Here is a 119,038-nt window from a genome sequence, read left to right as displayed (position 1 = left end):
TGGTTCCAGTCTGTCTGAAGCCTGAGACCGAGGACAGCTGAAGACGTGGTTCCAGACTGAGTCTGAAGCCTGAGACCCACGAGAGCTGGTGGTGTGGTTCCAGTGTGTCTGAAGCCTGAGACCCAGGAGAGCTGAAGACGTGGTTCCAGTGTGTCTGAAGCCTGAGACCCAGGAGAGCAGAAGATGTGGTTCCAGTCTGTCTGAAGCCTGAGACCGAGGAGAGCTGATGGTGTGGTTCCAGTCTGTCTGAAGCCTGAGACCGGGGACAGCTGAAGACGTGGTTCCAGTGTGTCTGAAGCCTGAGACCCAGGAGAGCAGAAGATGTGGTTCCAGTCTGAGTCTGAAGCCTGAGACCCAGGGAGCTGAAGACGTGGTTCCAGTCTGAGTCTGAAGGCTGAGACCCAGGGAGCTGAAGATGAGGTTTCAGTCTGAGTCAAGGCCTGAGACCCAGGAGAGCTGCTGGTGAAAGTTCTAGTGCAAGGGCAGAAGACCAATGTCCTAGCTCAACAGTCAGGCAGGTAGAAGTTCCCAGTTTCTCAGCCTCTTTGTTCTATTCTGTTCTTCAGTTGGTTGGCTAAGGCCTCTTCACATTAAGGAGGGCCATCTGCTTTTCATGGTCTGCTGATTCATATGTTTATCTCCCAGAAACACCCTCACAAACACACCCAGAATAATGTTCGACCAATGAATGTTGGGTACTTTGTGGCCAAGTCAAGTTGACGCATAAAATTAAACATCACAGGGACTTAAAAACATGTCCTTTCCCCTTTCCAAACTTCTACCCAGGGAGGAAAGCATAGAGCAGGGTGGGATGGAGGATCCAGGATGCCACAAATCAAATAATTTTAAGAGAGGACAAAAACCAAAAAGAAGTAGATTTTTTTGGAGACAGTTTCACTCTTGTTGTCCAGGCTGGAGTGCAATGGTGCTATCTTGGCTCACTGCAACCTCCACCTCCTGGGTTCAAGCGATTCTCCTGCCTCAGCCTCTCAAGTAGCTGGGATTACAGGTATGCACCACCACGCCAGGCTAATTTTGTATTTTTAGTTGAGATGGGGTTTCACCATGTTAGTCAGGCTGGTCTCGAACTCCCAACCTCAGGTGATCCACCCGCCTCGGCCTCCCAAAGTGTTGGGATTATAGGCGTGAGCCACTGCGCCCAGCCAGTTGTATTTTCTCTAAAGACTCCAAGACCACTGTCTTAGTCTGCTTATGACTGTCATCACCAAATACCACAGACTGGGTGGCTTAAACAGCAGAAATTAATTTTCTCACAATTCTGGAGGCTGGAAGTCCAATGTCAAGATGTTGGCAGAGTTGGTTTCTCCTGATGCCTCTCTCCTTGACGTGCAGATGGCCGTCTTCTCGCTGTGTCCTCACGTGGCCTTTTCTCCACGTCTGCACCCTCCTCGTGTCTCTTCCTCTTCAACACCAGTCTGGATTAGGGTCATATCCTTTCTGGATTAGGGTCATATCCTTAGGGCCCCATTTAATCATAATCACCCCCTTACAGGCCCTATCTCTGACTATAGTCACATTGGGGATTAGGCTTTAAAACATTCATTTTGGGGGAACACAGTTCAGTCCGTAACAGCCAACCTTTTTTATCTCCCTGGAACCCACAGATGCTATATTTAGCATTTATGGTGTAGTCATGGCTCCCTCCAGCCCAAATTTTCATAAAGGGGAAAGATGAGGTGTTCAAGAGCCCTGTCATAATGAAAGGCAATTCAGGGCCACCGTCATTACTAGTATCATCATCGTCACCATCATCATCATCTTTATCCCAGCACCTTAAGAACCCACTCGTGATTTATGTGGTGGTTCAAAAAGAGAACTCGAAAAGTGAATTTATCCAGCTGTGTTTATGGAGCTCGCCTGACTCACTCAGCTCGCCAATTTTGGTGGGAGGGCACTAAGATGGAAACCACACCCCTTCCTGTAAGGTGGTGCTTTGTAGTGTTTAGACACACACACACACACACACACACACACACACACACACCCCTGTAATCCAAACTAGAAAGTGATAAATACTATGGGGGCTGGGCGCGGTGGGTCACGCCTGTAATCCCAGCACTTTGGGAGGCCGAAATGGGCGGATCACAAGGTCAGGAGATCCACACCATCCTGGGTAACACGGTGAAACCCCGTCTCTACTAAAAATACAAAAAATTAACCGGGCATGGTAGCGGGCGCCTGTAGTCCTAGCTACTCGGGAGGCTGAGGCAGCAGAATCGCTTGAATCCAGGAGGGGGAGGTTGCAGTGAGCGGAGATCAGGCCACTGCACTCCAGCCTGGGCAACAGAGTGAGACTCTGTCTAAAAAAAAAAAAGAAAGAAATACTATGGAAGAAGTAATAGAATATGCTATGGGAGAGTTTGGAAGAGAAATACATACAGAGTTATAATAATAACCGAAATCCTTCATTGAGCATTTATCACGTGCTTGGCACAATTAGCTTAATCCTGAGTCTTAATTGTCAGGATCTTACATTATAAGATAGACAAAAATTCAATGCATGCTTTACTAAGTACCGCTTGTATCAGTATTTAAATCACTGTGTTTGGTACTCTCCCAAATGCAAAGATGATGAAGACACAGGTACTATCCCTTATGAATGGGTGGCCAACAGAACAGAACAGATTGCTGCATACATAAGGAGAAATCTGCTCCCATTCTCTATTGGCCACGAACAGGCATGTCTTCGGAGTGCAAGAGTAGAAAGATCTCTAACTGTGCTTGGAAACTTGGGGAGTTACCACGTCTGGCTAAAGTGGTATTGTCTTAAGGAAAACCTATGAATTTGCCTGCGGCGGCTTGGTGCTTGGTGGTCAGTTGTCTGAGGAAACTGGAAGAGAGAGGCTGGGGTACACCTTTCAACATGAATGGAACTGACCACTGGAGGGAAAGAACAAGGAACAAAGACCATCCCGCCCATCACCCACCTGGGGGGAAGTGAGGGGAGATGGGCAGGGTGACAACGGGGCCAACATCTAAAGTGTGAAGGGGGGCTCTTACCAAGTGCCCACCCCTTCCCAAGCAGAGGGCAATCAACATCAGCATCTGTAGCGGGTCTTCCTACTGGGCAGAGGCAGGGGAATACTGGTATGAGTTCTGGAGTACATACATGTGACTTGGCACGTTTGGGGCTTAAAGGTAGGGAGGGATTAAGGGGGGAGATTTGAAAATCCCGGTGGGGGTGGGAGGTACCCGGAGAGGGTAAAAACAGGAACAGTCTTGAGCACCTGCCTGTACCGGGAGCTCTGTGTATGCCATCTCATTTCCGTCTCCACCAGCCAGGCGGGCCTTGGCGGCAGGAGGCACAGGCTTTGGGAGCAGAGGCCCTGCAGCTTGCCAAGCACGCACGGCCCTAGGGCGCCCGGCTGAGACGGCACCTGGGCACCCGCGGCCGCTGCAGCCCGCTCCGGTCAGCTACACCCCAGTCGGGAGCCTTTCCAGCGGGTCGGAGGAGAACGGAAGTTTGGGGTGACCCGCGCGATTCGCCTGGCTGCATTTTACATTTCCTTCTCCAGCAGCTGGGGTCACGCCGGCTGTGCTGGAACGTGGACACGTGCGCTTTGGTAATAGGGCAGCCTCCCCCGCGGGCGCAGTCCCCGCTGCGAGCGCCCCCGGCTGCGGAGGCGGGACCGAGGACCCGGAGATTTGAGCCGCGGGTGGGCGGGGAGGGGCCTTTGTGACCTGCCCGCCCCTCCCCGGCACTGTGATGCCGGGGGGCAGCTGCGGGCCCGGCGCGCCTGTCCCCGGCGTCCCCCCCTCCCGGTGTGTCACAACGGCGGAGGCGGCCGTATCTGGAGCAGTCGGGGCGGGCAGGCCCAGCTGGGAGGTGCGCGGGCGAGGACAGCGGCAGCGATGGTGAGGCTTCCCCGGGCAGGGAGGGCTGCGGGCGTGCGGCAGGCGCAGGACCGAGAGCCGCATCTACTGGGAGGCGCACGGACCCGGCCACCTGGAGCTGCAGAGCTCAAGGCCTTCTGGGGGTGGGAGTTCAGGGTCGAGGAGTCCGCATCCTCGGGCGGGAACACCTGGTGCCCTTTATCGTACGGAGGAAAAAGAGACCGGGGTCGGTTGTTCCTTAAAGGGACCTAATGCGAGCTTTGCGCGCAGACGAGGGGGAGGGAGACCCTGGGGAACCCGACGGAGAAGCGGGCGAGATTCTGGGGTCCCCGGGTGGGCAGCCTGTGGACAGAGTGGAGAGAAGGGCGAGTCCAGGGATTCTGGATGGGTGGTCTGGGCCGGGGCGGCTGTGGGACCAGATGCAGTCACGTCTCCAAACCCAACCTAATTGACAGGGCCCGGAATGTGACAGGGGACTTAGGGCGCCGCGGTCCCCCCACGCGTGGAGGTCGTTCTCGCACCCCCTCGCCAGCGGCTTGGGTTTGCTGCACCCACAGCCCCAGAGCGGCGAGGTCCTCCGGGCGCACTCAGCTCCCAGGTCTTTCCAGCGGTCAGAGTCGAAGGACTCTGGGACTCAGAAGTCTCTGCTTCCAAAGGCCAGAGGACCTTGGACCTGTTTCCTACCCTGGCTTAGGGGGCTCGCGGCTGCTCCCTTCCCTGCCCCCGCCCCTTCTCCATTTGCAGACGCGGATCTTACCGAGGGGCGGCTCCAAACACGCAGTTCCTCTCTCTAGGGTCTCCCTCTCCGCCCCCAGTGCCCCTGGTGGCTAACATTTGCCCCCAATCCACTTTCCCAAAGCCCGGAATCCGAGGAATCCTTCCCGGACCCCTGATCTTTCAGCAGTAGGGAGATGGGCTGGAAAGGTTGGGGGCAGAGGGAGGGCAGAATAAGCCTATGTCATGGCCAAGGTCAGGTTCCCTGGGCAGGCTTGCTCCAGCTGTCAGTGACCCAGAATGCAGGCGAGAACCCCCTCCGCCCCGCCCTGTTACGTTTGGACAGTGCCCAGGGCCTCCTGGCTCCCCGGAGCTCTACTCTTCCAGCTTCAGTTTCCTCAGCACCGTCCCTCCTCCGCGCGGGCTCCCCGACACTCCTGGGAGCTGAAAGAAATTGGGAATATTAGGGAGGGTGGCCACAGGAAACTATGTCTGCCTGAGGCCCCTGGTATGCCGCCACAGAAGGGGCCCAGAGCTGCGAGTTCAGAATTTTGACTCTTGGCTCTGCAGCTAGCTGTGTGACTTCAAGAAAGTCACTTAACCTCTCTGGATGGGTTTGTTTTACCTGCAAAATGAAGAGGGTTATAATTCAAATTTCCAAGGCGCCACGTGAATTTTATTATTTTTAAACTTTTTATGGTAGGGAATTTCAAACATATGCAAATGGAAAGCAAATGGTATAATGAGCCATTATACACGTCATCTAACTTCAGTAATTACCAACTTCTGACCTGTCTCACTTCATTTATCCCCTCCCTCCGTAATTTTGAAGCAAATGCTAGGCTGCATACTCTAGAATTGATATTTAATATTTATAATATCTAGCGGGTAGCTAGTGCTTTAGGATTTTCCAGGTGCTTCCCTTGAATGCTTTAATTTGGATCGGAATGCCATTGTGGTACAGAGTGGAGCCCAGAGGGTGTTTACAGGAGCGCCGAGGATCTTAACCCAGCCCTGTGCACAAGCTTCAATGTGTGATCCACAGACGAGTTTCTGACAATGCCTGGTAAATCAACAATTCAAACAGCAAAACCTTATTTTGAATGTGCTTAAGAATTTGGGTGTTTAGCTGAAAACCTGTGGTTAAATATTTTGAAATGGGAATATCTTTCATTTATTTTGAAACACTCGATTTTGTATAGCAGGTTCTATCTAGAACATTTAACTTGTGTGCGTTCCACTGTCTTAATGGCAAATATTTTTTGTTGAACATTTTATACTCACAGAAACTTCTAAAATATCATTTGGCTCATTTGTAAAAGGCTAAAATGACACATCTATAAACCGAGACCCCTAGAATCCCACCCTTACAAAAATGACTTTATTAATCCAAGGATTAAGTTTCAGGCTGCTGTCCTGTCTCCTCCACTTCCCTCCCTGGAGGCGGTTTGGGGGAGGTGACCTTGGTGTTAAGGAGAATTCGATTTGTCATTTCTGTAGGTTCTGGGTAAGAAAAGTGTAATTAATCCTTATGTATATTTTTAAATGCATTTCTCTAGCTACTAGGCAGATGAGCATTTTTCCTCTGTGAACCTTCCCCCAACCCCTTCCCCCAAGCTACCCACTACACGGTACCACGAATACCCTTTAGCATTTCTGTCCTGGAGCCTAAAGTTACACAGATGGTAAGAAGCTGAGTAGGGGCTGGAGTTTACATTCGCTGGGCACCAGAGCCTCTGTCTTGAGCCACCGGCCCATGCTGGGACCAGCAGGCTACTCCCACAGCAGACCATTCCCGGCCGCTCCCAGTGTCCTTCTGGCACGCACCTCTCTGGGAGCTCAGACTGTGACACCTTTTTTGGGAAGCGGTAGGAGAATTCTGGCCAGGTGCCCTAAGCCAAGCCCATGCCAATGATACCGGGGCACAAAGTTTCTGTGGTTTATAGGGAGGTGGGAACATCTGCAACACGGCTTCCTTAAGTGCATTCCTTTAGAACTTGGGGGCACGATGGAGCAGTTAGAGGGTTCTGGGGGCCAAATGGATATCCTTCTGCCCATCACCCCATGTAGGCAGGCGTGGCTGAGCTCTGTGGAGTTGATAGGTGTATTCTGACCTCAGAGCACGGTGTGGGCTCCCAGGCGCTGCAGGTCATGGCTGCCTCCTCCTCCCCTCCCATCACGAAGGGCAGGTTTCCCCAGAGGCACTGGGCGCATGCCTCCGAGTGAGGGGCCTTGGCTCACAGGGCAGCGGCTGGGGCAGAGCTGCTGGGTTGGTAAGTCCAGTGGGAGCCCCCAACATCGGGCCAGGCCCATGCAGAGCTTGGGGTGGGGCTTAATGCCATTGTTGAGTGCTTTCTGATGAGGCTCCTGAGTGACCTTCAAAGGGAGATTAAAAGTTAAAAATAATTTTGGAGGGGGAAATAGCTGGTGGACACAGGGCCGGTGATGATGGGGGTGGGCGGGAGGATGTGGCACTCTCTGGGGGAGGAAGCAGACCAAATGCTCCTTTTCCCTCAGGCCACAAGGGAGGGACAGCACTATCTGTGGCCTTTGTGGTTGGCATTTCCCCTGCAGTGTCTTCCTGTTAGGAGTTCTCTCAGATAATAAGCTGTAGAAGAGAGCAGGAGATGGAGCAGGCACTGTGTGCTTCGGATTGAAACTCCTAAGTGTCTCCTGCACCTGCCCCAGTGCCAGCCACAGCCCAAGGGCCTTTGACGTCCTCCGGCCTCTTATGCTGGGAGTCTCCTTAGCAGATGGCCTCATGGCCAGAGCTGGCCTCCCGTGAGCCCTGTTGCTGCCCTAACTGCAGTGCCTATCATCTGAGCCCCTCTCGCGAGCCACCTTCACTCACTAAAGTGAATTTAGGCCGACTCTGGTTTTGCTGTGTCTGGCTTGCTATCTATTCTTTGTTATGAGTGATTTCAATTATGCTCTATAATCGAAGAGTTCTGAGCAGAGGGAATGCAGCAGCCCTTCAGGAGCCACATCTGTCCTTACTTTAATTACCCCTCTGTGACACTGTGGGCCTGCTTTTCACTTGCCATCCCTGACCTAGGTCCTAAAATATATGTGATCTATTATCCCAGCCTGACAAGTAGAGATAATTTGGTGTAATCACGAGCTTCCTGAGAGCAACTGGGGCATGAGAGCACAGGTGGTCAGGGAGTGGGGGCGGTCCCCGGCTTGCACAGGGCACACACTGTGGCCCACGTCGGCCCCTCTTCCAGATGATATGCCACTTTTACCGTCTTGTGATACTTGGAAATAGTATCACAAGACAGCCTTTTTAAGGCTTCAAAATCTCCTTCTGCCAAGGATGGTGATTAGCTTATCTTAGTCCTCTGAGAACAAAGCAAAAGGAAATGACTATTATTAAAATAGAATAGAAGATTGATGTAAAAAAGGGCTTCTTGCAGCAAAATTATAAATGGGCTGCAAAGTTCTAGAATTTCTTTTATTGATGCTCTGCAAAGCATAGGCACTGGGCGCATGCTTCCCAGCGAGGGGCCTTGGCTCACCGGGCAGTAGTTCCCCAGGCAGAGTGGTCACAGGTGGCCTAGATGTCTCACTGGCCCTGCCCTTCCTCAGCCTGCGCTCCGGACAGACTGGGCAGTGTGCGGGAACCACCCTGCGTTTTCCTGCCTCTTGCTCACACTGCTCCTGCATCCACCTGGACTGTCCCAGATCATCTTGGCTGTCTGCCTTCTACAGAGTCCCTGTGAATATTCCTCCTTTAGGAAACCAAGCTAGAAGATGTCTCCTTCTTGGAACTCCCTCCGCGCTTGACCTGTATGCTTCTTAGGCACTGGCCACTGTCCTGGTTGCATGGATTGCAGCCCCTCAGGGAAGGTTTTCATTCCAGTCCTCCCTGTGTTAACTGGGCACCTGCTACATTCAAGCACTGGGCTCGGTACTGGGGAGTCCACGAGTGAAAAAGGTTCCTTGCCCTCACACAGCTTACGTTCTCTACTAGAAAGGTGAGAAAATGAACAGGCAGCTATAATACGATGTGATGATTACAATGACAGGAATGAAGGGGATGGGGGAGCACATGGCAGGGCCCTATGCTGTCTTGGGGTTTTGCAGACTTCCCTTAGGAAGTGACATTTAACTGGAGACCTGAAGGATGAATGAGAGCCCAGTACCTCACGATGCTGTCTCGAATTCAACCACACAAAAAGATTTGCTATAGAAATGAGTAGGTGCCTTTTGTCGCTATCCCAGCATGAGGTCTGTGTGAGAAGTGGCATGCTTTTCATGAGGAAGGGACCTCCTTAGTCTCTGCACCTCCCTCCTCTTCACCCCCCAGAAGAAGTTGGGTGGGAGACGCTTCTGCAGCAAACAGGGGACCTCCTCCCCTCACAGGGGCCAAGGGGTACAGAACTTGTCTGAGCTCTACAAGCCCAGACTGAAAATAGAACTGAGAGAGAGAAGCAGTGTGAGTGACAGGCATGTGCCCTGATTGGCTAGACAGGGGAATCTGAAATATGAGTTTGGAGCGAGCGCATGACTTAAATATCCTCTGCTGGGTCAGCTTGCCCCTTGCCCCCAACCCCAGCTGCACACACGGGCACCGAGAAGCAGACGCCTGGTTCTGTCAGACAAGGATGACCCATTTTCAAAGAGACCGCCCCATGAGCCATTCTCCATTTCGCTCTGCATCAGAGACATTTCCTGTTTGGAGTTCTGCTATCCGAACTTGGTCTTGCATTGACGTAGATGTGGGCACACCCCAGGGCCCTGGGAGTTCAGAGCTGCAAGTGAGGCAGGAGGCTCTGTGGTCTAAAGGAAAGAAGTCAGGCCCGGGTCAGAAGCCCTGGATTCTGATCCGGGCTCTTTTGCTGCTGCAGAGCTGTGATACGTTGAATTTGTTCCTTTTCCTCTCTGAACTCAACTGTTTCATCTGTAAAATAATGCAGAGGGAATTCCTATTAGGTGGTCCATGAGGCTGGCCCAGCTCCGGTATCCTAAATGTTCGGAGCCGATACAACATCCCTGGTTATGATAGATGGATGCCCTTTCTTGGACGTGAGGATGCCTCCCACGGGCGTCAGCACTGGGTCCGCTCTGAGGAACTTCCAGGCCAAAGGCTGGGTAGGGTGATGAGACAGCATGGCTGCAGGAGTCGAGCTCAGTGCCTGAGCTGGGAGCTCGATGCCGGAGCTGTGGGCTGCTCCCCGTCCCTGCTAGGAGCAGGTGCAAGAGGCCTGCAGAGTGCTGCGGCTGGGCATGGACCTCACAGTGCCATGAAGCCTCATGCAACTTTGAATTTCACTTGTGATTTCTTCCTGGAACTTCAAAGCCCTGACACAGTAGGCACGTAGTCAATATTATTTGAGTAAGTGACTGCGTGCAATGGCCCAGGGTAAGGGGGTTCTGGAGAGGGCAGTCCCTGCTCCTATTTTTTCTCTGTCTCCTTTGTTATGATGATTTTTGCTTTTTACTATGAAAAATTTCAAACTTTCAGAAAAGTAGAGTAATGTGCCACCCATATACCTATTATGTAGATTTAAGAAGAATGATTTTTCCATCTGTTATCTGCTGTGTTTGGGAAGGATTTTAAAGTATAGACATCAGGACATTTTACCCCTAAATGCTTCGGATGCAGCTCTAAACAATAAGGATGTTTTCATACTTAACCACAATTGTATGAACACGCTGAACAAAGCAAATCAATTTATTTGTCCCCCAAATATTTTGATTTGTTCAAATGAGAATTCAGTCAGAGTCTCCATGACGCGTGTGGTGGTGGTGCTTTAGTTCCTTTGATACGGAACAGTCCCTCCCAGCTCTTCATTTCTCATGAGCTGAAAAGGCTGGGCCGGGCACGGTGGCTCACGCCTGTAATCCCAGCACTTTGGGAGGCTGAGGCGGGCAGATCACGAGGTCAGGAGATCGAGACCATCCTGGCTAACATGGTGAAACCCCGTCCCTACTGAAAATACAAAAAATTAGCTGGGCATGGTGGCAGGCACCTGTAGTCCCAGCAACTTGGGAGGCTGAGGCAGGAGAATGGCCTGAACCCGGGAGGTGGAGCTTGCAGTGAGCCAAGATCATGCCACTGCACTCCAGCCTGGAGCAAGACTCCGTCTCCAAAAAAAGAAAAAAAAAAAACAAAAAACCTGGACTAGCTGCCCTGTAGGATATTCCACCTTCTGGATTGATTTTGTTTTCTCTGATGTCACTGAACCTAACCCTGTGATCCCTGTGTTGCCTGTGAAGTGGAAGGTGAATCTACCGGGCTCAGTGATGAAGGCTGAGTGTTTTTGAGAGGAAGTCCTCACAGGTGGTGCGTGTCACACTGAGTCCCATCAGGAGGTCCTCAATGTCGGGGTGGCCCACAATTAGCGATGCTGAGGTTGATCGCAGTCTTAGGCTGGAGACCCTGGGACTTATTTTCCCCCTTGTGACTGTAACAGTGATTCTTTGGCTCTAGGCGAAGATTCAGTTCCCATCAGTCTTTCACCTAATGATGCTGGCATTCTTGTCCAAATCAATCACGTAATTAGAAGATGAAATAGGGCAATATTGCATAATCTATTATTTGGTTCACATTGCTTAGCAGACATTCTTCGATTAAAGAAAAAGAGCCTTCTCTATCCTGGCTAACACGGTGAAACCTCATCTCTACTAAAAATACAAAAAATTAGCCGGGCGTGGTGGCGGGTGCCTGTAGTCCCAGCTACTCGGGAGGCTGAGGCAGGAGAATGGTGTGAATTTGGTAGTCGGAGCTTGCAGTGAGCCAAGACTGCATCACTGTACTCCAGCCTGGGCAACAGAGCGAGACTCCGTCTCCAAAGAAAAAAAAAAAGAAAACAAAACAAAAAGAGCCTTCCCTAACTAACAGGACTGTCTGGATAGGGACAAATGAGTTTTTCTCTGGGGGTTTTCTTTAAGGACTTGCAGATTTTCATCTGTGCATCCTGCTTCACTCAAATGCCGCCATCACTCCTTGTGAGGCTCAGGTTGTCTGTCTTAGGCAACGGGAGCCTCTTCAGGTGCTCGGGCAGCGCCTGGGTTAGCCTCCGTGCCTCTAGGCGCTATGCAACATTTCAGGCTTATCTAGCACACTCCCCACCCCGGACCTGGACGCCTCCCTCTCTCCAAGGAGCCTGGTTCCTGTTAGCAGGGACCTTCCTTCTCTCTTGATTGCTGTAGCTACTTTTCGCTTTTGGGAGCACCTATGAATCTGTCAGTCATTTCTGAGTCTATTTTATGCCTCCCATTATTCTTACAAGCGAGTTCAATAGGGAAAATAGCTCTTTCTAAGGGGTGTGTGTGTGTGTGTGTGCGCGCGCGCGCATGACGGGGGCAGGGGAGAGAGAAAGAGACAGACATTTTGTAAAGACTGGCATATGTATTAGTGTGAGATTAAAGAGGGCATTAAAAGAGGCTAAAAACGTTGTCGTCATGCTAGTGGTTTTCAGTTCCCCAGATCCTTGACTCTTCCTCCCATGATCTTTGATTTTCCTAAAATATCCCTGCATCCTCCCTGGAAAGCCCCATTATGTTCCAGAAGTGAGAGCAGGCTGGGGGCCGGGCAGCACCGTAGGCAGGACTAGAGGGTGGTCGGGATGTGGTGGTGGTGAGGGGGCGATAGACCCAGAAGGCTGAGGGTTAGGACCACAGAGGATACTGTCACTTAGAAGGATAATATATAGGACCAGGCCCTCCTCGGGCCTCTCCAGTGTCCCCTCAGCTTCCACACCTCCCTGGGAAGCCACAGCCACGTGCTGAATGTGACGCCGTGGTCTGGGTGGATAACTCGCTGGTTGTTGGTGGCTTCTGGATGCAGACGCTGCTTTCCTTAGGTCTGAATTGAACCCTCAGATGGAGGCAGAGACTAGACCCCACAATAAAGGAGAGAGGAGCAGGGACCCGGGAGCTCTTTCTGTGTGTGCTGCTTCCCGGTGGAGAAAAATGCTACCAGGTAGTACCGTAATGAAAATGATAATGGCAAGACAGCATCAACAACTCTGGCTCACTTATACTTTTCAGATGAGGAGAGGTTCAGTAACTCAGCCCAGGCCATGCAGCACAGAAAGTAAACTGAGAAGGCCAGATGTGAACCTGGGGCGTGGGCCGCTCTGTGGGTAAAGCCTCTCCCTAGCCACCAGGCTTACGGAGATCCAGCAGGTTGCGTCCCCCGTCGGACTTCCCCCCGTATCAGGCTGCCCCGTGCTCATCCCCGTGCTCATCCTCCCTCAAGGCAAGGACCAGGTGTCGCTCAGCTCCAGCACAGAGGCAGGACTAGGTGGGGGCACAGTTGTAAAATTGAACTAGGGGGCAATGGTCCTGACACTCTGACCCCTCAAGATGCTACTCGAGGCAGCTGCCCTGCTCTCCATGCCCAGAAATTCTTCCACGTCCCCAGGAGCCCCACACTTTGACGTGGACTCTACTGGCTTCTGTGCTCAGCCGTGCCCTCTGGAAGCTCTGCCCCTGGCTTGGGTTACCTGGAGCTGGAAAATGCCAGGGCAAGTCATAGATAAAAATAGAAACCCACAGACCTGGCACATGCTTCCTGTTGGGCTCAGGCAGCTGCCCCAGGCACAGTGCCACCTTGTGTGGGCCACTGCTTCCCCAGGGCAAGGTGTGGGTGGGACGATGAGTCTATCATCCCTACGCGTGCGTGCGCACACACACACACACACACAAACACTCTCCCCACCCCCCTTTTTCTTTAATCATTTCAACTTTTACTTTAGATTCAGAGAGTACATGTGCAGATTTGTTACACTGGTATATATCGTGATGCCAAGGTTTGGGGTCCAATTAATCCCATCATCCAGGTAGTGAGCATGGTACCCAAAGGTTAGTTTTCCAATCCTTGCCCCCTCCTTCCTTCCCCGCTCTAGTAGTCCCCAGTGTCTACTGTTGCCATTTTTCTGTCCATGAGTACCCCATGTTTAGCTCCCACTTATAAGAACATGTGGTATTTGGTTTTCTATTCCTGCATTAATTTGCATAGGATAATAACCTCCAGCTGCATCCATGTTGCTGCAAAGGATATGATTTCATTCTTTTTTGGGGGCTGCGTAGTATTCCATGGTGTATATGCACCACATTTTCTGTATCCAGCCCACCGTTGCTGGGCACCTGGTTGGTTCTGTGTCTTTGCTGTTGTGAAGAGTGCTGTGATGAATGTGTGAGTGCACGTGTCTTTTTGGTAGGACGATTTTCTTTTGGATGTATACCCGGTAACAGGATTGCTGAGTGAAATGGTAGTTCTAAGTTCTTTGAGAAATCTCCAAGCTGTTTTCCACGGTGGCTGAACCAATTTACATTCCCGTCAGCGCACTCCCCATCTTAAGCTGTTAGTACAAATACCAATCAGGCACTTGTGGCTTCACATCAGAGCAAGGCAGAGCTAAGGACACTCCGGGGTCAGCTTTCCTTGACACGTGGCCTGGCATAGGTAAGGGGCAGGCTTTGGGGCTGCAAAGATTTTCCAATTGTTCGGCATGCAGGAGGGGCCTAATTTATACCATACCCTCCCAATCCTCTCTTGGGATAACAAATAATCCTTTACTTCTACACCGGTAACCATGATACTACTGACATGGCGTATACTTCCAGAGCATGTTCCTTTCATGAGTGCTCATTCGCTCTGTGATACCCTGAGACTGTGTGTGCGTGTATGTACACATGTGTGCGCAATGCTCAGAAAGTCAGGGTCAGGAGTGGCTATGAATGCTGGCTTGCGTGGGAGTAGGTTGAAGGAGTTTCTGCCGTGATCACCAGTTCTTCCTTGGGCCTTCTTCACCAGTGCAGGAGTCTTGTGGTTTGGAATTAGCCCCTTGCTTCATCTTTGCAACCGCCCTCTGTTTTTCTTTCCTGGTGTAAAAGGTTAACCCTGGGAGGCAACCTTCAGAGCAAAGCACAAAACAGCTGTGTCTTCTTTGGATCTAAGTCCTGGTCCAGCTGCTCTAGAGCTGGGGCACCTGCAGCCTCAACGTCAGCTGGCAGTGCGGGGCTGGGGCCGGGCTGGCCTGCAAGGTGAATGTTACCGGGGTGTAAGGCAAAGGCATGCTGGGGGCCTGGACTCTCTGACCTCGATGCTTCCCTCTCCCCACAGCGGGAATGCATATCAGTCCACGTGGGCCAAGCAGGAGTTCAGATTGGCAATGCCTGCTGGGAGCTCTTCTGCCTGGAACACGGCATCCAGGCAGATGGCACTTTTGATGCTCAAGCCAGCAAGATCAATGATGATGACTCCTTCACCACCTTTTTCAGCGAGACTGGCAATGGGAAGCACGTGCCCCGGGCCGTCATGATAGATCTGGAGCCTACCGTAGTGGGTGAGTGGGGGCGGAGATCCTCTCCACAGAGAACACCGTGAAACCGCAGAGGCATTGACCCACAGTAGCTAAGGAAGGAGCCTCTCTAGCTGGAAGGTGGGGCTGGTGCAACCGGAGCCTCCCACCCCACGTGATATCTGTCAGCTCCTTGGGGTCCCCACAGTCTCGGAGAATCTCATAACAGTGATCAAGACTCTATGCCGAACAAAATGCCTCCCACTCAAACCCCCGAGACCTGCGGCGCTGTGCCAAAATGGTCACATCGCTACTAAATACTAAGGATAAGAAAACCCAAATAATTGTAGGAATTATAAGACTCCCCTAAGTGACCAGTTTCCCTAAGTATAGGTTTCGGAGTCTGCCCTCAGGGGTGGGTATAACCTCAGAGCATCTTACACACAAAGGGGCCTATCACGGCGGGCACATTCCTTCACAGCCAGGGGCTGCTGGAGTTCTGGAATGAGGTTCCTTCAGGTTTAGGAAACATAGAGGAATTCTGCCTCGTGTCTGGGCAGATCTCCACCTCCCACACTATCCCCCAATAGTGCCACTTCCCCCATTTCTGACCCCTGGGTCAACTCTCAGTTGAACATCAGGATTTCCCCAGCTTCAAGCCTCGCTCATCAAGCAAGACATGGACAGTTCCCCGAAGAGGACTGGGCGTGAACTATAGTGCCTGAACACCAATGTCTAGGGGCAACAGAGGGCAGATGCTCCACCCCCTTGATGCTTTGTACCAATGCACAAAGTGCAGGTTACCTCCCAGGCCACTGCACAGATGACTTTTCTGCACGCAGTAGAGGAACCCCAAAGAGAAAAGGCGACATAGTTGGGGCCTGATGTGTCTTGATCTGCTTGTGTGGACCCTTGGAAGTGAGCAGAGACCCCTTAAAGGCCTCTCTAGGGCTCTTGCTCCTCTAGGACCTGGAACATAGCTTTGCTTCACATTATTCTAAAATATGTCTAATGCCTGGCATGTATTATTGCCACCACGAGGTGGAGTTGAGGGGTGGGACAACTGTTGGGAGGGTCTAGGTTCTGGGCAGATCATCCTGAATCTTTCTCCATGTCCCTAGAACATGTTAATGCAAATGGACTTAAGTTAAACTGTTGGTACACCTTGCAGCATGAAAGGAAAAACGAAAGGGAAACCTTGAGGGTCAAGGTGGAAGGGAGGAGAGGCAGCTGGTATTGGTGTTCGATGCGCTTTGTTTTTTGTTTTTCGGTATTTTGCTTTTTTTGTTTTGTTTTGTTTTGTTTTTTTGAGACGGAGTCTTGCTCCGTCGCCCAGGCTGGAGTGCAGTGGCATGATCTCGGCTCACTGCAAGCTCCACCTCCCGGGTTCACGCCATTCTCCTGCCTCAGCCTCCTGAGTAGCTGGGACTACAGGTGCCTGCCACCACGCCCGGCTAATTTTTTGTATTTTTAGTAGAGATGAGGTTTCACCATGTTAGCCAACATGTTCTCGATCTCCTGACCTCGTGATCTGCCTGCTTTGGCCTCCCAAAATGCTGGGATTACAGGCGTGAGCCATGGTGCCCGGCCGGCCCAGGTTTTGTCGTTGTGGGTTTTTATTTTGGAGATGGAGTCTTGCTCTGTCTTGTTGCCCAGGCTGGAGTGCAGTGCAAGATCTCGGATCACCTCAGCCTCTGCCTCCCAGGTTCAAGCGATTCTCCTGCCTCAGCCTCCCGAGTAGCTGGGAGTACAAGCGCACGCCGCCACACCCGGCTAATTTTTTGTATTTTAGTAGAGATGGAGTTTCACCATCTTGCCCAGGCTGGTCTCGAACTCCTAAGCTCAGGCAATCCGCCCACCTTGGCCTCCCAAAGTGTTAGGATTGCAGGCGTGAGCCACTGCGCCGGCAGTGTTGGATGAGCTTTGTAAAGCTCAGGCTTTTTAGGGTTCCAGCCAGCAGGGCAGCCTGCTTCTCACCACCCACATGAGCCACAGGCCTTGGCTCTGTTAGTCCCTGAGCTCCCCAGGAATTCTCATAGCCTTTTGCGGATTCATTATGATGTGGTCTGGCTTAAAACCTCCGTGGAGTTTTATAGGTAGGGGAGACCGGAAGGGGGTCCTGCGGTAGTGTGATAGGGAGGGGGGCTTCTCCCCTGGGCAGTAGGACCTAATGGTCTTCCTCTCTTGGAAGATGAGGTTCGGGCAGGAACCTACCGCCAGCTCTTCCATCCAGAGCAGCTCATCACAGGAAAGGAGGATGCAGCCAACAATTATGCCCGGGGCCACTACACGGTGGGCAAAGAGAGCATTGACCTGGTGCTGGACCGCATACGGAAGCTGGTAAGAGTCAGGAGGGCAGGGGATGGGTGGGCCAGGCTGGAGTGGACACAATTGGCCCCATGCCTCTTTGATGAGGCTGGGGAGAGGCATGTGACCCCCGGCTATAGAATGGAGCTCCTAAGGTTTGGGAATTTCTGCTTAAATTCTTTAAGAAGCACGCAAAGGGATGATGCCCCTTCCTCTGTGTTGGCATCATAGACTGTGTTCCAGGCTGAGGCCCTACTCATTGATACTCTCTGGTAGTATCTGGGGAAGCTTCCGGGTGTAAGGCAGGATGAGGTCTCTGCTGGTTGGAAACACAGGTTAACAAAGCATTTAACTTGGAAGAGAAGAGGAAGAGATTGCTGATCCATTTGGGCACTTACAAATGCCATTACAAATGTCAAGTACATTCCTTCATTTAATCCTTAATAATTATACTTAGGAGGTCTCCTTCTGTACTTTACAGATGAAGAAAGTGAGGGCCGGGGTGGTTCAATATCTTAGCCTGGGTCACACAGCTAAAAAGTGGCAGAGTTGGGGCTTGAACTCAGTTGGTTGGACTATAAAGCTCTGAGTTGTAGGTTGTGTCACTTTCTTTCTTTAAGCTTCCATTTGCTTATCTGTAAGTGGAAAAGCTTGGACCTGATCACATGTTCTTTGCCTGGGAGCTAAGGGTGCCAATTTTTTTTTTTTTTTGGAGACGGAGTCTCGCTCTATCGCCCAGGCTGGAGTGCAGTGGCCGGATCTCAGCTCACTGCAAGCTCCGCCTCCCGGGTTTATGCCATTCTCCTGCCTCAGCCTCCCGAGTAGCTGGGACTACAGGCGCCTGCCACCTCGCCCAGCTGGTTTTTTGTATTTTTTTAGTAGAGACGGGGTTTCACTGTGTTCGCCAGGATGGTCTCAATCTCCTGACCTCGTGATCCGCCCGTCTCGGCCTCCCAAAGTGCTGGGATTACAGACTTGAGCCACCGCACCCGGCTGGGTGCCAAATTTTTGCATATGTTCACTTTTTCTGTTTAGAGGAGGGCTTGTCAGGGTCATTGGCCTCAAAGCTGTCTGTGGTCCCCAAAAGTTCAAATCACACCCAGTGGGAAAATCCTGTGATTCTGTGAATTCTCTGATAAGAGCTGACATCCGTGCCTACAACGCATCAGTCCTTGCTCAGCATGTTATGCTATTTTATTTAATTGTCACAATAACCTTATGAGGATTTTCTATTGTCCCCATTTTCACTAAGAAGGAAGAGAAGTGGCCGGGCACAGTGGCGCATACCTGTAATCCCAGCACTTTGGAAGGCTAAGGGGGGCGGATCACGAGGTCAAGAAATGGAGACCATCCTGGCCAACATGGTGAAACCCCATCTCTACTAAAAATACAAAAAATTAGCTGGGCATGGTGGCAGGCGCCTGTAGTCACAGCTACTCAGGAGGCTGAGGCAGGAGAATTGCTTGAACCCAGAAGGCGGAGGTTGCAGTGAACCAAGATTGCACCACTGCACTCCAGCCTGGCGACAGAGCGAGACACTGTCTCAAAATAAAAAAGAAGGAACAGAAGTTTGGAGAGGTTCAGTAACTTGCTCAAGTTCTTACAACCAAGAAATGGCAAAGTTGATGTTAGAACTCAGGCTTTCCGGCTCCATGTACCTTTCTGAAATTGGTGCCCTGAGTCACCTTCCAAGGTTAGGTTGAAGTCTGTAGGTAGCAGTTCCCACAAAATCAAATGACAATAGCAGGGAAAGTGGGCAAGGAGTTGGGGCCCCCAAAGGGCAAAGTCACCATCCACTGTGGTTCTGAAACTCTCATTCCCTGTTCAACCAAGCTAGTGGGCTGAAACCTTCATGTACCTAGAGGCGTGTGCCCCTGCAGCTTGCCATCCTATTAAAACAAAAATAGAGACAGAGTCTTGCTCTGTCATCCAGGCCAGAGTACAGTGGTGTGATCATAGATTTCTGCAGCTGTGAGCTCCTGGGCTCAAGTGATCCCCCTCCCTCAGCATCCCAAGTAACTGGGACTACAGGTGTGCGCCACCATGCCCAGTTCATTTTTACAATTTTTTGTAGATGTGAGATCTTACTATGTTGCCCGGGCTGGTTGGGAACTCCTGGCCTCAATGGATCCTCCTGCCTCAGCTTCCCAAGGCCAATGGATCCTTGGCCTCAATGGATCCTCGGCCTCAGTGGAGCCTCCTGACTCAGACAGGCATTGAGTCACTGTGCCTGGCCCCATCCCATATTTTAGCCACTCCTCCAAAGATCAGTACAACTCCTTTTATTTCCTTACTTCTTCATAGCTGTTTTGATTTCATCCACAAAACACTGTAGAGAGGTGGGATGGGGCAGACAGAGTCGGTGGTCTGGCGTTTTTCACTGTGGGGTGTTCTCAGAAACTTGTCTTCATGATTTCTTCTCCTGTCCTGCTCTCCCCAGACAGACGCTTGCTCTGGCCTGCAGGGTTTCCTGATTTTCCACAGTTTTGGTGGAGGCACTGGCTCCGGCTTCACTTCTCTGCTGATGGAACGCCTCTCCCTGGATTATGGCAAGAAATCCAAGCTAGAGTTTGCCATCTACCCAGCCCCCCAGGTCTCTACTGCAGTGGTGGAGCCCTACAACTCCATCCTGACCACCCACACCACGCTGGAACATTCAGATTGTGCTTTCATGGTGGACAACGAAGCCATCTATGACATCTGCCGCAGGAACCTTGACATCGAGCGCCCTACCTATACCAACCTCAACCGCCTCATCAGTCAGATTGTGTCCTCAATCACTGCTTCTCTCCGCTTTGACGGGGCCCTCAATGTGGACCTCACTGAGTTCCAGACCAACCTGGTACCCTATCCCCGCATCCACTTCCCGCTGGTCACCTACGCGCCCATCATCTCTGCCGAGAAAGCCTATCATGAACAGCTCTCCGTGGCCGAGATCACCAGCTCCTGCTTTGAGCCCAACAGCCAGATGGTGAAGTGCGACCCGAGACATGGCAAGTACATGGCCTGCTGCATGCTCTACCGGGGCGACGTGGTGCCCAAGGATGTGAACGTTGCTATTGCTGCCATCAAGACCAAGAGGACCATCCAGTTTGTAGACTGGTGTCCCACAGGCTTCAAGGTGAGAGCTGATGACTTAGGAAGTGGGGAGAGGACCAGAGAAGCAGAGGGAGATTACCAAAGATACGCAATTCCATGGGTGCTTCAGGCTTTATGTGATGATAAGGGGAGGGGGACTTCAACCAAATGTAACATGAGTGGAATTCAGCTTTGGTTGAGACACAAATGCTGTTAAAGTTTTGTCTGTTTCGGCCATTTTAGAAAAGTTTGGTGCTATTTTAAATTGGTTAATTGGTTAATCACCTTTGGTTTTGTTTACTGAGCAACAAGTAATGATTTGGTATTGGCCGGAATCTACTGACCTGAAGGGCCATGCTTTTGGTGTTCATGATTTAATTCAATTTGCCTAATGTTAGTTATTTGTTTTTTTTTTTTGAGACGGAGTCTCACTCTGTCGCCCAGGCTGGAGTGCAGTGGCACAATCTCGGCTCATTGCAAGCTCCGCCTCCCAGGTTCACGCCATTCTCCTGCCTCAGCCTCCCAAGCAGCTGGGACTACAGGCGCCCGCCTCCACGCCTGGCTAATTTTTTGTATTTTTAGTAGAGACAGGGTTTCACTGTGTTACCCAGGATGATCTCGATCTCCTGACCTCATGATCCACCTGCCTCGGCCTCCCAAAGTGCTGGGATTACAGGCGTGAGCCACTGCTCCTGGCCTTTATTTATTATTTATTATTTATTTTTATTTTTGTGAGTCTTGCTCTGTCACCCAAGCTGGAGTGCAGTGGCGCGATCTCGGCTCACTGCAAGCTCTGCCTCCTGGGTTCACGTCATTCTCCTGCCTCAGCCTCCCGAGTAGCTGGGACTACAGGCGCTGGCCACCACACCCGGCTAATTTTTTGTATTTTTAGTAGAGACAGGGTTTCACCATGTTAGCCAGGATGGTCTCGATCTCCTGACCTCGTGATCTGCCTGCCTTGGCCTCCCAAAGTGCTGGGATTACAGGCATAAGCCACCGCTCCTGGCCCTTTTTTTTTTTTTTTTTTTTTTTTTTTGTGAGACAGAATCTCTCTCTGTCACCCCAGGCTGCAGGTGCAGTGGCGGGATCTCGGCTCACCGGCCTCTACCTCGGGTCCCACGCCATTCTCCTGCCTCAGCCTCCCGAGTAGCTGGGACTGCAGGCATCCCGCCCTGCAGCCGGCTAATTTTTGTATTTTTTTTTTTTTGAGATGGAGTCTCACTCTGTCACCCAGGCTGGAGTGCAGTGGCGGATCTCAGCTCACTGCAAGCTCCGCCTCCCAGCGTTGCGCCATTCTCCGCCTCAGCCTCCCGAGTGGCTGGGACTACAGGCACCATACCCACGCCCGGCTAGTTTTTTGTATTTTTTTTAGTAGAGACGGGGTTTCACCGTGTTAGCCAGGATGGTCTCGATCTCCTGACCTCGTGATCCGCCCGTCTCGGCCTCCCAAAGTGCTGGGATTACAGGCTTGAGCCACCGCACCCGGCCAATTTTTGTATTTTTGGTAGAGAGGGGGTTTCACCATGTTAGCCAGGATGGTCTTGATCTCTTGACCCTGTGATCCACCCATCTTGGCCTCCCAAAGTGCTGTGATTACAGGCGTGAGCCACCGCATCCAGCCTCCAACTTAAAGTTAGTTTTCATGGATATTTTACGCTTCCTTGTACAGCATGATTTTGTGGCCATTTTAATTTTAGAGTTAACCAAATTATTCCAGTTGCCAGAGGAGTATGATGCCTCCCTCTCACAAAAAGATGTGCTCTCCCAATTTATTTTGAAAATGTAAATATCTATCCTGCACATCTCAATCAATTTGGAGTAATAAGATACTTTTGTAGTTATTCTATGATTGCTATTTTCCATTGCCATTAACCAGGAATAAGCAAAAACCAGCAAGCTGCGTGACTGGTGGTTGACCAAGTGCCCGCAGTCTGGAAAATGCCAGGCTCAGAGAGTCAGTGGGGAGATACGAAATAGCGAGGGTAGGCCCTGGGGCCCCAGGACCAGGAATGCCGAATGGTTGAAGTCAACCCTCTGAGCTGGACCGGCAGGCATGCAGCCTGGCTGTGCATGTGAACAGCTCAGCCACTCCGCCCATGGTCTTTTGTCAGATTCTGCCATCATAACAGCTACCACATTCCCTTTAACTAGTGTCCTCTAGTCGTGCTCTCTCTTTTTATTTTATTTTTTAAAATTTTTTTCCCCTGAGACGGAGTCTTGCTCTGTTGCCCGGGCTGGAGTGCAGTGGTGCGATCTCGCCTCACTACAACCTCCGCCTCCTGGGTTCAAGTGATTCTCTTGCCTTTGCCTCCCAAGTAGCTGGGATTACTGGTGTGCACCACCATGCCTGGCTAATTTTTGTATTTTTAGTAGAGATGGGGTTTCACCATGTTGGCCAGGCTGGTCTCAAACTCCTGACCTCAGGTGATCCACCCACCTCGGCCTCCCAAAGCACTGGGATTACAGGCATGAGCCACCAAGCCCGGCCCCTAGTCGTGCTTTCAATCATTCAGAGGTTTTACAGGTACCTATTATGTGTCAGGATTTGTCTCCGTTGCTGGAGGTGAAGAGATGAACATGCCTCAGTTCGTCCTGGCAGGAGTTACAAGTGTGAGGCACCAGCTGCCTGCTGGCCTCATGGCTGCCCTGTGTGAGTCTGAGGCTTTGACCTGGCTGTTCTGCTGAGTGAAGAGTGTGGCATTCCTTTTCACTGCTATCCTCCTAGCTACCTATACAATTTTGCCTCAACACTATGCTTATTTTTTTTGTGGCAGTTCTAATCATCCTGGCAAAGCCAGTCAAGGTCTTCCAAAACATGAAGTTCTTTTTTCTTTTTCAAATGGAAACAAACAACAAGCTAGTAGGAGAATGAATGGGAAAAAAAGAGAATGAATGAGAGAGACATGGCGGGTGATGGGGAAATTAACAAAAAGGAAATGCCCCCTCATTCTCTCCTTCAAGCAGAAGCTCTGGGGTTATGTCCTGAAGGATCATTATGGTAGCATTAGCATAAGCTAAGAAAAGTACGTTCCCTGGAGTGAATGCTGCTAAACTGCATCTTACATTCTCTCCAGCAGTGCTTGTCCCCGCTTGACTCAGGTCAAGAGATGTTAGCACTTAGAGGAGGGCAAGCTGGCCCAGGCTCAAGGTTTATGGCAGTCGGTTCAGATCTAGTAACATATGTGATGTGGCCAAGTTCATATTCATTGCCTTTCCCTTCCCCACTTTGCCCCTCTCCCAGTAGCACCTCTGCCTCCAAGATGCCACCTGGCCTAAGAGGAATGACGGCTGCTGTGGGCCCAGTGGCTGGCTGGCTACCCATGTTGCTGCACAGCTGGCTGCCATTCCCACCCCAGCCCCTCAGGAGGATGTGCATTTTAAAGCTATGGATTTAAGAGACTGGCAATTAAAATGTGGTGGTCTCAGTGGGAGAGGTGGCCGAGGACATCCCTGTGGTTCACAGTCCCCATAAGTAATGTCACGGTTTGCCACGTTAGACTTGTCCCAGTTTCCCATGGTTCCTGGGGTTGGCTTTGGTTTGGGACATGTGTTGGGAAGAAGAGAGATTTCCAGGATAGCGGCGCCACCGCAAGACGGGGCTGGGCTGAGCCTGGGAGACCTGCCATGCTGCCAGAACTTGGCAAGACCTTCAACAACCTTCTTGGATTGGAGTCCCTGCTTTTCTTCTAAGAACTCCCGATTTCCAAAAACATAGAGCCTGGTTAACACCAGCACCACCCCAGGGCCTTTCGGCTCTCTTTATTTACTGCTCTGGAATATCCCTGTGACCTCTTCCAACTCTTGGCAGGGAAACTTCCTTAAATTTACTTGCAACACAACTAAAGAGGAGCTTCAGATGACCACTTGGGAGAGAGTACACTTTTGAATAGCTTCGAATCTAGAATGCATTTCCCTCTTACACGTACACATGTACCAGACACCTCCCCACCCGCTCCTAATGTCGCTCGTGACTCATTTGCCTACTTGCTGAGCCCCCTATACCAGCCCTGTCCTCCTTCTCTAGCCTTTGATTGCCCAGCCCTTCCCCACCTACTTTTGTTTGTTTGTTTGTTTGTTTGTTTTTTGAGACGGAGTCTCGCTCTGTCGCCCAGGCAGGAGTGCAGTGGCCGGATCTCAGCTCACTGCAAGCTCCGCCTCCCGGGTTTACGCCATTCTCCTGCCTCAGCCTCCAGAGTAGCTGGGACTACAGGCGCCCGCCACCTCGCCCGGCTAGTTTTTTGTATTTTTTAGTAGAGACGGGGTTTCACTGGGTTAGCCAGGATGGTCTCGATCTGCTGACCTCGTGATCCGCCCATCTCAGCCTCCCAAAGTGCTGGGATTACAGGCTTGAGCCACCGCGCCCGGCCTTGTTTGTTTGTTTTTTAAGAGACAGGGTTGGCCGGGCGCAGTGGCTCATGCCTGTAATCCCAGCACTTTGGGAGGCCGAGACGGGCGGATCACGAGGTCAGGAGATCGAGACCATACTGGACAACACGGTGAAACCCCATCTCTACTAAAACTACAAAAAATTAGCCAGGCGTGGTGGCGGGCACCTGTAGTCCCAGTTACTCGGGAGGCTGAGGCAGGAGAATGGCGTGAACCTGGGAGGCGGAGCTTGCAGTGAGCCGAGACTGTGCCACTGCACTCCAGCCTGGGCAACAGGGCGAGACTCCGTCTCAAAAAAAAAAAAGAGAGACAGGGTCTCACTCTGTCCCTGCTACTAGAGTACAGTGGTACCACTGTAGCCCACTGTAGCCTTGACCTCATGGGCTCAAGTGTTCCTCCCACCTCAGCCTCCCTGAGTAGCTGGGACTAGTAGGCGTGGCCACCATGCCTGGCTAATTTTTTTTTTTTTGTAGAGATGGGTTTGTGCTCTGTTGCCCCGCCTGCTTTCACTTTCTCTTCAGCTCCTCCCTCACCACCTGCTGGCTTCCCCAGTCCCATCCCGCCTGTTGCATCCCACAGACCCACTCCCACGCCCATGACCGTGACTTGAAGCCATGCCAGGTGACCAAGATGCCCCATCCTGAGTTATCCTCTGACTGACTTGAATCTTCTTCTGTGGCTCCTCCTCTTTCTCTGTCCCTCAGGTGGGCATCAACTACCAGCCCCCGACTGTGGTGCCCGGGGGAGACCTGGCCAAGGTGCAGCGGGCCGTCTGCATGCTCAGCAACACCACGGCCATTGCGGAGGCCTGGGCCCGCCTCGACCACAAGTTTGACCTCATGTACGCCAAGCGGGCCTTTGTGCATTGGTATGTCGGAGAGGGAATGGAAGAAGGAGAATTTTCTGAGGCCAGGGAAGACTTAGCTGCCCTGGAGAAGGATTATGAAGAAGTGGGGACTGATTCGTTTGAAGAAGAAAATGAAGGGGAGGAATTTTAAATATACACCTTTCCCTTGGCTGTGTCTCTTTATTTATGCTGCTCCTCTCAAAGCACATGTTCAAGAGTAACAGAACACTGTCCCCACCCCAGCCTGATTCCTGCCTTACCCAGGAGGAGGGTGCCCGGCCCCAGTACCCAGGGTGGCACGACTGGACCATAAGTGGACACTGAACTCCATCAGGCTCTCCCTGGGTAGGAGCAGCTTTGTGTCACCAAAGAAAGTGAGGGCCACTCTCCCCGGGGGTGGGGCTGCAGCCCAGTTTCACATGCGAGGAGGCCTAATCAGGAGTTTCAATTCCAGATGGTGCTGGGTCCAGCCCTAAAACATGGCCTGCTGGCTGGGGAGTGGGAACACTCAGAGAAAGGGCAGATCTGGGCCTGGGAAGATTCTGGGGCGGGGGTGAGCGGAAGTTCACATGAGTGGGTCTATAGCCCGCTCCGGGCATTGTCTAGACTTAGCATGCATTCACTCCCCCATCACATATTCCAGTACACACCCTGTCCTAGGCAGTAAGAGCTGGAGAGTTGGTGATAAGCGAGACAGACACATTTCCTGCCCTCACACGTCAGTAAGCGAATGAGATCATGTCAGCTGGTGTCAACTGACAGAAAGTAAAAAGCAGTGGTGAGAGAGTGTCTGGGCGTGCTCCTGTGGACTGCGTGGTCAGAGACAGCCTCATGGAGGCCTGGGCCACGTGAGAGGATGCTGGGTGCAGGGAGAAGCAAGTGCAAAAACAGACTGGGAACAAGCTTGGAGCGTCTGCAGAACCAAAGGAGATTGTTCCCTGGAGGATGGTGAGAGGGGAAGAGTGAGGCAGACAAGACTCAGGAGCCAGGCAGGGCCAGAGTGCATCCAGCACTATAGGCCATGGACAGGAGTTTAGAATTTTTTGTAAGTGAAACAGAGGCATTTGGAAGGTTTCAAGCAGGATATCTATACCTTATTTCTATATTCATACTGACCTTATCTCCACTCTTCCCAGTCTCAAAATGGATATTCTGCTCATTGTGTAGATGAACAGACTGGGATGTTTTAGGTGTTGGAGACAATAGGAGGAACAGCTCAGATGCAGGGCCTGCCTTTCCTCCTGTCCACCCTACACTATGCCATTATCTTTTTTTTTTTTTTTTTTTTTGAGATGGAGTCTCGCTCTGTCACCCAGGCTAGAATGCAGTGGCGCAGTCTCGGCTGTCTGCAAGCTCCGCCTCCTGGGTTCACACCACTCTCCTGCCTCGGCCTCCTGAGTAGCTGGAACTACAGGCGCCCGCCACCACACCTGGCTAATTTTTATATTTTTAGTAGAGGCGGGGTTTCACCGTGTTCGCCAGGATGGTCTGGATCTCCTGACCTCGTGATCGGCCTGCCTCAGCCTCCCAAAGTGCTGGGATTACAGGCGTGAGCCACCGCGCCCGGCCTACCCTACACCATTTCTAACCCTGTGTGTTCGTGCCAGGTTCCAGCTGCTGCCTGATAAAATGCTGGATGGAGAGAGGCACAGTCTGTATCATTTGCAAAGGAGGGGGTGGCTACCTGCTCCTCTTCCTCAAGTGGGCAGCTCTGGCGGAATTTAAGGAGTAACCAAAAGGCTATGAACCAGCTAGGAAGATACCCAGGGCTGGGCCCATGGTAGGTCCCTGGGCATTAAATGCACACGTCTTTACATGTGGACGTTTCTGTCCTGCATTCCTTGGAAGCTCTAAGAGAAACAGAGTAAAATGTCCCAAGGAAAGGAAGATTAGACACGAGGTGATGCCAGTCACTTCTAGAGGCCCAGATCTGTCGTCCACTGTGACCGCTCTTGCCAGAGGTCATGCCTGCACCAGGTTCCATGAGAATTGGCCTGGACACACTTAGCCGTGGTAGAGAATCAGGGTCAGGAGCTGTCAGTCCCCCTTTAGGAGGATGCATCCTTCTCTCTTGATAAAGATGAGACCAACTCAGATAAGCTTGAAAGGACTTCCTGCGTATGTGAGTATACCCTGTTATGGGGAGTATAACACACCTGCTAGGCAGGGCTTAGGGCGGGGACAAAGCATGTGTGATACGTTCCTCTCCTGTAGATTAATACAAATTAGGTTAAAATAAACATGATGGCAAAGTCACAAAAGTGCTAAGAGGCATGAATACAGGGAGATGGGTCAGCAGGGAAGTTTGGGATAATACACAAGGGCCTTGGATGTATCCCTGCTCCTCCCGGCTGCTTCTCCTCTCCCACTTCTCCTCCTTTGCTTGAGTCCTTGTCTAACCGTGGGGACTGCCAGAACCGTCAGCTTCAATGGTCCTGCTCATGAAGCAGGAGGCTGAGTTTTAGAACTGGGGACAAGGGATCCTAGAAAGAGGGTGAGAAGGAAAGCGGGTGGCTCTCTACGATTCCCCAAGATGGGTAGCTTTGTAAGTCCTTCCCCAGCGTGGGATTGCCTAGAGACTTAAAACTGTAAAGCAAATTTGGTGAACACTAGGGAAAGGATGGGCATCAGAAAAAGAGAACTGCACAATGGCCTTTGACAGGGAGCTTGGTTCGTCCATTGGGCTGAACCACTCGATAACCCCGTCCTGGAATCCCAATGCAGCTCTCTTGGGAAGCCCTAAGTCATATTTACTTACCATGAAAAATTAATTTCATTGTTAAATATTTTACCCCAGGCACAGAAGAATCCATAGTTAACATAATGTCTAGTGAGTCCTCTTTCACCCTCCACCCTGATTTCTCAAATGCATTTCTTGGCTCTCTCTCATTTGAGAGCGTGGGTATCCACACGCACCCCCTGCTCTAGTCCCAGATTCTGAGCAAGAGCAACACACCTCCAGTCTTCTGACAGAAATCAGCTTGGGTTCCAGAAATGAACCTACTGAGGAAGAAGACAGTATGTTTATTTTCTGTAAACTTGCAGACTCTATCAGCAATTTGATCTGGCTCCATTACTCTGAGTTTTTAAGGATCACTGGGCCTAGGCTGGGCGCAGTGGCTCACTCCTGTAATCCCAGCACTTTGGGAGGCCAAGGCCAATGGATTCCTTTAGCTCAGGAGTTTGAGATCAGCCTGGGCAACAAGGTGAAACCTTGTCTCTATTTAAAAAAAAAAATAAATAAATAAAAAAAGCAGACCCCAGTGGCACTGCCTTTTCTATTAAATGCAAATATGCTAAAGGGATAGAAAACTTCCCTTTGTGTGAGTCCAAACTATCCACAGTGTTTTTTATTTTTTATTTTATTTTTTGAGATGGAGTCTTGTTCTGTCACCCAGGCTGGAGTGCAGTGGTGTCATCTCAGCTCACTGCAACCTCTGCCTCCCAGGTTCAAGTGAGTCTCCTGCCTCAGCCTCCCAAGTAGCTGGGATTACAGGCGCACACCACCACAACTGGCTAATTTTTGTATTTTTCATAGAGATGGGGTTTCACCATGTTGGTCAGTCTGGTCTCAAACCTGGCCAGACTTCAGGTGATCTGCCCACCTTGGCCTCCCAAAGAGCTGGGATTACAGGCGTGAGCCACTGTACCCGGCCCAAAATTTTTTTAAAGTACCATAATTAACTTTTTAAAATATTTCGTGGCAAATTTATGTTGGCCACTTTAGGGATGAGTGAGAGGGTGAGTGGGGCAAAAGGAGAGGATACTGAGACTGAGAGAAATTAAATGTCATAGTGTGTAGGGCAGCCTTCTTCCCTCATGCATTGGAATCCTTAAGAGTACAGGTGAGTCCTCACATAGCCATTCTTTTTTCATGAATATGCAGTATGGAACCCCTCATGGGAACTTCTATACACTGCATTTGGACCTGAGAAACTAAAGTCTCCAGTGTGAGGCTGCTTGTTAAGCTCATGGTCAGTGAGACAGAACACGGTGTTACCGAGCACGCTCCATGGTCTTGCAGTGGGGGGAAATAAAAACACAGAAAATGATTTTCCTTATAAATTGCAACACAAAGATCACTGGTAAAATGTTGATAAACAGAATCCATACCATACTGAAAAGATATAGCACAAGCCTGGGCGACGTAATGAGATCCTGTCTCTAAAAACACCAAAACCAAACAACTTAGCTGGGCGTGGTGGCACACACCTGTGGTCCCAGCTACTTGGGAAGCTGAGGCAGGTGGATTGCTTGGGCCCAGGAGTTTGAGGCCAGGCAGGGCAACATAGTGAGACCACAATTCTGAAAGAAAAAAATCTATGGCACAACTAAGAAGGATTTATTCTAGGAATTCAACCATGGTTCAGTATTAGAAACTTCATCTGTCTCTCCAGATGTCTTAGCAGCTTGGAGAGACACTAGAGACAGTGACTAAGGTCAAGAATAAGGCGAGGATTAAGGATGCATAGTATTGGTACTACTGTTTCAACTGCACTGGAAATATGAGCTAATGCAATTAGGGAAGGAAAAATAACTAAAAGAATAATTAGAAATGAAGATGAAAAACTATCTCTATATGTAGATGATATGATGGAACATGGAAAATCCTGCAGAATTAATGCTAAGACTAATTTAAACAAAATGGAGCCTTCAGGCCGGGTGTGGTGGTTCATGCCTGTAATCCCAGCACTTTTGGAGGCTGAGGCAGGCAGATCACTTGAGGTCAGCAGTTTGACACCAGTCTGGCCAACATGGTGAAACCCCATCTCTATCAAAAAGATAAAAAATCAGCCGGGTGTGGTGGCACGCACCTGTAATCCCACGTACTCGGGAGGCTGAGGCAGGAGAATCATTTGAACCCCAGAGGCAGAGGTTGCAGTGAGCTGAGATCATGCCACTGCACTCCAGCCTGGGCGACAGAGCAAGACTCTGTTAAAAAAAAAAAAAAAAAAAAAGTAGCCTTCATCTTATAAACATACAAGCAGTCAGGATAGAATATAGTGGAAGAGAAAAAGAAAAAACCTCTATTAACAATAGCAATGAAGTAGTTAGGTACTTAGCAATAACAATCTAGGACATGTTAGAAGCCTTTATGAGAAAAATTTTAAACTCAAAGACACAAAAGTAGATGAGCAAATTTAATGACATTTCTTATATCTCTCAACAAAATAAACATGTTATTTTCCCTCAATTAATAAACGTAATGCAACCTAATACGAATGCCCATAACCGTTTCTTAAAACCCTTCATTTCGAAATAAGGATAGATCCACAGGAAGTTGCAAAAATAGTAGAGAGAGGTTGAGAGTACTCTTAACCCAGTTTTCTCTAATGACTACATTTTTACAGAATATCAAAACCAGGAAAGTAACATTGACACAAAGTGTGTGTGTACCTCTATGAAGTTTTATGAAGTACAGAGAGGTTGAGAGTACCCTTAACTTAATTAACCCAGTTTTAATGTTTGTATGGAATATCTTTTTTTGTTTTATTATCAACCTTTTTATATCATTATATTCAAAATTTCTTAGGAAATACTTTTTTTTTTGTCAAGGCCTCACTCTCTTGCCTAGCCAGGAGTGCAGCGGCACAATCAGATCACTGAAGCCTTGAACTCCTGGCCTCAAGCAATCCTCCTGCCTCATTCTCCTAAGTAGCTGGGGCTACAGGTGTGTGCTACCACACCAGGTTAAATTAAAAAAAAAAAATTGGCCAGGCGCGGTGGCTCACCCCTGCAATCCCAGCACTTTGGGAGGCCAAGGCGGGCGCATCATGAGGTCAGGACCATCCTGGCTAACACGGTGAAACTCCGTCTCTACTGAAAAAATACAAAAATTGGCTGGGCGTGGTGGTGGGCGCCTGTAATCCCAGCTACTTGGGAGGCTGAGACAGGAGAACGGAGTGAACCCGGGAGGCGGAGCTTGCAGTGAGCCGAGATCGCGCCACTGCACTCCAGCCTGGGCGACAGAGGGAGACTCCGAGTCAAAACAAACAAAAAAAAGAGTCAGGTGAACACATGTTCTGATCCACCCGAGGCAAAAGGAGCCCCTGTGGAGCGCAGCACGTCTGTGTGGCAGGAGCCGCCTGGAGGAGCAGAGAGCAAAGCAAAGGGGCTTGGGATGGAACACGACGGGAGTGGCAGGAGCAGCCAGCCGGAAGCCAGGGAGACGGTTTGGAGATCAGCCCGTCGGGGGCAGGGGCAGGCAAAACCTGTAGATTCCTGTGGACGCCCTAGAATTGTGCAGTTACTTCTGAGTGAGGCATGAAACCAGTGAGTACTGAGGCTACAACTAATGTTGCAATTTAATTTCCACCTAGGCTGCGGAGCGTCAGAAGCTCTCACTCACAACGGGGATATTAACAAGGTCGGCCATCCGGAGGGAAATCCCTCAGCACAGAGAACATGAAGTGTGCACCCCCCGTGCTGCAAGTCCACTCTCGCCCAGAGATGGAGGGAAATACATAGGAGGAAGTCCTCACTGGTAACATTGTATGGGCAGTAACCTGGCTGCTCAAACAAGGGTTTATAACTAAAGTGTAGTTACACAATGCTGACCTGTTGGAAGTAATGGAAGAGGTTCATATGCACACATGGATAAGATTAAAATGTTTCAGTCTGAGTTTAAATCTTAGAAAAAATAAATAATAAACCAGATGAGGTCTAGAGAGGAAAAATTATTTACCTAAAAAATGCAGACCGGGCACGGTGGCTCAAGCCTGTAATCCCAGCACTTTGGGAGGCCGAGGCAGGCAGATCACGAGGTCAGAAGATCGAGACCATCCTGGCTAACATGGTGAAACCCCGTCTCTATTAAAAATACAAAAAAAAAAAAAATTACCCGGGTGTGGTGGCGGACGCCTGTAGTCCCAGCTACTCGGTACTCGGGAGACTGAGGCAGGAGAATGGCGTGAACCTGGGAGGCGGAGCTTGCAGTGAGCCGAAATCACACCACTGCACTCCAGCGTGGGCAACAGAAAGAGACTCCATCTCAAAAAAAAAAAAATTTTTTTTTTGTAGGGACGAAGTCTTGGTACCTTGCCCAGGTTGGTCTCCAACTCCTGGGCTCAAGCGATCCTCCTAACTCAGTGTCCAGTGTGAGCCACCATGCTTGGCGGTTGGTTCTTTTTTTTTTAAAAAAAAAAAAAAGAAAAGAAAAAAGAAAAAACACCTACTCTGCCAATCTTTTTATTATTTTATTTCCATTTGATTGTTTTCAAAATTTTTATGGATGGGGCAAATTTGTTTGCCTCAGTATCATTAAATTGTAAAAACTAGATTTACAAAAAGATATATATATTAAAAACAACCAGTGTGGCGGTTATTTTAGACTGGAATTATAAGTAATTTCCCCCTTTACATGTTTTATATTTTTCAGTTTTTCTACAGTGAATATGTATTGCTTTATATTAAGGAAATGTTTATGTTGAGAATACTCAGTAGGCTACAGTTTGAAGATGAATTTTGTGACCTGAAAGCTGGGTTGTTACCAATATTGTAAGGCCTTTGGCTTCCATTTGCTGTGAGATGTGGTAGCAGTGGAAGGTTGTGCACAGAGAAGTGACATTATCTGGCCTGTGTTTATAAAAACCTGCTTGTTTATTTAGAGATGGAGTCTCACTCTGTCACCCAGGCTGGAGTGCAGTGGAGCAATCTCAGCTCACTGCAACCTTCACCTCCTGGGTTCAAATGATTCTCCTGCCTCAGCCTCCCGAGTAGCTGGGATTACAGCCACCTGCCACCATGCCCAGCTAATTTTTGTATTTTTAGTAGAGACGAGGTTTCACCGTGTTGGCCAACCTGGTCTCGAACTCCGGACCTCAAGTCATCTACACACCTGGGCCTTCCAAAGTGCTGGGATTACAGGCGTGAGCCACTGAGTCCGGCCCTATGCAGTTTTGTTATATGCATAGATTGCATAGTGGTCAAGTCAGGGCTTTTAGGGTATCCATTACCCAAATAATGTGCATTGTACCCAATTAGTAATTACCTATCATATGATCCCCTCATGCTCCTTCACCCTTCCAAGTCTTCATTGTCTGTCACCCCACTCTGTCTTCCTGTGCACACATTTTGTAGCCCCCACTTATGAGTGAGAGCAGGTGATATTTGACTTTGTGTGCCTGGCTTGTTTCAGTCACCAATCTATCTTTTTATTAGTGTATTTAGACTGTAATTTAATATAATTACCTGTATGTTAAGGCTTAGGTCTTCCATAGAATTTTTTTGCTATGTTTGTTTCCTCTGTTCTTTGTTTCTCTGTTTTCTATTTCCTACTTTCCTTTGGGTTACTAGCACCTTCCTAGAATTCCATTTTGATATGTCTATAGTGATTTAGTGTGTATCTCTTTGTGTAAATTCTTTAATAGCTGCTCCACATATTACATTATATTGATATCTCAGTCTACTAGTGTTGACATTTTACCAGTTCGACTGAAGCGTAGAAACCTTACAATTCCTTTAAGGCGTCTCTCTCACAGTTATCTTAAAAATTCTTCTACATACTTCAATAACCATGTTAGACAATGTTAAAATTTTTGCTTCAACCATCAAAGATACTCTCGAAAACTCAACAGAAGAAATGTCTAGTGTATTTATCTACATTTTTACTCTTTCTGTTGTTCTGTGTTCCTCCCTGATGTTCTAAGACTTATCATTTCCTTTCTATTTCAAGAATTTCCTTTAGCTATTTTTTTAATGGTAGGTCTGCTGGTGACAAATTCTTAGTAGTTTTTCATCTGAGATTGCCCTGATATCCCTCCCATTTTTGAAGGCTGTTTTCACTGGATAATAGAATTCTCGATTGACAGTGCTTCTCTTTCAGCACTTGGAAAGTACTGTGTCACTTCCTTCTGGTCTCTGTGATTTTGGAGAAGAAATATGCTGTCACTTAAAAATTGCTTTTCCCAGCCGGGCGCAGTGGCTCATGCTTGTAATCCCAGCACTTTGGGAGGCCAAGGTGGGCAGATCATGAGGTCAAGAGATTGAGACCATCCTCGCCAACATGGTGAAACCCCATCTCTACTAAAAATACAAAAATTCGCTGGGCATGGTGGCCATGCCTGTAGTCCCAGCTACTCGGGAGGCTGAGTGAGGAGAATTGCTTGAACCCAGGAGGCAGAGGTGAGCCGAGATTGCACCACTGCACTCCAGCCTGGCAACAGAGCGAGACACCATCTCAAAAAAAAAAAAAAAAAGAAAAAAGAAAAATGCTTTTCCCTTATAAATATGGTATAATTTCTGCCTTGCTGTTTTTAACACTTTTTTCTTTGCCTTTAGTTTTCAGACGTTTGATTATGATATACATTGATATAGATTTCCTCAGACTTATCTTGTTAGGAGTTCATTCGGTTTTGGCTATGTCTTTTGCAATTTTTGGAAAATCTTGAGCCATCGTATCTTTGAGTATTTTTCAGCTTCATGCTTTTTTCTTTCTTTTTTTTTTTTTTTTTTTTTTGAGATGGAGTCTCGCTGTGCTCCCACGCTGGAGTGCAGTGGCCTGATCTCGGCTCACTGCAAGCTCCGCCTCCTGGGTTCACGCCATTCTCCCGCCTCAGCCTCCCAAGTAGCTGAGACTACAGGCGCCCGCCACCACGCCCGGCTAGTTTTTTGTATTTTCAGTAGAGACGGGGTTTCACCATGTTAGCCAGGATGGTCTCGATCTCCTGACCTCGTGATCCACCCGCCTCGGCCTCCCAAAGTGCTGGGATTACAGGCTTGAGCCACCGCGCCCAGCCGCTTTTTTCTTTCTTGGGGGGACTTTGAAGACATGATGTTAAGTCTTACATCACAGTTCCAAGGGTTACTGAGGCTCTGCTAATTTTTTCCAGTCTATTTTATCTCTGCAGTTAATATTGATTAATTTCTATTATTTAATTTCCAGTTTCCTGACTCTTTTCTCTGTTATCTCCAATCTTTGACCCTACCCTGTGATTTTTTTTCCTCTTTAACCTTTAGCCTGCCCTGACATTTTTTTTCTTTTTTAATAAGCTTTTTTTAAGGTTTTTTTTTTTTTTTTTTTTTTTGAGATGGAGTCTCGCGCTGTCGCCCAGGCTGGAGTGCAGTGGTACAATCTCAGCTTAGTGCAACTTCTGCCTCCTGGGTTCAAGCGATTCTCTTGCCTCAGCTTCCCGAGTAGCTGGGATTACAGGTATGCACCACTATGCCCAGCTAATTTTTTTTTTTTTTGTATTTTTAGTAGAGAGGGGATTTCACCATGTTAGCCAGGTTGGTCTTGAATTCCTGACCTCAAGTGATCCAACCGCCTTGGCCTCCCAAAGTGCTGGGATTACAGGCATGAGCCACTGTGCCCACCCTGGAAACTGATTCTTAGCAGTTGTTGATTTCACTATACTTGTCAGGAATCTTCTAAGCTGCTAAGGGGGAGGGAAAAAGAATCGTCTAAGCTTCTTCACAGCAAAGGAAATAACAGGGAAGGGACAACCTACAGAATGGGAAAATATTTGCAAACTATACATCTGACAAAGGATTAATTACCTATATATAAACTATGTAAGTGTGTCCGGAATTGATGGGTTCTTGGTCTCACTGACTTCGAGAATGAAGCCACGGACGCTTGCGGTGAGTATTACAGTTCTTTTCTTAAAAGGTGGTGTGTCCGGAGCTTCTTCCTTCAGATGTTCAGATGTGTCTGGAGCTTCTTCCTTCTGGGGGGTTCGTGGTCTCACTGTCAGAAGTGAAGCTGCAGACCTTCGTGGTGAGTGTTACAACTCTTAAAGGCAGCGCGTCTGGAGTTGTTCATTCTTCCCAGTGGGTTCGTCCTCTCACTGGCTTCAATAGTGAAACTGCAGATCTTCACGGTGAGTGTTACAGCTCATCAAAGCAGCTCATAAAAGCAGCGTGAACCCAAAGAGTGAGCAGCAGCAAGATGTATTGCAGAGCGAAAGAACAAAGCTTCCACACCGTAGCAGGAAACCCCAACTGGTGACCACTGCTGGCTCCTGCAGCCTGCTTTTATTCCCTTATCTGGTCCCACCCACATCCTGCTGATTGGTCCATTTTACAGAGAGCTGATTGGTCCAGTTTACAGAGAGCTGATTGGTGCGTTTACAATCCTTGAGCTAGACACAGAGTCACAGAGTGCTAGTCCTCCAAGTCCCCACTAGGTTAGTGAGATACAGAGTGCTGATTGGTGCACATACGATCCTCTGGCTAGATACAAAAGTTCTCCAAGTCCCCATCCAGTTCAGGAGCCCAGCTGGCTTCACCCAGTGGATCCTGCACCAGGGCTGCAGGCAGAGCTGCCTGCCAGTCCCGAGCGGAGCCGTGCCTGCACTCCTCAGCCCTGGGGCTGTCGACGGGACCGGGACCGGCGCCACGGAGCAGCGGGCGACACCCTTCGGGGAGGCTCAGGCAGCGGGGGAGCCCACCGCAGGGGGAGGAGCTCAGACATGGCGGGCGGCAGGTCCCCAGCCCTGCCCCGCGGGGAGGCAGCTAAGGCCCGGCGAGAATTTGAGTGCGGCGGGCTGGCACTGCTGGGGGACCTTGCACAACCTCCGCAGCTGCTGGCCCGGGTACTAAGACCCTCACTGCCCTGGGCCGACGGCGCCCGCCAGTCTCTCCGTGTGCGGGGCCCGCCGAACCGGCGCCGGCGTCCGCCGGAGCTCACACCGGCCCGCCAGCGCAGCCCCGGTTCCCGCCGGCCCCTCTCCCTCCACATCTCCCCGCAAGCAGATGGAGGAGGTTCCGGCCTCAACCAGCCCAGAGAGGGGCTCCCACGGTGCGGTGCCGGGCAGAAGGACTCCTCAAGCGCCGCCAGAGTGGGCGCCGAGGCCGAGGAGGCGCTGAGAGGGCTGTTAGCACATTGTCACCTCTCATAAGGACCTCAAATAACTCAATAGCAAGGAAACAAATAATCTGATTAAAAATGTGCAAATGGGCCGGGTGCAGTGGCTCACGCCTGTAATCCCAGCACTTTGGGAGGCCGAGGCGGGCGGATGACGAGGTCAGGAGATTGAGACCATCCTGGCTAACATGGTGAAACCCCTGCCTCTACTAAAAATACAAAAAATTAGCCGGGTGTGGCTAATGCAGGCGCCTGTAGTCCCCAATACAGGCTGCAGTAAGCTGCAGTAAACTGAGGTTGCAGGAGGCTGAGGCAGGAGAATGGCGTTAGCCCAGGAGGCGGAGCTTGCAGTGAGCCGAGATCGCGCCACTGCACTCCAGCCTGGATGACAGAGTGAGACGCTTTATTTAAAAAAAAAAAAAATAGGGCAAATGATCTGAAGAAGATTTTCATTTTCTCAAAAGAAGACATACTAGTGGCCATCAGGTATATAAGTAAATGCTCAACATCACAAAGCATCAGAGAAATGCAATTGAAACCACAATAATAGGTATCATCTCACCTCAGTTAAAATGGCTATTATCAAAAAGACAGAAAATAACAAATTCTGGGGAGGATGTGGAGAAAAGGGAAGCCTCGTATACTGTTGGTGGAAATGCAAATTCGTATAGCCATTGTGGAAAACAGTATGGAGGTTCCTCAAAAAACTGAAACTAGAACTACCATATGATCTAGCAATCCCACTGCTGGGTATGCACCCAAAAGAAAGCAAATCAGTATATTGAAGAGATATCTGCACTCCCATGTTTCCTGTAGGACTAGTCACAATAGCCAAGATATGGAATCAATCCAAGTGTCCATCAACAGATGAATGGATAAAAAATGTGCTAGATAAGGCCGGGCACGGTGGTTCATGCCTGTAATCCCAGCACTTTGGGAGGCTGAGGCAGGTAGATCATGAGGTCAGGAGATTGAGACCATTCTGGTTAACAAGGTGAAACCCCGTCTCTACTAAACATACAAAAATTAGCCAGTCGTGGTGGCAGGCACCTGTAGTCCCAGCTACTTGGGAGGCTGAAGAAAGAGAATGGCGTGATCCTGGGAGATGGAGCTTGCAGTGAGGCAAGATCCTGCCACTGCACTCCAGCCTGGGGGACAGTGAGACTCTGTCTCAAAAAAAAAAAAAAAAAAAAAACAGTGCTAGATATACACAGTAGAATATTGTTCAGTCATAAAAAGAATGAAATCCTGTCAGTTGTAGCAACATGGATGAAACCAGAGGACATTATGTTAAGTGAAATAAGCTAGGCACCTAAAGATACATATCCCACCTTCTCACTCCTATGTGGGAGCTAAAAACCTTGATTTCAGGGAGGTGGAGAGTAGAATGATGACTGCCAGAGGCTGGCAAGCAGTAGGAGGGAGGGAAGGATGAAAAGAGGTTGGTTATGGGTACAAAGATAGTTAGATAGAGGAAATGATAGCACTGTACATTGATAATAGTTAATAATTTATTATATACTTCAAAATAGCTAGAAGATTTGGAATGTTCCCAGTACAAAGAAATAATAAACATTTGAAGTGATGAATACCTTCATCACCCTGATTTGATCATTGCACATTGTATGCATGTATCGAAGTATCACATGTACCACATAAATATGTACAATTACTGTGTATCTATAAATATAAGAAACAAAGGAAAAAGTTGCTGTAAAAACAATATTGGGATAATTGTCAAAATTTAAATACTGAATATATTATATATGGGAAAATTGTATGAATATGAAATTATCTGAATTTGGTAATAATTGCACTGGAGTTGTGTGAACGGGCGCGGTGGCTCCCGCCTATAATCCCAGTACTTTGGGCGGCCAAGGCAGGTGGATCATGAGGTCAGGGGTTCGAGACCAGCCTGGACAAGATGGTGAAACCCCGTCTCTACTAAAAATACAAACATTAGCCAGGTATAGTGGTGCATGCCTGTAGTCCCAGCTACTTGGGAGGCTGAGGCAGGAGAATCGTTTGAACCTGGGAGGCGGAGGTTGCAGTGAGCCGAGATCGTGCCATTGCACTCCAACCTGGGCGAAAGAGCAAAACTCCATCTAAACAGTAAATAAATAAATAACTAAATAAAAATAATAATTGCACTGGGGCTATGTATGAAAACATCTTTGATTCTATGAGGTTCATATTGAATTATTTAGAGCTGAAGAATTTTGATCTCTTCAATTTACTCTCAAGTAGTCCAGCAAAAGAAAAAAAGTGCGTAAATATATACACATATATACTGTGTACACACGCATACACATAGGTGTGTGTGTATGAGAGAGATTAGTGAAGGAAGGGTACGTTGGGTTGTTATAATATTTGTAATAACTTTTATGTTTAACATTTCTAATATAAAATATTTAATTTTGAAAGGTTCTCCATTAAGACAACAAATTGCCAGAGGATAGGGCGTGCCTGGGAAAGGTGACAGATGCCAAGTCAGACTCTGTTTGAGTTGCACCCTGAAACCTATGCCAGGAAAAGGAAATGCTGAGTTGTGTTGGACCGCTTCCACTCAACAGCTCCTCTCCTCAGGAGAATGCGTATTCCCAAAACAATACTGACAGGGAGGTTCAATGTTTAATTCATCTTAAAAATTATTGTTTATCTTTGGAAGCATGCAAAATACAGTAAAATTTAAAATAAAAAAACATCTTGACAAAATGCAGAGAAGAAAATAGGCAGGAGAAAGTTGTGGAGAGGGACTGAGCAGACGTCACAAGAAAACCACGCGTTTGTAGAGAATGTGCTTTGTAAAGGAGTACTACTTTCTCAGACATTGGTTCTGTTTTCTTTAAAAAAAAAAATCTTTTTTTTTTTTTTTTTTTTTTTTTGAGACGAACTCTGGCTCTGTTGCCAGGCTGGAGAGCAGTGGCATGATCTTGGCTCACTGCAACCTCCACCTCCGGGATCAAGCAATTCTCCTGCCTCAGCCTCCCGAGTAGCTGGGACTACAGGTGCACACACCACCACATCCAGCTAATTTTTGTATTTTTAGTAGAGACAAGGTTTCACCATGTTGGCCAGGATGGTCTCGATCTCCTGACCTCACGATCTGCCTGCCTTGGCCTCCCAAAGTGCTGGAATTACAGGCGTGAACCATCGTGCCCGGCCACATCACTTGCTCTTACCCCATGCAACAAACCCTGTCCTTTCCCCAGGACAAAAATTCTTGTCAGTTTCTATAAATTGTTCCTCACGTTGGGCAAATAGCTTTTTTCTAAACAGCTTTCCACTGTGAGGGGAAGTAGATTATCCCATTAAAGTCAGCCAACACCTTCCTCTGTGACCAGGGTTTTAGACAGAATTTTAAAGTGAGGTAGGTAGGTGCGGCCTTTTGCCTCATACTTCTTTATTTTATTTTAGTTTTTAAAGGGAAAAAGAGTAAGAAATTCAGATGATGAGAATTCCAGAGACACTGAAAGTATCCCAAGTTGGCAGAAATACTGGGTAAACTACAGAAAATGCTTCTCAGGGCCCACACTTTCTTTTGAAACAAATATTATACAGTTTCATTATAAACTCTTTCCTGCATGATTTTGAGAAATCTTTCCACCAGTGCTTTCAAAAGCACAATCTGTCTTAATAAAAAACTACTACCCGGTGTTGGGCGCGGTGGCTCAGGCCTGTAATCCCAGCACTTTGGGAGGCCGAAGCCGGCAGATCACGGGGTCAGGAAATCGAGACCATCCTGGCTAACATGGTGAAAGCCCGTCTCTACTAAAAATACAAAAAACTAGCCGGGCGTGGTAGCGGGCGCCTGTAGTCCCAGCTATTCGGAAGACTGAGGCAGGAGAATGGTGTAAACCCGGGAGGCGGAGCTTGCAGTGAGCTGAGATCCGGCCACTGCACTCCAGCCTGGGCGACAGAGCGAGACTCCGTCCGCCCACCACGCCCCCCAAAAAAACAAAAAACAAACAAAAAAACTATTACCCGGTAATATTATTTTACATTTTAAAATTGTGAAACAGCATTAAGCCTACAGAAAAGTTGCAAGTATAGTCCAAAGAACTTCCTTCTTGAACTATTTGAGAGTCAGTTTTCCACGTGACCTTGCATTTCTCCAACATCCCCTCCTACTACCACCTAATCCTCAGACCCCATTCAAGTTTCACCAGTTGTGCCAATATTGTCCTTTACAGCCAAAGGATCCAGTTTGGGATCTCCTGTTCATCTATGACCACTTTGGTCTCTGCCAGTCTGGGACCGTTCCTCAAAGCTGTCTTTGATTTTCATGAATCATTTGAAGATGGCAGACCAGCTGATCTGCAGAACGCCTCTCAATTTGGGTTGGCCGGGACCCGCCTCCTGGCGAAGGGCTCCAGTTACTCACCTTCGACGGGAACAGCATGGAAGTGATGCTGCGCTGGCTCCCCTCTGTCCTCTGGTGGCACACAATTCCAGTGTTCCTGGCACTGATGACTGCATGGCTACTGTGAAGGTACTCCTTTCTCTTTTTGTACTGAATATTTACATTAATTATATTCTTTATAGTTATGATGCAATATTACATATGAGACCGCGGGGTTCATCTGATTAGGTCCGCCCAATTTAGCCTGCCCTGCTTGCTTTTGGTCACTTGCTTTTGTTATTTTTTTTTCCGTGAAGCTGAAGGCCGCGCCGCTGAGCTCTGTGACTTAACCTTGCCGGCTTTCTTACAGATAACATGTATGTCACTACTGTCAGGATCGCTCAAATTGTTTTTCAGGAACTTGGGGCAGCTCCTGCCTAGTTCAAAACCAGTTGAGACCAGTGAGCTTTCAAGTAGGTTTGTGCAAAAAAAAGAAGTGGCCTTTTGAACCCAAACGACCCAAGGGGCCCCAAACGACACCCTCAGATCATGCTAAGGCTGTCATTTTTTGAACATGTGTCCTGTGAAGTGCCATGAACCCTGACTGTGCTTGCACAGGTCACCGACTGCCTCATTTTCCCCCACTGCCAATCACCTTTGCCCATACCTTCCACCACCCTGCTTCTCTCACCGGTAAATATCCCTGAGCCTTATCTTTGGGGAGGCAGATTTGAGAGCTGTTCTCCTGCCTCCTCACTGGACTGCCTTGCGAATAAATCTTTTCTCTTTTGCAAAACCTGTCGCAGTGATTGATTTATTGCATGCCAGCAGAATGAACCTGGTCAGTACCACATGTATGTAATAATATTAGTAATTAATAGTATGTATTTTGTGGGAAAGTACTTTGAAACTGTGTAAATATCCTATTCCTCTTCAAACTTTTAATTTATTCAATATCTACTTTTATTGGTATGAAGTGTGGCTTCCCATTTTATTAAATGAGTCGAAATGTTACTATCATCATTTCTTTTAATGCTCAAGTTTTTCCAAATTTGGCCAGTGGGACCATGGTCTTGGAGCTGGGTATGGTTTTGAGACATCCTCATCATTCTTAAAGCATTTCCTCACTTGCTGGCAGAACAAGATGTCCTAGGCTCATCTTGTACTTTCTCTGCCTTAACCCCAGAAACAGCCATTTCTCCAAGCAACATTGGTTCCTTTTACTAGCGAATGGGAATTAGAAACCAAGATCTGGGTGCGAGATGTGCTATTGGGGTGTCACTGTTCCCAGTCCCCCTCCAGACCAAGTCAGGGGATGTATGCATGTATACACACATTTACCATTTACCTCCACATGTACTTCTTTTTTTTTTTTTTTTTTTTTTTGAGATGGAGTCTCATTCTGTTGCCAGGCTGGAGTGCAATAATGCGATCTTGGCTCACTGCAACCTCCGCCTCATGGGTTCAAGTGATTCTCCTGCCTCAGCCTCCCAGTAGCTGGGACTACAGGCACCTGCCACCACACCCGGCTAATTTTTTTGTATTTTCAGTAAAGGCGGGGTTTCACCATGTTAACCAGGATGGTCTCGATCTCCTGACCTTGTGATCCACCTGCCTCATACTTCTTTATCTGTGTATACATACTGAAAATCATGGATTCACACTGCTAAGTCCAGTTCCACTTCAACACTAGTGGGCTCATTCTCCCCTTCCTTATTTGTAACTCCTATCTCTGACAGTTTCAACTCTGGCTTCAATTATCCTTAAGACATTCAGTTACCTGGTCATCCCCCTGTATGTAACTAATCTGTCATCTCCACCAGCACTCCGCCCTCCCTGGACACCACACACTGGGCCACTGCAATACAAGGATGTGCCACATCCTCAAATTGCTTGGGCTCTGACACGTGGGCCAGGCTGCACCAGCACCCATTTGTGTCTGAGGCTGTACCAGGCAGCCCCACTGTGCTGCCACCCTCCTCAACCTGCTCCGGTCCAGCACCCTGCTTGGGCCACTGTGGAACATACTACACAGACGCCCACCTTGCTTGACACACCCGATGGCCTTAGCACGGACTTGTCCAGGAAGCGAGCGAGGGATGTCTGGAGCAGGTGCGCGGACTTGTTCCATGAAAGATGGAAGGAAGAGCCCCATGTAAGTGTAATGGATCCTTACATTATATAGTCCAGCCTCCACCCCAAGGTTCACCCTTGTCCATTCTGCACTGGGGCAGCAATACCGGTTACTTTGCTCCACTGACCTACCAAGATTCAGATAGAATCATTGGATTGACTATTAATATTTTTCTGCTGATAGTTGCTGCAAGCAGCTACAGCTTGCTCCTTAGCCTTCTACCGACTTGCTATATTTAGCATATTTTATCAAATTTTGCAGCATCCTCTCCTCATTGCCCTCACTTGAGTTTTCGAGGTTCCTGTTCGTGGACAAGACTTACCAGATGTATGAAGCTGGTTATATAACCGATTGGTCAACAAATGTAACGAGGATGGACTCTGCGCAGCACCCTGTACCTGTGTGAATACCATATTGCGCACAGTCCACCAGTGTTCCAGGGAGATCATGCTGCAATGTGCCTCCACTGCCTTCATTCCAGCAGCAATCTAAGGGCAGTCTGGGCTGACGATGGACATGTGGATAGCCTGTACGCATATGTCTGTGCTCATGCTTCTAACACACATCCACCCTGTTATGGACACGTTTATACATCTTCATGCCATAGTATTTTGTACCTTTCCGCAGACCCTACCAGTGCTTCAGTGAGGTCCTGGCACCTCTGGGTTTTTGGAGCCTCTCTATTTGTCCATTGCTGCGTGGACGGCTTTCAGAAAGAATGATCGCTTTGAGGGCAATTGTACCCTGCTTTCCTGTGCAAATTCCAGTGGCTGGAGTTTGAGGCCCCTAGCAGATAACCCTTCTGCCCCTGCCCTCATGAATCTACATACAAGAAATACATCTCTAAAGAGGTAATAAGCCTTTCCCGTGTGCATGTTATAGATCTTTTAACCTTATATATATACAGATGGTCCATCACTTACCGTGGCTTCACTTACGATGTTTTGACTTCATGATGGGTTCACTGGGGCCCGACCCCGACTTTTTTTCTTTCCTTTTCTTTTTTTTCCTTTTGAGAGGGAGTCTTGCTCTTGTCGATTTCTGCTTACTGCAACCTCCACCTCCTGGGTTTAAGTTATTTTTCTGCCTCAGCCTCCTGAGTAGCTGGGATTACAGGCGCGGGCCACCACGCCCAGCTAATTTTTGTACTTTTAGTAGAGAGGGGGTTTCGCCATGTTGGTCAGGCCGGTCTGGTACTCCTGACCTCAGGTGATCTGCCTGCTGTGAGCCACCGTGCCCGGCCTGACCCCTTCTTAAGTAGAGAAATATCTGTATCTGCATGCCCACAGGGAAGCTCCTAATTACACCAGGTGCCACATCCAAGCCATAGACCCGTGATGTGAGGACACTGGATCCAAGAAATACAATAGCATTAAGAAAGAAAAAATGCTGCCGTGGATATTACCAAACGCCAAATGACTCTAAGACGTATGCTAATTGCAAGGACCTTAAAATCGCAAATAAAAAGGCGCCTGTAGGTCGGGCGCGGTGGCTCACACCTGTAATCCCAGAACTTTAGGAGGCTGAGGCGGGCGGATCACCAGAGATCAGGAGTTCGAGACCAGACAGGCCAACATGGCGGAACCCCATCGCTACTAAAATATAAAAATTAGCCAGGCGTGATGGCAGGCACCTGTAATCCCAGCTACTCCGGAGGCTGAGGCTGGAGAATCGCTTGAACCCAGGAGGCGGAGCTTGCAGTGAACCGAGATAGCGCCACGGCACTCCAGCCTGGACCACAGAATGAGACTCCGTCTCAGAAAAAAAAAAAAAAAAAAAGCGAGCGCGTGATGTCTGGAGCAGGTGCGCGGCTGCGACGGCCGCCGCGGGAGGCTTGGGCCGGCCCGGTTTCCCGGCACGCCGGCGCCCCGCTCCTGGCGCGGAGGCCGCTCTAAGTTTCGCTTTCCATTCAATGGGAAACGAAAGCTGGGCGGGGCGCAGCCGAGCGCGGGGCCAGACCAAGGCGCGGAACTTCGGCCGCAGCTGCGTCCCCGGCTCAGTCACGCCGTGGAACTCAGCAGCGGAGGCTGGACGCTTGCGTGGCGCTTGAGGCAAGTTTGGGGCTCATTTTGGAAGTTTTCTTTCTAGCGCAGACATCCAACTCTGCTCTTATGCCAGTCAGATAATTAAGGAAATAAGTAATGATTGTGCTCTGCAAATTATGCTAGCGATCTGTATTTGCTACGTGCATATATTGGGCCAATGGATTTTTTTTTCTAAGCTAATATAGTTATTTGGACTTTTGGCATGCCTTTGTGTTTAATTTTTTAAAAAAAGAAATTACAGAAGTGTTGTAAGCTTGTAAAAAAAATTCAAACAATGCAGACAAATGTGTCTCTCAATCTTCCACTCAGTATCATTTTTGTTTGTACCTTATCAGAAATGTTTCTATGTACAAGTCTTTAAAATCGTTTCGAACTTGCTTTGTCCACTGAGTATATTATGGACATCTTTTCATGGCAGGACATATAGATGTGTTAATGGCATTAAAAATAAAAAACTGACGTGGCCTGGCACGGTGGCTCACGCCTGTAATCCCAGCCCTTTGGGAGATCGAGGCGGGCAGATCAACTGAGGTCAGGAGTTCCAGACCGACGTGGAGAAACCCCGTCTCTACTAAAAATACAGAATTAGCCGGGAGTGGTGGCCCGTGCCTGTAATCCCAGCCACTCGGGAGGCTGAGGCAGGAGAATCGCTTGAACCCCGGAAGAGGAGGCTGCGGTGAGCCGAGATCGCACCATTGCAGTCCAGCCTGGGCGACAGAGCGAAACTCTGTCTCAAACGAACAAAAAAACCTGATACATAGTATGGGAAGTACTTTGTTTAAACAATGCATGGAGATTTAGGTTGTTTCCAGTTTTTACTGGCATAGATACAGCAATGAATATTATTTTATGTATACATTCATACAAATATATTGGTGGAAAATTCCTAGAAGTGGAATGGCTGGGTCAGTGGGCATTCATATTGAGAAATTGGAAGGATGTTGTCAAACTCTGCAAATCAGAATATTTTAGTCTTAACCTCTCTTCTTCCCCCCTTTTCCTTGGAAGAAAGCTAAATTTAGACTTTTTTTTTTTTTTTTTCCGAGACGGAGTCTCGCTGTGTGGCCCAGGCTGGAGCGCAGTGGCGTGATCTAGGCTCACTGCAAGCTCCACCTTCCGGGTTCCCGCCATTCTCCTGCCTCAGCCTCCCAAGTAGCTGGGACTAGAAGCGCCCGCCACCACGCCCAGTTAATTTTTTTTTGTATTTTTAGTAGAGGCGGGGTTTCACCATGTTAGCCAGGATGGTCTCGATCTCCTGACTTCGTGATCCGCCCGCCTCGGCCTCTCAAAGTGCTGAGATTACAGGCTTGAGCCACCGCGCCTGGCCAAATTTAGACTTTAAATACAAAACTCTATTCTGAGACCCCTGAAAATCTGGGTTCAAAGTGTTTGAAAATTAAAGCAGAGGCTTTAATTTGTACTTATTTATGTATAATTTGTGTAAGTTATATTTGTATAAGTTGTTCCAGAAAAAAGGCAAATATTGAAAAGCATTTCATCTGAAGTTTCTTTCTGGTATTGTACAGAGTTGGAGAGTGAATGCAGGTTATCTGATGTGTTCACAGGAACAAAACGGGAGGGAGAGTAACACAGGTGCACGACTGCATCTTGATTTATCAAATAACTTGGTTTTGGATTGTTAAAAAATGTGTTGCACAGTTTTGACACTTTTACACAGTGATGGGCTTACAAAGGGGAAAATGCTTAACATAAACATAGTTTCAAAAAAGGTAAGTCCTGGTTCTTCCACATGAGCTGTTTTTTATTTTTATTTTTTTGAGAGACAGTAATCCCAAAATTTCCCTATTATGTGGCTTTTCATCCAAAGTGTTGTAATCCGTGTGTTCTAACCCGCATATTACGATTACTCAAGAAATGCAAAATAGGCCGGGCGCGGTGGCTCACGCCTGTAATCCCAGCACTTTGGGAGGCCAAGGCGGGCGGAACACGAGGTCAGGATATCAAGACCGCCTTGGCTAACATGGTGCAGAGCCTGTCTACTAAAAATAAAAAATATTAGCCGAGCATGGGGCGGGCGCCTGTAGTCCCAGCTACTCAGGAGACTGAGTCAGGAGAATGATGTGAACCGGGGAGGCGGAGCTTTGCCGTGAGCCGAGATCGCGCCACTGTACTCCAGCCTGGGCGACAGAGCGAGACTCCGTCTCAAAAAAAAAAAAAAAAAAAAAAAGAAATGCAAAATGATGTGAACACGTCATTGAGACTGTGGTCTACAATTGTGGTTGCCATGATGGGTTGGGTCGGAAGACACTGAGGCTGCTGGAATCATGTTCCTGGAAGGTTAATTTTGTTCCTTTTAGGGCATCTAAATGTTGGAGCTGGCTTTCCTGGCAGAGTCCAGTTGTGAGTGGAGTGTTGGGTACAGGCCCTGCCCTCCCCAGGTTTTCTGCAGCGTGTTCCTGGCTCTTCTGGGGCTTCTCTGAGGACCCTGATTGGTCCTGGGGCTACTTTAGTGGTGCGCCTGGGCCAGTTCCTTGGGTTGCTCTCCTCTCCCCGAAGCCTAAGGATAACATTTCGGGACGATCATGAGAGAAGGTGAACCAGAAAAAAAAAATTCAGGTAGGGCAGGAGCTTAGTTTAGTATTTGGGTTTTTTGTTTTGTTTTGTTTTGTTTTGAGACAGAGTCTTGCTCTTGTTGCCCAGGCTGGAGTGTAATAGCACTGTCTCGGCTCACTGCAACCTCTGCCTCCCGGGTTCAAGCGATTCTCCTGCCTCAGCCTCCCAAGTAGTTGGGATTACAGGCGCCCTCCACCATGCCCAGCTAATTTTTTGTATTTTTAGTAGAGATGAGTTTTCGCCATGTTGGCCAGGCTGGTCTCGAACTCCTGACCTTGTGATCCGCCCGCTTTGGCCTCCCAAAGTACTAGGATTGCAGGACTGAGCCACCGCGCCCAGACTGGGTTTTTTTTTTTTTGAGTCAGGGGTTCAGTTTGGAAATTCCCTTCCTTGGAATCCACCCACGCTGTTTTCTCTGGTGGATGCTTATCAGGCCTGCTAACTTCAGCTGCAGTCTCTCTGCTCGCGTTGCCCTCCCCATCCTCCTTAGACCTTTAAGCTTCACTTTCCTTTCCTTGCTGCCCCACTTCCCTATCTCCCCAGTGTGATCTGCCCTGAAAGGTTGCTGTGTTTTCTGTTTCCCTTTGGTACTGAGCCTGCCCAAATGATCTGCTCCATGAGGTTTTACTGCTATATCTTCCTGAAGTATCCAGGAGGTCTTGGCGGAGTAGAGGACAACATCTTGGAAAATGCAGCCTGGAACCTCTCTGCCCTCTTTCATCAGCTTTCCCTCAATGATGAGCTCAAAATCCTCTCTCTGGTTGATGGAATTGTCTGCTGTCATCATTTCAGTCGAGTCCTCCTAGCCTGGGCCTCGTAAGAGGAACAACTGTAACTATTGAAAGTCAATATTTACTAAGAAAAAGAGGTTTTTGTTATCTGAGCCATTCAAAATGAATTTAAGAATATATTCCAGGCCGGGCGTGGTGGCTCACGCCTGTAATCCCAGCACTTTGGGAGACCGAGATGGGCGGATCACCTGAGGTCAGGAGATCGAGACCAGCCTGGCCAACATGGTGAAACCCCGTCTCTACTAAAAATACAAAAATTAGCCAGGCGTGGTGGCACATGCCTGTAGTCCCAGCTACTTGGAACACTTAAGGCAGGGGAATTGCTCGAACCCAGGAGGCAGACGTTGCAGTAAGCTGAGACTGTACCACTACACTCCAGCCTGGGCAAAAAGAGTGAAATTGTCTCAAAAAAAAAAAAAAAAAAAGAGAGAGAGAAAGAGATAGGGTCTTGCTCTGTTGCCCAGGCTGGAGTGCCGTGGCACGATCATAACTCACTGTGGCCTCAAACTCCTGGGCTCAACTGAGTCTCCTGCCTCAGTCTCCCAAGTAGCTGGGACTACAGGTACATGCTACCATGCCAGGCTAATTTTATTTTTATTTTTAGAAACAGGGTCTTGCTATGTTGCCTAGACTGGTCTTGAACTCCTGGCTTCAAGCTATCCTCTTGCCTCAGCCAACCAAAGTGCTTGGATTATAGGTGTGAGCCACCATGCCTGCCTTTCTGTTCTCTATTTCTAGCGATAAGCTTTTTGAGTTTTCACATGTGAGTGTGAACATGTGGTATTTATCTTTCTGTGCCTACCTTATTTCACTTAAGTAATGTACTCCAGGCTCACCCATGTTGACGTGAATGACAGAATTTCATTGTCTTTTAATGGCTGAATAACATCCCATCGTGTGTATATAGTCCACATGTTCTTTAGCCATTCCTCTTTTGATAGACACTTAGGTTGATTCGTATCTCGGGTATTATGAGTAGTGCTGCAGTAAATATGAGAGCGCAGATATCTCTTCAACGTACTGATTCCCTTTCCTTTGGATATATATTCAGCAGTGGGATTGCTGGATCATATGGTATATCTATTTTTAGGTTTTTAAGGAATCTCCATACTGTTTGCCATAATGGCTCTACTAATTTACATTCCCACCAGTGATTGGTTCTGAGTTTATTCCTCACTCTGAGCAGCATGTTGGCTGGACTTAAACCCTGTCCAGCTTGTCCACATCTGGCCCATCACTTGCCAGTGGGAAAGGCACTTACTTCTTTTATCTCAGTTTTCTCATCTGTCAAATGGAAATATAACAGTAATTAATTCACACGGCTGTGTAAAGATAAATAAGACAGTACATATAAAAGGCTTTCACCTTTTATAAGAAGTAGTGCTTAGATGTTACCCATTAGTATTATTTTATTTATTTCATCTTATTTATTTAGCTACAAGGTCTCATCTGTTGCCCAGGCTGGAGTGAGTGGCACAATCATAGTTTACTGCAGCCTCAAACTCCTGGCCTCAAGTGATCCTCCTGCTTCAGCCTCCTCAGTATTTGGGACCACAGGCGTGCACCACTATGCCCTTTTACATTTTTTTGGTATTTTTTTGTAGATGGGGTTTTATATGTTGCCTGTGCTGGTCTTGAACTCCTGGGCTGAAGTGATCCTCCCACCTCGGCCCCCCAAAGTGCTGGGATTACAGGCGTGAGCCACCGACACCAGGCTTCATCTCTGTATCTTTAGGGTTAGTCACTGGCACCTTAATTTGTTCATTTGGTGCTGTCGCTTTTCTCTGATTGATCTTGATCCTCGCAGCTGTGTGCCAGTGTCTGCATTGACACAGGTACCTAAGCCAGTCTTCATTGCCTGGCTTTGTTTGGGCTCTTCTTTCATCAGGAAACCCATATGAGATTAACGAGAGGCTGATTGGTCAGTGCCCTAAGCCCATGACTGCTTCAGCTGTTGCAGTTGTGCTAAGGGGTGCCCTAAGCCCAGGATCACTGTGGCTGGAATTCTTTGGCCACTGAGGCTGACACAGCCCTGGGTCACGCCTGAAGGCCAGGCTGCCGAGACTGGCACAGCACTGGGGCACGCCCAAGACCCACGATGGCTTGCCTGCTGCTGCTGAGGTTCATTCAGGGCCCAAAGCCACTGTAGTTGGCATGTTGGTGATGTAGCCCAGATCCCAAGTCCCTGTCACTGGGGCTGTGGGTTCTCATCTGGCACTAGGGTGGGGTGAGATCTGCCTGTGGGTACTGGTCTAGCATCAGAGTGATGAGGCTCTGCCCAGTACTGGGTTTTACTGTAGAGAGCCTAGTCCTAGGTTCCAAGGCAAAGTCCTACCCTGGGTTCCAAGGCAAAGTCCTCCACTTACCTCTTCCTCCTCCAAGCAAACAGTGTCTCTCTTCGTGCTGCTGTGCTGGGGTTGGGGGAGGGTACAGGGGTAACCCTATGGCCACTAAGGCCGACACAATATTGGGTCACACCCACAGTCCACTGCATGAGACCAGCCCAGCACCGGGATGTGCCTAAGGCCTGCGGGTGCTACAGCCTGCCTGCAGCTGAAGTTTATCTGACTGCTGCAGCCGGCTGGCTGTGATGCGGGCCAGAACACGAGGCTGTCCTGCCAGGGCCGCAGGTCCCCTTGGGTGTTGGATGGGTTGAGAGGCTTTGTCTGTGTGCCAGCCTGGCATCAGGGGCTGAGGGTTCCTGCCTCGTGCTGGCTTTTACTGAAGTGGGCCTGGTCCTGGGTTGCAAAGCAAAGTTCTGTGCACGCTTCCCTGTCCTTCCCCAAGAGGGCGTTCCTGGTTAGGATTTGGCAGCGCGCTCTGAGGAAGAATGAATGGAAACGCCTGGGACCCAGGGTAGGGGATGTGTAGCCTAGCTGTCATTTCCAGCCTAGAGCTCTATGAGTCAGTCTCCCCAAACATTTATCTCCCTCTAAGACCTGCTCTTTGGCATCAGAACGGATTACATGAACACACGTTCCTCCTTCTCTAATCCTTACCTACCCGCGTTGTCTTTTCACAGAGATCCCATCGTGCCTGGCTCACATAAGCTCTTCCGGGAAGTGAAGTGCTGTCCTGAACGCGGCCCAGGCAGCCGCGGCCTGGGGGTTTTGAGTGATCATGAATGGGCAAGGTGTTTGGGCTCAAGAGACAAACCTGTAAGTCCAACCTGGCTGAGTCTCCGCAGTCCCTGGCAGATCTTGTTGAAAAGAAGGAAGAAGACAGCAACATGAAGAGGAAGACAGAGCAGCCCAGAGAGCATCCCAGGGCCTGGGACTACCCTCATGGTCATTAGACCCCTCCTGCTTTCCTTTTCTTGTCTGCCTGTAAATGCTCAGCTCACCTGCTGTGCTCTGAAGCAGCAGAGCTTTGTGTTTGATGGCTCCTGGTTTCCTGCGCCTGAGTTTCTGCATCTTTTAGATGGGGATACAGCCTGGGCCATAGCGAAACCCTATCTCTGAAAAAACAAAAACAAGGTCGGGCGTGGTGGCTCACGGCCGTAATCCCAACAGTTCAGGAGGCCGAGGCAAGTGGATCATGAGGTCAGGAGTTTAAGACCAGCCTGGCCAAGATGGTGAAACCCCATCTCTACTAAAAATACAAAAATTAACCGGGCGCAGTGGCAGGTGCCTGTAATCCCAGCTACTTAGGAGGATGAGGCAGGATAATTGCTTGAACCCAGGTGGCAAAGGTTGCAGTAAGGTGAGATCACACCACTGCATTTCAGCCTGGGCGACAGAGTGAGACTCCGTCTCAAAAAAACGAAAACAGCAACAACAGAAAATGGGGGTAATAATAGTAGCAAGCACATAGGGTTGTTGGGAGGATTAAATGGGGTCACCTGTGGAAACTGCTTTAAGCTAGTGCTGGGCGTCTAGTGGCACTTAGCGTTAGTTCCCATCTTTACTGCTGCCTTTGGACGGGTCTGTCTGGAGGCAATGTGCTCCTGATAGTCTGGGAGCAGAAATCAGTGCTCACCTGCAACCCCAGATTTTTACTTTCTTCCTGTCCTATCTCATAAGCCAAAGCCCTTTCCCCAAGAATCCTGAGATTAGTGGTACTTCCTCCCCCTTAAATTGCTTACCTTGTGGGGTTCGCCGAGCCTAAGGTTGGGTTGGAAAAGAGGAGGTTGGTTGCTAGGGGTCAAATGTTATCTTTTGTTTTTCTTGTATTCTTGTAAGTTCTTCTGCCTTTCAGCCTCTCAGGGTGAGACTGGATTAGGCGAATCTTCCCCAAAGCAGCCTTCTGATTTCCTGCCTCCCTGTGGTGGGGACTGGGCAGAGACCCCTCCACTGGAGTCCCACACAGACAAACTGTGGACTCCCTCTTATTTCTGAGCCACACAGATGCACATTTGGACTTAGCTCCGTGGAGAACGATTTGAATGAGAGGAGGCCATATTCTCAGTTATGCTTTCTCTAATGTTTCTTTTTCTCTCCCAACAATTGCTCATACTACTCATTTGGCAGTGAGTAAATATACACTTTTGGTGACATCTCACTTTTCCTAATGGACTATTAAAACTTTTCTTGTTATTGAACTTCTTTTTTTTTTTTTCTTGTGAGATGGAGTTTTGCTGTGTCGCCTAGGCTGGAGTGCAGTGGTGCGATCTTGGCTCACTGCAACCTCTGCCTGCCAGGTTCAAGCGATTCTCCTGCCTCAGCCTCCTGAGTAGCTGGGATTACAGGCATGCACCACCACACCTGGCTAATTTTTGTATTTTTAGTAAAGATGAGGTTTCACCATGTAGGCCAGGCTGGTATCGAACTCCTGACCTTGGGTGATCTTCCCACCTCGGCCTCCTAAAGTGCTGGGATTACAGGTGTGAGCCACTGTGCTTGGCCCTCGTTATCGAACTTTTTTTTTTTTTTTTTTTTTTTTGAGCCAGAGTCTTGCTCTGTCGCCCAGGCTGGAGTGCAGCGTCGTGATCTCGGCTCACTGCAAGTTCCGCCTCCTGGGTTCACGCCATTCTCCTGCCTCAGCCTCCCAAGTAGCTGGGACTACAGGTGCCCGCCACCTCACCTGGCTAGTTTTTTTTTTTGTATTTTTAGTAGAGACAGGGTTTCACCATGTTAGCCAGGATGGTCTCGATCTCCTGACCTTGTGATCCACCCGCCTCGGCCACCCACAGTGCTGGGATTACAGGCGTGAACCACCATGCCTGGCTAAATTTTTTTTGGGTTTTTCGTAGAGACGAAGTTTCACTATGTTAGCCAGGATGGTCTCGATCTCCTGACCTCGTGATCCGCCCGTCTCGGCCTCTCGAAGTGCTGGGATTGCAGGCGTGAGCCACTGCGCCCGGCCTGTTATCAAACTTTTTAAAGGTTCATGTTTGATATTTTCTCTCCAATTTGTTTGCAAGCTGAGTGAATGCATTGTACCTGAGAGAACTTTATAGGACTTAATGTCCTTAGTAACTTTAAGAAAAACATTTGATTTTTGTCAACTTTTTTTTTTTTTTTCGTTTCTGAGACAGAATTCCACTCTTGTTGCCCAGGCTGGAGTGCAGTGGCGCGATCTCAGCTCACTGCAACTTCCACCTCCCAGGTTCAAGCGATTCTCCTGCCTCAGCCTCCCAAGTAGCTGGGATTACAGGCATCTGCCATGACGCCCGGCTGATTTTTGTATTTTTTGTAGAGACAGAGTTTCACCATGTTGGCCAGGCTGGTCTCGAACTCCCGACCTCAGGTGATCCGCCCACCTTGGCCTCCCAAAGTGCTGGGATTACAGGCGTGAGCCATGGTGCCCAGCCTTGTCAACTTCTTTACCTAGGCCTTGCCTCAGCATTTTTTTCTCTTCCCCTTATAGGCCTGGTTGGTTTACACAACATTGGACAGACCTGCTGCCTTAACTCCTTGATTCAGGTGTTTGTAATGAACATGGACTTCACCAGGATATTGAAGAGGTAAGACTGTTCTTCAGGCTGATAAGCGTTTGTACTGTTTCTTTTTCTTTTCTTTCTTTCTTTCTCCCTCTCTCTCTCTCTCTCTCTCTTTCTTTCTTTCTTTCTTTTTTTTTTGAGATGGAGTCTCACTCTGTTGCTCAGGCTGGAGTGCAGTGGCGCGATCTCGGCTCACTGCAAGCTCCGCCTCACAGGTCCAAGAGATTCTCCTGCCTCAGCCTCCCGAGTAGCTGTAATTACAGGCACCCGCCACCACGCCTGGCTAACTTTTTCTATTTTTTAGTAGAGATGGGGTTTCACCGTGTTAGCCAGGATGGTCTCGATCTCCTGACCTCGTGATCTGCCTGCCTCAGTCTCCCAAAGTGCTGGGATTACAGGCGTGAGCCACTGCGCCCAGCCTGTATTATTTCATTTTTAATATATTCTGTTATTCAGAGTGACTTGAACTTTTTGAGATCTTTCAAAAGTTGGCAGAGGGAAGATTGGCTTCTGCATATTCTGGCCTACACTTTATTTCTAATACTTCTTAGGTTGGTCTGGGGTGGGGCCCAGATATTGGTACCTTTTTTTTTTTTTTGAGACAAAGCCTCACTCTTGTCCTCAAACTGGAGTGCGATGGCACGATCTCAGCTCACTGGAACCTCCGCCTCCTGGGTTCAAGGGATTCTCCTGTCTCAGCCTCTCGAGTAGCTGGGATTACAGGTGCCCACCAGCACGCCCGGCTAATTTTTGTATTTTTAGTAGAGACGGGGTTTCACCATGTTGGCCAGGCTGGTCTCGATCTCCTGACCTCAGGTGATCTGCCCGCCTCAGCTTCCCAAAGTGCTGGGATTACAGGCGTGAGCCACCGCGCCCAGCCAGGTATTGGTACTTTTTAAAAGCCCTCTTTGGGTGATTTTTAATGCAGCCAGGATCGACAGCCACGAACTTGGTTAAAAGAGAGAGTTGGGACTAGACCAAAGTAAGAGAAGGAGTAAGTCAGTGGGCAGTACACATCCGTGCACACCCCTCCTTCCACCAACACTCACACAATGCACTCTCTCTCTCTGTCTCTTTCCATAACTCTTTTCCTGCCCTGTGCTCTCTCCTTTTTCCCATCTGAGAAATGCCTGTAATTAAATGAATCATTGCCAAACCACACGGACAGCCCTTCATGTTGCCTTTCTTCCCAGGACCTGTCTGTAGTTTGGAGAGCTTTAGGCTGGACATTTTGCTGCTTGCCCGAGATGTGGAGCCAGGACTTCGTCCATCTGCCCTCTGCTCTAGCATGATTGCTGCGCAGGGTGCAGAGGGGCTGAGGCAGCGGTCGCGCTGATCCCCCTCTCTGGAGGGTCCCCTGTAGAGCGGATTCACTCACATCATGCTTCTCAACCTTGGCCACACATTGAAATAATCTGAGGAACTGAAAAATTCTGATAACTGCCCCACCCCCCCGCCCCCGCCCCCAGAATTCTGGTTTAATTTGTATGGGAGTGGCCTGGATATGGAGATTTCAAATTTCTCCCAACTGATTCCAGTGTGCATCTAGCTTCGAGAACTACACATAAGAAGGTTTCTGGCTGTTCTTGTGTGACAGGATCACGGTGCCCAGGGGAGCTGACGAGCAGAGGAGAAGCGTCCCTTTCCAGATGCTTCTGCTGTTGGAGAAGATGCAGGACAGCCGGCAGAAAGCAGTGCGGCCCCTGGAGCTCGCCTACTGCCTGCAGAAGTACAACGTGCCCAGTAAGACGTCCTCCCACTGGGCTCCTGGCTGCTGATCCAAAGCGGGTGGGAAGCTTAGAGAGAGCGTGAGGAGAGGAACTAACAGGCAGTGAAGCAACCAGACAAGTTAGGTAGCCTGGACCCCTCGGATTATAGAGACATTTGTGTAAGAGGCACACATCTTTGGAGGTGCAGAATTGATATTATTTATGGACATTTTACTTCCATACCTACCCTTTTTCTGCCTCTCAGTAGGGTAAACGAAGGCATCTCCTCCAAGCTTATTCTGCCACAGTTAGGGAACTGCAGGAAAACAAAATAAAGGAATAAAAAAGAGAAAACATGTTCTACAAAATAATTCATAAATAGGTTAGGGTTTTTTTTTTTTTTTTTAGATAGCTATATTGAAATGTGCATCACATACTGTAAAATTCATCCATTTAAAACCATGCAATTCAAAGGTTTGTAGTGTATTCACAGAGTTGTGCCTCCATCATCACAATCTAATTTCATAACATTTTCATCACCCCCAAAAGAAATCCCATACTTATGGGTTTTCCCTTGTGTATAACACATTGCTTTTCTCTTGCTGCTTTCAGAATTCTTTGCCTTTAACTTTTGAAATTGATTACGATGTGTCTTGGCGTGGGTTGCTTTAGATCAGTCTTATAATGGTGTCCTTTGGGCTTCCTGGATTTGGATTTCTATTTCCTTCCCTGGGTTGGGAAGTTTTCAGTCATTATAGCTATGGGTTGCTTAACAACAGAGAGATGTTCTGAAAATGCATCAGAAGGTGAATTTGTCATTGTGTGGACATCATGGAGTGGACTTACACAAACCTAGATGGGACAACCTACTATACACCTAGGCTGCTTGTCATGGCCACTGTGCTTATGTGGTCTGTCATTGACCGAAATGTCAATCTGCCACTTGGGACTGTTATTTCTTTGGATAAGCTTTCTGTCTCCTCTCACTCTCCTCCTTCTGGGACTCTGATAATGCCTATTTTGGTCTGTTTGATGTCCCATAATTCTCTTAAGAGATCTTCCCTTTTTTGGGCCGGGCGCGGTGGCTCAAGCCTGTAATCCCAGCACTTTGGGAGGCCGAGACGGGCGGATCACGAGGTCAGGAGATCGAGACCATCCTGGCTAACCCGGTGAAACCCCGTCTCTACCAAAAAATAAAAAAAAAAAAAAAAAAAAAAAAAAACAACTAGCCGGGCGAGGTGGCGGGCGCCTGTAGTCCCAGCTACTCGGGAGGCTGAGGCGGGAGAATGGCGTGAATCCGGGAGGCAAAGCTTGCAGTGAGCTGAGATCCGGCCACTGCACTCCAGCCTGGGTGACAGAGCGAGACTCCGTCTCAAAAAAAAAAAAATATAAATTATTTATATATAAAAAAAATTAGCCGGGCGAGGTGGCGGGCGCCTGTAGTCCCAGCTACTCTGGAGGCTGAGGCAGGAGAATGGCGTGAACTCAGGAGGCAGAGCTTGCAGTGAGCTGAGATCATGCCACTGCACTCCAGCCTGGGCGACACAGCAAGACTCCTGCTCAGAAAAAAAGATATCTTCACTCTTTTTCATTCTTTTTCATTTTTGCTCCTGTGAATGATTTCCAGTGACCTACCTTCTAGTTTGCGAATCCTTTCTTCTGCTTGATTTCATCTGTTGAGCTTCTCTATTGAACTCTTATTTGAGTTATTGTATTCTTCAGCTCTGTTATTTCTTTTGAACTTTTTTCTGTCTCTTTGCGGAAATTCTTCGTTCATGCATTGCTGTCATAGATGTGGTAACTATCTTCGTGGTGATTATTTTGAATTGTCTGTAAGGTAAGTCACTTATCTTCATTTCACTGAGGGCATTTTCTGGAGATTTATCTTATTCTTTTGCTTGGAACATATTTCTCTGTTTCTTCATTGTTCCTGACTCTCTGTTATTTTCTGTACTTTAGATAAGAAAAATGCCTCTCCCAGTCTTGTCTCACTGGCCTTGTAGAAGAGACGAACTTACCAATTAACGCTGCCAGGCACTCGGAGCGCCTCTTGACCCTTTGTGCTTGTCCAAACTGTCATCTGTGTTCTTAGCTGCCCTCAGGAGATAAGAATGTGTCAAGTCCTGTCAGTGCCCCAGACAAGGGAGATAGAAGCCAGCCCCTTGAGGTGCAGCTGGAGACGTTGGGGCATTAAATGTGTGTTCCAGTTTATTCTATCCTCAAGGAAAAGCTGGGAGCATGTGTTTATCCCCCACTTGCTCTGCAAAAAACTGGACAGAGGATCTGTGGCAAGTGCCTGCACTCATGTTTAAACTGCACACGCTTGCATGCATTGTTTTGCTCTTGTCACACCCAGGGGCCTAGCGAATGCTGGCTCCTCTCTGCTTAGAGATGGACAGGTTGGAAGCTTGACGCTATCTGTCGAACAAACGAGTGGGAGCCGCGGTGGAAGTGCTCACCTGCCTGTTCAGGGTCTCAGAGGAGCACTGGTTTCCTGCTCTGTCAGCTCCCAGATGCATGGAAACCCCAGGGCAGCAGCTGCACATGTGCAGACGGATTCCTTCTAGGGAGAAAGTGGGAGCCGGGCCTTTTTGCCTGTTCACCCTGCACTGGGCCTGGGGGGATGTTTTTTGGTCTCTGTGCCCCTGTGGGACCCACAAATACAGAGCCTCATCAGCTCCCAAAGCTCAGGGATTGAGGAGCTAGTCCTTCATTTGAGAGGGATAGATGTTGTATACTCAGTGTGTGAAGTTAGAGACCTGATTTTATCATGGAGCAGGGGGTGGGAGAAGGCATGGGACTTGCCCACACACCTGTCCAGACTCCTGGAAATCTGTTTATCTGCCTCATTGGCTCCAGGTGCAGGCTAGTTATTACTAGATGCCCATCCCTCGGGCAACAGCTAGGAGAGCCCGCAGACATACCCTTCCAGGGAGAAACTGGGAGCCTGGCATTTCTGCCTGTTTGTGCTGAACGCAGGAGCACAGCTGCCGGAAGTGCTCACGTGCCCATTTAAAACTGCCTCTTTGCCCTCTGCGGTCGCAGGGGATTCATAGCTGCTGATCCATGTCTGCTCCCAGAGCTAGGTGAGCTAGCAGCCAAGCCCTTGAGTGGGAACTGCAAAAGCTGGGGCTGCCTACGTGTGGTCCAAACCCTCGCCTCTCCAGGAGAAAGCTGGGCGCAGGGATTCCTTTCCGACAGTAAGGTACTGTGTCTAGAGTGGGGCTTGTGGTGCGAGTGTGTCTCAGCTTTTCCAACCCATTGCGATGTGGATGTTTTCTCCATTGTCCCCTGTGCAGGCCTGTCTCAGCTGGTATCTGGGTTTCTTTCTGAGGGAGTTGATCTGTGTGTAGATGGGAGTTTTTCCATGGGTCCACGGGAGAAGGGAGCACCAGGAGCCTCCTTCTCTACCATCTCGCTTGTATCACCCTCTGTGATTCTTTTTATACATAGTTGAATTTGATTCACTAATATTTTGTTGAGGAATTTTGCATTTATATTCACGAGAGATGCTGGTTTCTAGGTCTTTTCTGATGACGTCTGTCTGGTTTTGGTATTAGGATAATGCTGGCCTCAGAGAATGAGTTAGGAAGTGTTCTCTCTGCTTTTGTCTTCTGGAAGAGGTTCTAGGGAACTGGTATAATTTTTCCCATAAATGTTTGGAAGAACCCATCGTTCACTAGTGAACCCGTCTGGGTGCAACTGAGTACCCCCATTCGCTAAGAGATAGTTCCATTAGTTTTCTTTTTTTTTTTTTTTTTTGAGACGGAGTCTGGCTCTGTCACCCAGGCTGGAGTGCAGTGGCCGGATCTCAGCTCACTGCAAGCTCCGTCGCCCAGGTTACGCCATTCTCCTGCCTCAGCCTCCCAAGTAGCTGGGACTACAGGCGCCGCCACCTCGCCCAGCTAGTTTTTTGTATTTTTTTAGTAGAGACGGGGTTTCACCGTGTTAGCCAGGATGGTCTCGATCTCCTGACCTCGTGATCCGCCCGTCTCGGCCTCCCAAAGTGCTGGGATTACAGGCTTGAGCCACCGCGCCCGGCCCTCCATTAGTTTTCTTATGATTTTCTTTTCACTTCTCCTCTTCCCATCCCTCACCCCTCACCATGGCCGTGTTTCCTGTTTCCTGTTAGCTCTTTAGAAATGCAAATATCACCTTTTGCCTACCCGTCTCCAGACATTCCCTGCTGGGCAAAAGGAAGAATCTGTAAATGGAGGTAGGCTGATGGAGGTTTGACTGAGAACAGGGCAAGTTCTTCCAGCTCATCTTTCCTGAGACTTGGCAGTAGATTTGCAGCCCCAAGCATACCCACCAGGGAACCCTCCCTGCCAGGGGTGGCCTCGAAACTTCCACCTTCTAGGGGTTTGTCTTTCACCCACTAGGAAGGCATGGAGAAAGCATGCCCACTCGGCCACTTTTACAATTTACTTCTGCCCAGGAAGGCGCCAGCTCAGCTGGGTACATGATAACTGCCCTGTAGAAAACCGCCATTGCTCACCCCCCCACCCCCACAACACACCTGAGGAAAATGCCCCTTTTTCCTCCAAAGGAGAAATGGCACATTAAAAGGCAGGCTGCGTGGTGCTCCTTCCTCCAAGCTGGCTTCAGAATAAATTCACGTTTGTGTATGAAGCCTTCTTTTGTATCACATTTTTTTTTGTATCAGAGTTAGTTGAACAGCACATGCGGTGAGCAGCTAACCAGCTTTTCGGCTGCAGAGGCACTATGTTCAACTTTCCTTCCGTCCTCAGTCTGGAGAAGCTCAATCAACCTATCTCCAGGTGTATGGATTCTTTCTTTTGCCAGCTCTAATCTGCTGTTGACCTCCTCTAGTACATTTTTCATTTCAGTTATTGTTCTCCTCAACTCAAGAATTTCTGCTTGGTTCTTTTTTTACAGTTTTTTCTTTATTGATACTCTTTATTTGTTGAGGTAGCATTTTTGTACTTTCTTTCTTTTTTTTTTTTGAATGAGGTCATCTATCCTGGGCTAAGGTACGGTGGTCGATCTCCCTCGCAAGCTCCGCTCCCCAGGTTCACCATTCCTGCCTCAAGCCCAGTGGCTGGGATTACAGGCAGCCTGCCACAGTGCCCGGCTGAATTTTTGTATTTTTAGTGAGCGGGGTTTCACGAGGGTAGTAGCCAGGATGGTCTTGATCTCCTGACCACCATTGATCACGCCCGTCTCGGCCTCCCAGTGCTGGGATAACAGGCGTGAGCCACCCGGCGCCCGGCCCCCTTACGTACTTTCTTTCCTTCTCTTTTTTTTTTTGGGAGATGCATCTGTTACCCAGGCTGGAGTGCAGTGGTACGATCTCGGCTCACTGCAGGCTCCGCCTCCCGGGTTTATGCCATTTTCCTGCCTCAGCCTCCTGAGTAGCTGGGACTACAGGCGCCCGCCACCACGCCCGGCTAATTTTTTGTATTGTTAGCAGAGACGGGGTTTCACCATGGTCTCGATCTCCTGACCTTGTGATCTGCCCGCCTCGGCCTCCCAAAGTGCTGGGATTACAGGCGTGAGCCACCGGGCCCGGCTCTTTTACTTCTTTTGACATGGTTTTCTTTAATTCTTTGAACATATTATAACAGCTAAAGTCTTTGTTTAGTAAAGCCAACATCTAGGGCTTCTCAGTGAAAGGTTCTACTGATTGCTGTCTTCCTGTATGTGGCCATACTTTTCCGTTTCATTGTGTGTCTTGTCTCTTTTGTTGGAAAATGAACATTTTAGATGATGTAAGGTGGCAACACTGGACATCAGAGATGCCCACACCAGGGTTTGTTGTTGTTGCTGTTTTATTGTTACTGGGCAGTTTATGATTCTGTATTTGCCTTCATTGCTTTCTTGCCCGTGGCCTTGTGGTCAGCCAGAGAGGAGGGATTGGAGCCCTTTCGGGTCTTACTTGGGCATGTGCCTGGCCTTCTAGATCCTCAGGAATGTATCAGTGCTTTTCAAAGTCCCTGTGGACGTCTCATTCCCCAGGCAGAGTGCAGTGGTGACATCACATCTCACTGTAGCCTCAACATCCTGGGCTCAAGTGATCCTCCTGCTTCAGCCTCCCAAGTAGCTCTGACTACAGGTGTGCACCACTATGCTCAACTAATTTTTAAAATTTTTTATAGAGACAGAGTCTTGCTTTGTTGCCCAGGCTGGTCTCAAACTCCTGAGTTCAAGTGATCCTCCCACCTTGGCCTCCTGAAGTGTTAAGATTATAGGCACGAGTCACTACACCTGGCACTGGAGCTTAAGTTTCAAGAGGCGTTCTCAAAAATCAATACCAAACTTACTGTTCGTTTATTGATCACCTCTTATATAGTGCCAACTTAGCCTTGCAGTGGGGTGGAGGGCTAGGAAGAGACAAAATGGTGAGTATTCATGTATATCTAGATACTAGGGCATGAGAAGTGACTCTGAAGACCTCACTAATTGGCTGTTCCTTTTCTCTGTGGCTAGTGTTTGTCCAGCATGATGCCGCCCAACTCTACCTCAAACTCTGGAACCTGATCAAGGACCAGATCACTGATGTGCACTTGGTAAGAACCTAGAACCAGAGCACTCGGAAGCTTAAGATGCTGCTCATTTAACTCATTCAGCTGTTGTTCCTGTAGTATGTAGAGGAATAAGAGAGTTAATCCACATAAAACACTTACCACAGTTTCATAATATTGTTACTGGTAATGTTTTGCACCTTTGTGAGTAGGACAAAGAGCATTAGTGGCTACCATTTCTAGAGCTTCTGTCTCTTGGCTCCACCTTCTGGCAATTGGCCTGACCTGGCTTATGGTGGTGTTCCCATCTCACCTCTCTGCTCTCCCTCTTGCAGGTGGAGAGGCTGCAGGCCCTGTATATGATCCGGGTGAAGGACTCCTTGATTTGCCTCGACTGTGCCATGGAGAGTAGCAGAAACAGCAGCATGCTTACCCTTCCACTGTCTCTTTTTGACGTGAACTCAAAGCCCCTGAAGACACTGGTAAGGGGATTCTCTTGGTATTTGCTGCCCCCGTATGTGTTAGTCCATTTCTGTTCTGATAACTCAATATCTGAGACTAGGTAATTTATTTCTTACAGTTCTGGAGGCTGGGAAGTCTTGGTTGAGGGGCTGCACCTAGTGAGGGCCTGCCTGCTGGTGGGGACTCTCAGAGTCCTGAGGCGAGGCAGTGCAGGGCATCACATGGCGAGGGGGCTGAGCATGCTAATGTGCCGCCAGCTGGAGTCTCTCTTCCTATTCATATGAAGCCACCAGTCCCACTCCCAGGATAACCCATTAACCCTTTAATCCATGAGTGGATTAATTCATTCATGAGGTCTGTGCCCCTCATGACGCAATAACCCCCGCTTTTTTTTTGGAGACAGAGTCTTCCTCTATCACCCAGGCTGAAGTGCAGTGGCACAATCTCAGCTCACTGCAACCTCCGCCTCTGGTGTTCAAGCGATTCTCCTGCCTCAGCCTCCCAAGTAGCTGGGATTACAGGGGCCCGCCACCATGCCCAGCTAATTTCTGTATCCTTAGTAGAGTTGGGGTTTCACCATGTTGGCCAGGCTGGTCTGAAACTCCTGACTTCAAGCGATCCACCTGCTTCAGCCTCCCTGGGATTACAGGCATGAGCCACCTTGCCCTCCCCAATTATCTCTCAAAGGCCCCACCTTTCCATACAGCCACATTGGGGATTCAGTTTCAACATGGGTTTTGGGGAAACCATCGAACCACACAACACAGTGTGACCAACTCCCCCTTGCCTCTTTGATCTATCTCTGGCTTCTGAAAAGTCGCTTATTTCATTTTCATGGCTCTGGCCAGTTTCTCCTTTGTTTTGGCAAAAATGCTTTTCCCTCCTACCTCCACTTCCCTCATACTGCTCCCTTAGTAGGAGCCCCATCCTGTTTTGTTCCTCCAGTCAGCAGGTGCCCTTTGAGATCCTGCCAAATGGACCACACCAGGCCAGGCATTAAGGGGGATATAGGCTGGGCGCGGTGGCTCAAGCTTGTAATCCCAGCACTTTGGGAGGCCGAGACGGGCGGATCACGAGGTCAGGAGATCGAGACCATCCTGGCTAACACAGTGAAACCCCGTCTCTACTACAAATACAAAAACTTAGCCGGGCGAGGTGGCAGGCGCCTGTAGTCCCAGCTACTCGGGAGGCTGAGGCAGGAGAATGGCGTGAACCCGGGAGGCAGAGCTTGCAGTGAGCTGAGATCTGGCCACTGCACTCCAGCCTGGGTGACAGAGCGAGACTCCGTCTCAAAAAAAAAAAAAAAAAAGGGGGATATGAGGAGAACCAGAAGAAAAGCTGAAACCCTCAGCTGCAAAGTGTGGGGAGGCTGTACCTGATACAGTTTGGGTCTGTGTCCCTGCCCAAAAATCTCCTGTTCAGTTGTAATCCCCAGTGTTGGAGGTAAAGTCTGGTGGAAGGAGATTGGACCATGGGGGAGGTTTTCTCCTGAATGGTTTGGCACTATCCCCCATGGTACTGTCTTTGTGACAGTGAGTGAGTTCTCATGAGATCTGGTTGTTTAAAAGTGTGGCGCCATGGCCGGGCGTGGTGGCTCAAGCCTGTAATCCCAGCACTTTGGGAGGCCAAGACGGGTGGATCACGAGGTCAGGAGATTGAGACCATCCTGGCTAACACGATGAAACCCCGTCTCTACTAAAAAATACAAAAAACTAGCCAGGCGAGGTGGCGGGCGCCTGTAGTCCCAGCTACTTGGGAGGCTGAGGCAGGAGAATGGCGTGAACCTGGGAGGTGGAGCTTGCAGTGAGCTGAGATCCGGCCACTGCGCTCCAGCCTGGGCGACAGAGCCAGACTCCGTCTCAAAAAAAAAAAAAAAAAAGGTGTGGAGCCAGGGTGGGTGATGCCTGTAATCCCAGCACTTTGGGAGGCTGAGGTGGGTCGATCACCTGAGGTCAGGAGTTTGAGACCAGCCTGGCCAACATGATAAAACCCTGTCTCTACTAAAAATACAAAAATTAGCTGGGCATGGTGGTGCAGCCTGTAGTCCCAGCTACTTGGGAGGCTGAGGCAGGAGAATCGCTTAAACCCAGGAGGTGGAGGTTGCAGTGAGTTGAGATCTCACCACTGCACTCCAGCTCCCCACTCGCTCTCTACCTACTTCTCCCATGTAAGACGCCTGCTCCTGCTTGGCCTTCCGCCATGACTGGGAGCTTCCGTGGCCTCCCCAGAAGCAGATGCTGCCATGCTTCTGGTCAGCCTGTGGAACCATGAGCCAATTAAACTTCTTTTCTTATAAATTACCCAGTCTTAGCTGTTGTCTCACAGCAGTGTGAGAACAGAATAGAGTACTCTAGGTGGGAAATACCAACACTGCTTTTTCCCTGTTCTCTTGGGTGGGACAGGAGGACGCCCTGCACTGCTTCTTCCAGCCCAGGGAGTTATCAAGCAAAAGCAAGTGCTTCTGTAAGAACTGTGGGAAGAAGACCCGTGGGAAACAGGTACTCATACCCTAGATCAGACTCAGCTGTCCCTCGGTGCACATGGGGGATTGGTTCCAGGACCCCTGTGTGTACCAAAATCCACACACCCTCAAGTCACACCCAGTCGGCCCTGTGGAACCCATGCATAGGAAAAGTCAGTCCCTCATCTATGCGGTTGTGCATCTGGGATACTGTATTTTTGATGAGCGTTTGGTTGCAGATGTGGAACTCGTGCCTATCGGGGAGGGCAGACTGTATTTATTTACAACAATTTGTGTATAAGTGGACCCACACGGTTGAAACCCGTGCTGTTCAAGGGTCATCTGTCCTTCACTAGTCTGGGGTTGCCCCCCGTGGATTTCCTGATTTCTCTGATTTCATCAGAGGCCCCGAGGACACCCCATGGTGGGTGAGAAAGAGAATCTGGGTCTGGCTAGTATCTGGGACGCTGGGGTTCTGATATCTAGAGCCGTGGATGTGGCTTCTCATGGTCGCATCACTGAGAGGGACCAGAGGAGGGGTCCTGAGAGCAGCCGTAAGGGCATTTCCCTGGGGGCGAAACCAGCTTCCTGGAGCAGGTGCCATGGCTCCCCTGGTCCTGGCGCCTGTGCAGAGCCTGTGCCTTTGTGCCTCTCGTGGGGGGCCACACAGTGGTAGAATAGCCAGGTTTTGCATTATTCTCAGAGGAGCTCAGCAGATTCAGTGCACAGGAGCCTTAAACTCCATGATGTCACCCTGCTTCCCTCTTTTTGGGAAGAACGCGTCACTAGCCCTGACATTTGTCTGACTCTCCCATTCCAAGTGGACTTCATCTCCAGAGTGATTTTGCTTTTTCAGGTCTTGAAGCTGACCCATTTGCCCCAGACCCTGACAATCCACCTCATGCGATTCTCCATCAGGAATTCACAGACGAGAAAGATCTGCCACGCCCTGCACTTCCCCGAGAGCTTGGATTTCAGCCAGGTCCTTCCGACGGAGCGAGAGCCCTGTGATGCTGAGGAGCAGGTGGGATCCTCCCGACCTCCTGGCCGTCCTGCCTCTCCCCAGATGCCTCATCCTTTCCATTTTCCCTTCCTTCACCCCCAGTCTGCTAGGAGCCACCTGTTCCTTAGAGACTGTCGCCATCCTCTAAAGACTTTCTTTTTTGTAAATATTGGATTTGTGTTCATGTGCCTCACAGCACTGAGGGACGGAATCCAGAATTCAGTAGGCTCCTTTGGAAATAATGTGGAATACATAGAAATGCATAGGCAAACATGTCATTATGGGTTCTTAGTACCAACCAAACTTTCTTCCTCAAATGGCCTGTGCCCACTTTGAGGATAATCATAGAGTAGCCAGTTGACTGAACCACATTTAATCAGAGTAAAGTTTAATTCACTTGTCCTGAGATAATAACTTACTGAGAGATTCTGAGAAAAAAAGAGACACAAGGCCAGGCAATGTGGCTCATGCCTGTGATCCCACACCTCGAAAGGCTGAGGCAGGAGGATTGCTTGAGCCCAGGAGTTCGAGACTAGCCTGGGCAACATAATGAGACCCCATCTCTCAAAAAAAAAAAAAAAAAAAAAAATTAGCTGGGTGTGGTAGCACAAACCTTTAGTTCCAGCTACTTGGGAGGCTGAAGCAGGAGGATCACTTGAGCCCAGGAGTTTGAGGCTGCAGTGAACTGTGATCTATCACTGTACTCCAGCCTGGGTGACAGCACAAGACCCTGTCTCTAAAAACAAAACAAAACAAGAAAAACTTAAAAAAAAAAAAAAAGACACAAATATCTTTTTTCTAGAGATTTGAAATGCTACATAGCAAATTTTGTATTCTCACATGTACGGGTCTATTTTTGGACTGTCTCTTCTGTTTTATTGGTCTGTTTGGCTATTTATGCTGTAGAACCATGGCATTTAGAAAATTAAGGCCTGATAATATGTTATAATAGCTCCTATTGTAACATGATTTCTTTACCTACTTAGGCCGTGTACGTTTCATGGGATTCTCTTTTTCTTTCCTTCTAGTTCTTTTTATTTCTACCTGCAGATTCTGCCCGATGAAGTACATTTAAAATTGTTTTTCACTTAAAAAAGACTTTTTTGGCTGGGTGCAGTGGGTCATGCCTGTAATCCCAGCTCTTTGGGAGGCCAAGAGGATTGCTGGAGTCCAGAAATCAAGCCCTGCTGGACACCAAAGCAAGACTCCATCTTCTTGCAATAGCAACAAAAAAGACTTTGTTATGGAACATTACAAATAGACACCAGGGTGTGTAGTGAAGGAAGAATTAGACAGTGAATCCTCGTTGTAACAGTTACCAAACTCATGGCAGGTCTTGCTTGTCCTATAACCCACCCTCTTGTTTCACCCAACCCTGTACTGGATTTTTTCTGAAGCAAATCCCAGACTTCATACTGTTTCATTTGTAAACACTTTGTCAGGTGTCCCTAAAGAATAAGCACTCAAAAGATAACTATCTCCATCTCCTAATTCCTTAACAGCATCAAATATCTGGTCAACGTTCAAACTTCCTGACTGTTGTATAATCTATGTGGTTTGTTGGAATCTAGATGCAGACAATGCCTACACTTACATTTGGTTAAGTTTCCTTCTTTTCTTAAGTTCCTTTTAGATTTCTGCTCCTTTTCTTTTCCTTGCAGTTGATTCGGTTGAAGATTTTTTCAATATGCCAGCACTGGCTGGTTGGTATCATTTAACATGTTCCTCTAACCCTTTTATTACTTGTAAACTAATATTTAGATACATATATTACCCTGCATTTTGTAAAGTCCTGCACAAAGTCTGCAGATGAAAATAGGGATAATTCCAGCCTCCACTGTGGGTGACCCAGCTTTGCATGTGCCACCCTTGTTGTCCATCTCCCCTCCGCCTACAAAAGACTTTTGGCTGGGTACGGTGGTTCAGGTTAGGGCCCTTCTGGGCTTGTGGAGAAACAGAACTGTGTTCTGATGACCCCACCCCTCCCAGGGGAAAGTTCTAATCTTGCCTTGGCTTTGGGGGCCTCTCTCGTGACCTCCTGCCTTCCATCTCCTGTGTGCTGTGCTCTGCCAAGCTGCTGAGCCTTCGCAGTTCAGGATCCACACTCAGAAAAGCCCCTCCTGGAGGGTGCCCACCGGCCGTGGGTCAGCACTGTTTTCTAATACTCTGAAGTCCCAGAGTCGGGCCTAGGGTGGGCAGGTATAAATGTGTGAGGCAGTCATGTTTGTGGCGGTGGGTGAACTGTCTCGTGCCTGTCTCGTTCCAGCCTGGAGGGCAGTATGAGCTTTTTGCTGTGATTGCACACGTGGGAGTGGCAGACTCCGGTCATTACTGTGTCTATATCCGGAATGCTGTGGATGGAAAATGGTTCTGCTTCAATGACTCCAATATTTGCTTGGTGAGAAACATCATCCACAATTGCCTCCTGCCCTGGATTGGCCACCTCTAGCAAATGCTGGGCCCAGGACTGCGTGGGTGTCTGAGATCAAGACACACGGTGGTCCTGCTGTCTCGGTGAACCCCTTTGATGAGGGTTCAAGCCTTTTTCGGCCTGAAGTCCCCATGTGATTTGCACCTCTGTAAGGGTTCACTTCCCTCCATTTCTAAGTGTTTGGTGCTCTAGGCTCATGCTCTGCGGCTTCCTGCTTCGTGGGGAACGTCTAGAGAGCAAGGAGAGTTAGAAATATGTAAGTTAGGCCTCTGGGAGAAGCATGACCAAGTTTAAACGCAGGGACGAGGGCGCTAAAAAGACTTCATTGCACATGGCGTCCTGCTGCTGATCCTCCAGGCTCTTGGGAGCTGCTAGAGGTGGGCTTGTCTGGAGGATGAGGGGTACATTGTAGCACCCTGTCCTCTGTGGGTGCCTGTAAGTGTCAGCTGGCTGCTTGACCCTGTTTGTTTCTGGCTTCCAGGTATCCTGGGAAGACATCCAGTGTACCTACGGAAATCCCAACTACCACTGGTAAGAAACGGATTTGGGTAACGGGAGCCTGATGAGCTCACATAGGGTCCTTGGAGCTGCGTGAAACGCCTGTGGATTCCCCTGTTACTAACATGCTGGTGGCTCACTGTCTGCCTCATCTCCAACACTCACCCCACCACCCCATGCTTGCCTCACACGTCACACTCCAGGAATATCAAAGTACAGGTAGCTCAAACAGCCGTGCCCTCCATCTCCCCTCTGCTGTGCACGCGCACTTCCTGGCTGTACTGTCCTCTCCTCGTTTACCATCTAGGCCAACTCCCTGCTCATGTTTCATACTCATGGTCTTTTCCTACCCTGTAAAGCCTTTACTGATTCACCCAGATTCATGGAGGCTTCTTGCATGTTTTTTTTTTGTTTTGTTTTTTGTTTTTTGACAAAGTCTTGCTTTGTTGCCAGGCTGGAGTGCGGTGGCGCAATCTTGGCTCACTGCAACCTCCACCTCCCAGGTTCATGCGATTCTCCTTCCTCAGCCTCCTGAGTAGCTGGGACTACAGGTGCTTGCCAACAGGCCCAGCTAATTTTTTTTTGTATTTTCAGTAGAGATGGTGTTTCACCATGTTGGCCACGATGGTCTCAATCTTTTGACCTCATGATCCGCGCACCTCTGCCTCCCAAAGTGCTGGGATTACAGGCATGAGCCACCACACCTGGCCTTCTTATATGCTTTTCTTGCATTTAAGCATACCTCTTTTACAGCAAAGATCATTTTTTTAAAATTTTATTTTCAGAGATGGAGTCTTGCTTTGTTGCCCAGGCTGGAGCACTGTGGTGTGATCACAGCTCACTGCAGCCTTGAACTCCTGGGCACAGGCGATCCTCCCACCTCAACCTCCTGAATAGCTGGGACTACAGACATGCACCACCATGCCTGGCACATTTTAAAAAAATGTTTGTAGAGGTGAGGTCTCACTATGTTGCCAGGCTTGTCTCAAACTACTGGGCTGAAGCCATCCGTCCATTTCAGCCTCCCAAAGTGCTTGGATTACAACGTCCATTTCAGCCTCCCAAAGTGCTTGGATTACAAGCATGAGCACCATGCGTGGCCATCACACTGTTGTTTCTTTTTTTTGTTTTTTGTTTGTTTGTTTGTTTTTTTGAGACAGAGTCTCGCTCTGTCGCCCATGCTGGAGTGTAGTAGCGGGATCTCGGCTCACTGCAAGCTCCGTCTCGTGGGTTCCCGCCGTTTTCCTGCCTCAAACTCCCGAGTAGCTGGGACTACAGGCACCCGCCACCACGCATGGCTAATTTTTTGTATTTTTAGTGGAGATGGGGTTTCACCATGTTAGCCAGGATGGTCTCGATCTCCTGACCTCATGATCCACCCGCCTCGGCTTCCCAAAGTGCTGGAATTACATGCGTGAGCCACCGCATCTGGCCAATAAATATTTTTATAATCATTAACTACTGAGGAGAAGCTGGAGAGAAAAAAGGTGGATGAAGTTAAAGCAGAGAGACTTTGTAAGTTTCTTGGCTGAGCTTTGAGATTGTGTATCAGAGATGCTATTGGAGGTGATTTTCAGCTGCAGAGATAGGCCTGGTCATTTGAAAAATAACGGATTAGGTGAAGCTCACGTTTGAAATCCTCCTTCTACTTTTCATCTTTCTCTCTTGTTTATTCTGAGCATCCGTCTTAGACATCCGATCTTTGTCACTTTGTGGTTGTCATTGATTTCCCTATTATTGAGATCAGAGGTTGGCTGACTTTCTCTGTAAAGGGTTGGAGAGAAAGTATTTCAGACTTTGTGGTCTGTACAGTGTCTGCTGCAACCACTTAGCTCTGACCTGTAGAGCAAAAGCACCCGTAGACAGTGTGTGGGCAGAGGAGCATGGCTGGGGTCTAGTTAAATTTATTTGCAAAAAGAGGCTTGGAGACTGGGTGTGAGCTCACACCTTTAATCCCAGCACTTTGGGAGGCCAAGGCGGGAGGATCACTTTAAGCCAGGAGTTCAAGACCAGCCTGGGCGATAAAGCAAGACTCCATCTCTACAAAAATTAAAAGTTATTATAGCTAGGCATGGTGGTACACACCCCTAGTCCTAGCTACTCAGGAAGCTAAAACAGACAGAAGGATCAGATGAGCCCAGGAACACGAGGCTGCAGTGAGCTACTATTGTGCCACTGCACTCCAACCTGGTGACAGAGCAAGAACCGGTCTCGTCAAAAAGTAAACAAAAGGCCGGGCACAGTGGCTCACACCTGTAATCCCAGCACTTTGGGAGACTGAGGTGGGCAGATCATGAGGTCAGGAAATTGAGACCATCCTGGCTAACACGGTGAAACCCTGTCTCTACTAAAAATACAAAAAGTTAGCCGGGCATGGTAGCAGGCTCCTGCAGTCCCAGCTACTCGGGAGGCTGAGGAGGGAGAATCATTTGAACCTGGGAGGCGGAGGTTACATTGAGCCAAGATTGCGCCACTGCACTCCAGCCTGGGCGACAGGGCAAGACTCCATTTCAAAAAGAAAAAACAAACAAACAAACAAACAAACAAAACGTAATGCATATTCTCTCTTATAAATGGGAGCTAAACATTGGGTATTCATTGACTTAAAGATGGCAACAACTGGGAACTGCTGGATGGGGTAGGAGGGAGGGGAGGGGTCAAAAACTAACCATTGGGAGCATGCTCGTATTCACGTGACAAACCTGCACGTGTGCCCGCTGACTCTAAAATAAAAGTTGAAAGTAGATTTTAAAAACCCCGAGGGATTGGATTTGGCCTATAGCTTGTTAACCTCCTCTTTAGATATTAACTAATACAAACGTAGTGTGTATCTTCCCAGGTCGCCTGTTTTGTTCCTCTCCGAGGTGATGGATAGAGGAAGGGCTTGATCCAGCCTCCTGGAAGTTTGCTGATGCTTGTTCTGTCATAGACGAATGAAGTGTTGTTTTCTAATGAAGATTTCATGCCGCTGTGCTGATGTGTCTTCTCTTCTCTCTAGGCAGGAAACTGCGTATCTTCTGGTTTACATGAAGATGGAATGCTAACGGATATGCCCAAAACCTTCAGAGATTGACACGCTATCATTTTCCACTCCGTTCCTGGATCTATGGAGTCTTCTGAGTCTTCTAAGAGATTTTGTAATGAGGAGAAGCATCGTTTTCAGACTATATAACTGAGCCTTATTTATAATCAGGGATATTATCAAAATATTTAACAATGAGGGTCCTCAGGTCCTGATCAGTCAGAATGGATGCTTTCACCAGTGGACTCGGCCATGTGGCTGCTCAGTCCTGGGTGCTTCCTGCTGTGCAAGACGTTAGCCCTTTAGTTAGCAGGCTATGGGGAGTCTAGGTGCTCCCAGTGGGGAGAGCAGTGGCAGTGGGAGGCATCTGGGGGCCAAAGGTCAGTGGCAGGGGGTATTTCAGTATTTTATAACTGCTATGACCAGACTCGTGTGTACTGGCTGAGTATCAGTGCTGTTTGTAATTTTTCACTTTGAGAACCGACGTTAATTCTATATAAATCAAGTGTTTAGTAACTGTTATTCATTTATTCAGCAAATATTTATTGATCACCTATTCTCCATAAAATAGTGTGATAAACACAATCATGAATAAAGTTATTTTCCACAAAAGGACTTTGCAGTTTTAATGGGGGGCAGTAGGGCTTGTGCTATAGGAATTCAAAGGCAAGGGAAGTCACTTCTGTCGTGGGGCCCTGGGAGAAGGCTCCAGGCTGAAAGGGTTAGGGTGGAGGTCCCCCACAGGGACAGCGTACGCAGTGGACCGGCTGCAAAAGGCCGTGCTCAGCATTCAGACAGCATCACACACTCAGCTTTTCTCTGCCGGAGAGGCGGGTGGGGAAGGATAGGGATGGGAAGGCAGGTGGAGCTCAGAATGTGGAGGGGATCCAGCGAGGCTCAGAAGTTTGCACCTGATCCGGTGGGTGCTGAGGAACCCCTGAAGGGGCGAGGAGGAGAGGAGCACTCAGCTTACGCTGATCTGCAGCCAGAGTTAGAGACAAATGTGGTGGGAATGGAAAGCCACACACAGTCACTAGCGCCATTCTGGAGGGAGAATGGATGTGGCTGGTGAGAGAACAGGGACCCAGGGAGAGTCCGGCACCAGCCTGGGAGGGGAGCCCGGTGGATGTGGGCACCCCCACTTCACAGATCAAGTGATAGAGACACTCAGATGTTTAACCCCTTGTTCAAGATTCCATACTTGACAAATGGCAGATCAAACTCCTAACATAAAATGTGGGTCATTTCTTTATTATTTTATCTGTATTGGCTAACGATGATTAGGCATGCAAGAATAAATGATTATTGTAAAATCTTCAAACAATGTAGATACGTAGAGAATCCCTTCCTTGGAGCTTGCCCTTGTCAGACAGGTGTGGATGAGCATCCTGGGGTGGCTCTAAAAACTGCCAGAGTCTGGGTTGCTTACAGCAGACACATGTGGTCTCCCAGAAGCCCATGTTCGAGGTGTCCAAAGGCCTGGCTCCCGGAGGCTCTGAAGGAGCGCCTGTTCCCTGTTTCTCAGCTTCTGCCGGTTGCCAGCAATTGTCCTTCATTCACTCCAGCCACTGCCTCCATCTGCACACAGCCAAAACGGCATATCCTGACGCGCTCAACCTTACAGCCAATATTTAAAAATATCTGGAACACACAGGGCCATGGGAGTGGCTGTTGGAGAAATTTTCATGAAGGAAGAAAGATTACAACTAGGTTTTAAAATGCTAGTTGTGTTTGTTTTGTCTTGGAGAGGAGGTAAAAGTGGGAGTGAAAATAGGGAGTTTGGTGTAAGGTGGGAAAAGCAAAGGAACCCCGCATGGATGGGCTGAAAGGTGTGATGGGAGAACAGTGAGAAGTACGTTTGGGGAAGCAATTGGAAATAGCAGCTAAGCTTAATCACAATCTATCAAAAGGGATTTGTTGAAGAATTAATGTGTGACGAGGAACAGGTAGGTTGTGGGCTTGTCAGCTCGACAGTGGGCACTCGGCTCCATTAACAAGTGATGCCCGTGTGGACAGACAGAATGATGGGCAGGCAGATGAATGCGTGGGTTTTTTTGTTTGTTTGTTTTTTGAGATGGAGTCTCGCTCTCTCACCCAGGGTGGAGTGCAGTGGCACCATCTAGATTCACTGCAAGCTCCGCCTCCCGCCTTCACGCCATTCTCCTGCCTCAGCTTCCTGAGTAGCTGGGACCACAGGCACCTGCCACCACGCCCAGCTAATTTTTGTTGTATTTTTTAGTAGAGATGGGGTTTCACCGTGTTAGCCAGTATGGTCTGAATCTCCTGACCTTGTGATCCACCCGCCTCAGCCTCCCAAAGTGCTGGGATGACAGGCGTGAGCCACCGTGCTGGGCCAAATGTGCGGGTTTTAGGCGAAACGGGTCCACTTGGTTGTTGAGAAGATAGTAAAGTTCCGTTTTTCCATACTTCGAATAGCTTTACATTAGCTAAATTTAACCACATACAAAATCACTAAGGCAGACACTCAGATTTCCCACACGAAAATCAAATGTAAACCAGCTGTGACCTACTTCAACGTGATCATCGGAAGTCGGAAGTTGAGCTCTTTTTTGATGTTTAAAGCCTGCATAATATTCACTGTATTATTATTCAGTGTATTACCATTTCCTTCGTGATGGAAATTTGGTTTGTCCCAACTTTCTATTCTATCAAAACACTGCTACGTAGAAAATCCCCATGCACATATTTCTCCTAATTGTGGAAATATTTTACATACAAGACTCTAGACATGAAATGAAATTTTACTGGAATTTTAAAATAGATGGGTATTCCTAAATTGCCCTCTTTCAAATTCTATGAACTCATAAGCTTCCAAGTGTTACGGAGTTGCCCATTTTGAGAAATCTGTGCTAAAAGGACCCAACAATGCTGATGACAATGGTCAGGATGGTAAGGAGGCCGGGAAGACAACAGAATGATTTAGATCTTAGACAGATCACTGTCGGTGTCTCCACTGGTCCAGCTCTTTCATTCGTTCTCGTGCTATCTTTTCCCTTTCACCAAATAAAATCGCTCCTTGACATCACATGAATCCACGCTATGCTTAATGACTGTTGGTTAGTAAAATGCCTATGACTAGCAATCTTCATGTGTGCAATTAAATATTAATTCAAAAAACACTTCAAACGTAAGCAATTAATAATTAGTGAATGAAAAGTACATCATACCTCAATTTAAAAAATCACTATTAAAAAGACATTATTTGTGTGATAAAAGAGATTGCCATTTTTGTATTTTTCTGCAAGGCTAAAGAAAACTAAGTCAGCTTACACAAGTGAATTTTAAAAGACTTTAGGGTGAGCATGGTGGCTCACACCTGTAATCCCAGCACTTTGGGAGGCCGAGGTGGGCAGATCACCTGAGGTCAGGAGTTCGAGACCAGCCTGACCAACATGGAGAAACTCCGTCTCTACTAAAAATAGAAAATATTAGCTGGGCATGGTGGCGTATGCCTGTAATCCCAGCTACTTGGGAGGCTGAGGCAGGAGAATTGTTTGAACCCGGGAGGCAGAGGTTGCAGTGAGCCGAGATCGTGCCATTGTACTCTAGCCTGGGCGACAAGAGCGAAACTCCATCTCAAAATAAATAAACAAACAAACAAACAAACAAATAACTAATTAAAAATAAAAGTCTTTAACCCAGAATGCTGAGTAAATTGGCCGAAAATGCTAACCTATGCATTTCAATACTATAGGATTCGCAAAGATAGAAATAACCAGATGAAATACTTCTGATATTTCACCTCCCCAACCATATGAGCCAGTGTTTTTTTCTGTGAATAACAAGAACATCAGAATTTACTTGCCTCTCCATAAGAGGTTACTACTTCTGTGTGTTCCCCTGAAACAGGTGGTGGCTGGGTGAGAAGGGGCAGGAGATGGGGGCTCCAGTATCACGGGTGAGCTTCCTAAACCTCTACAACTTTCAGCCCCTAAATGGGATGAACCGTGGGAAGTTTTAGCACAATGCCCAGAACAAAGTAAAGATTTGACACATGGCGCCTCTCTCCGCATTGTTCTGTCATCAGTTACTGCGTCCTGCACCTCCCAGCCCACTGGGGTCTGGCTGTTTCTATCACATGGAGAATGACCCAGAGCCTGGCCTCCAGCCACCCTCCTGGCCTTGCTGCTTCTCACTCTGCCACTGGCTCCTCACAGACCAGCCCAGGTGTCCTCAGATATACCACACACTTCACTGTGGGAGTCACACAGCCCTCACTGCTCCTTCCCCAGGCAGCCCCAGCGCTTTCCTCCTCAGGAGGGCTCTGCGAGCACCTGGATGAAGGGCCTCTCATCCCTCATCCTCCCTTAATTTTTGTCGCAGCTCTCCTTCCTTCCACTCAGTGCAGCACCCACTGATTGAACCTCCATCTTCCCCAAAAGACAAGAACAGCATGAGCAGTAGAGAGTAGATATCCAATGACAGAAAAATTGGTCAACGATTTATCATTTCCATTTATCATCAATTAAGAAAATGTATCCTGAAGGTCATGTACCTCCTATTGGACTGCTGCATCCTCAGCCTCCTGAATTTCAGCCCAGCACCTTCCTCCCCAGCACAGCAACAGGTCATCCTCAGTCTCCTGAATTTCAGCCCAGCACCTTCCTCCCCAGCACAGCAGCAGGTCATCCTCAGTCTCCTGGATTTCAGACCAGCACCTTCCTCCCCAGCACAGAAACAGGTCAGCCCTTACCAGCATCCCTCTCTTATTGCTTTTGTGCAGAGCCAGAACAAGGGCCAGGCAAGGACTTGGGATTGTCACTCCCCAACAATCTGTGAAACAATCCTTTACATCACCAACAAAGCACAGCATTATGAATTGGTGGTCAGTCCCTCCCAACACCTCTGTAACTGTACAGATGGCAGTGCTCCTCCAAGGTTGGCCTTCCCAGGCAGTGCACCTCTAGGAGCGTGTCCTTACTTTGAGGCCTGGGTGCTCAGTCTATCCTGTCCAATGAGCAAGTCGTGGAGAAGGGGGGATTCCAGATTAAGGGGAGACTAGCGGAGCCCCTACTTTTATGCTGCCCTGTTGGGAAGGCTATTAAAGAAACAGAAAGTGTGAAGCAGTGAAGATATAACATGTTTTCATTACTTAAACCAATACACTCCACAGACTGGAATAATAAGAAATGCTACATCCAAGCTAACTGGATCCATCAGCATATCAAAAAGACAATCCACCATGATCAAGTGGGTTTCATACCAGGGATACAGGGACGGTTTAACATATGCAAGTCAATAAATGTGATACCTCACATAAATAAAATTAAAAACAAAAATTACATGATAATCTGAATAGATGCAGAAAAGGTATTTGACAAAATTCAGAATTTCTTTATGATTAAAACCCTTCAGCAAAATCAGCATAGAAGGGACATACCTTAAGGTAATAAAAGCCATCTATGACAGACCCACAGCCAACATTATCCTGAATGGGGAAAAGTTGAAACCATCCCCCGTGAGGACTGGAACAAGACAAAGATGCCACGTTCACCACTTCACTCAACACAGTGCTGTTCACTACAGCATTGGTTATAAGAGCAAGACTGGAAACAGAACAAATGGATACCCAGAGGGGGGTGCTTAAGTAATTTTGGGAAGAGTCATAGGGCGCAGTACTTTACAGCTCTGAAACAATACAATGGATTTACAGTTGAAAAGTGGAATGATAACTAAGGTGCATTGCCCAGTGATATATGCAGAGGTGCAGAGGACTTTGTATAAGCACAATCACGCATCAGCATGCATGCCAGGTGCATGTTTCTATTTGCACATAGCTTGTAGGGATGACATGCAAATGAAAATGTCGACTTGGTGTTTGGAAGTTCGGAGTGGAAGGGAAACTTCCTTGCTAACCTTTTATGATATTTAGAGTTATTTGTAACCTTGGATATGTAATATATTTAGAAATCTTGGTTAATAAGAAAAGCCTCTGTTCCTGGCCTCCTGCTGGCACATGTCAGGTGGACATGGGTGGTCATGCTAATGTGTGCAAACTCAGAAAAATCCAAGAATGGGATTCTGCATTTTTCATCATACAAATAATTATTAATAGAAAGAGTATGAGGGTTATTTCTAATTGATATACCATGCATATTCTATTAGATAATAATAAATTCTGACATTTGAACTATATTTACACATGGAAATTGAAATATATGGATGAAATATCATGGCTTATACAGGCAATGGCTTTATTGGCATTTTACAAACTGATCGTCATTCCTCATGGCATGGGTCCGTGTGATATTAAGTAGCTTGTTATGCTTGGGAAAGGCAGTGATGACCACAAGAATGACTTCAACTACTAAAGTGCAATGGAGATTTCAATAATATTTTGTTCAATATTTAATTATTTCATTGTGCTCCCAGGTTTTTTCTCACCCTAATAGCTCTGACCCATATCATGTGGGTCCCATTAATACAGACACCTCCAAATGCACCACTCTTCCATTATATGCAGTCAATTGCTGGTTACCTTGGGTCTACAACGGGGGGAGGGCAGGGGCTGCTTGCCACCTCCTGATCTACAATAAGAGTCAATGAGCAGTTAAGTAGATACTGAAAACCATTTATCCTGCTGGAGTGAGAAATAAATGGTTTCTTTCAATAGGGTAGTAAAATGCATCTTTTCCAACCTATTTCTATGACTCAAGGCCCATCTCAATTCCACATGTGGTTAGCCTCAATTCCTGATTCTCACCAAGGTGTGTAATGTCGTCCATGGCCCAGCGCAGAGGAACACAGGTGTTGCCATCAGACTGCCAGGGTCCGATCCCGCCTCCGTCACTCACCCTAGGAGCTCCCTTTAAGCCAGGAGTCAACAGCGAGGATGGAAACATGACCGCTTTTCAAAGTCCTAAAAGTTCAGAGGACGACCATCAATTTCTCCTGCACCCCTGGGCACACACCAGGAGAACTTTGTCTCCAGGTTCAAGTAAGTGCCTGTGAGGGAGTTGTGTCCTCAGATTCTGTTCGCCACAGGTGCCACTTGATGCAACCCCAAACCTCTTCTGCACAATCCCAAGGGGTGCTGACTAGTCCAACCTCTAAATATCATAAAAGGTTAGGAAGGAAGTTTCCCTTTGGGTTGATGTTTGGTAGGGTTGGAAGAGAAAAGGCCAGCTGTTTTGGGAAAGATCACCGTTAAATCACACAGCACCCTCACAGCCCAGAGAGACAGTTCTTACATTGTGGCAAGAAACTTGGAAAAGACAAAATCCAATTTGACACATATTTCCTTTTTCTTTTTGATTTCATGCCCCCTCCCTCAACCTCCCAAACAGTATGGATACCCCAAAGGCCCCTGGGAACTCTCTCCCATTGAATCTTACATGGAAAGTAGTTACCTACCTGCAAAATCCTCATCATCAGATATGCTCTCCATAATCAAATCTTTAGAAACACAAACATCAGGATAAGTCATTAGAGAGAGGCCCACTCCTCCCACCCCAGCTGAAGCCCCCGTGCTTCCCACAGGATCCCCTGGTGTTTCCTCTGGGCTCACAGACATCCCTCCAGCCTCTCTGAACATTGTTTTATACTTGCAAAATCATTTGCTCTCACCAGACCCCAGATCCTCCTCCCCAAAAGGAGCCCAGAGTCAGGTTTCTGTACCCTAGAGACAGGATTTTTCCCTCAGGAAATGAGTTATTTCAGGGTACGTACCATTCTCCACTGTCAATGGCTTCTGCAGTTATAGAAAAGAAAACATTAGGAGGGTGAAATGATGCCATGCATGGCACACAGATCTGATATTCTCTCAACAACTGGAGAAAATAAGAAGGGGTATAGTGACTGAGTCAGAGGTCGGAGTCCCCCAAAACTAGCACTGAGGACACCTATGAAAAAGACAAGACCTTTTCCCACAGAATTTATCTTTGAAGTGTATCTAGATTGGCAGTTTCACAACCTTAATCCATGGGGGGAAACTGCTGTGGAGGGAAACACCTCTGCATTGCAGTGGATCGTGGATGCTGCCATCTACCATGCCCCAGTGTGCCCGGCATGGGTTGATGAGAGGCTCCCAATCAATAGCATCACACCAAGGGCATTGCAGATGTCATAAATAATCCACATTGGCAGATGTTCATGTCTACATTTGATTAAATTGCAGATGACAACGATAATGCACATTGGCAGATGTTCGTGTCTACATCTGATTAGAAAGAAGCCAGGAAAGTAACATTTCGGTTCAAGACAAAAGTGTCTTACCTTGGCAGCATCTTCTTTTTTACAGATGTCTTGTACAGTGTCCTCATTAGCGGTGTCGTATACAGCGTTCTCATTAGTGATGTCGTGTACAGCGTCCTCATTAGCAACGTCGTATACAGCGTCCTCATTAGGGATGTCTTGTACAGAGTCCTCATTAGCAATGTCGTATACAGTGTCCTCATTAGCGATTTCATATACAGCATCCTCATTAGTGATGTCATATACAGTGTCCTCATTAGCGATGTCATATACAGCGTCCTCATTAGCGACCTCATATACAGCGTCCTCATTAGCGATGTCATATACAGTGTCCTCATTAGTGATGTCTTGTACAGCATCCTCATTAGCGATGTCATATACGGAAAAGAATTATTATTAGTGATATGCTATACAATTATTATATTATGAGTATTGCATACAGCATTCTCGTGGTATACAATTGTCCTCATTGGTGATGTCATATACAGCGTCCTCATTGTAATGTGACATGCAGTGTCCTCATTAGCGATGTCATGCAGCGTCCTCATTGCGTGCCGTGGCACGGTGTCATTGGCGATGTCATATACAGCATCCTCGTGCCAATATCGCGCCGGTATCCTCCTTGGTAATCTCGCCGCGCATTCATACATTGAAAAATTCATACAGCACATCCTCATTGTTATCATATACGGTGTCGCTCATTGGCTGATGTGCATATACAGCGAATATCATTAGTGACCTCATACGCGGCGTCTCGTTGGCGATGTTGTATACGGTGTCCTCACGTAGTGATGGCGTACGGCATCGCCATTAGCGTATGTATACGGCGATCCATATTTAGAGCGTTAATAATACGGTGTCCTCGGTGCGTGTGCATGGCGTTCCTCATTAGTGATGTCTTATACAGTGTCCTCATTAGTGATGTCACATACAACGTCCTCATTAGCAGTGTCGTATACAGTGTCCTCATTAGCGATGTCATATACAGCGTCCTCATTAAAGCGATGTATTTGTACAAGTGTCATTGTTAAAGCGATGTATATAAGTGTCCTCATTGGTATGTATACAATGTGTCCTCAATAGTGATGTCGTACCGGTGGCCATTGGTGATGTCTTGTACAGGCGTCCTCATTAGCAATGTCATAGTGTTCTCATTAGCGTGCCATAGCTTTGGCGTCCTCATTAAGCGTTATCATACGGCGTCTCATTAGCGATGTCATATGCAAGCGTCCTCATTAGTGATCTCATATAGGGCGTCCTCATTAGCAATCGCCATTATCTCAGTGTCCTCATTAGCGTTGTACGGCGTCCTTATTAACGCGATGTTGTATACAGCGTCCTCATTAGCCATCGCGCTTGCAGCGTCCTCATTAAACATACATTATACACGAAAAGCGTCCTCATTAAGCGATGTCGCGCCACAGCGTCCTTAGCTGGCGATGTCATTATGCAGTGTCCTCATTGGCGATGTAATTATACAGTGTCCTCATTAGCGATGTCATCATGCAAGCGTCTTCGTGCCGAAGTATGGGTGTACAGCATCCTCATTAGCGATGTCGTGCAGCATCCTCATTAGTGATGTCGTGTACAGCGTCCTCATGGGGAGCTAGGAGAACACAGAATAAAGGTCAGTGCCCTGGTGGTGGAGATTGTGAATCACCCAGGGAGCTTGCTTGGTGTGGTGCATAGAGATGGCTGATCACAGCATGGGCCAAGCTGATGCTGGGCCATCCTCCCGGGTGGACCTGCACCAGTGAAGCTAAGGGATGTGGCTCAGAACACTTTCTGCAGTGGGAATCAGTTTCCAAGTTCAGATATGCATTATCCAGAGAAGTGGGGAAATATTGAAAAAAAGAAACTGACAAATTCATGAAAAGCCTTCCATGAGTGCAAGTGTGATTTTTTGTTAACCACTTTACATTCAGTATGCATTCACACATACAAAATATTTTTACAAGAAATCAGAAATTTTAATTTTTGTCAGTTATGTTAAATCCAACGTAGCTGTCAACATAAAGATTCTATCTCATTTACTTTGTGGTCTCCAGAAAATCTAGCACATAGTAAGTAGAACAAAATATTTATTAAATGAAAACACACAGCAGGGATACGGGGGCTGTTAGGCAGACCGGGTTGCACCTGATTACCTGGATGATAATAAACTGCACAAAACTTCAGTCAGATTAATATTGAAACTGCCTTTTGCTCGGGCTCTTTTCTCTTGTGGAAGAAGGATGACCAACAAGATGAACAGGAAAGAAATGAGAAACAGAGGCCTTTGCTTAGTAGCTAAAGGCCACCTTCTGTAACACAAAATAGTCTACAAGTGGCTTTGAACTCTGCTGTGATTCAGTGACAGAGTTCCCTCATTTCTTCTACCTAGGTTGAAGTCCAGCGACATTGTGACCGTCTTCTTTACAACTTGCAAGACATGCTGCTTCTGCATTTGCCTGTTGTATGAGATTTACACTTGTTTTAAAGCCACATTTTGTTTCAGTTGGGCTGGTGGCCATACACCGCACTAGCCAGTCAATAGTGAGATGGCTCCTCATGGAGGCGGCTTGGCTTGAGGCTGAGGGTCTTTAACCCACATGCACGAGAGTTGCCACAAGGGGACGGAAGCCAGGCTAATAACCAAGTGCTGCATAGAGTTCCCATCTGTCCCTCCTCACCATTTTCAGCTGGCAGGATTTGAGCATTTTAGGGCTTGGGAAGATAGTATTACTAAATCTACTAAAATACATCACCCATCCTTATAGGCTTTGTTAAGTTGCTGAGCAAATTAACCTCACAACTGAAGTGGGCCGCACTGGCCTGCGTGGTCCCCCACTCCTCTCAGAATTTGTGAACTTGGGGCCTACTGGAGGGTGGGAGGTGGGAGGAGGGGGAGGATCAGGAAAAATAACTGATATTAGGCTTAATATATGGGTGATGAAATAATCTGTACAACAAAATCTCATGACATTTACATATGTAAATGTGTCTCACGACACATTTACATATGTAGCAAACCTGCACATCCTGCACATGTAACCCTAAACTTAAAAGTTAAAAACAACAACAACAACTGCAACAACAACAAAAACAGGCTCTGTGAGCTGACCCAAACCCCCGGGGATCTTTGTGCTTTTGACACACTGATGACTACGCCGGCCCATGGGGAGATGTGCCTAGAACTGCCCTGGGTTGTGTGACCATGGAGGTCACTTTATGATGATGGGCTGTGTCCGGGGCCTTTTGGGCTCGGTGCTTTAGGGCTTATACATGAATGCTGGACTCCCTGTGTGGTGGCGAACACCCCATGACTAAGTGCATGTCAGCGTCAGCACAGGCCCACACTCCTGGGTTCGTGTTTTCACTTTTTCATTCAGGAACTTGGGAGCTTGGGCCACCCCCTTGGCCCTTCAGGATCTCCACCTGAGCAGTGGGGATAATAAGCCAGACCCAGGGATGGCTCTGGTGAGGGTGGAGGAGCCACTGCACAGAAAGAGTGGGCGGGGGGTGGATTTTATTTTTAGAAGTGGACACCTGTGATTGGGTTGTATAAATGGGAAATCTTTCCTGAGGAAACACACAGCCTCATCTGTACAGAAACGCACACACTCACACCACATGATGCAGCTTCACATGAGACACCACGAATCCTCAAGCACCCAACTCAGCACCACCCAAAAGGGAGCACAGCTGCTTCCTCAAAAATTGGCCATAATATTTCCCTGGGGAATTCAGATTTTTAAAAAACACTTCCACTGTGCTTATTCCTATCGCAATCCCAGGATCAGGGTGGCTCTTCACATTGAAACCTGCAAGGATGCCACACGTTTCTTGGCATCCAGATTTTTTTTTGGCAAATAGTTCCAGAATACTTACTAGAGTCACACCCCAGAGGGGCCGCCTGCACCACCTGCAATACAGAAACAAAGCTTTATGAGGGGTACGTCGTGTTGTGGATTGTTTCGCACAAGACTCTGTTTCTCTCAGTGAATATTGAAAACTTGATCAGAAAGTGTAGTCAACTTCAAGCCCCCCCAAACAAGGGTAGGATACACACTGGAAAAGACATCAGCTTCTGGGTGGTGGATCTCTCAGATCCACGTTGGTTGGCAAGTGCAAAATACTGAATCCAAGGAGAAGACATTGCTTCCAAGGACAAGAACCCCAAGGATACGGTCTACAACCTGCAGCCGTCATAGGTAAATGCCATTTTGGATTATGTATCAGTTGCTAAGAGTCACTTCTTCCACCCCCCCCAGAAAACTGCATTTAATACCTGTAATGTACATTGTCATTTTTTCACGTGTAAAGTCAGTTGAAAAAGAAAGACACCAAGAAAGGAACATTTCTATTTCAGGGAATGCAAGGCAACCTTACCCTTGTGTCGACCGGCCTCTCTTTTTTTTTTTTTTTTTTTTTTTTTTGAGACGGAGTCTCGCTCTGTCGCCCAGGCTGGAGTGCAGTGGCGCGATCTCGGCTCACTGCAAGCTCCGCCTCCCGGGCTTACGCCATTCTCCTGCCTCAGCCTCCCGAGTAGCTGGGACCACAGGCGCCCGCCACCTCGCCCGGCTAGTTTTTTGTATTTTTTAGTAGAGACGGGGTTTCACCATATTCGCCAGGATGGTCTCGATCTCCTGACCTCGTGATCCGCCCGTCTCGGCCTCCCAAAGTGCTGGGATTACAGGCTTGAGCCACCGCGCCCGGCCGACCGGCCTCTCTTTATCTCCTCCCTCCTTGTGAGCTGGGGACTCCTCAGAGGCTAGGAGGACACAGAGCAATGGTTAGTCATAGATGCTTTTGTTCATGAGTTATTCAGGGAGCTCTGCTTAATGTGGACAACAGGACAGTGTGTGGGGATGTGTTTCATTAAAAGCACAGCTTGAGCTCCTGCTAAAAATCTTCCCTTGTGGAAAGACAGGCAAGAACGAGGAGCCGAGGAGCAAGAAATGGAGTCCCTGGCATTTTGCTGATGGCAACTTAAGGCAATGGGAATGAGTCAGTCTACAAATGGTACTGAAGCACACGTTATAGTTTGATGAGAGTCCCACTGCTCACACTGTGAGGTTTGAAACCCAGTTAAATGGTTTTCTAAACCCCGTAAAACAATATTAGCTTGTAGGATTTATGTCCCAAGACCATTTTTGTGGAATCCTCTGAGGATCCACAGTGGCTGTCACTGCAGTTATTATGTGTTTTAGCATTTTGCACTTGAATAAAAGCAAAGCTTAATAGACAGACTGGATTCAATTCTAGGCAAAACAGTCTACTGTATTTAGTCACTAATCCTTTGTTATAACTGCCGACGGGAGAATTACAAACACTGAAATTATATCCTTTAAAATTAATTAAAGCATAATTATTAATCATACAATATTTTTTCATCCAGACCTCCTTCTTTGTCATGCATGCATATTAATTGAGGCTGGAGACTATCTATGCTTGTTCAGGCCAGCCAACATAGGACAGTTTACTTCAAGAGAGGAGACGTGGGTTGAATGCTGATATGTTTAAACTGCAGCACAAACAGTTGCAACAAGTGTGGTGGACTAATCACCAGATGGCCCTTTGCTGCCTTATTTGTCATTGTGCCTTACGTGTAGCTTGCAGGATTTGATTATGACTATGTTTTGGGGTGATAATACTTTCAACTATTCCTAAAATAGTGCTTCAGTCTTATCTGTTTGGGGTCAATGGCTGAGGATTTTATAAAAATTAATGAAGTTTGTGAATCTAAAGTTCTATACAAAGGGTGAAATATTTGTAAATCATTTACCTTGTAAGAGACTAAAATTTAAAATATATTTTAAATATATATAAAATATATTCAAAAATATACAACAACAAACTAAATAAAAATCAGACAACTTTTTAAAAATGGGCAAAAGACTTGAACATATATTTCCCTAAAGAAGATACACCCACTGATAGTAGCACAGGAAAAGCTGCTCAGCATCATTAGTCATTAGGGAAATGCAAATGAAAAACACAAGTAGACACCAATATACACCTATTAGGATGATTTAAAGGAAAATAAGTGTGGACAAAGATGTAAAGAAATTGTAACCCTGATACATTAGTGATAGAAATGGATAAAGTTGCAGCCACTGTGGAAAACAGTCTGCAGCGGCTCAGAAAGTTAAATATAGAACTCCTGTTGGGCCCAGGAACTCTACTGTTAGGTATATACCCCAAAGAATAGAAAACAGAAATCAAACAGATATTTGTATAATGTTTATAGCATCACTTTTCACAGGAGCCAAAAGGTGAAAATAATTCAACCATCAATGAACAAAAAGCAAGGTGGTCTACATGCAATGGTACATCATCCATCTGTAAAAAAGGAACACAATTTTGATAGATGATACAACATGGGTGGACATTGAAAACATTATGCTTATGGAAATAAGCCAGACACAAAAGGAATAGAGTGTATAATTGTACTTATACAAAGTGCCTAGAATAATCAAATTCATACAAGAGAAAGTGGGATAGGAATCACCATGGCCTGGAAATAGGGAGAAAGTGCTGTATTGCTTACTGTGGACAAGGTTTTGTAAGAAATCATCAAAATTTTGGGTGTAGATAGTGGTATTGGTTATGCAACACTGTGAATATTTTGAATGCCACTGTGTGCACACTTTGGTTAAAAGGTTCAAATTGTAAGTATTCTGTTATATATATTTCCCCACAATAGAAAACATGCACAGCCAAGCCCAGATGCCAGTCTTGCTAGCTGCCTTCCTTTACTTTCAAGACTGGGCTGAAGCTCGTCCAGTCTTTCAAGGTTGCTGAAGATGTATGATGGAAGTCATCTGCATTGGCAAAGAAATCAATGGAGAGAGGAGAAAACTTGAGAATCCACATTACTCACTCTGCAGGGCCAAGAACTCTGTCTCCCATGCATTGCTGATCCATCTCAGTATTTCCTGTGACCACCTCCTTTTTCAACTGAAGACTTTGCACCTGGAGGGGTTCCCAGGTTTTTCACCTTGGCCTTGTCAGGACTGCTCCTGTCAGCTACTGTCCATTTCACCTCCATTCATATGCATGCCACATCAGGCTGTGTTGTTCAAATGGAACGAATCTACCCCAAATGTCCGTTTCTGGAGGAAGCCACCATTATACTGTACCTCCAACACGTCCACACACACTGAGGCACCTCGCTCACACAAGGTGTGTGTCCTCCAACAAAATTTCATGCTCTAAACCCGGGTAACTTTTGAAACCCAAGTTTTATTGATTCCCCCTACCTCAGGTGCTCCATAGAGCATTTGTCTACAAAATACTTCTCCAGGCAATTAAATATTCCAAAGTGACCAGCAGAATTTGTATGTTAATTCTGACCTTGTGTTGTCACTACAAGTGTTTTTCCCCTTCAAATGTATGTCTTTGTTACTGATAAATGTAACGGATAATGCTTTTTTCAGCTATGTTGCCAAGCATATTTAGATTGCTTGGAGAATTTGACAAAGATGATAGCAACAATGATAATCATATTTGTTTTATACTAATCTTTATGTGTTACTTTCACCATTTCTTACATATTGGGGCTTGCCATACATTGTGCAGTGAAATTAGTGCTATGCATCATTGTAGGAATATAAATTGGCAAAGCTAATTTAGAATATAGTTCTCTTGTTTCTTAAAAAATTTAGGCTGGGTGCGGTGGCTCATGCCTATAATCCCAGCACTTTGGGAGGCAGAGGTGGGTGGATCACCTGAGGCTAGGAGTTTGAGACGAGCCTGACCAACACAGCAAAACCCTGTCTCTACTGAAAATACAAAACTTAACCGGGTGTGATGGCATGTGTTGGGTATCCCAGCTACTTGGGAGGTTGGGGCACGGGAATTGCTTAACCCTTGGAGGCGGAGGTTCCAGTGAGCCAAGATTGTGCCACTGCACTCCAGCCTGGATCTCAAAAAAAAATATATATATATATTGACCAAAATGTCATTATGCATTACAAGACTGTATATGAATGCTCAAAGCTACATTACTCATCATAGCAAAAAACAAAAATAATTAAATGTCCATTAACTGATAAATGAATAAACACTATCTGTATGAATAAACACAGCAGACTCTGAAGGAAAACACACTACCAGCACGTGCTAAAGCATCAATTAACTTCAAACATAGTGGGCTAAAGGAAGTCAGGTTCCAAATATATATATATATATATCCATTTCTATTAAATAAGCAGGATATTTATGGAGCTGGAATATCACAGCAGTATTGCTTAGGGCTGGAGATGGGAGTGGGGATTAACTGCCAGTGGGCAAGAGAGAAGGTGGGTGAGGGAAACTTTTGGGTTTTTTTTGAGACAGAGTCTTGCTCTGTCTCCCAGGCTGGAGTGCAATGACGTAATCTCGGGTCACTGCAAGCTCCACCTCCCGGGTTCACACCATTCTCCTGCTTCAGCCTCCCCAGTAGCTGGGACTACAGGCACCCGCCACCACACCGGGCTAATTTTTTTGTATTTTTTAGTAGAGACGGGGTATCACCATGTTAGCCAGGATGGTCTCGATCTCCTGACCTCGTGATCCGCCCACCTTGTTCTCCCAAAGTGCTGGGATTACAGGCGTGAGCCACTGTGCCTGGCTGGGTATTCTAATTTATGGAAAACTATTACATCTTCCTTGATTTTTTTTTAGAAATTACTTTTAGGTATTTATATGGAAAAGTCCATGGATAATTGTTTTAATTCTTCATTCATGTCTTCAATGGGTATAGGATTGGTCATATTGGTCATATTTTTCTGCTCGGATTTCAATAAGAAACTTGTGGAAGAACCTGAAGGGTGGGATCTTTAGAGGGAGCCTGAGACAGAGCAAGACAAGCTAAGAAAGAAGGCAGTGCCACAGCAGAGCTGCTATTGATGTCCCCTCGCCTAGATTCCAGAAGAGACATCCAGCTGTAGTCACTGAGGTATAGGAAAACAGTGGAGCACCCATCAGAGAAAGCAGGGCCCAGGAACAAGGAGGCACTGATGGTGGTAAGGGGAAAAGACAGCTGCCATGAGGCTGTTCACATGAGGGTCTCAGGCTGCACAGACACCCACACCAGCTGAGGGGTCCTGGTTTTCATACAGGGTGTGGCCCAGCCAGGCCACCAACAAGCAGTTAACAAACAGTAGTAATACGACACTTTCCAAAGACCTTACTTGAGTAACACAGTGAGCCTCACAAATTTCCACAGGATGGTTGCACAGTTCTTCCTGCTTTAGGACACAGAGTCTGCCTGAGGTCACAGGGGGTAGGTGCAGACTCTGAAGATGCATTTCGGTCAGAGACTCTGCTGAACTCTGTCTACTGAGGGCCTCTGTCCTGTCTGCTGACCACAGGTCAGAGGTGCAGGCTGCATTGGGGAGTAAGAATGTCACCTTCTCAATTTTGGGAAAACTTCCTGCCAGAACTCAGAATGGCCCTTTCTAAGCAGAAGGCAAGCTCAGACTAAAGAGGGAGGCCAACCACATCAGGCTGGCAGATTGCCAAAGATACACTCAGGGAGAGCCCACATCCTGGGCCATCTTGGGTGGTGGCAAGATGAGACAGATGACTGCTTTTGCAACACATACCTGACAACAAAAAAACAACAAGTGTAAAAGAACCAGAAAATCCCCAAATATTTATAAATTAGCAATGCACCTTTAAATAACTCATGGGTTAAAGAAGAAGTCTCAATAGAGAATTAAAAATACCTTTAACTAAAATGCTCATCATCAATGGCCATCAGAGAAATACAAATCAAAACCACAATGAGTGAGATACCATCTCACACCAGTTAGAATGGCAATCATTAAAAAATCAAGAAACAACAGGTGCTGGAGAGGATGTGGAGAAATAGGAACACTTTTACACTGTTGGTGGGACTGTAAACTAGTTCAACCATTGTGGAAGAGAGTGTGGCGATTCCTCAAGGATCTAGAACTAGAAATACCATTTGACCCAGCCATCCCATTACTGGGTATATACCCAAAGGATTATAAGTCATGGTGGTATAAAGACACATGCACACGTATGTTTATTGAGGCACTATTCACAATAGTAAAGACTTGGAATCAACCCAAATGTCCCTCAGTGACAGACTGGATTAAGAAAATGTGGCACATATACACCATGGAATACTATGCAGCCATAAAAAAGGATGAGTTCATGTCCTTTGTAGGGACATGGATGCAGCAAACCATTCACAACCAAACTATAAGCAAGAACAGAAAACCAAACATGTTCCTCACTCATGGGGTGGAATTGAACAATGGGGTCCCTTGGACACAGGAAGGGGAACATCATACAGGGTCTTGTGTGGGTAGGGGTAGGGAGGAATAGCATTAGGAGATACCTAGCGTAAATGTGAGTTAATGGAGTGCAACACACCAACATGGCACATGTATACATATGTAACAAACCTGCGTTGTGCACATGTACCCTAGAACTTAAAGTATAATTTAAAAAAAAAAAGAAAAAACTTTAACTACATTAGTGAAAATGTGACTTGACAAAGATTTCTGGATGTAAGCAAAAGCAGTCCTTAGAATTTTATTAAAAATCACAAGATCTAAAATCAGTAATATCATGTTTCAATTAGGAAACTGTAGAAAATAAAGGAAAACAATGTAAAACAAAATTAGAAGTAATAAACCACTTGAGTCAATAAATTAAAACACTGAAATCATCGAAAATCAATAAAACAAAGCTGGTTCTCTGAGATGCTTTCGTTACAATGAATGACAGAACTTCATGCAGGCTAACCAAAGAAAAAGAAGATAACACAAGCGACCAACCTAAGAGAAATGAAACAGGAGCCATCTCCACTGAACTGTTGGGCATTAAAGGATAATCAGGAATATTATAAGCAATTCTATGACCGCCAGTTTGGTAACCTCAGTGCAGTGTATCAAGTCCTTGAAGACAATCTTTCAAGGTCACACTAGAATCCCTGAATATTTGAATACACTTATGTCACAGTAAATAAGTTGAATTCATATTAAACATTCTGAAAAACAGACCCAGATGGTTTCCTCTCATGAAATCTACCAAATTCTTCAACAGGTGAACACAAAGACAAAAATCCATTTAATACAATATTATTTGGTGATTTATTGTGTCATTTTTTGCTATTAAGGCATAAAAAAGACAGGAAGGAAGCTTAAGTATACATCAATTTAGTGAACTAAATTCATCTGAAAAAACTACATAATATATGATTCCAACTATATGACATTCTGGAAAAGGCAAAACTGAAGTGACAGTAAAAATATTAATAGTTGCCAAGGTTTCTGCAGAGAAAGGACAGAGATTAATGAGAAGAGGGGATTTTTAGGAGGTGAACATATTCTTTATGAGACCGTAAGGATGAACATAATGTTATAAATATTTCAAACTTCATATATATGTATAACAGAAAGAAAGAACATTATGCAAATGATAGACTTCAGATAATAATGTGTCAATATTTTCTCATTATTAGCAAATGTATTACAGTAATGTAAGATGTTAATAATAGGTGAAATTAGGAAGTGAGGGTGAGGAGACAGAATAATGTGGGAACTTCATGTATTATATGCTTACTTTTTTTTTTTTTTTTTTTTTTTTGAGACAGAGTTTCACTCTTGTTGCCCAGGCTGGAGTGCAATGGTGTGATCTTGGCTGGCTGCAACCTCCACCTCCCAGGTTCAAGTGATTCTCCTGCTTCAGCCTCCTGAGTAGCTGGGATTACAGGCACCCACCACCACACCCGGCTAATATTTTTTTGCATTTTTAGTAGAGATGGGGTTTCACCATGTAGGCCAGCCTGGTCTCCTACTCCCGGCCTCAGATAATCTGCCCACCTTGGCCTCCTAAAGTGCTGGGATTATAAGTGTGACCCACCACGCCCGGCCATATGCTCAGTTTTTATGTCAATTTAAAACTCTCTAAAGAAATATATTAATTGAAAAATAATAATATAGCACCACTCTTTCAGGGAGATCTATGCTAATGTTTAACAACCAGGTAAGTTCTAGACATTAGCTTGAAACATTGTCTGTCATGAAACATGAACAAAATTTGACTTTTAAGTGGATATTTACTTTTGAGGTTGTAGTAATACTTACTGACTAGGCAAATTAGAATTCTGACACATTAAAAAATATGGCTTAATCTCTTCATAGTTTCCTCTTATATATGGGACTCTGAATACTCCCTACAATTGCGATTCTTAAATCAACTTAATTAATGAACTTCCACAATACCTTCTTGTGGGTACATCTTCTTCTTTACCCAGAAGCCATGATGCCTCCGACACTGGATGGCGTACACGGCGTATCTTCTTAAAACCTCTGTGAGAGAAGATGCTGGTTAATGCATTTACAATAGAGAGGGCTGTTGACATCTTGCTGACAGAAGACTAGAGGGAAAATAGTGATAATCAGTTTTAAGTTTAAACTTATGATCCTGTTCTTTACAGGCTTCCAAGCAGAGTCTGCTGAATCAAAGTGATTCAGTGAGCACTCAACGCCTCTATCAGGCAGACTGTAGGCAGTGCCTTTACGGAGAGGAGAACACAGCAGGATGACTGCGAGTGCAGGGCTGGTGCAGAGTGGGGGCCCGGATTCAAATTCCACTAAGCCATGTGGACCTGGCAAGCTCATGTCGTCCCTCTGCCCTCAGTCCTCTGCACTGTCATAATGAAATTTTAGCAATACTTTTTAGGCCCTACTTCTTAGTATCACAGTATAGGGCTAAAAAACCACTAAATACAGGAAAACCTTAAGAGAGGACTGGTACTTCAGTAGTGTTCTCTAAGTGTTTACTACATGCCAGGAGGAATAAGTTGGACACTTAGTGGCTGAATATGGAGAGGGTGCTCGGATGGCTCCGGGGCAGTGGCACATGGTTTCCTGTTTGGCTTTTCCATGGGCATGATGCCTTATGGCTTATGGAGAACATCGGCCCTGCCGGGACAATAGAGGAGGGGCTGTGGCTGAGATTTTACACTTGAGGGTGCTGACATTCAGAGATGATAAGTGATGAGCAGAATCCCAACCCCGATGAGTGAAGGATCTGAGATGGGAAATGTATTTGGTTCCCTAGAGACAGAGATTCCTGAACAACTGACACCTCTACATCACGCCCTGTGCCAGAGACCCAAGAGACCCCCTCACTGTCTTTCTCCAGTCCTCCTAGCCCGAGGTGTGTGGGTGGACAAAGGTGATGCTCTGGAGGAGATGCCTGAGATAAGGACAGGTCCTTAATGATAAAGAATTCTCCTTCCTCTATCTTTCAGATCCTTGACCTCCCCAAGATGACAGTTTATTTTAAAGGCTGTTATCTCTGTGGCCTTCCTCCCCTCTCCCTTCACCCTGTCAGCTGCCTCTCAGTGACTGTCTCCTCCAGTGACTACACTGAGGGACCAGGGTCTGCTTGCCTCCTAAGGCTGCTCAGACCTTCTGACATTGCAAAATGATTGTCAAAAGATGGGTCTGCAAAGAGTAACTTCCCTGGATCAAACCTGAATATGCAAGCTACTGTGAATTAACTGGAAAAGAGTGGCCATGTGGCTGGTGCTTTGAGTGGTTTAATGAATTAGTCTACAGCCCCCACCTCCTTGGCTGCCAGTCAGGCACACCGCCTGCTGTGGCTGGAGTCTGGCGCGAGAGGAGTAGACCAGTGGCTCGCCCAGCTCTAGGTATGTCTTCTCTGCTCCATTCTTTCCACATCAAATTCAGTTCTAATTTACCTCCATCCATCCCTAGACTTTTGCTGTGACAGGGGACAGAGTCCTGTCTCTTCTTAGGGAGACCTCTCCATAGCCACAGGACCCTCTCTGATGTTCGCCCCAAGCTCTGTTTTCCTCTGTCACCAAATGTCCCTTCCATTAACCCAAAGGCCCTGTCTCTTCTCCCAATCCTTTAACAGCGATCTCAGAAAGCTACTGATTCTCTCCCCATGAACCCCAGCGAAAACCCCCATAAAATCTCGTTTTTCTTCCTTTCTGAAAACAAGTCTGATGCTAGATTGCTAATGTTTGCTTTCAGGGTTTGACTTCTACCTTCAGAAAAATGTTTCTGTCCTTCCCCTTTTCTGTAATGTCTGTTATTGCAGGAGTGCAATCAAGATTCTCTGGAAATAATCAGGCAGCAAGGCTGCATTTACTCTGTGTGTTCTCTGGAAGTGTGTTCACAAGATTGGTGCTATGTTTATTCTACTATTTGGTAGAAATAAAAGGAAGCCACGTGGTCCTGATATTGCATTGTGAGTTTTAAAGATTCTTATATTTTAGTTGTCTTTGTCAAAACTCTAGATTTTAAACATGTACATCTTGATGTTTTCTTCTAGATACTATAAACATATGTATTACCCACATTATTTATTTCTCTGCATTCTTCTGTGACCCCCTGGCTTGCTCAGAGACATCCTAAATCCAGAAAATGGAGACCTCATTTTCCTTTCTCAGAGCCTTCTATGTGACTTAAGAGACTACCATGTCCCTGGCTTTAAGATTAACTCCATATCACAGAAAGACAACTTAGATCTTTCTTCCCAGAAGTCCAGTAGTCTTCAGAGGACCCCCCCCCCATTCTTATACAACGAGGTCATCCAGGTCTCAGGCAAAAGCCCCCAGTATTTTGTAAAATTTGAGCTATCACAACTTTACAAGCTTTTATGTTATTACAAAGCTTTGTCCTCTTTTAGTAAGGATTTTAGCAACAGTGACATAGTTAACAAAAAATAGAAGGGGCTGGGCACAGTGGCTCACGCCTGTAATCCCAGCACTTTGGGAGGCCAAGGCGGGCAGATCACAAGGTCAGGAGATCAAGACCATCCTGGCTAACATGTTGAAACCCTGTCTCTGCTAAAAATACAAAAAATTAGCCAGGCGTTGTGGTGGGTGCCTGTAGTCCCAGCTACTGGGGAGGCTGAGGCAGGAGAATGGCATGAATCTGGGAGGGAGAGCTTGCAGTGAGCTGAGAGCACACCACTGCACTCCAGCCTGGGTGACAGAGCGAGACTCAGTGTCAAAAAAAATTTAAAAAAAGAAGGAACTACTGGAAGAAAGCATGGAAAGAACACACGAGGTAAAATTTGACTTAAAATGACCAGTCTCATTCACTAACCTCACCATAGTCTTATGGGTTCAATAGACCTGTCCAATCCTTTGCTCTGTTCCCTCCATCACCTTCCTAATTGTCCTCCACCACTCATGTAATAGAAACATTGCACAGGGGAGCTAATCACCTCTTTTATCCCCCACTTCAGGCTCACGTGTAAGTTTATAGTAAAAGCCTTTTCAAATGACTGCTTTAACTGCTGCTACGGCATGTATCATCAGTTGAATGGAACCTCACATGTGACTTTAACCAAGCCTTTTTTGAGACACAAGATTCAATACGAGGGACAGTATTCTAATGTAGTACATCGTTTATTTTATGTTATGAAGATCATCAGTTATTGAAAATGTGTAAATAATGAAGCCCAGCCTTACTGCTCAATACTGTGTGTGTGAATCCACTGAGCGTGCTGACCCCCATGCCTGCACCCACCTGCTAACACAGGGAGGGTCCATCCAGAAGGAAGGCACAGCTCCAGCACTGACGCTCTCCCACCAGCTTCACAAGAGAGTTGCCACAAGGACGACAGATACCCGGATAACAACCAAGTGATAATTTGAGTACTTAATGGTCATGATCCCTAAAGTGTGTAGCTCAGAGGGCTTGTGGGGAACTGTGGCCAAGACTCTAAAGCATCGCCCCAATTCTTACTGGACTTGAGCCATGTCTTGAGGAGAGACCCAGCTATGACACACAGGCACCATACTGTCCTAATTAATGCCTCCCTTAGTGTTTCAGAACCTGTGATTTGATCAGAAACATGGGCTTTCTATGTCGGTTTCACACTAAGGACTACGTGAAACCTGCAGGGAGATGCCTACATAGCTACCTGGATTCTGAGATCACTGAGGCTCTCTTATGTGAGGGATGGCATTTGAGATCTCTGCAGGCTTGGATAATACCAGGCATAGAGGGTGCTGGAACTCCCTTGCATGGTGAATAGTGATCCTTTCACTGGTTGATAAATAGAGGCTGTAGTTCAGGCCTTCAACACTGGGACCACATGAGTAAACATCCTGGCTCCTCACTGCGTAGCAAGTGAGCCAGGGCACATTTATTTCTGTGGCTTAGTTTCTCCATCTGGCATGGGGGTTCAATAAACAAGCTCACAACATATGTTCATGAGGAGGTTTGAACTAATGTAAGTAAAGTATGTGATCTGATTTGTTAAATTAAGAAAAATGGCACTGATAGTTGTGCTGGGTAAACACATTTTTTTCCTGGGGGAAACACACACAGACACACCTTCACAAGCGAATCATGCAGACTTGCACATAGACCACCCCCACCCCGCTGCATAATACACACCCGCACACACACAACCTAATATGAACACCACCTAATGTGAACACGTTCCCAGGAACTATACATAGATAAAAGAGTTTGTCACCTGGAAAACCAGTTTCTGTTACTACACTCCACATCCTCATTCCCCCCGGGTCTTGGATCATGGAGGCTCTCCAGACAAAAGCCAGCAGTTAGGCTCCACATTTCCTATAGAGTTTTTCTCTAACAGCCAGTGAGTGATTCCAGAATACGTACCATCAAGGGTGCTCAATGAAGACACCTGTAATTAGAGAAGGAAACACTCTGAGAATGAGGCCATGCTATGGATGGTTCGTACAGGTCTTTTTTTTCACTTGGAAACTGAGTAACAAAGGTGGGAAAGGATGTTCAAGTCAAAAGCCTCAACTCTAGAGTAGAGTTCCCTTAAGAAAGCACAGGGGCTTTTCCTGAAGAATGCTTCTGTCTAGATAATTTTTGGGTGGCAATGACAGAATTCTTATCTAAAGTGGAAAACTTGTTCCTGAAGAAAATATCCCTTAACACACCCTGTACTGTCTGACACTGCCAACTGTGGTCGTCCTCTGGAATCAGGAGTCAGTTGGTAAGATACACCTCCTCCATTCCCAAGGAAATATTATCTAACATCTATAATGTACCGGTTAATTTTCCCATAGCTGATATCAACTGAAAAATAAAGGAACCAAGAAAACAACATTTACATCTTAGGCAAAGACAGGCTACTTTACCGTCGAAGTAGAGTAGAGCTCCCTTTTCAAACACTTTTTGGAAGGCTTCTTCGAGTCACCTAGGGGATGTGGAAGGACACAGCTTAGCCGTCAGTTCATTGGTGGTGCTATTCATAAATGACTAAGGGACTAGAACTTAGGGGTGTGCCTGGTTAACAAGCATGGATTGAGCTTCTCCTGGACCATCCTCTTCATGGACCAAGGAAGGCAAAGAAAGAGCAGGAAGGAAATGAGAATAGAGCCCCTGGCTTTCCAGGTAATGGCAAATGAAAGCAACGTGAAATAATCAAACTCCAAACGAACAAATACTAAAATACATGCTAGGATTCAACCACAGTGTCCTGTCACTTCTTCAGACCCTTTAAAAACCCAGCAGGACTGCCACTACCTTCTTGACATCTACCAAGTCTCTTTCAACCTCCACAGACCCACGTACAGTGCTGCTGCTTTTATCATGGAGGGTATAGGGTTCTGCTCTTATGTGTGAATTTTTTTTTTTTTTTTTTTTTTTTTAACAGAGTCTCGCTCTGTCGCCCAGGCTGCCATATGTCTGTGGTGATGGCAGAATGATTCGATGTAGGTAAAGTGTACAGTATAAGTGCTCATGAGGCTTAATTATCAGTGAAATGTCTTGCTTTAAATTTCACAGCTGATAAGCTTAATAAGCTTAATCAGAGGCTTATTCAAGCCCAGGATTCTGAACTCCCAAGTCATTGGTTCTATGAAATACACCTGCTTGGCCTAAAACCAACCACTTTATCATAATTCAGACTCCAGTTTTGAAAGAAGCAGGCCGGGCTGCAGCTCCAACCTGCAATCCCAGCACTTTGGGTACGGAGATGGGCGGATCACGAGTCAGGAGATCGACCATCCTGGCTAACACGGTGAAACCCCTGGGCCCTCTACTAAAAATACAAGAAAACCCAGCCGGCTGCAGGTGGTGGGCTTCGTAGTCCCAGCTACTTCTGGGAGGCTGGAGGTGGTGAGAATGGCGTGAACCTCTGGGCGAGCCGCAGTGAGCCGAGATCAAGGCCAGCCACCGCACTCCAGCCTGGGGCATAAAGCAAGACTACTCAAAAAAAAAAAAAAAAAGAGCAGCTTGGTGATGAAGCCGGAAGTGCTGTGGGTTTGCCTGAGCTGCCATTAATTCAGTGCCCTCCGGCCGCCAAAGGCACCACCACTGTTCGTCACAATGGGCCTAGCGGCCTCAGCTGGCACAGACCGTGGCAAAGGGCAAGAGATCACTAATCCCATCACCATGGCGATAGGGCATCACAAACTCTCCAGGGTGAAGGCACAATCCACCTTGTGAGGTCCAACTGCTGCCATGCAGACACTTGTGCTTTTACATGCACAGGAAGGTCACTGAAGATAAGTGTTTTACATCCATGGTCAACAGATGAGATGACCATGAAATGAACACGAGTGTACTGGGTGGAGCAGCTTATCTATTCAGTCTTCTGCACTAAAACCTGTGAAACACTATCATCTTGCCTTATTTACTAACACATACAAGTGCCTCTAAACTTAGACAGTTTCCAAGTCACGGAACTGATGAGCACTGAGCTCCTGACTGTAATTGACAATTCTATGATTTTGGATAACTCCCAAAGCATAAAAAATAAATGTTTTATTTCACACATAGATAATACACATTCTTATTTCTTTTTAAAAAAGTAATATGTGAATGGAAATGACATACTACAAATTTATTAAACTAAATACACATTTCACAAAAAAAGAAAAAACACGTTAAAAACAAAGATAGGTACATTTTATTGTGTGAAAAGCCTCAAACCCATCCGTACTACTGTGGCTTTGCTCCAAACTTTTTGAAAGTAATGATTTCGTAGGTTCTTAATTAGGTTAAAAACTACATTAAAATAGACTTTGCCATATTCTCTCCAAGGGAATAACTTAATTTGGACGCAGGGGAACGTTGAAGGGTGCAGGATGTAAAAGGAAATAATATATATATTTTAGGCCGGGTGCGGTGGCTCAAGCCTATAATCCCAGCACTTTGGGAGGCTGAGGCGGGCGGATCACAAGGTCAGGAGATCGAGACCAACCTGGCTAACACGGTGAAACCCCGTCTCTACTAAAAAAATACAAAAAATTAGCCAGGCGTGGTGGCGGGCGCCTGTAGTCCCAGCTACTCGGGAGGCTGAGGCAGGAGAATGGCAGGAACCCAGGAGGTGGAGCTTGCAGTGAGCCGAGATCACGCCACTGTGCTCCAGCCTGGGTGACAGAGGGAGGCTCTGTCTCAAAAAAAAAAAAAAAAAATATATATATATATACACACACACACACACACACACACACACATACACACACACACATATATATACTTTAAATGTAGAAAAATTTCAAAGGTACCCTGCTTGATACAAGAATCAAATATATAAATTGAGGAATAAAACATAACCATGAAACATGTTTATAGCTGCATATGGAAAATAAAGAGGTTAATTTTTTAAATAACATAGTTTGAAAATATTAACTAGTAATTTGAAAAGATAGCATTTGACAGGTCAATATGAACATACCTCGAATGCAGGAACACAGGTTCCCCATAAGAAAAATCAAAATCAGGGAAAATTAAAGCAAAGGTTCAATCTCCTCTGACCTTCGAAAACTCCAGCACAGACAGTGGCATCTCTACGCACTCAAGGGCAAGAGATCCCTAATCCCATCATAGTGATAAGGCATCATAGACATTCCAGGGTGAAGGCACAATCCACCTTGTGAGGTCCAGCTGCTGCCATGCAGACACTTGTGCTTTTACATGCACAGGAAGGTCACTGAAGATAAGTGTTTTACATCCATGGTCAACAGATGAGATGACCATGAAATGAACACCAGTGTATGGGTGGAGCAGCTTATCTATTCAGTCTTCTGCACTAAACAATATCACCTTGCCTTATTTACTAACACATACAAGTGCCTCTAAACTTAGACAGTTTCCAAGTCATGGAACTGATGAGCACTGAGCTCCTTGAGAGAGCTCTGGATGACGGATTGGTAGAACTAAGTCATAAAATCCATCCAAACAGCATTAACAAGTAAACAGGTTTTCAAAGCTCTCTACATGCAAACTTATACAATTATCCCTTTAATTTTTATCTTCATATATACATACATGATCTACTTGTTTCTCAGTATAAATAAAACTGTATGTTCTTAGTTAACGGTCTCTACCAATTCATTCTATTTATCTTTCTGAGTTGAAATACTGCATTTCATTGGGACACAGAAAAAAATATTTGACTAAGATTACTCTGGAAAGGTGAGTAGGTTGGGTGATTGACTGTAATTGACAGTTCTGTGATTTTGGATAACTCCCAAAGGACAAAATAAATGTGTGTTTTATTTCACATATAGACAATACACGTTCCTACTACTTTTTAAAATTAATATGTGAACGGAAATGACTTACTACAAATTTATTAAATACACATTTCATAAAAAAAGAAGGAAAAACATGTTAAAAAGAAAAATAGGTACATTTTATTGTGTGAAAAGCCTCAAACCCATTCATACGACTGTGACTTTGTTCCAAACTTTTTGAAAGGGATGATTTCATAGGTTCTTAATTAAGTTAAAAACTACATTAAAATAGGTTTTTATTTTATATTCTCCCCACAGGAATAACTTAATTTGGGATGGGGAGCATTGAAGGGTGCAGGATGTAAAAGGAAATGACACATTTTTTTAAATGAAGAAAAAGTTCAAAGGTACCCTGCTTGATACAAGAATCAAATATAGAAAGTGAGGAATAAAACATAACCACAAAACATACTTATAACTGCATATGACAAATACAGAGGATTTTTAAAGTAACATATTTTGAAAATATTAACTAGTAATTTGAAAAGACAGCATTTGACAGGCCAGTACGAACATACCTCGAATGCAGGAACACAGGTTCCCCATAGGAAAAATCAAAATCAGGAAAAATCAAAGCAAAAAGGTTCAATCTGCTCTGACCTTCGAAAAACTCAGCACAGACAGTGGCACTTAAGACCAAGGGCAAGAGATCCATAATCCCATCACCATGGTGATATGGCATCATAAACGTTCCAGGGTGAAGGCACAATCCACCTTGTGAGGTCCAACTGCTGCCATGAAGACACCTGAGCTTTTACATGTACAGGAAGGTCATTGGCGGCTCAGTGTTTTATTTCAAAAACTGAATCCCAAGTCCACACATTATTATTCTGTGCTTCTTAAAATAAGTTATGAGATGGGAAATAGGGTATCCCCAAATATAGTCAATAGTGAGAATTTCAAATTGAAGAGGGGCACAACTGATATGTTGAGAACAAACAGAGATTCCACTCTGTTTTTCAACTTTTATGTTAGATTCAGGGTGTACATGTGCAAGTTAGTTACCTGGCTATATTGTGTGCTGCTGAGGTTTGGGGTATGAAAGATCTCAACACCCAGGTACTGAACACAGTACTCAGCAGTTTTTCAACCTTTTCCTTCCTCCCTCCCACTCCCAGCAGTCCTAGTGTCTATCGTTACCATCTTCATGTCCATGGGTACTCAGAGTTTAGCTCCTACTTATTAGAACATGAGGCTGGGCGCGGTGACTCAAGCCTGTAATCCCAGCACTTTGGGAGGCCGAGACGGGCGGATCACGAGGTCAGGAGATCGAGACCATCCTGGCTAACACGGTGAAACCCCGTCTCTACTAAAAATACGAAAAACTAGCCGGGCGAGGTGGCGGGCGCCTGTAGTCTCAGCTACTCGGGAGGCTGAGGCAGGAGAATGGCGTGAACCCGGGAGGCGGAGCTTGCAGTGAGCTGCGATCCGGTCACTGCACTGCAGCCTGGGCGACAGAGCAAGACTCCGTCTCAAAAAAAAAAAAAAAAAAAAAGAACATGAGGTGTTGAGGTGTTTGTTTTCTGTTACTACATTAGTTCACTTAGTGGCTTCCAGCTCTAGCCATTTTCCCTCAAAGAACATAATTTCATTCTTTTGTAGCTGCATAGTATTCCATGGTCTATATGTACCACATTTTAATCCAGTCCACTGTTGATGGGCACCTAGGTTGATACCATGTCTTTGCTATTGTGAACAGAGTTGCAATAAACATAGGAGTGCACATGTCTTTTTGGTAGAATAATTTGTTTTCTTTTGGATACATAGTCAGTAATGGGATTGCTGAGCTGAATGTTAGTTCTATGTCCTTTGAGAAATCTCCAAACTGCTTTCCACAGTGACTGAACTAACTTACATTCCCACCAACAGTATATAAGCATTCCCTTTTTTCCTTAAACTTGCCAATATCTGCTATTTTTTGACTTTTTTTTTGTCTGAGACGGAGTTTTGCTCTGTCGCCCAGGCTGGAGAGCAGTGGGGCAATCTCGGCTCACTGCAAGCTCCACCTCCGGGGTTCTCCTGCCTCAGCCTCCCGAGTAGCTGGGACTACAGGTGCCTGCCACTGCACCCGGCTAACTTTTTGTATTTTTAGTACAGATGGGGTTTCACCCTGTTAGCCAGGATGGTCTTGATCTCCTGGCCTCGCGATCCACCTGCCTCAGTCTCCCAAAGTGCTGGGATTACAGGTGTGAGCCACTGCACCTCGTCTAACTTTTTAAAAATCGCCATTCTGAATGGTGTGAGATAATATCTCATTGTAGTTTTGATTAGCATCTCTCTCATGATTAGTGACGATGAGCATTTTTTCATGTTTGTTGGCTGCATGTATGTCTTCTTTTGAGAAGTGTCTGTATCTTTTGTCCATTTTTAAATGGGGCTGTTTTTTGCTTGTGGAATTAAGTTCCATATAAATTCTGGATATTAGCCCTTGTTGTATGGTGGTTTGTGAATAATTCCCCCCATTCTGTAGGTTGTCTGTTTACTCTGTTGATGGTTTCTTTTGCTGTGTGGTGGCTCTTTAGTTTAATTAGGTCCCACTTGTCAACTTTTGTTTTTGTTGCAATTTCTTTTGAAGACTTAGTCATGAATTATTTCCCATAGCCCATATCCAGAATGGTACTTTTGAAGTTTTTCTTATAGGATTATTGTAGTTTGAGGTCTTAAATTTAAATCTTTAATCCAACCTGGGTTAATTTTTGTATATGGTGAAAAATAGGTGCCCATTTTTGGGTTTTGTTGTTGTTGTTGTTGTTTTGAGAGGAGTCTTGCCCTGTTGCCAGGCTGGAGTGCGGTGGCACCATCTCAGTTCATGGCAACCCTCTGCCTCCTGGGTTCAAGTGATTCTCCTGCCTCAGCTTCCCGAGTAGCTGGGATTACAGGCACATGCCACCACACTCAGCTAATTTCTGTATTTTTAGTAGAGATGGAGTTTCACCATGTTGGCCAGGCTGGTCTCCACCTCCCGACCTCGTGATCCGTCAACCTTGGCCTCCCAAAGTGCTGAGATTACAGGTGTGAGCCATCATGCCCACCCAATAAGGTGTATTATTAACATCTAAAAAGCTCAGGGAAGAGAGCTTTCACCATATTTTTATTTATTTTACAGTTTTCCCCAGAATATTTGGAATAGATTCCTCCATGAGCCAGAGAACTTGCAATGTTCACTGCAGTGTCTTTAAGTGGCAGTAGCAGCTGTGGGTTGAGAACACAAAAGTCTTCCACTCTTCCTTTTAGAACCAGCAATTCATGGTGCTCTGTGTTTTTATTCGGCACTGGGTAGGGGCATCTGGGTGCTGGGCATGGCACCAGTGCCCCATGAAGGAGGGAGCCAGGAAGCTCCTTTCTTCCTTCTCTAAAACCTTTTTTTCTTTATGTAGATCCAAGTTTCTAGCCTGCATCATTTTCTTCTCTCTGGATAACTTCTTTTAACATTTTGACAGATCTACTAACCGTAAATTTGTGTTTGTCTGAGACAGTTTTTATTTCTCTTCACTTTGGAAGGATAATTTTGCTGGATACAGAATTTTAGGTTGGTGGAGTTTTCTTGCTTGCTTGCATGGGTTCTGAAGAAAAGTTTGATGTAATTTTTATTCTTATTCTAACGTGTTAAGCCTGGTAAAGCCCAAGGTGGTTAGACTCTGGTGAAATGGTCTCCCTGGGACAGGCTTCTGCTAAGGAGAATGGAACGCCCTGGGTCTATTTCAAAGTAGCTACTTTTCCCCTTCTCTGTGGGAAGCGGGAGGGAATTTTTCTCTGATGTTTGCAAGAGCCTCTGGCAGAGCTGTTGGAGGTTCATGAAAGTGTAGGGCCCCCTAAGACTGGGTTCCCTTAATTCTTAATTCTCAAGTTTATGTACACGGAGCCTCCAGCAGTTTGTCATTTACATTTCAGTCTTCCCACTGTGGTTCTGGCTCCAGTGGCCAGCCTCCGATCCTGTTAGGCTGGGACTCACTGCCTGTCCAATGTGGGGAACAATGGTTTGCCCTGTTAACCTCAAGTCTCTGATGGATCTAAGAAAAGTTAATTTTCAGTTTGTTCAAGATGTTTTCTGTTGTTGTTGTGAGGACAGGAGTGACAGCTTCCAACCTGGAAAAAAGAAGTCATATTTGGGTTTTGTTTCAAAATATTTTTCCAATTAGAAAGAATGATGCCTCACACACTTCTATACAAGTCTTTTGATGCAGCTGTGCATTTGTTTCTGTTACCCTAAGAGCGAAATATCTGAGTCCTAAATGTGCTACTGTTTAGAACGTAAGTATTCAATGCCAAACACAGTATCCCCTCCAGCAGTAGATGAGAGTTATTGTTGCTCCAGATTCTCTCCAACACTTGGTGTTCTCAGTCTTTTAAATTTTAGCCATTTTGGAGGATGTGTTATCTTGCTGTGATGTTAATTTGCATTTACATGAATATTAATAAAGTTGAACACATTCAAATATTTGCTTCTATAAAATACATGTTTATGTCTTTTACTCACCCATTTTTCTTTCTCTTAGTGATTTTTTTTTTGAGACAGAGTCTTGCTCTGTCCCCAGGCTAGAGTGCAGTGGCGCGATCTCGGCTCACTGCAAGCTCTGCCTCCCGGGTTCACATCATTCTCCTGTCTCAGCCTCCTGCGTAGTTGGGACTACAGGCACCTGCCACCACACCCAGCTAATTTCTTCTGTTTTTAGTAGAGACAGGGTTTCACCGTGGTAGCCAGGATGGTCTCGATCTCCTGACCTCGTGATCCGCCCGCCTTGGCCTTCCAAAGTGCTAGGATTACAGGTGTGAGCCACCACGCCCAGACCTCTCTTAGTAGTTTTTAAGACTTCTTTATATATTCTGAATGTGAGCCCTCTGTCAGTTCTATGTGTTCATAGATCTGTTCCCACTCTGCAACTTGCCTTGTCACTTTCTTAGTGGTGTCTCTTAATAACAGAAATTCTTAATTCGAATACAGTCTAATTTATCAATTTCTTCCCTTAAAACTAGGGCTCTTTGTGATCTGTTTAAGAAATCTGTCCCCACTCACGGTCATAAACATCGACTGGGCATGGTGGCTCACGCCTGTAATCCCAGTACTTTGGGAGGCCAAGGTGGGTGGACCACCTGAGGTTCAGGAGTTCGAGACCAGCCTAACCAACATGGTGAAACCCTGTCTCTACTAAACATACAAACATTAGCCGGGTGTGGTGGGGCCATGACCAGGCTGGGACCTGCTGGAGCTCTTGTATGTGAGGCTGGAGGAGCTGCTGGGGTGGGGGACATCGGGGCTGGGCCTCAGTGGGGTCTGCAGCTCCTATCTTCCCAGTGTATAGACCTAAACATCAAGGTTGAGAATAAACCATTCTCCCGGGGCACGATGGCCTCCAGGAAGCACCGCCTCCTCCCACCATCTGCCTTTCAGGATGGGCCTCCCTGGTGGCTGTCACTGGGACTGCAGGGGCCACTGGGCATATCTGAGGCTCTGACATAAGCGAGATTGTTCTGGGGCCTGTGCTGCCCAGCCTGTTCCCCAACAGCTTCCTCTGGAGGCAAGGGGCCTGGCAGGAGCTGCAGGGAGCCAATTATCCCTGAGGCAAGCTGGCTGCAGATGACTGGGAAGACAGGTTTTTCACCGGCAGCCGAGCTCTGGGGCGCATTTGCCACACCAGGACTTGGGACTTGAGGACCCAGAAACCTGCCAAACCCCACGCCTAACTGGGAGCCCCACGTGCTGCCTTCTACCAAGGGAGATGGCATTTTCTTGGCAACTGAGGGGGGAAGCCAGGTGCTGAGGTGTGGCCCAAGGGACAGCTTGCCTCAGGACCTCCCAGCCCTCCTCCTCTGCCTCCCAGGGGCCTCCTGTCTTTACACATGGAAACCTCCAATGTCTGTCCCAGGGCTCCAGGTTAGGGGTCAGTGCTAACCCCAGCCCAACTTCCTCTGGGAAATGTGGGGTTCTCCTTGGCGCACTCGGGCCTCTTTCTCACAGGGCTTCCCAAAGGGAGGCATCCAGAGGAAGACAAAGGCTGCAGTCAGGTAGACCCCACCAGGCGCCCCTGCCATCTCTTTCCATCTACATGGAAAGGCAAGCTGACCACCCCCAATGCAAGATGGACATTAACCCTGAGTGACTAGCACTCAGCTCCCAGGCTGGCCGGAATGCGGCGGGGTGGGGTGGGGTGTGGTGGGCTGGAGAGCGCCTGGTGCGGCGGGTTTCAGGTGCTGCTTGCCCAGGGCTCAGCTCTATTCCTCGGAGCTCCCCCAGCCAACGGGCCCACCGACGCTCTGGGCAGCCCCAATAGGTGTGTTCTACCCCGGTCAGCTGTCAGCCATCTGCAGCTCCTCCCTCACTGCCCCACCCTGGAGCATCACGGTGCCCAGGGCAGGCTGCGGAGACCTGGCTAGCCCATGGTCTGCTCATTCCTCACTAGCTGTTGTGGCAGACACAAGTCTGTGCCAATGAGCCGAGCCAAGCAGCCTGCAGCCCTCGGGAGAGGGTCAGGCGCAGGCAGGCCTGGTGAGCAGGTGTGGGGATGGGTGCTCATGTGCGGGACGTTTTTCATGAGCAGGTGGAAGGAGGATGCAGAGGGGACCAGTGAAGGAGAGTGGAGGGCAGGACAAGGTGGGGCTGGTGTTAGCTGGGTTGCGTGTGTGGGCCTGGCAAGGAGCCCGGCATGGGAGCAGGTCCCAAGGAGTGCTAGGTTGGAGCCAGGACCATGGGCCTCACAGTCATAGAAGCCTCACCTCAGGGCAGAAGGAGCTGACAGACTGGGCTGACCAGAAGGGGAGCTTCCTGTCACCAGAGGATACAAAGGTACCACTAGTGAGTGGCCCAGACCACAACGCTCTGGGACCCTCAAGGTGCTGGGCTTGATTGAGGTGGGCCCAGCCCATGGCCGCCTTTGTGGGGACCCCACAGGGAGAGGCTGGCCTCTGAAGATGCTTAGACCTGGTTCAGCGTGGCCAGACCCTGACCCAGCCCGAGGTCAACACTGGCTGCTGCCCTGGGGGCCGAGTCTCCGTCTCGCCCTGTGATGTGGTGCTCACACTATGGGCCAGTGTCAACCCTTTGCCCACACCCCGGGAGGCTTGTGTGTCCATACTCATGGCTGAAGGCCTGCGGTGGGGGTCTCTGCGTTGGGGTAGGTGGGTCCAGGGTGCATGGCCCCTGGGATTGTTCATCATGAGTGCCACTTGGAAGGTGCTGGAGTCTCACCCTGTCCTCCAAGGCCCAGAGTGTTTTGGGGAGATCCGGTGCTGGCATCTTGGCTGGGCGAGGATGGTGTCTAGGAGGGACCGTTGGGAGGGAAGAAGGGCATCAGGGGGCCTGGTGCTGGGGTGGGTGGCAGGAGAAGCCTGGAGGGCAGTGGCCCAGGATAGTGGCTGAGCAGGTGTCAGGAGGGAGACAGGTGAGGCCTGGCCTCCCTCCCGCAGCCAAGCCAGGGTCTGGGGTGTCCTGGGGTGGGACAAGGCCCAGGTCAGAGGCAGAGCTGCTTGCATGCAGGGTGGCCACATCCCGGCCTGGTGAGCGCCAGCTGCTCAGTTCTACGGCCCTCTGCTGCCCTCTGCCGGCGACCTCTGTCCCGCAGGCCCAGCCATCTTCGGGGATGGCCCAGGCCGCTGCCTACCTGCAGGTCTGGACAGACCCTCAGACCCCAGGCTGGGAGGTCTCAGGAGCCAAGACAAGGTTGAATCCCATTTCAGGGCATCTGAAGGGCGAGAGCCTGTGTCAACTCCCTGCCCAGCCTTGCCTCGGCCAGCGGCTCCCAGGGGACTCTGGTGGCTAGTGGCTAAAGACGACAAGAGTGGCTCAGAGAGGCTGAGCTGCTGTGTAAGGTCACACAGTGAGCAGAGGCTGAGACAGCAGCAGGAGGATCCTCGGCATGGCCACAGTCCAGGGACAGGAAACCCCTCTGCTAGGTTCCCCCACCAAGTAGCTCCCATTCCCAGCCCTAAGGGCATCTCAGGAGAGGGTATGGGGAGGGTCCTATCTGCCTCCTGCCTTCTCCCCCAACCACACCCTAAATGGATCCCAGGTCCCCAGCCCCTCCCACCAAGGGCTCACCCGCCAGAGCTCGGGGAGAGGCCCTTCAGGGCGGCTGTTTCTCCATGTGCTGCCGTCCTCTGGACACTGAAAACCAATCCCATCCATCTTAATGGCATTTAATATGCACAGTGAAATTGGCAGCCACAGCCATGGGGGTGTGCTCAGAGCGAGATTTACAGGCATATGCCACCAGGCTTCGCTCATGAGTGGCCTCCTGGGTCCCAGGAGACATGTGGGGTGGGGGTGCAGCTGGGTGAGCCATGGTAGCAGAGACCTGGGGAAGGGATATGGGAGGTAGGAACTGGGTTAGGCAGGGATTCAGGGGAGGCTGAGGCCTGGAACAGGGAGACTGAGACCTAAAGGAGACTGGGACATTGGGAGTCAAGGCTTGGGAAGCTGGGACATGGACAAGTGGAGACAAGGGGTTTAAGAATGAAGATCTGGTGCAGACCTGAGTTGGAGCCTAGCTGCTGCTGACCCCACCGTGGCTGGAGAGAGTGCTATTGATACAGAAGGGAAGTGCCAGGATGGGAAAAACATGGTCCATTTAAATGATACAGAAGCGGGCAAGGGAAGTGCTGGGTAGAGGAGAGTGTGGTCCCTGGCTAGGGCTCCAACCCCATGGACCTAAGTGAGGACAAGCACATCCTGCCCAGACGTTGCATTTTGCGTGACCAACCTGGCCTGCCACACCCCTCCTTCCTGTGCCTATAAAAATCCCTGAGACTCTAGCAGGCAGACACAGGCAGCTGGATGTAGAGAGGAGCACATCAGCGGAAGCACACACAGGCGGCTGGACGTTGAGATGAACACACTGATAGGCACCGGCATGCTGGCAGGCCACCGACTGGGAGAACCACGCGGAGTATGGCTGGGCAGTCAGAGGAGAGCCCGGCCGCTCAGCAGCTCCACTCCAGGGAAAACCTTCCCACTCCACCCCCTTCTGGCTTCCACTCAATAAAACCCTGCACTCATTCTCCAACACCACATGTGATCTGAGTCTTCTGGTACACCAAGGGAAGAACCCCAGGAAACAAAAAGCCCTGTGACTAACACAAGCCGCCCTATAGACGGCAAACTAAAAGAACCCCCGTAACACAGGCCCACTGGGGCTTCAGTTGTAAAAATTCACCCCTAGAGACTGCTGTGGTGTCGGAGCTCCAGAGCCTGGCCGTCTGTAAGCTCCCCTAGAGGTTCGGGCAGTGGGGCACTGAAGAAGTGAGCCACTCCCCTTGTCGCACACCCTGCAAGGGTGACAAGTGAACTTTTCCCATTTCACTGGTCCATGGTGGCTGGACAGTACTGGCCCCACGGTAACTGGAGAGTGTGCCGTGCTCCTGGGCTTCCTCCCTGATGTATAAAATGGGTCAGCGGGTCCTGGGGGCTGTTCCCACAGTGACGTGGTGGAGGCTGACCCTGACAGCCACCCCTGCTGAGCACTCGGTGAATGGTGGTCACTGTCAGGAAGCGACATTGCTGTCCTCCATCAGTGTCTGTGGGGCTGGGTGACTCTTGGAGGATGCCTCCAGCAATGTGGCACTGCCACGACAGAGGCCGTCCACCTGACTGGGCTTCCTGGTGTGAACAGATGGATGGATGGGTGGGCCTGCTGCGTGCAGGGAGCTGAGTCTAGATCTTCACCTATGGGCTAGGAGGCCATGCAAGGCTCGGGGAGAGAGAGCACTGTGGCTGGGACAGAGCCCATGTGATGAGACGCCCTTGGTGCCCCAGGTCTCCCTCCCAGCTCCTGCCCCTCCAGGACATCACCCAGAGCCCCCAACCCTGCTCTTTTGGGGGCAATGGGTATCTGTGGTTGCTGTCACTTTTGATCCCACCCACCCCTCAAGTTGCTGGTGGGACACGTGCAGGAGGCATCTCATGGCTTTTCTTGGGATCTCTGAATCCGCTGAGAGCCGGGAGCCACACACAGCCTGCCCAGTGTCCTGGGAACTCACCCTGTCACTGCCACTTGTCCTAGATCACCCTGGGGCTCCCATTCAGACCCCTGTGAGGAGAGCACTGGCTGTGAGTTGCTGTGTGGCCAGGGACGGTGAGGCAGGACCTGAAGTAGATCCATCACAGAGAATTCTTAATGAAATGGGAACGTGTCTCCCAGGAAACGCACAGGGGCCTGCAGTGATAGCATGGCCTCAGGTATGTGCACAGCTGTGAACACGCCTTCCACAAAGGGCGGTGGATGTGCACATGCCTCACACACACTGCGGGGCAGGGCAAATGTCCCAAACGTGTTCGTGCTTGTGCACCCGTGGGTGAGCTGTATCTGCACGTGTCCACATGATGTGTGTGTGCACACCTGTGTCACTCCTGCAGAGAAGACAATGGAGGGAAATATGCCTGAATCTCCCCTCTAGGTCCCTGGCCTGGATGCTGGGATGTCAGGCCAAGTTATTGTCTCCTTTATCCTTTCCCCTATCCACCATGCTGTCTACCAAAGCACGCCTTCATTTTATCATCAGAAATAAAATGCAGAGTTTCAAGAAACCCATGGGCCAACTCCTCTGTGCCCTGGTGTTGGCAGGGGCAGTGGGATGGGATGCATAGGGGAAAATTAGCTTTGTGCGGCCATGGGGCCAGGGAGGCCAAGCGCAGCTTGCTCAGCACCTGGAGGTACAGCAAGTACCAACGACAAAGCCTAACTTGACCGCGGAAGGAAAATCAAGGCTGGGCATAAGGACTGACCACAGACTCACTGGGAACACTGTCCACTGACGTCAGAGCTGTTCACAGGTGAGCTTGCCAGGGAGCCCGGCTGCCTGTGTTCAGAACAACCCTAGTAGGCAAGCACGGGCCACTTACCTGACTCCACTTGGAGCCCTTCCCAGAGTGGAGACAAAGGCCGTGAACAGGTCTGGAGGCACTCCCTGCTAGCGCCCCCCAGGCCTGGCTAAACAAACCTCAAATACGCCAAAGAGCCTGGCTCCAGTGGCCCCTGCTACGCATCAGCCTCAGGGGGATGCTCCTCTCCAATTGGCCCTGACTGTTCCACATTACAAGATAAACTACAGAGTTATCTCATGGCATTATTACTTTGTAAAAAATGGTGAGTCTTATTTATAGAAGAGCAATCGATGCAAAAACATTAGCACGTAAGACTGGAGTCCTCCAAGTCCTGTCTTCCTCGGTTCCATATCCTTACCCCTCCATCTACATATGGCCTGCATGGACAGACAGCTTCACACACTCAGTCTCTTCCCTCCCCACGCATCAGGGATGTGTCCCTGTTACTGACATGCAGGGAGGGGCTCATCATCTTGGGCACACCCCATGGTGCTCTGAGCCCATCAACACCTACGGTGGACATTGAAGGAATTCCCAGGTTTTCCTTTTCAGGAGCCCTGGCTCGGGCCACTGCCTGGGAGGGCAGAGGTTGGGGTACAAGGGGGCTCACCAATGGTGCCACCTTGTACTCAGAGCCAGTCCAGGGAACCAGGCAGGCCTGGCTCTGACTGTGCCGCTGGGTGACCACTGGCTGCGACCTGGGCTAAAGCGCTTCCCACACCAGCCAAGGAGACAGGCTCTGCATGAGGCCTGAAGCCCTTGAAGGGCTCTGGGACAGGAGAGCTGCAGCCTTCAGTTGTGATGTGCACAGCACTGTCTGTCCCTGTCCTCGATCCAAGGAAACTCACCTTGGCGACCCTGCTGGAAGGCACAGGTTGCTGACATTCTGACACCTGGGAGGGGGCTGGTGGGAGCCCCCGATGCCCCCAATGCATGGACCTCCAGCAGAGCCTGCATTTTGAGACCTTTGGTTCAGGAGCTGGGACTGATGGGGGCCCTTGGGGATTCCTGTGCTGCTGGAGGAAGACAGGGGCATGGGGGTGTCCATGGCAAAGAAGTGAGGGGGTGTGCCAGCCCCCCACTCTTACCCTGTGGGCAGCAAGCCACCCAGGTGCTGAGGCAAGAGATCAAGGGCACGAGCTGTTCCAGTATAATAAAATACATAAAATAAGAAGTTATACTAAACATAGATAATAGGATTATATATGAATATCATTAATCATTAGTGTGTAGCAATCACTCTTTCCTCCAATATTATAATAATCATTGCTCTACAATTACAACCTAGGAAAAACCAGGCCATACAGAGATAGGAGCTGAGGGGACATAGTGAGAAGTGAACAGAAGACAAGAGTGTGAGCCTTCTGTTACGCCCGGGCAGGGCCACCAAAGGGCTCCTTGGTCTAGCGGTACCACCAGCGTCTGGGAAGATGCCCATTGCCAAGCGGACCATGGTCTAGCGGTAGCGTCAGTGTCAAGGAAAAACACCTGCTACTTAGCAGACCAGGTAAGGGAGTTTCCCTTTCCCTGGAGGAGTTCAGAGAAGACTCTACTCCTCCACCTCTTGTGGAGACCTGACATCGGTCAGGCCCGCCCGCAGTTATCTGGAGGCCTAACCGTCTCCCTGTGATGCTGTGCTTCAGTGGTCATGCTCCTAGTCCGCCTTCATGTTCCATCCTGTACACCTCGCTATGCCTTCTAGATAGCAGTAGCAAAATTAGTGAAAGTACCAAAAACCTGAAATGAAGAAATAATGGCGTAGGCTGTGTCCTCTCTCACTATCTCTCCGCCTCGGCTGCCAAACAGGGAAGGGCCCCCGTCCAGTGGACACCTGACTCATGTGACCTTGTCAATCATTGGAGATGGCTCACACTCCTTACCCTGCACCTTTGTCTTGTATCCAATAAATATCAGCACAGCCAGGCATTCAGGGCCACTACCGGTCTCTGCATCTTGGTGGTAGTGGTCCCCCAGACCCAGCTGTCTTTTATCTCTTTGACTTGTGTCTTTATTCCTACAATCTCTCGTCTCCGCACATGGGGAGAAAAACCCACCGACCTGTGGGGCTGGACTCTACATACCCTGCCCTGGCTAGAGTGGGCAGGCTTGCGGGTGAGTCTGGGGTGCTGGTTTCACCCTCTTGTGCCAGTCTCCCTGTGGCTTTATGAACTGTCTCCCTGTGCCCCCGAGACCCTGGTTCTCCCTCACCAGCCTGGGTCCTCCTCATCTCAGCTCAGATCTCACCTCCTCTGGGAAGACTCCAAGTCCTTGAGCGGGTGCCCAGGACGCACCACCAGTGTTGAGGCTACAAGCCCTGCTGGCACCCGGCAGGGCACACAAGGCACACAAGGCCAGGTCAAGCTCTGGAGACAAGCTTATCCCTCCACATCAGGGACTGCAGAGAGAGCTGGGTCAGCCTGACGGGACCTCAGGGGATGGCCGGGCACCCCCCACCCACCCGAAGAGAGCTCCACCTTCACAAGGGTGTCACTGGGTCCACTCCGGATGCACGCACGGCCTCAGATGGGCTGAAGAGAGGGTGTGGCCAGGACATGGGATGACCATCCTGGGTGGCTGGCCTAGCGTCACCAGACATGTGGCTCCATTAAGCATCTCGACTCCACAGGAGCCCATGTGGTATGTCCTCTGACCTCCCTTCCACCTCTGAAAGGGGCGGCCCTCTGAGATTCTGACCGTGATCTGTCAGCCTGCCTGACAAGGTCCCTGGTGCTTGGCCATCACAGGCCAAAAGTGAACATTCAGTCTCCAGGAGGGCACCAAGCCCCAGGCAGACACCAGGCCCCAGGACAAGATGAAGATACAAATGGACATCAGGCCTCAGGTGGATACCAGGCTCCAGGTCTACATCAGCTCCCAGGTGAATACCCAGTCTGAAAGTAGACAGCAGCCACCAGGTGGACACAAAGTCTCAAGTAGACACCCAGTCCCCAGGTGGACACCAGAGACTGGGCAGCCTGATGAGGCTCCAGGCGGACACCAGACTGCTGGTGGTATCAGGCTCCCAGCTGATACCCAGGCCCCAGGGAAACACCCAGGTCACAGGGAGACAGCAGGAAGCTAATACACAACCCAGGTAGATATGTAGGCCCCTGGTGAACATCAGACCTCAGCTGGACACCCAAGCCCCAGGGAAACTCCCAGCCCCAGACATCAGGTCATCAGGTCCCATATGGACAAGTACAACCCAGGAAGTCATCAGGCCCTGGTGGACACTGAGACCCCAGACGAATATCCAGTCCCGGGTTGGCACACAGGCCTCAGGTGGACACCAGGCCCTAGGAGCACTCCAGGCCCCAGCTGAAGATCAGTGCCCTAGGTGAATGCCCAGGCCCTAGCTAACTGCCAGTCCCCAGGATTTCATCAGGCTCCAGGTTTTCATCAGGCCCCAGGTGGATACTAAACCGTAGGTGGACATCAGCAAATGCCCAGCTCCCAGGTCAAAACCAGGCCCCTGATGAACACCCTGAGCCCAGGTAAACATGAGGCTTCAGGCCGACATATGACTCTAACTGGACACCAGGTGCCATATGGATAAAGCCTCAGTGAACATCAAGCCCCAGGTGCACATCTAGGTCCCAAGTAAACACCTAGGCTTCAGAAGTCCAGACATCAGGCCCCACGTGGAAATCTGGGTCCCAGGAAGTCCTTAAGCGCCAGGAAACACGCAGGCCTCAGTTGGGTATCCGGTCCCAAGTTGATACCCAAGCCTTCCATGGCTCATGTGGACACAAGGTGCCAAGAAAAAGATCAGGCCCCAGCTGAGATCAACTCCTGGGTGGTTCGCCCACCACCTACCTAAATACCAAGCCCCAGGTTTACAGAGGGCCCCGGGTCACATTAGGCTCCAGGTAGACACTGGACTCCAAGTAGACTCAGACTCAACTAAAACTCAACCCAGACACCAGTCCCCAGGTGGAGAATCTAGGCCCCAGCTGGACATCAGTTTCCAAGGAAACACCAAGCCCCATTTGGGCATCTAATCCAGAGGTGGACATCTGGCACTATGTTGACACATAGGCCCCACATAGATACCTACTCCACAGGTGGACATGAAGCTCCAGGTACATAACCAGTCTCCAGGTGACTATCAGGCCCTAGGTGAACACCAGGTCCTAGATGAACATCGAGACCCAAGTAGATAGCCAGGCCCCTGGAAAACATCAGCTCCAGGTGGACACCAGGACCCATGTGGGTAACCAGATCCAGAGGTACATCAGGTTACACATAGACACCCAACCTCCAAGTGGATCCTGAGCCTCCAGTTGGAAACACCAGTCCTCTACAACTGAAAGGTAACGTATACTCTGGCCAAATACAACACAGGAATCTCCCCATAAAACATGTAGGACGGAGAGTTCTTGGATGATGAAGGGCAGGGCTAGGGAAACTCCCCACCTATTCTCCCCAGGGCAAGGGCCGGTGCATGAGGACACACCCCTTTCAGGTGGACATAAGGCCCCAGTGGACACCAAGGAGCCAGAAAAACATCAGGCCACAAACAGACACTGGACATCAGACACCACATTGACAGCAGGTCCCGGGTGGACACAAGGTCCCAAGGGGACTCCAGTCCCTGCATAGACATCAGGCCCCAAGTGGACAAATTAGGTCACAGTTTGGCACATAGACAGGTCCGAGGTGGACACCAGGCCCCCAGCTAAATATCAGGCCCCAGGTGGACACGAGGCCCCACGTACAAACCAGGTCCCAGGCCAAAACCAGGTCCCAGCTAGGACATCAGGCGTCTTGGTGTATGTCAGCTCCCAGATTGACACATAGGCCCTAGTGAAACACCAGGCCCCACTTGAACTCCAGGCTCCTAGTGGATGTCCAGGCCCCACGTAAATATCAGGCCCAAGGTGAACAGGAGGCCCCAGATGGACATCAGGCCCCAAGTAAGCGTTCAGTCCCCATGTAGACATCAGGCCCCAAGTAGACACCAGCCCCCACATGGACATCAACCCTCTGGTGGACATGGTCTCAAGCTGTACATCAAGCACCAGGGTCACACCCAGGCCACAGCTGGATGCAAACTCATAGGTGGACAGTTGTGCCACAAAGGATACCAAGGACTCGGGTGATCATCCAGCATCAAGGGGAACATGAGGCCCGACGTAGGCAGCAGGCACAGGATGGATATCAGACTCCAGAATCAAGCACTGGGGCCCAGGAGGACAATGGAGGCCGGAGTGGATACCCAGTCCCCACCTGATTACTCAGTCCTCTCCAGCAGGATGGCATGCTCCATGGACACCAGGCATCAAATAAAGCCCTGGAGGCCCTGGTAGAGTGGCATCCAGGTCCCACAGGAGTTCACTCAGAGGAACCTCAGACCAGAACTGGACATGAATTTCAGGTGTTGGGCACAGTTTAGTCAGGACACCTACACCTCAGAGTTGACATCAGGACCCAGAATGCCAGGCTAGTGACCAGCAGGTCCCAGGTAAACTATGTAGGCCCCAGATGGATGTCAGGGAACCAGGCCCCAGCACAGGGTGGCTACCAAGGCTGAAGCAGACCGGGTGGACGCAGGCCCCAGGTGCACCTGCCAGTCCCAGGGAGGTATCTAGGACCAAAGTTAGTAACAATGACCAGCTAGATACCCACACCCAGGGTAGAAACCCGCAGAGCCGGGCCTGTGGGACGGGGAGGTTCTTGCTTGAGATAGAATCCTTGTAACAGTCAGCGGAACTGCTTTGGAATCTCTGCCCCTGAAGCACAGTCAGGCAACATACCTTCGATATTTATTAGCAACAGTGTTCACAATGTTAATAGCAATAGTACTCACCATGGTCGGAAAGTGGACACAACTATGTAACCACCAAGGGATGAATGCATAAACAAAACATGGAGGCCGGGTGTGGGGGCTCACGCCTGTAATTCTAGCACTTTGGGAGGCCAAGGCGGGCGGATCAAGAGGTCAGGAGATCGAGACCATCCTGGCTAACACAGTGAAACCCCATCTCTACTAAAAACACAAAAAATTAGCCGGGCATGGTGGCGAGAACCTGTAGTCCCAGCTACTTGGGAGGCTGAGGCAGGAGAAAGGCGTGAATCTGGGAGGTGGAGCTTTCAGTGAGCTGAGATTGTGCCACTGCACTCCAGCCCGGGCAACAGAGACTTCATGTCAAAGAGAAAGAAAGAAAAAAAAACATAGCATAGATCACAATGGCATGTTACTCAGCTATAAAGGACAAAAATTGTGACACATCCAACAACATGAAATACATTATGCTATGTTAAACCAGTCACAAAAAGACACATACTGTACAATTCCACTTACATGGGGTACCTAAAGTTAGAGACAGAAAGAAGGGTGATTGGCAGGAGCTGAGGGTGGGAAGGGAATGAACAGTTGTATAACGAGCTCAGAGTCTGTTTTGCAGGATGAAAAGAG

The 119,038-nt window shown here is 48.0% G+C and overlaps 2 protein-coding genes and 1 pseudogene across 8 annotated transcripts; 2 read left to right on the top strand and 1 right to left on the bottom strand.

Annotated features, from left to right (window-relative positions):
* Positions 1-3,321: 3,321 nt before the first annotated feature.
* TUBA8 (tubulin alpha 8) lies at positions 3,322-25,612 on the top strand. 3 transcript variants are annotated; one of them, XM_003905199.5, is made up of 5 exons: positions 3,322-3,876; positions 14,648-14,870; positions 17,017-17,165; positions 19,573-20,253; positions 25,301-25,612. In XM_003905199.5, the coding sequence occupies exons 1-5, from the start codon at positions 3,874-3,876 to the stop codon at positions 25,592-25,594; spliced, it is 1,350 nt and encodes a 449-aa protein (XP_003905248.1). In that variant the 5' UTR covers positions 3,322-3,873; the 3' UTR covers positions 25,595-25,612. The 3 variants fall into 3 exon arrangements, with proteins under 3 accessions (XP_003905248.1, XP_009215021.1, XP_009215020.1); XM_009216757.3 differs by having other exon boundaries at positions 3,324-3,584; XM_009216756.4 differs by lacking the exon at positions 3,322-3,876 and adding an exon at positions 4,777-5,635.
* An 18,944-nt stretch (positions 25,613-44,556) lies between these two features.
* USP18 (ubiquitin specific peptidase 18) lies at positions 44,557-73,699 on the top strand. Of its 5 annotated transcripts, XM_003905202.4 has the most exons (11): positions 45,657-45,776; positions 52,158-52,422; positions 54,944-55,040; positions 56,614-56,759; positions 63,176-63,255; positions 63,546-63,692; positions 66,075-66,170; positions 66,990-67,157; positions 69,403-69,534; positions 70,049-70,098; positions 73,064-73,699. In XM_003905202.4, exons 2-11 carry the CDS (start codon positions 52,260-52,262, stop codon positions 73,107-73,109), a joined length of 1,125 nt encoding a protein of 374 aa, XP_003905251.1. In that variant the 5' UTR covers positions 45,657-45,776; positions 52,158-52,259; the 3' UTR covers positions 73,110-73,699. The 5 variants fall into 5 exon arrangements, with proteins under 5 accessions (XP_021777042.2, XP_021777041.2, XP_003905251.1 ...); XM_031656492.1 differs by lacking the exon at positions 69,403-69,534; XM_021921350.2 differs by lacking the exons at positions 45,657-45,776; positions 69,403-69,534; positions 70,049-70,098; positions 73,064-73,699 and adding an exon at positions 44,557-44,576 and having other exon boundaries at positions 66,990-67,714.
* Positions 73,700-78,493: 4,794 nt separating this feature from the next.
* LOC101012638 lies at positions 78,494-101,051 on the bottom strand (annotated as a pseudogene).
* Between the last annotated feature and the right edge of the window lie 17,987 nt (positions 101,052-119,038).

This window comes from Papio anubis, chromosome 16 (assembly GCF_008728515.1).
Source record: "Papio anubis isolate 15944 chromosome 16, Panubis1.0, whole genome shotgun sequence".
NCBI classification, from domain to species: domain Eukaryota; kingdom Metazoa; phylum Chordata; class Mammalia; order Primates; family Cercopithecidae; genus Papio; species Papio anubis.
Note: the sequence above shows the minus strand (reverse complement) of the source record. Positions and strands in the feature narration are given on the sequence as shown.

Bases quoted from the DNA above. Each gene is read 5' to 3' on its own strand.
- TUBA8 (XM_003905199.5), top strand. The intron at 17,166-19,572 runs GTAAGAGTCAGG...TGCTCTCCCCAG, and splicing joins TGGACCGCATACGGAAGCTG to ACAGACGCTTGCTCTGGCCT. The intron at 20,254-25,300 runs GTGAGAGCTGAT...TCTGTCCCTCAG, and splicing joins GGTGTCCCACAGGCTTCAAG to GTGGGCATCAACTACCAGCC.
- USP18 (XM_021921350.2), top strand. From the start codon at position 52,260: ATGGGCAAGGTGTTTGGGCTCAAGAGACAAACCTGTAAGTCCAACCTG. The intron at 52,423-54,943 runs GTCATTAGACCC...TTCCCCTTATAG, and splicing joins GGCCTGGGACTACCCTCATG to GCCTGGTTGGTTTACACAAC. The intron at 63,256-63,545 runs GTAAGAACCTAG...TCCCTCTTGCAG, and splicing joins AGATCACTGATGTGCACTTG to GTGGAGAGGCTGCAGGCCCT.